The 141,413-nt window shown below is 49.6% G+C and overlaps 3 protein-coding genes, 1 non-coding gene and 1 pseudogene across 27 annotated transcripts; all 5 read right to left on the bottom strand.

Moving 5' to 3' along the window:
- Positions 1-7,912: 7,912 nt before the first annotated feature.
- Positions 7,913-12,763, bottom strand: PDZK1IP1 (PDZK1 interacting protein 1). The gene is made up of 4 exons (XM_051856507.3): positions 12,401-12,763; positions 10,357-10,465; positions 8,838-8,933; positions 7,913-8,316 (listed from the first exon to the last, which is right to left on the bottom strand). Exons 1-4 carry the CDS (start codon positions 12,465-12,467, stop codon positions 8,244-8,246), a joined length of 345 nt encoding a protein of 114 aa, XP_051712467.2. The 5' UTR covers positions 12,468-12,763; the 3' UTR covers positions 7,913-8,243.
- Positions 12,764-29,244: 16,481 nt separating this feature from the next.
- On the bottom strand, positions 29,245-44,390 carry TAL1 (TAL bHLH transcription factor 1, erythroid differentiation factor). 12 transcript variants are annotated; one of them, XR_016237368.1, is made up of 7 exons: positions 43,982-44,307; positions 41,675-41,835; positions 38,200-38,646; positions 37,089-37,183; positions 31,978-32,463; positions 29,532-29,635; positions 29,245-29,397 (listed from the first exon to the last, which is right to left on the bottom strand). XR_016237368.1 is itself a non-coding variant. In XM_089337377.1 (6 exons), exons 3-5 carry the CDS (start codon positions 38,643-38,645, stop codon positions 32,009-32,011), a joined length of 996 nt encoding a protein of 331 aa, XP_089193503.1. In that variant the 5' UTR covers position 38,646; positions 41,675-41,835; positions 43,982-44,307; the 3' UTR covers positions 29,245-29,635; positions 31,978-32,008. The 12 variants fall into 12 exon arrangements, 8 of the variants coding, with proteins under 8 accessions (XP_089193503.1, XP_051712464.2, XP_051712459.2 ...); XR_016237367.1 differs by having other exon boundaries at positions 31,233-32,463; positions 43,982-44,306; XR_016237366.1 differs by having other exon boundaries at positions 29,532-32,463; positions 43,982-44,306.
- Positions 44,391-60,452: 16,062 nt separating this feature from the next.
- Positions 60,453-129,863, bottom strand: STIL (STIL centriolar assembly protein). Of its 12 annotated transcripts, XR_016211042.1 has the most exons (18): positions 129,369-129,862; positions 126,906-126,989; positions 119,906-120,013; positions 117,734-117,846; positions 117,257-117,444; positions 116,111-116,358; positions 111,731-111,814; positions 106,325-106,411; positions 101,314-101,464; positions 98,463-98,587; positions 94,022-94,136; positions 91,298-92,260; positions 87,676-87,841; positions 83,449-83,680; positions 72,608-72,815; positions 71,077-71,327; positions 65,342-65,448; positions 62,603-62,738 (listed from the first exon to the last, which is right to left on the bottom strand). XR_016211042.1 is itself a non-coding variant. In XM_089300724.1 (17 exons), exons 2-17 carry the CDS (start codon positions 126,944-126,946, stop codon positions 61,949-61,951), a joined length of 3,870 nt encoding a protein of 1,289 aa, XP_089156850.1. In that variant the 5' UTR covers positions 126,947-126,989; positions 129,369-129,863; the 3' UTR covers positions 60,453-61,948. The 12 variants fall into 12 exon arrangements, 11 of the variants coding, with proteins under 11 accessions (XP_089156850.1, XP_089156858.1, XP_089156852.1 ...); XM_089300724.1 differs by lacking the exon at positions 65,342-65,448 and having other exon boundaries at positions 60,453-62,738; positions 129,369-129,863; XM_089300732.1 differs by lacking the exons at positions 62,603-62,738; positions 65,342-65,448 and adding an exon at positions 60,453-60,663 and having other exon boundaries at positions 129,369-129,863.
- Positions 106,471-110,040, bottom strand: LOC100340502 (sodium/potassium-transporting ATPase subunit alpha-1-like; annotated as a pseudogene). The gene is made up of 2 exons (XR_011390172.2): positions 109,653-110,040; positions 106,471-109,305 (listed from the first exon to the last, which is right to left on the bottom strand). The product of XR_011390172.2 is annotated as a sodium/potassium-transporting ATPase subunit alpha-1-like (transcript).
- Positions 122,939-123,045, bottom strand: LOC127493783 (U6 spliceosomal RNA). The gene has a single exon (XR_007924327.1). It is a non-coding gene; the product is annotated as a U6 spliceosomal RNA (small nuclear RNA).
- Positions 129,864-141,413: the final 11,550 nt, after the last annotated feature.

Below are 141,413 nucleotides of genomic sequence, written 5' to 3'. Positions count from 1 at the left end.
GCTGTTAGACTGTGTCTGCCTCCAGGATTTCAGATTCTCCTTGCAGGTGCCAGGGGCTGGGCCTTGGCTGCTTCCAGGTTTGGGGAGGTTCTCTCCAGCCTCTCTGGGGTGATGGGCCTGAGGGTGTTGCAAGAGGAGAAAGAGGAGGAGGAGGCTGCCGCCAGTGTGGGGGAGCTGGGAGGGGGAGGGGGAGACTGGAGGGAAGTGAAACTCCATACAGCCCAGGAGGGGGGCACTGGAGGAGACACCCCGTCTCTGGTCTGGGGAAATGGGTGCCACGCACAGGGACAGCGGACATGGGTTGTTGAGAGAGCGAGGGCTTCCTCTTTGGAGCAGAGGTACCTGAGGGTTGTGCAGGTTGGAATGGGGCCGAAGGTGCTGACTTGCAAGCCAGGGCTTTGTAGGGAGCACAGAGGGAGAGTGGAGTGGAGCGCGTCCCCCGTCACTCACGCATCACTTCCTGGGACCTCTGTGTTCAGGCCCACACCAGACGCTTGAACACGGCCACCACTGTCTACCTCGCACAGTTCAGGCGTCACAGTCTTGTCCCAAGAGAGCACCGCTGGGACCAGGCTGAGCCCTTGCCCCCATGAGCTGAGGCAGGTGCTCGAGCATCCCGGGTGACAGCAGTCATAGGGAAGCAAGGCTGGGACCCTGGCCGAGGGTGCGGGTGGGGGCACAGGCACCTCTTGCACACGCAAGGGGTCTCCTCGCCACTGTCCTGCTGCATCTCCCCAAAAGGACTGCAGGCTTCGACGGGGACAATAGCTCGCCATTTCTCACACACACCCTACCCCACGGGCCCCACGGAGAGCCCTATGCTGGGGTAGCATTCGCACGGATTTAAGATCAAAAGACCTGAGTTCAGTGCCACTGGCTGCAAGTGACCTTGAGCAGGCCACCTCCCTGTACCTGGGTCTGTGTTTTCTCCTCATAAGAAGAGTCCCTGTTGCAATCCCCACAGGTCCATGGTGGGAAGGCGTCGCCCACGCCCTGCCCTGGCCTCCGGCACCACCACTGGGTTTGGATCTGAGCGCAGTCACTTCCAGCCTGCCCCCAGCTGCCTCGCTCTAGGGCCTGGTGCCAAAACCCTCCCCTTCCCCAACTTTGCCAGTGGCACCTGTCCTCATGACCCCACCCCTCACCCCAGGCTCACAGCGAGGACTGGCCAAGGGCTCGGTTATTCACTTACAAAGCCCACGTACAGAACTGCACCGGCCTCGGCCACGAGGGATGAACCAGAGTCCCGGCTCCACTCGTGCCTAGAGAGACGCAGGGCGCAGATGGGCCACGCGTGTTGGGTCCTCACCAGTCAGGCACAGCCTCCAGCCTGCTTCTCCCCCTTCCTGGGGCTTAGATCCGGTATCGGGAAATCAGACTGCACGATTCTGAGGACCGGTCCAGCTCCTTCCGTAGTAACAGCGACAGTATTAGCGATAGCTAACATTTCTTCTGTGCTGTGTGCTAGGTGCTGTTCTGTGTTTTACGTGCCTTGTTCTTTATGGACCACAGCATCCCTCATCAAGTAGACACATTACTGCCCCAGTTCACAATAAACTGGAGCTCAGAGGCTTGGGTTGATCTCTCCATGGTTGCTCAGAATTCAGCATCAAAGCTATGTGCACCCAGGCTGCCCGCCCCAGGCCTGGGCTCCTAACCTCTCAGTGAGCATCCAACTCAGAGGCAAAACCTCTGGCTCAACGACTAATGGCCCAGCAGAGCTTCAGACCTCACCTGTGCACCTGGCTACCCCCCCCCCAGAACCTCCCCCGCTGAGGTCCTGGAGGCCCCTGAGCACCACGTGTCCAGAACAGCACCCGCATCCCCCACACGCCTCTGCTGGCCCCTGGCATCTGCCGTGCCCAGCACCAGATGCTTTCCTCTGCGGTGCCTGTGTGGGTGTCAGAAAAGGGCACCCTCCTTCCAGGTGACACAGGCCCGGAACAGGTGCAGGGTCAGGTAGGCGGAGGCACCATCTGCCCCAGTTGGTACCAGGCACCTGGTTCCACTGTCTTCCAGCTTGCTCAGGACACTGGCATTCATCCTTGACCTCTCTCCTCTCTCTCTCTCTCTCTCTCTCTCTCTCTCAGCTCTGCTTCTCCAGGAGGCCCTCTGGAAACATAACCCAGGGCAGAAATCACTGGGCTCCCCAACCATATCTCTTTTTAAATTTTTTGAAAGATTTATTTATTTACTTGAAAAGCAGTTATGAGAGAGAGAGAGAGAGAGAGAGAGAGAGAGAGAATCTTCCACCTGCTGGTTCACTCCCTAAATGGCTGCAGCAGCAGGCGCTGGGCCGATTCGAAGCCAGGAACTCAGAATTCCACCCAGGTCTCCCACATAAGTGGCAGGGGCCAGAGCACTTGGGCCGACCTCCACCGCCTTCCCAGGTGCATTAGCAGGGAACTGGACAGGAAGTGAAGCAGCAGGGACGGGCACCAATGCCCATGTGGAACACCAGCATTGTAGGTGGCAGCTGAACCCAATACACCACAATGCCAGTCCCTCCCCAGTCACTTCTGAGGGAGGGGAGGAGTGATGTCAGAACAGGACAGCTCAGCCTCAAAAACGCAGCCCCTCCCGGTCCCACCCCACCCCAACCCCCATCAGTAGTCCAGAGAGCCGGAGGCATCTGTGAACTTGGCCATTAGGATCACCATGAGGGGGCGCTGGAGGTCCAGAAAAGGCCCAGGGTTTCCAGGGACTGTACCAGGGCAAGGCTTCCACAGGCCCAGCACTCAAGGGGAAGAAGCCCAAGTTCAAAGGCTCTGCCGACTCTGCCCTCTTTGTACAGTGTGCAGCCACCAGGTGGCGGCCAAGGCCACAGCCAGCTTGAGCTGCCCAAACCTGGGCCTGGCAGACCAGCAACTTTCCGGAGAGCCATCCCCAGCACCTTCAGCCAGAGAGAGCAGAAAGAAAACGCATGTACATGCGCATGCGTGCTGTGTTTGCCCTGTGAGGAGCAGGGCCAGGCTAGATAGACGGCTGGAGTTTCGTCCCCTTCCTTCGGGTCTCTTCGCTGCCCCTTGGGCTTCCCGTCCCTCCGTCCAGCCCATCCTGAGCGCTGGTGATGCAGAGGGACATGAGAGTAGACTGGGGCTGCAGCCAGACACACGGGTGCAGGGTAGGGAGACCGTAGGACAGGAAGGGCAGGGGCTGGAATTGCCAAGCGAAGCATCTGGCCCGGAGCAGGGCGGGGCAGGCCCCAGCCACGGTGACACCTGAGCCATCAGACAAGGTCTCAGGTGCACTGATAACACGCTGCATCTGCTCCCAGCAGCCCTATGCGCAAGACACCGTAGAACCAGCTCTGGGGACGGTGTGTGGTGCAGGGGGTGCAAAGCTAGCACCCATGTGGGCACCTATTTAGGTCCCAGATGCTCCGCTTCCAATCTAGCTCCCTGCTAAAGCTCCTGGGAAAGCAGACGATAGTCCACCCATATGGGAGACCCACATGGAGTTCCAAGCTCCTGGCTTCAGCCTGGCCAAGCCCCAGCTATTACCATCATTTGGAGAGTGAACCAGCAGATGGAAGATCTCTCTGCTTCTCTCTCTCTCTCTCTCTCTCTCTCTCTCTCTCTCTCTGCCTTTCAAAAAGTTAATTTTTTTTGACAGGCAGAGTTAGACAGTGAGAGAGAGAGAGAGAGTTATAGGCAGTGAGAGAGAGACAGAAAGGTCTTCCTTCCGTTGGTTTACTCCCCTAATGGCTATGGCCGGTGCTGGGCCAATCCTAAGCCAGGAGCCAGGTGCTTCTCCTGGTCTCCCATGCAGGTAGAGGGCCCAAGCACCTAGGCCACCCTCCACTGCCTTCCCTGGCCACAGCAGAGAGCTGGACTGGAAGAGGAGCAACCAGGACTAGAACTCTGCACCCCAACCAGGACTAGAACCCAGGGTGCCAACACCACAGGCGGAGGATTAGCCAAGTGAGCCATGGTGCCGGCCTCAAAAAGTTAAATATTTTTAAAAATATATATTAGTAGAACCAGTTCTCCTGGCAAGGGAATGGGGCAATTGAAAGGCCAGGGGGTCCCACAGGCAGTAAGCAGCAGAGTCGGAACGCAAGCCAGGGTCGCCATGATTCCCGGGCCCAAGCACTTGGCCGCTGTGCCCACTGCCAGGGACAGAGGCTGGGAGTAGAGCCAAGCTGGGGGAGTCCAGCCACGGGCAGGGCTGGGTGGGAGGCAGGTGCCATTTGACTGGCTGTGACGCTGGTCCCAGAGGACACGGCAGGATTTCTGTGACTTGCTCCCTGCCCCGTGCCCCGTGCACCCTCTGCCCCACGCCGACCCTGGGCCAATCCTAAGCCAGGAGCCAGGTGCTTCTCCTGGTCTCCCATGCGGGTGCAGGGCCCAAGCACCTAGGCCATCCTCCACTGCCTTCCCTGGCCACAGCAGAGAGCTGGACTGGAAGAGGAGCAACCGGGACTAGAACTCTGCACCCCAACCAGGACTAGAACCCTAGTGGGCTAGGGGAGGAGGCTCTCCCCGCTGGAGTCCTGACCTAGGGTTCTTGCATCTCAGTTAGCAAATAGCACCTCTGTGTGCATTTCTCTGAGTGCCAGGGAGGCACTCTCGACACCGGCCCTGCCCAGCTGGCACCCTGTCCCGTAACAGGTGGGACTGGAGACAGAAGTCCACGGCTATTTGCCAGAGCCAGCCCCAGGCTGGAAGTTCCTCTTCAAGTCTGCCTGAAGGCAGCAGTGCTGCAATTGCCTGCACCTGGGCAGTGCCTGGGTACTGGGTGCAGCCCCAGTGGGACCCTGAGCAATGCACACATTTCAGAGAGGGAGGGGCTGGGGCCAGCGCTGTGGCACAATAGGTTAAAGCCCTGGCCTGCAGTGCCGGCATCCCATATGGGCTCCAGTTCGAGTCCTGGCTACTCCACTTCTGATCCAGCTCTCTGCTGTGGCCTGGGAAAGCAGTGGAAGATGGCCCCAGTCCTTGGGCCCCTGCACCTGCATGGGAGACCAGGAAGAAGCTCCTGGCTCCTGGCTTTGGATCAGCTCAGCTCCAGCCATTGCGGCCAACTGGGGAGTGAACGAGTGGATGGAAGATTCTCTCGCTCTCTTTCTCTACTTCTTTCTCTGTAACTGTGTTTCAAATAAATAAAACAAATCTAAAAAGAAGGAGGAGGAGGAGGAGGAGGAGGAGGAGGAGGAGGAAAGAGGGAGGAGGAGGGAGGGGCCACCCTGGTCCAGGAAGGAGGAGCAAGCATGTCCACGGCAGCCGTAGAGCCGGGCCTCGGGTGCCTGAGCATCCTGAGAGCCAGCTGGAGGGACAGGCCAGCAGCTGAGGCTGCACAGAGAAGCGAGGCTCCACTGGGGTCCCGGTGACACCAGCGACGCTGGGCTAGGAGGGGGCCCTTGGGCAGCAGGGAGAACCAGCTGGAAGGGGACAAGAGTGACACGTGGGTGAGACAGTGGGCACTGGCCTCGGGTGGAGAGAAGGGAGACAGGATCGGGAGCCGGGCCGTTAAGATGGTTACCACGTGCCTGGGCGTGAGTCCCTGCCAGGCCCCCAGTTCAGCCTCCTGGGAGGCAGAGTGAGGCTCAGGGCTCAGGCAGCTGGGTCCCTGCCACCCATGGGGGAGGCCTGGATGCAGTGCCTGATTCCCGGCCTGGCTCCAGCCCCACCCTGGCGCTTGCTGGCTTTGGGGAATGAATCAGTCAGTGGATGGCAGCGCTCTCTCCTCCCTCTCTCATAAAATACTTTAAAAAAGAAGAATATGGAGGCTGGGTGAGAGAGAGACAGACCCACAGAGGCTGGGAGAGAAAGGGCAGAGGATGGAGAGGGGGCAGGAAGCAGTGGACCAACACAGGCCTCTTTCAGGTTCCTGCCAGTCAGCCCCGCCCCTGCCTGTCACTCCCCAGCTCGGAACCCCCTCCTGCTGGGCCAGGGGCGGGGCTGAGAGCTCCCCTTCAGCCCCGCCCCAGCCCAGAGGCTCCCCCTCTCAGCCGCTGAGGCCGCCCCCTGGGGACCGACAATGCGGGGCCAGGGCCGGCGGATAGATGGTGGGGCCCCAGCTGGTGTGTTATCAGCCTCCTCCAGGAGCGGGCCCAAGTCTCTCCGCGGCTGCCAGTCCGAGATTAGGCCCCGGGAGGGTCATTAAGCGGCCGCCCTGGCCCGGGCCCAGCCTCCCGAGCTCCCTGATCTGGCCTGGCTGGCAGGTGGGAACCAGCGATAAGGATTGGGGGTCCCCGGGGTTCTGGGGCTTGCAGCTCCATGCCCCCAGCCCCTGGTTGGGCCAGGAATACGGGATGGGGGTGGGGAGGGTAAGGTCAGTGCCAGCTCCGCCCCTGCAGGGGCTCCCAGGGTCACTGTCCTGGGGGGACAGGTGGGGGAGGGGCTGCTGGGGACTCACCCCCACCCCTGGCAGCTGCTGGGAGCAAAGTGTGTTGGGCAGGCCCGGGCCTCTCCTGGTCGCTCCTCACAGGCAAGAGGGCCTGGACGCCACTTGCTACAGACAGGGACAGGGACGGCCTTGCCTTGGGGTCCTGGTGGGCTGGTGGCAGCAGGGCCAGATGAATGCCCAGCCACAGCAGGGAAGCTGGGGACAGAGGTGAGAGACAATGGGGCCTCGGGCAAGGAGGCTCAGACCTGGGCCTGGGAGGCTGCATAGGAAGAAGAGGTGGGGCCCGGCCCTCTGGGAACCTCTGTGTCTGCCTCCGTGAGAAGCTGCCCACAGTCCGGCTTGGCCCTCGGGACAAAGAGGACTTCCTGGAGGAAGTGGGCAGCATGTGAACTGGCAGAAGTGGGGTGAGAAGGCATGAGGCACAAGAGGCCAGGTGAGAAGCTTCCCGGGCTTCCAACTCATGAGAGCACCACCTGCGAATCATGACACAGAAGCCCAGAGAGGGAAGGAGACCTGCCTCAGATCACACAGCCAGGTGGGGGAGACCCGAGCAAAGATGTGCGGGCTCTTCTCTCTGCACAGCCTGCGTCCCAGAGCGCAGGGAAGAGAGGGAATCTGTCTGACCGAAGAGGGGTCTCCCAGGGGCACATGGGTGGAGCCTCGGCATGGCAAGGGACCAGTGAGGGGGCTGTGACAGGTCGAGACAGGCAGCAAAGGGAAATCTTTGGGATGAGGGGCTGCCTCCCACCCTCCAGCCCTTGGGGATGCCCCTGAGGGCGTCTGTCTCAGGTTGTTACCCCAGACAGGGAGAGCCCGGACCTGCTCCTAGTAGACCAACAGTGGCAGAGGTGAGGCCCCAGGGTGGGCCAGCCCTGCAGACTTGGCCGCCTCTGTCTGCCTCCTGCTCCACTCCCACGAGGACCCAGTGCCCTGAGCCCTGGCCTCACCTCCCAGCACCGGCTTCTGCCCAGCCCTGCAGTGAGACTGGCCAGACCTGGCAGAGGGGAAACTGAGCGCATGGACGCCAGCCCAAGGCTGTCTCCCCGCACTCCCCAGGCCAAAGCCCAGCTCACAGGGGTCACGGGGAGCAGATGGAGCTGGATCAAAGGGCGATGAGTGGACCCCACAGTGCTGGGCAGCTTGGGGGCTGCAGGAGGCAGGTCCCAGGTCTCAGGCGTGAAGGGTGCGCTGGGGGATGAGTGTCGGCAGGAAGCACCCATCCTGGGACAGGGCAGGGCGGGGCCTGCGGAGCCTCCGACACCCTCTCCTGGGCTGGCGTCGGGGTCTGTCTGCCCCAGGAAGCCTGCGGTGACTGCTCTGGCCCCAGGGAGGATGTGGCAGTGAGGGGCTCCCCCGGCCCTGGTCGCCTGGCCTCCCCGACTGCCCTGTGCACGGATGCTCAGCAGGGGCTGCACACCCAGGCCCCTTTCATGCACCCTGGGCACAGGCCCCAGCTGCAGGTGCAGCGCCTCCCCGCTAATCTCCAAACCACCATGACGGCAGCCTGGGAAGGCAGTGTCGCGATCGCCAAAGCAGGACTGGCCTCGCCGGAGGCCTAGGGTCTCAGCCCCAGGAGTACAAAAAGTCTTTATTTCACAGAAATAAGGGCCCTTCCACACGAGTCAGGGAGGAGCTGTGAGGCGGGCGGGTGGTGTTGAGTGGGCTGTCCCCTTCGGAAGGCTCTTCTGCCCTGCGGGGAGACTCCTGGAAGACCCCAGGCCTGGACATGGCCTGAGCACCAACCCTGGCTGGCTCTGATTTGGAGGAGATGGGTGGGGGGGTCTCCCACCATTGCAGATCCCCGCACAGAGAAGGAGTGGCTTGGATGGTGGCACTGAGCAGAGACCACAGGCGCCCGCGAGCCTCGGGCTGGGGCGACAGGCGAGCCGGGGTCACATGGGGGTGCTGCGGACCTTGGCCTCCTCCTCCAGGGCGTTCTCGTAGGCACTCTCATGCTCGCTGGACCTGGAGGAGGATGGAGGGCTCTGGTGGTCCTGTGGCCCCCCTGCCACTCCTTTCTCCCGGCCCTGTCTCATTTTCCAGGACAGACACTTGACTCTTGGAAGGGTCCCCTGAGCACATCTGGGCTTGTGCACCTGACATGGGAGACATCTCAACATCACCTCCCTGAACCCCATCTCCCTGCTGTACTGGGCCCTGCCCCCACGGGGTCCCCATGGAGCTCATGCCCTGCTGAGCCCTCTCCCCACACTGAGCACCCCCAACATTCACTCTCCCTCCACTGACACTCCTTCTCCCCAGAGTGCCCACTGCCCTGTGGGTCCCAGTCCACCCTCACTGGGCCCCCGCCAAAACAGGCCTCAGTCCCCCATGGAGCCTGCAGCCCTCCCAAAGCCCCCATCACTGGCCTCGTCATCACCAAGTCCTCCCCACCTGGGTCCCCAGCCCCACCCCAGCCCACAACACCCGTTCCTGGGGTCCTTGGGCCCCAGAGCACAGGACGTGCAGCCCTGAGCAGCCCTCACCTGAAGCTGGCCGCCGTGGAGGAGTACCTGCCATCCATGCCTACCAGGACCCCATCGGACTTGTTTCCCACGGTCATGACCACGTTCGTAGGGTCCCTGGGGGAGGGGCTCATCAGTAGAGTTCATCAGGAGGGTGCCCCCGTCCAGGAAGACCCTATTCCCAGTGCTGGTGCTCACACCCCAGGGGGAGAGGTGGCCCTGTGGGCCTCCCCCACAGGGCCAGACACTTGGAAAGACCTTAAGTTCAAGACCTCCCTCTACCTCTACCGCCTCCCCATGCCCTCAGGCCAGCCCCCGCAGCAGCCCCAGCAAGGGCTCAATGTCCGAGCCTCAGGCAGGAGGAGCAGGCATGGTCCCGGGCAGGCAGCTGCTGCCCCAGGGACCTCAATCTACTCCCCTCTCCCGGGACACAAGACAGCCTAGGACGTCAGGCTCAACTCGTCCCACAGTGAACTGAGCAGCCACCCGCAGATCTGTTCTCAGTGTTCGTGCCTCGTGAACACTCCCCAGCCAGGAACCTGGATGTCGCCCTGCCCTCTTTCCAGCACTGTCCACCAACCCCCAGCACTGTCCCCTTGCTCCGTCCCCTCTGCCCCAGCATTGGCCCAGTCACTCTCCCTCCCTCGGCCTCAGCCTCTTCGCCACCCTCCACACCTACAGAACGCCCGGCTCGCCCTCCATACGCCCTCCACATGGCAAGCCGTGGACTCTGCCAAGGCCCGGTCCCACCGCAACACTGGCGTCCACACCTTTCCCTGGGTTCCTGCTGCACTGAGGACCAAGCCCTAAGTCAGGGTCCTTGGAGAACAAGAGCCCGCTGTGCCTGGGTCCTGCCCCCTCCCCAGCCCTCTCTGCCCACGGAGCTGCTTGGTTGCCCAGCAGGGCAGCTGCTGGAGCCCAAGCCACCAAGTCACCTTTGTGAGAGCTGGGAGAAGACGCTGCAGGGGCAGACACAGCCTTGCCCCGGGGGCCTGGCCTGGCAGGGACAGCACGTCCTGGATTCCTCCCACCCCACTTCACTGTCCACCCCATGTCTTGGTGCCAGGCCCCTACCCCAGGGCCTCGCTCTACTCTGCTCAGGTCACTGTATGATGTGACCAACTCTTGCTCGCTCTTGGAGACAAATAAGCTATCAAGGGCACCCCCTCCAAGCACCGCAGACCGGGTCAGGCTCCACATGCACTCTGCATGCTCCTGCAGCCACACTTGACCTTGTAACTGTCTGTTCTGTTCTGTGTGCCCACAAGGCCCCTCTGCACTGCAGCTGACCCTGGGAAGGATGGGTGCTTCCTTTCCAGGTGCACTCATAGCCCACCCCACCAGGCCGGGCCTCGACAGGAGGAGGACAACTCCCCAGAGCCCACAGCAGCCCCACGTGCGAGCCAGCCTGAGCCCACACTGTGCCCGTGAGCCTCCTCTCCTTCCCACGCAGTGAGTGGAGGGGACCCAGGGTCCTGGGCCTGCCCTGCTGGCTCTGAGGCTGGCCCAGCCCAGCCCGGGCCCCTGTGGCAGCACTCACGACTCTTCCTGGCACCAGAAGTGGTTGACGGCAAAGGCGATGGCCACGAGCACCAGGAACACAGCCACGGCGATGAGGCCCTGCATCCAGGGCTGGAGTCTCCCCACGCCTGAGAAGGGGAGAGGGTGCTGTGAGTGCAGAGCCGGGGAGGCAGGGGCTGCCGGGACCACAGGACATGCGCTGGGGTGGCGGGGGTGGCCAGGAGGGCTCAGGGTGCCCCCTGTGACCCATGAAGCCTGCGTAGCAGAATTGAGTGCCAGCAAAAGAAGTCAGCATGTTCCAGGAGGTAGACCAAGCCTGACGTGCGGGCCTCGGGGCCAGGAGCCCCTGCCCCTGCCCCAGGGGGTCACATGCAACGATGCCCCCCAGGGAGTGCCTGGGCCCCAGGGACCAAAGGGCAGCCCTGTGGGTAGCTGGCCTCGGTCCTGCCAGCTGGGAGTGGCTCCCCTCCTCCTCCCCGGCATCTGGCAGATCCTGTTCTGGAGCGAGAGGCTTCTCTGGTGGGGAAGGGTGTGAGCCTAGGGCCAGGCAGGCTGCTCCGCAGGGTGCGGGGGTGCCCCAGGGAGGGGTGCGCAGACCGGCCGCCTCCAGAGAGGAAAGCCAGACGGGTGCTGTCCCCTGGATCTGCAGGCCCAGGCTTCAGAAATCAAGCCCCTTTTGGCTCCTCCCACTGGGTGCCCAGGGAGCTGGGGACAGGGACCAGCTCTCTGAGCCCTGCTCTGCTCTTTGGGACATCCATGCAAGCCCTCAAGATGTCGCAGAAGTCTCTGCTCTCCGGCCTCTGGCAGCCCCTAGGCCTAGCAGCCCTGCAGAGGAAAGATGCTCGCTTAGCAACCATGAGTCCCAGGAGGCCCTGGGGCCAACAGGGAGGCTTAGGAGGGGTCCTGGCTCTGGACAAGCACCGCCTCCCTGGAGGCACCTGTGCTTGGAGGGGCCCAGAGTGAGTGGCAGAAAACCCCACTGGCCTCACTCCCACCCTGAAGCCCCCCCTCTCCTGCTCTCCTGCTGCAGTGCTGGGGTCCCGGGGGCCGGCAGCCATGGGAAGGAGGCAGCTGGGGTCCATTCCTGCCAAAAAGCCACACTGGGACCCGTTGTTCCGCCCAGGGAAGCACTGGTTCCGAGTCCCTGCTTCCTCGCATTGGTGAGTGCTCAGTCCCTGGGAGGCCCCCTCCCTAGCTCCTCCAGACCCTGCAGCCAACACTCTGCAGACACACCGGGGACCACAGTCGCCTGCGCCCTGGCTCAGGGGTGAGCACATGGAGCAAGAGGCAGGAGGAAGGTTGTTTGGGTCCTCTCTTGCCCCACTGTGTGACCTGTGTACCTTAGCTGGCCTCTCTGGTCTTCTAAGACCTGGGCTACAGAGTCGAAGCCAACAAGTGTGAGAGCTCGGGGTGGTGGGGGGCTGCTCTGGAAGCAGCTTTGTCAGCCTCTCTGGACCCAAGCCTGACAGCACAGGACCCCCACCAGCCCTCGAGCTATGGAGCTTCCCTGGTGAAAGACCCTCCCACCCCCCACCCCTCCAACCCAGAGACAGCCAGGGCGGGGTTGATTGTCCCCACTTTATGAGCAGCTGAGTCTCAGAGGGGCCCAGCTGAGACAGAAGCAGAGCTCAGTACAGTGGGGGGCTGCACTGGTGCTGCTCCCTCCCCAGGAAGTTTTGGACAAACCCCTGGGGCAAGCCGGCCTCCACTCCCACCCTGCCTGTCACCCGGACACCCAGGCCCCAGGACAGGTGCTGCTCTTGGGGCATGGGATTCAACTCCCATTCCCCTCCCCCAAATCCTACGACCCCCCATTTCCTCTACTGGTCTCACTTCTTGCCCATGGGAAACAAGTCATGGAGGTGTGCCGCAGCGTCTCTGCCCTCACAGGCTCCTGGGGCTAAGCCTTCCCTGCTGCTGTCTAAGCCATAGGGCTCAGGGAGACGAGGACATAGGAGACACTGTCCCCTCCACCCTGGTCACCAGCGCCCAGCCCAGCACGCGCCTCCCTGCAGCCACTCCCCCCAGTCCCCTAGCCCCGGGCTGGCCCTAGCCTGTGCTACCTTGTTGGCAGCTGGCAGGAGACGCTGCCATGAGCAGGCCCAGGAGGATCAGGCCGAGGGCGGACATGGCTGCAGGCAGCTGCGGGGTCTTCACTTGCCCTGTGCGTCTGGGTTCCTGGAGCGGCGGCAGGGCCTCAGGTCTCCGCCTGCGATCAGCCTGGGCTCTGTCTGACCCTGCAGGAGAGGAGCCAGCAAGGAAGAAGGCCAGGGAGAGAGGGAGGAAGGGAGGAGGAAGAGGCCGGGCGAGGGGGAGAAACTGCCCTCCCTCCCAGGGTAATGAGCTGCCAGGCCTGGCCTCCCTGGCCGGTGCCCAGCCTGCTGGGCCTGACTTTGCGCGGAGGTGGGCCGAGTCCCAGGCAGTTTCTGCCTGAGCTCAGCAGCTCTGAGACAATGTGTCACTCCTACCTTGGAGGCGCCCAGTGGGCGGGGCTTCTTGGAAGGCTCACAATGGGTTTAAGACACCTGCTGGGAAAACCGCAGAGGCCCAGGGAAGGCGCAACCTGCCCTCTTCCCCCAGCATCTGGCCTATTTCCTGGTCTCACTTCACCTGTCCCTGGCCTGCTGATCTGGGACACAGCCCTGCTTCAGGGCCCTCCACCCCCTGGCCCAGCCCGGTTGCTCCCTAAATCCACCCACTCCCACCCTAAAGGTCCCAGCCCCGCCCCCACCCCTCACCACACCTACCTATGACCAAGTCCTTATTCTTCCTCAGTGTCCCAGATACGGTCCCTGGGAACTGGGAACCAGGCCTTCTCCAGACAGGACAGCCGCCCTCAGACCTATCTCCTCCGCCTGGGACGGGCAGAGAAGTGGGTGAACACAGCCCTGCAGTGGAAGGCAGAGGAAGGACACTCTCTGGGGCTATCATCCTATCTGGAGCCTGGAAGAAGGCTCACCATCCGCCAGGACAGGGAAGCCCTGGAGCCAGACTCCTGGGAAGAAGCACCCCCATCCCCACCCCCAGGTCCCACTGGCATCCTTGCCAATGACTCAGGCACCTGCTGAGGCCCCCAGCCCTGGGCCAGGCTGGGTCTCAGGCCCCGCCTCACCTAAGAGTACAGGAAGCCAAGAGGCTGAGAGCCAGGGCTCCACAGAAGAAGGAGCCAGGGCCCTGCTCCTCACCCCTTGGGAGCTCAGCCTGCAGCCTCCTGGGTGTGCAGCGGCCCTATGCTTGCATATGCAGCCCTAACAGCCACAGAGACAGCCCTTGCCATGGAGGGCTCCTGGCTCCAGCCTCGTGCTGCCCCTGGGCCCGGCTACAGAGGCAAGTGGGGCACCTTTGCAAAGCCCCAGGGCGCGGCCGCCAGGGTTACCACATGCTTCCACTGCAAGCTGCAGAACAAGGAGCCTGTGCCTGAGGCCCCACATGGGGCCCAGCTCAAGTAACCTGGCCGCCAGAAGACCCACATTGCAAACAAGTGGGGCTTTACCGAGTTTAATGTGGGTGCATTTAAAGACAAGGTGGCTGCGCCGCGGCTCACCTGCCCCAGGGACCTGCGGGGTCAGGCACGAGGCTGCTTCAAATGGCTCAGAGCAGACTCAACCTTTAATTCCACTTCTCCATGAACTTTCTGAAGCGCCCTCCTTACGCCCCAGTAGTGGTCACCTGGGCAAGTGGCAGGCCCGGGATCTCCAGGGCTCCCATGGTGCTGCCCCTCCATACCCTCACCCACCAGTAACTCCTACTTCCTGTCCAAAAAGGAAGAAAGAGGAGCCCAGTCACAGAGCTGTCAGGTCCCCAGGAGCCCAAGCCTGAGCAGGAGGCCCCTCCTAAGCTCCCCTGCCCTGAGCCACCGAACTGCTGTGCCCCGGCCCCTCTGGGTAGCCCTGTCAGTTTCGGGGTGGCTCTGCCAGTGAGGAGGCTCAGACATCACCCCTTGTACCTTCTTTCTCTGTGTGTGTGTGCATGTGGTGCACATGTGTCTGCATGTTGGTGCACATGTGTGTGCAGGGGGGCCTTGTCGCCTTCCAGAAATGACTCAAGGCAACTTGGCTTGGATTCAGCGACGCCCCCCACACATGTACATCCTGTTCTCCCTCCCCATCTCCTCCCTCCAACTTGCTGTCCTCAGAATATTCTGGCACAGTCTGGACCAGGCCCTGTGCATGTTAATGAACAGCTAGGGAATCGCTGGTTGGAATGTAAGGAATGGGGCTGGATTAACAAACACACACCGATGCCTACTCCCAGGGTTCAGGCAGGCGAGCCACCCTGGACGCAGGCTGGAGAATGAAAGCGGGATCACAGGCTGGAGAAAGGCAGGCTTGGGGGGCTCCCCCGGGAGCCACACGGCCAGTGGCGGGGCCAGCAGCAGGGAGTGGTGGTGGGATGGAGAGAGGCAGTGGCATGGATCTGAGGCCTGTTCAGGGGGGCTTGGAAAAACCAGAGCGTGGTTGGTGGGACACTGTGACTAGGCGGGAGCAGGTGGGGAGGAGCAGGGGGCTCCCAGGAGAGGCTTCCGGCTGGGGCGGCTGGGTGGTGGCTGATGGTTCCTCGGGGGGATGGAGCCAGTGTGGGCGCGGGAGGACTTAGATATACTGAGTGTGGTGCCTGTGGACCCTTCAGAGAGACGGGTCTAGAAGGCAGCGGGGCCTCTGGGCATGGAGCTCAAGAGCCTGGAGCAGACACAGATCTGCCTGTCACCTGCACACAGCAATGGCAGCCAAGGCGTGGGAGTGCCTGGTCCCATCAGGTCAAGTGTAGGTGCGCCCACATGGCCGCAGTCCCCAGGAGAGGAAGGCACAGAGACAAGAGGACAGAGGCAGAAGGCACAGAGACAGGAGGACACCAGGCACCAGCATGCAGCCCCAGCACAGATGGGACTTCAAAAAAGAGGAGGTGGAATGGAGCAGGAGGAAGACACCCCAGCAAAGTGGGGCATCCCAAGAAAGGAGGTGTGAGAGGGGGTGGGCAGGAAAGTCACTGCTGTGACCCCCCCCCCGCCCAGCCAGTGACCCCTTTCCCCTGGAGCAGCCTCTTCCATCAGCCCCCAAGTCCCGTTCCACCTTCTTCGCCCAAGGATCCCCACTTTCTTAGGTGGGAAAGGCAAGGACTCCCTGGGCCATGCTTTGGGGGCGGGAGGTGGAGGAGGGGGATGAGCAGGCAGGACATCAGGTGACCAACTGGAGGAAAACACAGCTCCCAGGTCAAAGTCCCTAGCTGTACAGCAAAACAAGCTGTCCAGGAAAAGGGGGTGTGGGTGGACACTTGGCCTGAGGCTGGTCCCCGCTCCCTGGAGGTCCTCCCCCAGGCAAGGGGTCAGGCCCCCCGCTGTGTGCACACAGCCCTGGTGCTCACAGTAACCAGGTGGGGCTGCTCTGGCTTGCGCCCAGGGTCCCAAGCAGCTGTTCCATCAACACTCAGCCCCTCTTTCCTGTTCCCAGCCCAGCTCTAACCTCCGGGAATCACCAGGGCCCTTAGAGAAGCCTTCCATCTAGCAGACCCTGCGAGATGACCTCCCTAAAAATGCCAAAGTGGGCCTGGACGCCTTCCAGGGCCTCTTTCCTCCCCACCCCATCCTTGCTGCCATTCCAATTGGTGCCAGCAGGTGGCAATGTCTATCCCGGTTCCCAGGCTGGTCGGGGAGACCAGCTGAATGTAGCTGAACATTCTGCAGCTTCCCTCCCTCCGGCTCCCCAACCCCTGCTCCCTCTCCCCCCTCCAGGGGAGCCTTAGAGGATGGGAAGGTGGACACTGAGGTGCTGTGACTCAGGACAGCGTGGAGGGCCAAGGTGTTAAGCGGGCATCCCAGAGGAGATGACAGGGTGGGAGTGAGCAGAGTGCTAGACTGGGTGGCAAGGCAGCCCAAGCATGGCTCCGTCTGCGAAAAGGCAGGTGTAAGGGCTTCTCGCACGCCTTCCTTTCTCCCCTCCGTAGTGTCTTGGCTTCGAGCCTGAGAGCTCCTGAATTGTGCTGCGCTCACTCACAGGCCTGGGACTGTGTGACCCGGGAACCTAGCTCGGTTGGAATGAGACTCCGGGGAAGCCGCTGCTAGACACTGCGCTGGGCCCCTCTCCTCTCAACTTTGGTTACACCGACCTGGTTCCCCAGGAGCCACAGCGGAACTCAGCAGGTCATCCATGTGGACAGGCAAACGCTCGACCTGCGTTTCATTCACCTCTCACTGTCTCACATTAGGAAGGCAGGCGTCAGCTCCCAGCTCTGTGTGGCTTCCGTGTCACCGTGCAGTTGCTGCAGAGATCTCGGGACCACTCAGCCAGTGCGATCATCACTGGATCTTCCGCACGCCCTGGTTGTTGAGTTCACTACAGAGAGACACATCCACTACTCTGTTACAGTCTTACATCGTTAGCATTTTGATATCTGATTTCAAGGTAATTGGTTTTCCTTTGCAATGTTGTGCCTTTTATTTTATACATTTAAAAACATTTTATACATTTAAAAACTGTGGCACAGTAGGTTAATCCTCTGCCTGCGGAACCAGCATCCCATATAGGTGTCTAGTCCCAGCTGCTCCTCTTCTGATCCAGCTCTCTGCTATGGCCTGGGAAAGCAGTAGAAGATGGCCCAAGTGCTTGGGCCCCTGCACCCAAGTGGGAGACCCAGAAGAAGCTCCTGGCTCCTGGCTTCGGATCAGCCCAGCTCCAGCCATTGCAGCCATTTGGGGAGTGAACCAGCAGATGGAAGACCTTTCTCTCTGTCTCTACCTCTCACTGTCTGTAACTCTACCTGTCAAATAAATAAATAAAATCTTTTTTAAAATTTTTAAAAAATCATTATTCTGGGGCCAACGTTGTGGCACCATGGGTTAAGCCATAGCCTGTAACTCCAACATCACATATTGGAGTGTTGGTTCGAGTCCCGCTGCTCCGCTTCCAGTCCAGCTCCCTGTGAATGTGCCTGGAACAGCAGCGGAAGATGGCCCCTGCACCCACATGGGAGACCCAGATGGAATTTCAGGCTCCTGGCTTTAGCCCAGCCCCAGCTGTTACAGCTATGTGGACATTGAATCATCAGATGGAAGATCTCTTTCTCTCTCACTCTGTGTGTCTCTCTCTCTATCACTCTGCCTATCAAATGAATAAAACAGAATCTTTAAAAAGAAAACAACGCTGGGAAGCGACCCCTCCTCTTTAGCAGGCTGCCCAAGGTTCCGTGGCATAGAGGAGGCTGAGGAGTTCCGACACTCCCAGCAGCACAGGGCAGGTGTGTTCAGAGCAGCGCCGCGGCAGCTCAAGGTCAGACCTGCAGAGAGACTGAGGCTCTCTCGGGCTCAGAGTTGGGGGCCGTGATCAGACTGAACGGGGGTGCCTGGGAGCTGGTGTGGGCAGAAAGCACCAGCCTGGAGCCAGCCAAGCCATGAAGGTACTGGCTGTGACTCCGGGGTCCTAGGCGACCCCACTGGGCCAATGAGATTTATGGCCAGGACCCCACAGCAGGGGAGATCAATCAGTCTTCCTGCTGTCCACTCACTTGGCCAAGAAACTAAAGGGCCATGGCCCTGAGCCAGAGCCCCGCCCGCCAACAGAGCTGCAGAGAACAAATCACTGCCCCGCAGGTCCAGCACAGGCCTCATCCGGGGCTCGGGGCCAGCAGTGGAACCAAGCTGGCGTCCCGGCTTCTGGAAGCACCGTCTCTCCTGGTCCAAAGGCTCAACCTGAAGGCTGTGGTCTTTGCTCCTCATTTTCCAGCTGGGGAAACTGTGACCCAGAAAGGGACAGTCGCCAACTGAGGGTCACGCAGACACTAGTGGGAGAGAGACCTAACCCCAGGCATTCCCAGGTCCAGCCCAGGGCTCAGCAGCCCTCCCAGCTTTCATTGCATTCTTTCACTCCGCTCTCAGCATGTATTTAGTACCTACTGGGAACAAGACAGAGCTCACATTATGCAAGTATGCAATCAGTGTTGCACTACATTTCAGAGTGGGTACTTTGGGAGAATGTAAACGGGGCGGGCGGGGCTGGTAAGGCCTGTGCCTATGACACCAACATGCATATGTGAACTTATGGAGTGCTGGCTGCTGCACTTCAACCCAGCTCCCTGCTAATGGGCTTTGGAAAGCAGTGGAAGATGGCTTGGGCCCCTACCACCCACGTGAGAGACCCAGATAGAGTTTCTGGCTCCTGGCTTTGGCCTGACCCAGCCCTGGCCACTGTAGCCATTTTGGGAGCGAATCAGCAGATGGAAGCACTCTCTCTCTCTCTCTCTCTCTCTGACTCTGCCTTTTAACTAAATAAATAAATCTTTTTAATAAATAAATCTTAAATAAATAAATGGGTTGGCATCCAGTCATGGAAGATAGGAAAGGGTAGTATTAAGTTTCAGATTCATTTGGTCATTCAAAAACTATTATTATTTATTTTGAAAGACAGAGAAAGAAAAAATATGCTACCCACTGGTTCAATCCCCAAATGCCTGCAATGGCCAGGATTGATCCAGGTCTCCCACACGAATGTCAGGAACTCAAGTACGTGAGCCATCACCTGCTGCCTCCGAGGGTGTGCATTAGCAGGAAGTGGGAATCCGGAGTGGAGCCGGGTTGTGAACCCCCGCACTCTGAAACCAGAGCAGGCATCCCAGGTGCCCTCTCAACAACTTTGCCAAACGCCCGATGCCAACAAATACTGGCTGGGAGCTTCCTGTGAAGCAGGTGCTGCTTTTTTGTCTGGGTTTGGGGAGATGCAGCCACGGAGCAGTCCTGGAGGCACCCTGGAACCTAGGGAGAGAAGATCTGGAGTGACTGGGGCTGGGAGTGGGGGAGAGAGCAGTTCCAGGAAGGCCGGTGGGCGCCTGGCTTGAGCTCCTGGGAAAAAGTGTGGCGCGCTCACGTGACCAATAACACAGCGCCATGGGCAGGTTATTGCCGGGATGTGGAGTGGGCAGGCTGGCCGGCCAGCAAGCTCTCTCCAACACAGAGGAAGAACAGGCCGGACACACAGGGAGCAGCGCCCACGCAGACGGGGGAGCTGGGGCTGAGCTCGCGGGCAGAGGGCAGCGGAAGGGGTGCCCCTGGCAGGAGAAGCTGACGGCGTGGAAGCGGAGGTGAGGCCCCTTGAAAGTGGTGACAATTTTTAACCCAGAGAAAACTGGGTGGGGGCAAGGAAAGAGGCTTTCCTGAGCCTCAGCCAGGCCCAGTACTGTTCTCAGCTGCCCAGCCTGGCCCCAAGGCGACGCTCAGGTCGTGGGTGAGACAGGCAGCGAGCACCTCATCCCACGGGCTGCGCAGAGCCTGGGGACACAGCACTGTGTCTGAGCCTGGACTGCGGGCTGTGCTGAAAATAGACTCGGAATTCAACATGGAAGGATGGTGATGGAGGCCTTGGGCAGGGCTGACACAGACCAGGACTCGGGCAGATCAAAGGGTGGGCTAGGACTTGCCGAAAGATGCCCAAGCAAATGGATGGGAGAGGAGGTGTTCTTCTGGGCTCGAGGGAAACACTGAAGCCACGCGTGCCGCCTTGTGTGCACTCCACGGACAGCCGCAAGCATCAGCCGTGCCCGCACTTCAGGACAGGTGGAGTCCAGGAACGGACCCCTTTTATTTTTAAGCTTTTAAAAATGCATTTATTCAAAATATACAGAGAGACAGAAACATCTCGATATAGAGACAGGGAGATCTTCCGTCTGCTGGTTCACTCCTCAAATGCCCACAACAGCTGGGACTGGGTCAGGCTGATGCCAGGAGCCTGAGCTCATTCCGGGTCTCCCACCCGGGTAGCAAAGAGCCAAGAACTTGAGCCACCACTGCTGCCTCCCAGGGTGCACATTAGCAGGAAGCTGGATCAGAAGCGCTGCAGGGGCTCTAACGGAAGGACCCCCCCGACACGCGCTGTGGGCATCCCAAGAGACGTCTTCACCACTGTGCCAAACACTCGCCCCATGGAGCTGATTCTATTTCATCCTTACTGAACTGTTCTCTTCCCTTATTCCTGATCTTGCCAAGGGTCGCTGAAATATTCTGGGGAACCGAGATTTTTAGCCTGTGCAGAAGTAGCCTCGGGAACCTCCAAGTACCTGTAGGGCTTTCCCAGTCCAGAGAGAGAGAGAGAGAGAGAGACCCGGCTGTGTGCCCACTGAGCACAGAGCTGTGGTGGTGAGAAGAGCTACAGGGAGGCTGGGCTTGGTCTCGGAAGGCAGCGAGGACTCTGAACAGTGGTGAGCTCCCCATCGCCGGAAGTATGCAATAGGAGTTTGGAGCTTGCAGAGGAAAGCAGGGCACAGCGAGCATGTGGGGGAAGGGGTGGTGTCTGCACGCAGCGCTGCAGCCCCTGGGGCCCAGCAAGGGGACTGGGGGTCAGTCTCCTCACCTGCACTAGATGCATGGCCTGAGCGACTCTCCTCCCCTCTCTGAGTCTGTTCCCCAGTAATACTCCACCTGACGGGAGGGAGGATACTGCAGCTGGGTACCCGGCAGCAGTGGATGCACCAGAAAAGCTAGAAGCACCCGGATCTGAAGAGGCATCGGGTGTTTGAGGCCCACTGCCCCATCCCAAGCCATCCTTTTCTCAGAGCAGAAATCCAGCGGGGCAGCAAGCAGTGCCACAGGCACACCCTGCCAGCCACAAGTTGCACAGTGGAGGAGCCACACCCGGACTTTGTCTGAAAGGTCAGACTTTGACCTTCAAAATGAAGATGACCTTCACACGCTGGAGCTGGTTGCAAAAAGTAAACAAAAGGCAGCCACGAATTTACACATGGAAAACACAAATAGAGATTAAAAGGAGGGGGACGTGGTGGTGGTGCAGGTTAAGCCACTGGCTGGGTCGCCTGGGACACTGCTTCCCATCCAGCTTCCTGCTCACGCACACCCTGGAAGGCAGCAACAATGGCTCAAGCAGTTGGGTTCCTACCACCCACCTTGGAAATCTGGATGGAATTAGGCCTGGCCCACCCATGCCTTTGTAGGCATCTTGGGGAGTGACTTAATTGGCAGAAGATCTCTCTCTCTCGTTCTCTTTTCCTTTGTGTGTGTTTCTCTCTCTCTCCATTGCTTTCCTTTCAAATAAATAAAGGCATAAAACTTAAATAATGAAGATGTTTCTGTACTCTCTCTGGCTTGTATACTTAAAAAAAAAAAAAAAAGGAAAAGGAAAAAATACACTAAAATGTTCATTGGTGACCAGGGCTGAGTTTACAATTCTTTTTCTTCACTTTCTGTTCTTTCCAGAGTGCCTATGTTTAGTTGGGGGGTGGAGGAGGGTTGTAGTTTAAAAATAAGGATCGGGACCAGTGCTCGAGTTAAGCCTCCACCTGCAGTGCTGGCATCCCATATGGGCACCGGTTTGAGACCCGGCTGCTCCACTTCCAATCCAGCTCTCTACCATGCCCTGGGAAAGCAGTGGAGGATGGCCCAAGTGCCTGGGGCCCTGCACCTGCATGGGAGTCCCGGAAGAAGCTCCTGGTCCTGGCTTCAGATCGGCACAGCTCAGGCCGTTGCGGCCAGCTGGGGAGTGAACCAGCAGATGGAAGACCTCTCTCTCTGCCTCTCTCACTCTCTCTCTGTCTCTCTCTCTCTGCCTCTCCTTCTCTTTCTCTGTAATTCTGACTTTCAAATACATAAATAAATCTTTTTTAAAAAAAAATAAGAACCCTTTTAAAAAGACAAAGATAGAGACCAGTGCTTGGCCTGGCAGTGAAGACACTGGCTGGACACCGGCACCCTATACTGCAGGGCGTGGGTTTGAGTCCCAGCCCCACTCCTGATTCCAGCTTCCTGCTATGCTCACTCTGGGAGATAAAGTGACGGCTCAGGTAGCTGGGTTCCTGTCACCCAGGTGGGAGACCTCCACTGAGTTCCTGGCTCTTTAATTCAGCTCTACAAGGCAGTTTTGGGCATTTGGGAGTGAACCAGCAGATAGGAACTGGCTCACCATGGGGTCTGACAAAAAAGCCCAGGAAATCTTCATTGCACACCACGTTGGAGGAACCTCACAGCCCAGGCAGGACTGGGCTGGGAGCCACTAGTGCCCTGAGCAGCTCACAGATGCATAGGACTCAAATACCACCAGATAGGGTTCAAGGGACTCTGTGGATGCGAGAGAGACCCCCGCCCACTGGGAAGGGGCCAACCGAGCTGCTGAGACCCCATCACCTCAGGTGGGCACAGGTGGGAGAGGTGGGTGTGGGCCACCCAGGGAGCTCAGCACATTCACTCTTGGTTCTTTAGGATACTCCCTGGATGGCCGGCATGGGCCCAGGACCAGCTCACTCCCTTCCCTACGCAAGTCTCTGTCCACGCCCCTCTGGGCACTGGGAGCCGTCAGAGTGAGTGATGGCAGGCTAATCACAGCCACTGGGGGCTGTGGAGGGCCCCTTGTCTCTCTCTAAGGACCCTCCAGCAAGGACAAATGCAGGACAAAGCGGCGCCTCCCCCTTGCCCCTGCCCCCCACCCCACACTACCCTCATTAGCACCCTGCAGAAAGCCTGCCAGCCATAGCCTACCCTTGGCCCAGCCCCAACCCAGCAGATGTGCAACCTGAAGGGGCCTGCAGCCAGTACCTCCCTGCCATTAATTTAAAAAAATCACACAGAAAAAAAGAAATATCAAACTCAAGCCCCTCCTTGCATTGTCGTGGGAGGCTGAGGGGTGACTCCCAGGATCCCGATGGTCTCCTTCGCCGTGACTAAACCCTCAGCGGGCTGACAGGTCAGGGGCAGGACCATCCCTGTCCCCAGGGCTGCTTGGGAGCACGCCACCACCAGACAGTGGCAGCCTTGGGGACCGCCACCACCAGACAGTGGCAGCCTTGGGGACCGGCAGCCCGCAGAGCCGGGAGGTCCCAGGCGGTCCGGCAGAGATTGGCTGGGGGCTTGGGGCTGGGACTGCCTGTGTGTGTCTGTATCCCACCTATTCAGGGGTAACAGAGGGGGGCGTGAGACTGATGGGGAAACCCGATAGCGCATTGAACAGTCACTCCCGGGGGAGGGCAGGGGACAGGGGCGGGGCGCTGAGCCCGTGTGGGAACGGCAGGAGGGCAGGAGGCCCAGCCCCCGCCCCATCTCCCAGAGCCTGGGACCCAAGAGCGCCACAGGTCCCAGGCTGCGGAGGATGAGCTGGGAAGGGCTGCAGACCCCCGCTCCCCCACAGCTCAGCTGGCAGGGCTGTCACCAGGCACGGGTGGGAAAGGGTTTTCCATCCTGGTCTCGTAGCTGCACTGGGTCTCAGAAAGGCAGGGGGGACTGAGTCGGGTTGGTACGGGGGTGGGAGCCAAACAAGGGCAGGAGATGCTATCTTCAGATCACCATCTGCATCACTTCTGAGGCCGACTGGGGCCACTCTGTTGCCCCAAATCGGGGAATTCATGAAATAACACAGCCGAGCCCTCCCTCCCCCCTGTATACCTGGGGCTGCCCTGATCTCTCCTCAGAGGAGACCCATTCTAACGGCCAGGGAGCAGGCAGGGAGTCGGTAGTAGCGATCCCAGCATACTCAGGGGTGTAGCACCGTGGGGTGCAGGGGGCGGGGGCTGGAATCCCGGCTAGGCTTCCCGCTGAGCCACTTCACCTTGAGCCGCTCACTTGACCTCTCTGGCCTTGGCGTTGCTCCCCTGGGACACGGGTGGGCCCCTGTGTGCTGGGTTCGTGGGAGGGGTCGCCGAGTGCAGGGGGTGTGAGCCCATGGTGACACATCTGCTTCCTGAGCATCCCCAGCCTGGAATCGTCCACACTCAGGCTGGACAAGTCCCTTGGCCCCTCTGAGCCTCAGTTTCCCCAACCTGGGCTGCCCATTCCACAAGCCACGCGAGGCCAGGCACAGGGGCCTTTAGACTGACCCACGTGGGCTGGGGAAGCCATTGGGCAGGTAGACATTGGCTGGCCTGAGGCTGTGGGGCTGTGGGGCTGAGGGAGCCACTTGCCCACGGCCAGGCTCGGGCAGCTGCAGAGAATAAGGCAGAGTCCAAAGCCAGTCCCACTAGGGAGCAGGCCCTGCCAAAGAGCTGGCCCGCAAGATCTCCCCAAAGGCTGACTCGGGCCTGAGTGGGCTTGAAGACCCCCAAACTCATCCCTCCCCGGGCCAGAGAGAGTCCAGGCAGGGCCTGGGAGGGGGCAGCTGCAGAGCCAGTGCCCAGAGGAGGGGAGCGGAGCGTCAGAAACACGCTATCAGCACTGCCCGTCCTCCCCACTTCCTCTCTTCGAACGGATCACATCCTGTTATTGTGTGGACAGAGAAGGCCGGGAGCAGGGGAGGGAGGCAGGGCGCAGACCGAGCAACCGGGGAGAGAAAGGAGGAGCCGTGAGCAACGCCACAGTGCGCAGCCCGGGCCTGCCCGACCCCAGGTGGCCTGGGCAGGAGACCAGGACCCTGGGGGAGCACCAGCATCGCCAGAGCTGCTTGTATCTGTCACTGAGAGATGCTGGGGCTCAGGACAGGAAATGGCACCTCCTCCAGGAAGCCTTCCCTGGCCTCCTCCGATTCAGCAAATGCTGACTCAAGGCCTCTATTGCCAAGGCCCACAGCCACTGGGCCGCTCTCTCTTGCATCGTATGGCTGCAGGGCTGTAATGCTGGGTATCCATTACCCCACACCTCACTCCCACCCAGCCTGTGAGCCCCCACAGACAGGGACAAGGTGGTGCCTGGCCAGCCCCCAGCACCGCTGTGCGCAGTGAATGACACTGCAGCCCCTCACCACGCTTGCTCTCTGCCGTTCCCAAGCACAAGGACATCCGCTTTCTATACATTTGCCAGCAGCTTGTATGTGTGATCCTGCCCCATGACAGCTCTGTGAGATGGGTGTTAACATCTCCACGAAGCCGAAGCTCAGAGAGGTGCAGTGACTGACTCAAAGCCACACAGCTCGGGCAGTAAGTAGCAGTACTGGAACTTACAGCCACGTGATCCTGACCCCAAAGGTGGGGCCAGCTGCCTTCCCTGCTTGCTCCTACCCATGCCCTGACCGCTCCTTCCTTTTAAAAAAATTTGTCCATGTAGTCAACAGATCTACTCCAGGTCTCCTCGTGGGTGGCAGGGACCTAAGTATTTGAGCCATCACCTGCTGCCTCCCAAGGCGCACTTTAGCAGGAAGCTGGAATCTGAAGCAGAGCCAGGATTCAGACTCACGCTCTGATACGCACCGTGCCGAACGCCTGCCACGGCCTCTCTTCTGGAATGGAGGCCAGATCAGTCACCGTGTCCTCGCCAGCTACAGAGCCCGTGCTGCTGCAGGCAGGCTCCCCAGCACCCACGGGGGCACCTCACAGTCCTGGGCAGATCGCTGGCACGAGCTGAGCCGCCATCTCCCCCACAGCACAGCCTCAACCTGTCTGTTCCAGGAATACCAGCCACCGACTGGCTGTCTCTTCTGCCTTTGCCGAGGAGTCCTGAGCTCCAGCTCCGCCGTCAGAGCTGAGTACACCTTCGCCTGCCCATCCCCCTCCTCTCCTTACTCTGACTCATGATGACGCAACCCCGTGCCCAGCACTGGGTCCCCACAGTTACCTGGCTTAAATGGGCAGCAGAGGCAGTAGGGGAGTGCTGGCTGCAAACAGCTAAGGGGGTAGTGCGCAGGCAACGAGGAGGCCCGGCTCCCGTGACTGCACCAGCTAGCAGCTACCAATCCTCATCCTCCACACCCACTGCCCAGGCCCACCACAGCCAGCCTGCTGCTGGGCAGCCCAAGTCAGCACAGACCCCTCCCCACCCGCCTCCTGGCAGTCAGCATGGACCCCTCCGCACCCCCCTCCTGGGAGTCAGCATGGACCCCTCCCCACCTCCCCTGGGGCAGAGGCTGTGATGCAGTGGGGGTGCCTGGGATCAAGCCCACCTCTGCTTCTGATCCAGCTTCCTCTAAGAGGAGACAGCAAATGATGATGGTTCAAGTTCTTGAGCCCCTGCCACCCACATGGGAGCCCCTGATGGAGTTCCAGGCTCCTGGCTTTGGCCTAGTCCAACCCTGACTTTGTGGGCATTTGGGGAGTGAACCAGCAGATGGAAGGTCTCTCTCTAATAAATAAATAAAAATCAATGTTTTAAAAAACAGCAGCCCGAGCCCCTGTACAGGCCAGGGGCAGAGCGGTCCACCGGCCCCTGCAGCCCAGGACCAGAACCTGTGTCTCAGCCAGGGCGCCCAGGAGTTGGCACCTTGTGCAAGTCTTGCCTCACACCCATCCCCATTCTTTCATTCCCTGCCGGGCTCAGACTGAGCCAGGAGACCACACAGGGAGCTTCTTCATTCAGCAAATACCACCAGGGAGCTTGTGCCAGTCGTCACCGGAAGGCTGAAAAAGAGGTAAATCAGGCATGGCCTCACCTCTACCAAGCTGGCGCTTCGGTGGAGCAGCGGGTAAGTAGAGAAATATGAGGGGCCTCCAAAAAGTTCATGGAAAATGCACATTATGAAAAAACTACGCATGGATTTCAACATTTTTTGCACCAACATCAATTTATCATTTAATTCCATTTTTTAAGATGCATTTATTCATTTGAAAGTCCGAGTTACAGGGAGGAGAGATCATCCATCTGCTGGTTCACCCTGAAATGGCCACATAGCTAGGCTGGGCCAGGAGCCAGGTGCTTCACCTGGGTCTCCCACATGGGTGCAGAGTTCCAAGCGCTTGGGCCATCTTCTGCTGCTTTCCCAGGCCACTAGCAGGGAGCTGGATTGGAAGAGGAGCAGCAGGGACATGAACCGGTGCCCACCTGGGGCGCCAGCGTTGCAGGCAGTGGCTTTACCTGCTGCGCCACAAGGCTGGCCCCTTAACTCCATTTTTGAAAGTACCCTTGTGGTTAGGAAGCCAGGGGAAATGCTCGTGTCCTGGGCTGGCGTTGCGACGCAGCAGGTAAAGCCACCACTTGCACCACTTGCAACTCTGACAGCCTGCCCTGGAGCCCTGGAGCCCCGGAGCCCCGGAGCACTGCTTCCAACTCCAGCTTCCTGCTAACGCGCACCCTCCGAGGAGCTGGTAAGCTAACAGGTCCTACCACCCATATGGGAGACCTGGATGGAGCTCCTGGCTCCTGGCTTCAGCCTGGCTGTCGCAGGCATTTGTGGAATGAGCCAGAGGATGAGCGTTCTCTCTCAAAGTAGTGAATGAGTTGATTTTTTTTTTTTTTTTTTTTTTTTGACAGGCAGAGAGGACAGTGAGAGAGAGAGACAGAGAGAAAGGTCTTCCCTTTGCCGTTGGTTCACCCCCCTAATGGCCGCTGCGGCCAGCGCACCACGCTGATCCGATGCCAGGAGCCAGGTGCTTCTCCTGGTCTCCCACGGGGTGCAGGGCCCAAGCACTTGGGCCATCCTCCACTGCACTCCCGGGCCACAGCAGAGAGCTTGTAAAGCTGGAAGATCAGGAGAAACAGTAACAAAAGAATGAGTTGGGGATCAGAAAGTGCAACAGAATGAGGGCATGGTGAATAATGAGGTGCTACAAGCAGGCCAGTCAAGTGGCTGTGCTGTCCTGGGGCCCCAGAGAGCCTCCTTTCCTCTCTGGGCCTCAGTCTCCCTGTTCGGAGCCCCGGTCACCAGCCCAGACCACCTCCAGGGGCCAGCTCCCCTGCCTCGCAGTTTCCGTGGTGACGGCCAGAGTTCACAGGCTCTTCCTGCTCTCCTAACAGGAGTGTCTCGTCCCTTCCCAGGAAAAGTCCTTCGGAAACGGGCGCTCTCCTCTTCCCATCCTCTGGCCAGGACAGTCAGGCCGCTGCCCCACCCCTGCCGGGCCGCGGCATCACCGTCATCGGCGCCCTCCAGGTTGCTGGGCCCACTCAGCACCTTCAGGCCTTCTCATGCTGGCTGCACTGGAGCCCGTGACCCACACCCCACCCTGAACACCCTGCGCTTCATTCTCGGATCGCCACTCTCCACTCTGCCCGCTCTCTGGCCGCTGTCTGCGGCTGTCTCTCCTCCAAGCCTGTCATCATGCTGCCCTGGCCCACAAGCACAGATCAGAGCCCGGGTGCAGGGCCCAGCTCCCCCACCTCCCAGATCCATGGCCTGCTCCCACTGCTCCCTACCCCAGGGCCAGACCGCCCGGGAGGCATGCTCAGGCTTCTCTCAAAACTGGGGCACTTCTCTGCACACCAGAGCCTGAGTTTCAGCCACTGGCCTGCCTCTGCCCTCCCAGCTGTGGCCGGGATTCCCTTAAGGAGCGAGGCAGCCAAGATCAGAGCCTGGCAGGATGAGCAGGGCTGACCTGGCAGGCCCAAGTGCATGATGCAACTCTCAAATTCCCCCTTGGCATAGCTCTTCCCTTAACACTCAGCCCTTTGTACTTAATCTACCAATTCATGCTGGCTGAGCAGGTGTGGCGGTCACTGTCTCCCCGCCAGGATGTAAGCTCCCGAAGAACAGCATCCACCCAGCGCTGCATCCGCAGGCTCTACGCTACCTGGCCCTGCAGCAGGTGCTCAACACCATTTGTCCAATGAACGAGTGAAAGACAGAAAGGCTGGTACCCTACAGGACGCGCCTGCCTGCCCTATTGCATCTCTGAGGGTCAGTCCGCATGCAGCGGCCTGCCCCAGAGTCCCTGCCTGCAGCCACAGTCCCACTCCTGGACCCCCAGGGCAGCCCTCCCAGGCCACAGGGTCTCCTGCACAGCCTCTGCGGGCAACTTCCAAAGCCTTCAGCCTCCATCCCGGAGCTCCAGGCCTCAAGACGCAGGCATGGGCTGCAGCCTCCACTGAGTCTCCAGAGGATCGCGGTCCTAAGGCAAGACCTTCAGCTACCCCGAACCTATGAGGAGGCAAGTGCCCAGCCTTTGGAAGCCGACCCATCGGCAGGAGGCGGAGCGGCGTGGCAGAGGGAGAAGGGGAACCCTCAGGGGGAGCCCCCCAGCTGCACGCCAGCCCCGCCCTGGGGCAGAGGCAGGGCACCCACTTCTTGTTTCAGAGGGGAAGCAGGTTCTCCTCTTGGGCCCAGGGATGCGAAGAGCCAGCACAGGCCAAGGGCCCCTTGTAAAACTTTTATTTAGAAATCTTCCCAATATAGCCTTATATATACACACATCATCACCACGTGTTTTTTCGCGAAGAGTCACACGCCCACAGGGCTGGCCTGCGGGCAGCACACAGGTCCAGGTACCTAGAGCGGTCACTCCTCTTCTGCAGAAAAAATGCAGAGACCAACGCAATTCATCACATACAGTACGACATCGACAGAAAGTGCTGGGCCCGCCCGCAGAAACCACACGCTATGTACACGGGCAGGGGCAAGCCTCGGGCAGCGAGCCACGTACCACTGAAATCACAAGTACGGACGGCTGTCGGCTGACTACAGATGCAGTGCCCTTGGTTGGATTTTTGGGAAAGGATAAAGGTTGTACCATCTTGTCATTTGCCACTACCAAGAAAACAATATGAATTTTCCTTAAAAGATGTAGTTCCCCCCAGTTGTTCCATTCGCCTCTGTCCTCCTCAGAATGGTTTTCTACCTTGACATTTTCCCCCTTGTGTGCAGGTATTGTTCTTGAAATGCTGCATTTCATCACAGGTTCAGGAGGTGGCGGAGGGAGAACACAGGGAACGCAGCGAGAAAATCAGCTACAGCTCTCCCCCAGTTCGTACAAAACCTAAAGCCTTGTGCTTCCCCTTGCAGGCCCGCATTTTGGGTAGTTGGGTTCACCCATTCTGTCCATGTTCCTGTCTCTGGTCCCTTCTCACTCCTGTCCCCTGCCTTGCACCGAGACAGAAATGAAGATGACCTGGAGCAATGAGGACCATCCTAGTAAACCCGGGGCGCAAGCGGTTTACAACGTAAGTCACCCCATGCTGAGCAGGCTGCAGGCTGGGGATCCTGCTGCAGGCTGGCACGGAGGACAGCAGAGCGCTCACAGGTCTCCTGTCCTGAGCCCAGTCCCAGGAGACAGGCCAGGCTGGGGTGGCTGAGAGCAGGGGACAGCGAGGAAGACTCCTCATCCCAGCCACGCGGCCAGCCTGCTTGAGTTTCGTACGGAACGTGTGACATGTCCCCAAAGCCATCCTCAGTGTGGCTGAGTCAAGTTCATCTACTGGGAAGGGAACGCAGCCTCAGGGTCCAGGACAGCTGTTCTGCCCTAAGACAGACTCCTCCCACCATCTCCTGGGAGGAGGGACTGGAAAGGAGCCAGCCCTCCTCCCCATCAAAGTGAGGACTGGGACGCTGCAGCGGGATGGGGAGTCACCGTGCTACAAGGGGCGGCCACACTGACCCCACGCCCTCGAAAGGGACCTCACAGCTTACCAGGAAGAGCAGGGGAGCAGGGGCCACTCCTGTGCCTGCAGCTGTACTCAGGACACAGACGGAGCCACAGGGTGCAGCGACAGATAACAGGACTTCTGAGCAGGCAGTCCCATGGGTGCGGGATGTGGGTCACAGGAGGGCCTAGCCTTAAGAAAAACACGACCCACTGCCTGGATTGACACAGGAGGTAAACGAGGGGGCGGTGGTCCACTCTACAAAAGGATTCTTCACTTTACAAAAGGACTTGGAGTTTTTCTTTAAAAGATGAAAGTCAGGGATTTGATTTACAAAAGTTTCTCATACAGCTTTGGGAGGGACACCCTCCTATGGCATCAAGCCAACCTCCCACACACACCCTCGGGGAATGAACACTGCACCATCGATCAGGGGACTTGTGTGCATGCGTGCGTGCGTGCCTCAGCCAGGGCATGGTCTCCAACCAGATTTCCCATGTCCTACGAGTGGGGCTCATCCCAAGTCACATCAAGACCTAAACACCCCAGCAACAACTAAAGTCAGGCAAAAAGCCCAACTGCCCAGAATTCACAGGACGGTGTGTGCTCAGTTCAGAACGCAGACCAGACCATCGGCAAAACAGCGTCTTGCGGCAGGGGAATTCCTGTCCGCACCTGGGAGGGAAGGCAGGACCGGGCTGCCGTCCCCTGCCTGCACAGCACCCGCTGAGGTGCAGGAGTTGAAGCCCCTGTGCCCAAAATACCTCTTGCTCCATTTCACTCTAGTGTCGTTTTCCCTCTCTGCCTTCACACCAAGTCCAGCCGGGGCTGCTGCACGGCTGCACACTGGGTCCCCGCAGCCACAGGACAGGAAGGCGTCTCGGTGAGGAGCAAGCAGCGCTCTGCTCTCCAGGGCGAGTAGTCAGGGCCGTGGGTTTCCCAACCCTCTGGCCCAGGGATGGACAGCAGGCTGCCCCCTGGCCGTCTGCTTCAACCGGGCCCTGAGAAGGTACCTGGAGGCTTGTGACTCCTGTAGCAGCCCGCTCACTGGGTGGACTGGCACTGGCCTGGTTGAAGACGGGGCTCAGGAAATGGGCAGCTGCTGGGTACCTTTATGTGCGGACAGATGCGGCCACAACGGCCAGCTCAGCCAGCTCAGGAGGGGTTCCCAGCAAGGCAGAGGCTGTGACTGGCCTCAGGTGAGTGCCGATCCCACCAGGTCTTGGCAGAGCCAGGACTCCTGTGCCCGGGCCAAACGCAGTGCCCTTCGAGCCTCCTAGGTGGGAAGTCTTAGGATCGGGGGCGGGGAGAGGGCAGACCGTGCCGTCTTCAGAAAAAGTACCTACCACTATGCCCCCTTTTTCTGTTCTACTGAGGCAGAAAACAGAAAGCCAGCCCAAGGCTCAGGGAAGGCTTCCCACAGTTCAGACAGCGAGGGATGCCCCCAGGTCCATCCCAGTTCTCATCACACCTGCCCCCAAGGCTGCAGTCCCAGTGGCCCAAGGGCACCTCTTGGCTGGTCCCAGGTGGCCACAGTCTATCACCGGGGGCCAGCCCCATCGGCGGCAGGCAGCAGGGCGGGATGGAGGCTGCGGCTCGTGTGCTTGGGGGCCGGCTCCTCTGTATAGCTGTCCGGGCTGGCTGCCCCGTCCAGGGAGCTGCCACAGCTGGAGTTGGGGGAGAGCACATCCTGCAGCAGGTCATCGGGGGGCGCACCAGCCCCTGCCCCGCCGCCCCCGCCCGCGGCCCCCCCCACAGCGTCCTTGCCAGGCTTGGCCCGCTGGGAGCCCTCCTCCTCTTGGTCGTTGAGCAGCTTGGCCAGGAAGTTGATGTACTTCATGGCCAGGCGCAGGATCTCATTCTTGCTGAGCTTCTTGTCCGGGGGGTGCGTGGGGATCAGCTTGCGGAGCTCGGCAAAGGCCCCATTTACGTTCTGCTGCCGCCAGCGCTCCCGGCTGTTGGTGAAGATGCGCCGCACGACTTTGGTGTGGGGGCCTGGGGGCGGGAGGACAGGGTTAGGGTGACGTGCAGGGACTGCCTGAAGGGGTGCCAAATGCAGGCAGCCAGGGGCGCCTGGACCTAGAAAACGCTAACTCACCCTTCCAAACCCCACATCCAGCATTTCCTCCCCAGCAACAAGCCCCTCAACCCCTCAGGACCACCACACCAAGCAGCAGGGTCCATTGTCCCCGTCTCGTGGCTCGTAACAGTTCTGGGTGTGCCTGTCTCCCTCTCTGGGCTGGGGGGCATCTGAGGATGGGGACCGTGTCTCACTCATTCATCCGCTCACTCTGTAGGAAGACAGACTTTGGAGCCACACTTCCCGGGTTCAAATCCCAGCCATTAGCCACGAGACAGGTGACTCTGGGCAAGTCCCTTAAACTCTGCCTTGGCTTCACCACCTGCAGAACAGCGATAATGCTGATAAGTCGAATCACAAGATTGCTAGGGGTCTAAAGCCTAACACGGGTAGAGCCCCTAAGGCAGCACCCGGCTCAGCTCAAGCACTCAGCAAACAATGGCCACTACTCTGCATTCATGGGATCTTTACTAACAACCAGGCACTAGGGAGCAGCGGTGAACAAGACAGCGAGGGCCTCTGTCTTCACAGAGCTGACACTTTAATGGGGACGAGAGGATGAGCAAGTACCCCCCACACACTCACACATGGGGCTGCACGGTGAGGCAGAGTAGGTGAGCAGGGGCCATGGCACAGGAACAGCCAGGCTGGCCAGGCTGGAGAGGCGCACACAACGTCAGAGCCGGCAGGGCCAGAGCCCTGGGGACTGCTCTGAGGCATGGGTGAGTGAGAGCAGAACAGGGGCTTCAGAAGCACCTGCTGATGGCAGGTGGGTGGCAGGAGAGGAGCACAGAGGCCAGTGGGGACAGGAATCACTCGTGGGCTCTCACCCCCAGGAGAGGAGTGCAGTGAGCCACGCACAGCCGTGGCCTGAGGCACCACGCAAGCTTCCAAAGGCGGCCTCAGTCTGCCCATGTCTGCATTGCACCTGCTTCGGCTTGGCCCAGCACTCACTGGCACTCCCTGCACTCTGCTGTCAGAGCTGGGCAGACTCCAGTGTGCAGGGACTGAGCACCTGCGCTACAAAGCCCTGCACTCCGTTCCCGCCTGCCCACACTAGGGCGGCTGAGTCCCGGGAACCCACCTGCTGAAGGAACGGCCAGCCCTTGGGTCCCGACTTGCCCTCTTCCAGGAGCCCCTGGAACAGCCCTCAATACGCGGAAACACGAGTGGGGGAGGAGGGAGCAGAAGGGCTAAGACCTCCACAACGCCCCACTGAAGCAGAGATGCAGGCAGCTCTCCAGGCCAACACTTCCTGGTCCTCCCTCTCTCTCTCTCTCTCTCTCCCCTTCCCATCCCCCCGCCCCACCCCTACCTCTCCAGCTTTCCCTGTCCCCTGCCTACCCTGCCTACAGCTGCTTTCCCAAACTCCAGACCCCAGCCCAGCTGACACTTGGCCAAAGGCAAGACCCTAGCTGAGAAAAACACAGCACACCTGCGGGGGCAGCCCCACCCTGGGCTGCCTCCAAGGAAGCAAGTCTCTGTCGTCAGGCCTCCAGGGCTGTGACATGGAAGGACCAGTCCCTGCAACCAGCCAAGGCCAAGGCAGTGAGCTGGAGACAGCTCCTCGCTGCGGGGGAGGGGGTGATGCCACTGCTCTCACAGCCGGGGAGGGCGGTAGATGCAGAGGGGAAGGAGGGAAGTATCCCAGAGTGTTAGGAGGATGGCCCAGGGCCCTGCTGTGTGACTCTCAGCAGGCTGCTTCACCTCTCTGAGCCACAGTTTCCCCATCGGTGAAACGGAAACAGTTAACACTCATCTCCCGGGTTTACGTGAGGGTTAAATAAAAATCAACAGAGGTCGCCACAGGCTGAGAAGGGAAGGAAGCAATGGGGTGGCCAACAGGTGCAGAATCCCGTTAGAGGAGAGGTGACGTTCCAGTCACGGCACAGCAGGACGGCTGCAGCCATCAGTGAGTGACCGTGGATTCTGACTGTCCTCACCACAAAGCAGCAATAAGCACCTGAGGTGCTGAACATGCCACTCCCCCTGATTTGTTCATTACACATTGTACACATGCATGGAACTATATCAAACCACTCCAACAATATGTACAAAGGTACTTCAAACTCCAGAAGTTCACAGAAAATGGAATGAAAAGATAACTTTGGGGCAGGCACTTGGCAAAGCTGCTTGGAACGCCCGCATCCTCCACTGGAGTCCCTGCAACAAGTCCCAGTTGCCTTTCCAATTCAGCTGCCTGCTAATGCACACCCTGAGACGTGGCAGGTGGCAGCTCAAGTACCTGCGTCGGATCCAGTTCTGGGCTCCCAGCTTCAGCCTGGCCCAGCCCTAGTTGTCGTGGGCAGCTAAGGAATGAGCAGCAGATGGGAAATTTCCGTTTCTTTGTGTATGTGTTTGTGTGTCTGCCATCATTTCAAACAAACAAAATAATTTTTAAAGTAAAAAAATACAATAAAAATGGAGCACATAAGGAAGGTACAGGGCACACAGGTATCCAGTAAATGGTAGAAAGTGTCCACACTGGCGCAGTGGGTTAAGCTGCCAGCATCCCATATCAGCGCCAGTTCATATCCCGGCTGCTCCACTTCTGATCCAGCTCCCTGCCGATGTGGTTGGGAAAGCAGTGGAAGATGGCACCAGTCCCTGGGCCCCTGCCATCCACATGGGAGACCCAGGAGAAGCTCCTGGCTTCTGGCTTCAGCCTGGCCCAGCCCTGGCCTTTGTGGCCATTTGGGGAGTGACTCAGAGAATGGTGTCTTTCCTTCTCTAACTCTGCCTTTCAAATAAATAAACAAATCTTTTAAAAAGAAATACTTATTTATTTATTTAAAAGGAAGAGAGAAAGGCAGAGACAGAAAGAGAGAAATCTTCTATCTGCTGGTTCACTCCCCAAATGGTCACAACAGCCAGGGCTGGGCCAGGCTTAAGCCAGGAATTCCAACCGGGTCTCCCATGTGGGTGCAGGGGCTCAAGGACTTGGGTCATCTTCCACTGCTTTCCCAGGCACATTAGTAGGGAGCTGGCTCGGAAGTGGGCAGCCAGGACTCAAATCGGCACCCAGATGGGATGCTGGTGTCGCAGGCACTGCTGCAGTGTAGGACCCAATAAGTAACTTTTTTTTTTTTTTGGACAGGCAGAGTGGATAGTGAGAGAGAGAGAGACAGAGAGAAAGGTCTTCCTTTTGCTGTCGGTTCACCCTCCAATGGCCACCATGGCTGGCGTGCTGCGGCCGGCGCACCGCGCTAATCCGAAGGCAGGAGCCAGGTGCTTCTCCTGGTCTCCCATGGGGTGCAGGGCCCAAGCACCTGGGCCATCCTCCACTGCCTTCCCAGGCCACAGCAGAGAGCTGGCCTGGAAGAGGGGCAACCGGGAAAGAATCCGGCGCCCCGACCAGGACTAGAACCCGGTGTGCCGGCGCCGCTAGGTGGAGGATTAGCCTATAGAGCCGCGACGCCGGCACCAACAAGTAACTCTTAAAAAAAAAAAAAGAAAGAAAGTCCATGCACATCTCCTGCATCCCCACAGCCTGCTCTTCCCCTACATGTCTGCCTACTGCTGTCTGCATCCTCCCCAGAGAAGCCCCCTCCCATCATCCCTTCCTCCTCCTGCATCTGCCCCTCCTCCAGCAACCTCTCCGTGTCCCAGCACTGAGGCGCTCGTAAATCCTGGTGACACAGGGGTTATGGCCTCCCTGGACTCCTGGCCGCCCCAGACCCCATCCTGTGTCCTCGCCTGGGGACCTGCAGGACTGGCCCCGCCCACTTCTTGTTTGCAGCACCCCTTCCCCTAGGCAACAGACCCCTCTGGCCCAGCATCACTGGCGCCTACAGCACCTGCCCTCCTGGGTCTTTCAGGGTCTGTTTTCTGCTCCAAACCCCAGACCCCTCCTCTCCGGAACACTGCAGAGGGCTCCGTTCCAGAAGCTCCACCCACACACACACTGGGATCCCTCCAACAAAACTGCAGGCGTGGCTGTGAGGCCTCAGGTGCCCTTCCTGCCGGAGCTCTGTGCCACTGGCTTGCTGAAGCCCCTCAGTTCCGAGAAGAGGGCGGGGCTCCTCCAAGTCTCCCACTTATCCAATCCCTCCCAGCAAGTTCAGGGCGGAGTTCACAGTGCAGCCCAGAGGCCCTCCTGGGGGTGGGGGTGGGGGCAGGGCAGCATCAATGGTGTCAGGAAGGGAACACCAGGCTTCATCCCAGAGTGCAGGGACCTGGGAAGGGACCCTTGAAGGTGCAATCCCAGGCAGGGCAGGGCGCAGGCTGTACACTCCACAGAGCAACTGGGAGGAAGGGTGGGGGATCCCCGGGCTCAGCACTGACGGCCAGAGGCACAGGGATGGGGACCAGACCAGAGATCTAGGCTAAGCGCCACCGTGTCCCTCTCTGGGACCCCTCTCAATAGGACTGGGAGCTCAGGTCCAGGGTGAAGGGGCCTCAGCACTTTTGGGGTTCCCACGTGGCTTCCCCACTGATGTGAGACTCCTTCCTACACAGCACCCAGTGTCCCCTCCCACAGGGGCTGTAACCCACCCCAAGTGTACAAAGACAGCGGCGGGGCTGGGGGGGCCAGACTCACCATCGGTGATCTCCATCTCGTAGGGGGAGGGTCTCCTCTTCACCCGGCTGTTGGTGGTGAACATGGGGAAGGCATCAGGCTCCCCAAAGAACCCGCTGTGGGAGGGAGCAGCCAGGTCACATCGTCACCCGTGGAAGAGGAAAAGCCGCCCCCAGGGATTCTCCCCACACCTCTGGAGCCCCCAGGCCCTGGCGACCCTGCTTCACACTAGATGGGGGACAGGAGGAGCATTACCCACCCTCACTCAACCACACACGCACCCCCCTCATGAGACAGACGAGGGGGGCCCAAATCTACACATCCCTTCACACACACACACACACACACACACACACTCAGGCAGAAGGAAACAAATAGGTGGAGCAGGCACAAATGCACATGCACACACACACACACACACACACCCCTCCTACAGGCAATAAGCGCCCATACATTCCCAAACAGGTGCCCACACAGGCAGCTCGGACCTTGACCCCAGCCTCAGCTCACAGGACCCGGGGCTCCCCACACTCACTCCAGGATCCCACTCCCCACCTTCACAGGAGCCCCCACAGCGCAGCGGGTGCTCACACTGGGAGCCCAGGCTACCGAGAGCAGCGGGCCTTCCTGCCACACCCCCAGGTGCTTTCCCGCACTTGCTCGCTCGCTCTCTCCTTCCTTCCCTCTCCCTCTCCTTCACTCTCCCCCAGCGTCTCTCTCTCTCCCCTCAGCCCCCCTCACCCCGAGCGCACATGGCCACTCCTGCCTGGGACCCACACACGGGGAGTGGGGTGGGGGTCCCTCCTGCCACGCGCGCACTCAGCACCCGCAGCCACACACCCGCACACCCAAGGCGACACCCATCTCTTCAGCTGCAGCCGGGCGCACCGCGCAGCCACATCCAACCACACTAGCACTCTCCGAGGGCTCCCTTCCCACTCCGCACGGGGGCTCCAGCCTCTACCTCCCCCGGGTTCCAGCGCCCTCCTCTCGCGGCTTTCAGCCGCACAGCCACGGCCGGCCGGAGCCCAGTCCATTGCCGAAGCGCTGAGGGCCCGGGGCTGCTGGCCGCGTTGCCCACCCGCCCGACCCGTCCCGTCCCGGCCGTCCCGCCGGTCCCTCCGGCCCTCACCTGCCGAGCGAGGCCAGCGGTTGGCTGAGGCTGTAGAGCAGCGCGCGGCCCGGGGCGGCGGGGGCCGCCGGCGCGGACGGGCTCAGCTGCACCATGCGGCCGTCTCCGGGCAGCTCCGCGGCAGCCGGGGCGGGCGCGGGGGCCGGCGGGGGCCCCGGAGGTCTGCACAGCTCAGTGGTGGGCACCCGATGGCGCGCTTCGGCCGCCGCTGCGTCGCGGCCCTTTAAGTCTCGCGCGGCGCCGCCCCCACCGGCGGGGCCGCCCCCAGGGCCGGGGCGGGCGCCCAGCTCAATGACCCGGGGCTCCGCCGGCGGCGCGCGGCTCGTCTCCTTGGCGACGCCGTTCAGCAGGACCAGGTGCGGGGGGGCCATGCGGGCCTCGGCCTCGTCCCGTCCCTCTAGCGGGGGGTCACTGCGTGCCGCCTCGTTCGGCGGCTGCTCGGTCATCCTGCGGGCAAACAGATAGCGGGCGCCCGCTGAGACCACCGGCGCGGGCCGGGATGGGGGCTCGGCGCGGCGCTGCGAAACCCGAGAGGCCACGAAACTTGGCGCCACGTGCTGCGGCGAGATGAGGGGGGGTGGGTGTCTCCGGAGGGGGCCGAGGGGAGACACCGAGGCAGGGCCGAGAGACTCGAGGTCGGAGAAGACTACAGGGACAGGAGAAGAAAGAGAGGGAATCCAGCCGCTGCAATAATCAGAGAAGGAGGCAGGAAAAGTACAAAGAGGCGAGAAAGATCTCCGACACCCTCCTCCTCGGGCCTGGGGGAAGGGGCGGGAATAAACCCCGACCGCGCTCTCCCACCCCTACCCCCACCCCACCCCCACCCCACCCCCGCTTTGGTTTTGGCGGCGGGGGTGGGGGGCTATGGGGCAAAGGTAGAGTACTTTTGGAACCTCCCAGTGATACCCCCCCACTGCCCATTGCCACAACACACACACACACCCTGAAACCTGGTGAGGAGCACATGTGGGGAGAGGGGATGGAGGCCACAAGGACTGGGGTGCACCGAGCCTGAGCTGGCAGGGAATAACCCAGAAGAACCAGCTCCACCCCTACACATATTCACCCTGCAGAGGGAGTGCATCCCACCAAGCAACCCCAGCAGCCCCCCACCACCGCCCAGACCAAAGGAAGACGGACGGACAAGGGCAGCAGATCCTGGCATGACAGCCCACATGCCCTTCCCCATTCTGTTCAGTGGACTCGGGAGTAAGACCGGGTCTTCGAGGGAGCCTGGACATTCAGAGCATGCCCCACCCCAACCCCCACCCCCAGGCCAGGGGAGTCCCAGCTCCTGTACAAAAGCAGGTTTGAGTTTCAAGAAGGCCCTTGAACTCCTCCAGACACCCTGCCCCATCTGGGACTCAGTGATCTTCTCTGGGAAATGGGAGGAACCCCTCCTTGATGCATTTGAAAGTACTGTGGCAAATGCTCAAGTCAGCACCACGCACCTGCAACAGCCAGACCAGAATCCCAGTCTGTTTTACACTCCCAGGGACCCCCCCCCACCTTCCTCCAGGAGGATCACAGCCACCCCACTTCCCACAAAGCACTGGGGCTCTTCCATCACTCGGCTCCCTCCAGCTGGAGCCAGCCTCCCCACTCCGACAAAACCTGGAGACTCAGGGTTCAGAGTCAGGGACGCTTGTGAGTTATTTTAATTGTACACATAAAATCAACCAGACAGGCTTCGCGATTGTTCAAAATAAGGCTTCTGCTCTCAGAATTATATAATTGGGAGTCTTTTACAACAGAAACTAAATGCACAAAAATCCAATTTGGCCCCAAAGTCCAAGAAGCCATTCACAGCAGCCACTGAGCTCCCGTTCCGCTACTGCAACACCCTGCCCCGGGGTCGGGCTGGGAACCACGCTTCCCCTCCCGGACGGGAGTCTGGACCTTCTGCAGCCTCCTGGGGGAGCGCAGCCCAATCGCAGCAGATACTGAGCACACGAAGACTCTTGTGCGCCTACTCGGGGGCTGCCACCCTCCCAGCCCAGCCCAGAAGTGCTAGAATTGTCCCAGATCTGGTGTACAGAAGCTGCAGGGGCAGGAGGTGCACTGGGCTTCATTAGGAGTGAGTTTTCAATTATGGCGGAGACAATAGGGCCAATATCCACAGTGCCACTGAGACCCCCTGGCCATTGGAAATGCACCAGCAACATCCAGCCACTCCTCCACTCCCCCTGGCTGGGAAGAACACCAGAAATACAGCAGTCCCTGGCCAGCCATCCAAGCCCCAAGGTGCTAGCTCCCTGACCCAGGTGTTTCAGCCTCAGCTGTAAACAAGTGACAAAAGGTGTGCCCTGCAAACAACAACTGTGCCCAGGCTGTTAGGATTCATTTGTCCCCTCTGATTCCTTCTGCAGCTCCCTCCACAGGAACCGGTTCCCAAGGGGGCAAGGGGAGCGCATGTTCCCGATGAGATGACCCTAGCCAATGCCCTCTCCCAGATGCCGGTAAACACCCGCATCCCTAAGGCTCCCTGGAGAACTGCACAGTCCCCGCTGCTTCCAAGACCTCCAGAAACCCGGCTGACTCTTCTGCAACCAGGATCACCCATCGAGGGCTCCACACCCTGGAGGACGCCACCAGAGGACCCCTAATGGGTGTCTGAGACGAGAAAGGAAAGCCTGCATGCTTTGTGTGTGTTTTTAACCTGGGTAGGAGCAGGCCTGAGGCTGAACGGCTCCTGAGTAAGGTACCAAGCACTGCAGCTCCCGTCTTTGTGCAGTCGCCAACACCCATCCGCACCTCCAGACGGCCCGACCTACTCTGTCCGAGTGTGCCTGAACAAGGAGGTCTGGCCGGCTCCTTCCTGGGGGCAGGCAACCCTCCCTGGCAGGTGCTGCGGGGCAGCTCCCAACGCCCCCCCTCCCCCAGGAAGAATTTCTCAGATGAAAACCGCCTCGGTGCCTCTGCCTAAGACCCGTTCTCCAGCCCTTCTAACCGCACCCATACCGCCCCTACACCGCAGCAGAGCTGGGAGACTGCACCAGAAGCCAAGCCGGCAGCCAGCGGTGCGACTCTGCCCTCGCCGCAGGAGCCGAGCGGTGTTCCAGCGGTCCCGCCCTAGGCCTCAGGGCCCAGTCAGGGCCCACCCTCGTAGGGACCGCGCCGGCCAGGATGGCTGCCGCCTTCTTCCTGCCCTTCTTCCTGCCGGAGATCCAGGCACGGCCTGCAGCACTCGGACAGAGCCGCCCCAAAGTTTCCCCGCCTCACGAAGGCAGCCACAGAACCCGGACCCAGGGGACAGTCCTAGAGGACTAGGTCCACCCAGGCTGGCTCTCCCCAGGGCGAAAAAGGCAAGGGCTTGCTGGAGGCCACCGCGGCGGCTCCGGGCGGCCGGATCCCCCATTTCCAACCCTCCCTCGCTTCTCCCTTCCCCCACCCAATCCCAGACTGGGCCCGCTCGCTGCGGGAGTCTTGCCCACCCCAGGCGGAGACCCAAGCCTTGCCCCCCCCCCAAACTTACCTGGGGCATATTTAGAGAGACTGGCCCCTCTAAATAGGGTCCCTACTCCTCCACCAGAGAGGGGCGGTGGCTGAGGTCGCGACTGTGGATGGAGGCGTCCTCGCTTTCCTGGTCGCTCCCTAAGAGGCCAACAGTTAGGCTGCCGTGTGGTCCTGGGCGGACTGCCGCGCCCAAAGCGAGTTTCCAGGAAAGATGGGGGTGGAGAGAAAGAGGGAGGGCGAGAGGGAGGGAGAGAGAGAAATGGGGGTCAGTGGCTGGGAATTACCTCATGTCCCCCACCCCCCAACCCGTCCAGGGATTCGCAAAGAGCCTTCCACCCCCAACCTGCAGGTGTCTGGAGCCTTCCCCTTGAAAAGAGACCCCTCCGCCTGACCAATCAGCTACAACGATTTAGTGCGACCACTCCCGGCAGCGCGCCCGGAACCGGGCCGCCTCGGAGCCCTCCACCAGGGACGGGCCTGCCTCAGCGCGGCCCAGCTTGTTTTCTAAGCGCGGACGCGTCTATGCGGTTTGCTCGGCCACCCAGGCCAGGCCCGAGCTGCCGCCACAGTCGCAAGGGACAGCACCGGGGCTGAGGCGGATGGAGGGTGGGGGTGTTGGGAAAGGTTAATGCCGTCTTCAGACCCTGGTCCAGAGGGCAGAACCGCGGAGTACCTGTTCTCCAGGACCCCCAGCTCTCCACGTCCACCCCAAAACGAAACCAGAACCCAATTCCAAGGGCTGCAGTTTGCCGCAGGAATGGAGTCACAACGGGGGGGGGGGATGAATACGCGATCTATTAGGGGCCTTTTTTTTCCTACTAAGGCGAAGAAAAAGAGGCAGAGGGGAGGAAGGAGAAGAGGAGAGGAGGAAGGAAGAAGGAGGGAAAGGGAAGAGAAGAAACATCAAGAAAAGGGGAGAGAGTCCCCACCCTCTCCACCGCCCCTACAGAACAGGTTTCGATTTTTCGGGATCTCGACGGGCAGAACCCCAAAGATCCGCCGCAGCACCGTGCGCGGCAGAAGGGCGGGCGGATAAAAACAAACCGACTCGGTCGACGAGGCTGTAGCCCAATTCCGGTCGCTTTTATTCCCCCCGCCCCCGGTGGGTTCTGTTTAATACGGTTTGCCCGCACCGTCCGGCGCCCACCGCGAGGGCCTCTTCGGTGCCGAGGCTTTGTGGAACAATTCTTCCTCGGGTTCCCATCCACCGCGGAGGCTTCCTTTCTCTTCGTCTAATCCCGTTGGGGGAGGGGAGGGGGGCCACCCATCCCCGTTGTCAGCCTGGAGGGGACGTCTGCTTTATGGTCGACTCTAGGCGCCCGTCCTCTTCTCCATTTTCCTCTCCCTACCCCGAACCCAGCAACTTAGAAAACGAAGCCGGGAAAAAAGCCCGCGTCGCTTTGTTCTCCCCGCAGAGACGCTAACGGGACCCAGCGACCGCGCTCTCGGACGATTATTTTAATTAAAACAGGCCGTTAACGAGGAAGAGGACAGCAGCGGTTACAGTAAAAGGCCAAACAAAATCGCTTCTTCCCGGGCTGGAGCAGAGCTGAGCCCGCCCTTGTACGAAGCCGACGCGACGGTCCCGCCGCGGGGAAAAATGTCCCCTCGCGAGCCGCGAAGCTTGGAGCGGGACCCCTCCCCCAGACCCCGGTGGCCGCACCCGCAACACTAACCCGAAATGGACGAAGCCCGCGTGCGGCGCGAACGCGGCCTGAAGGTGCCGGCCTGAGCGAGCGCCGCTCGGCTTCCAGCCGGGAAGAGCCGCCGCTCACCGGCGCACCCCTCTGCGCCGAGGCACCGACTGGCCCGGGCTCCGTCCGCCCATCCCCGTCTACGCGGGCTCCAGAATACATCATAATTTGGAATAAAATGTGAGAGCCCGCTCCCCGCCCCCCATGCCGCCGCGATCCCTCGCTCGCCCTCCCCCACTCCCGCCCCCAACGATTTTGCGCGGGCAGCGCCAAAGGACGCTAGCGTACGGGCGCACCCCTCGGCACGGCCGGGGCCCCACGCGACGGCCGCCAACACACATCACGAGCCGGCAGGGTCAGGCCCGCGCACGGTCCAGTGCGACACAACGAAATCACACCCGCGCTGTCGCCCACGGACGCGCAACCCGACCCAGCCGGGAGCACGCGCGCCCGGCCAAACAACGACACCTCCAGGACACGTCCGCCGCCGCCGCCGCCGCCACGCAGAGCCGCAGCCCAGCTCACACGGCCCGCGAGCGTCGGCGAGAGCTACAGTCACGACGAGGCGGAAGGGCCTCGCGGGGTCCGGGGCCACGCACCCACGGCGCACACCACGATACTCGGACACGCACCCTGCGGCGGGACGGCCTCGCTCGGGAGCAGTCGACATGGCCCACAGCGCCCACGCGCGCACTCTCCACCCCACCGCATGCACACAACACCGGGGAGAAATGAACACCAACCGCCGCCGCGCGCGTTGCTGTGCGCTGCGTAAGGAGAAGGGGAAGGAAGGAAGAGTCGGCGGCGGCGGGAGGGGCGGGGGCGTCCGTGGAAAATGCCCCCCACGGAAGGGCCGCGAGGAGCGGGAACCCCCCTCTGCGGGCGTGGACGGGGAGAAGGCGGACTGAGGAGGAACTCGGCGGGAGGCCGCAGGTCGCTCGTCCCCGGCCAAAGGCCCCAATGCTCACGTTTGTCCGCTGCGGGGGTGCGCGCGTGGCCATTTTGAGGCCGGGCCCGGGCGCGAGGCCGGCCCCGCCCGCGCCGCCCGCCGCCCCGCCCGCGCCCGCGCCCGCGCCCGCGCCCCGCGCCCCGCGCCCCGCGCCGCCCGCGCCGGGCCCCGCCGCGCCGCGCCGCGCTCTAATCCCGCTCACGTTCGGGGGGCCTCGTTAGCATGGGCCGAGGCGCGCGGGGCCGTGTGCGCCGCGGAGATAAGGCACTGCCGCGGGTCCGCCCGCCCCCGATAAGCGCCTCGGCCATTATGGGCCAAATGATTCATTTTAATTTGGCAAATTCACCGGGGGTGGGGGTAGGGGGGAGGAGAGGGGACCGGCTCCGGAAGGCGCCGCGTGCGGAGCTGCGCGCTGGCCGCCGCCCGGGCAGGCCCAGCCTCCATTTCGGATCCCGAGGCCTCGCGGGAAGCCCCGCGCCCCCAGCCACAGGCCCTCGGCCTTCTACAGGCTTCCATTGAGCGACTTCCATTGAGCCCTTGGCTCTGTCCCTGACTCTGAAGACTGCGGCAACACCGAAGCTGCCACCTCCCAGTCCTCCCTCTCCAGGGTCCCGGACCCCTGCAGATCTGATCCCAGAAAGCCCCCAGCTCCTCCCTCCCCGACCCTCCAACCCCTTTAGCCCTGGTCCTTTTCTGCTTTGAAAATGGAGCTGGCAGCTCAAACCCAAAGGACTCCTGGGACGGAGTGGTGAGGCCTGAGCCCACAAACACCACTCCTGCATAGTAATTTTTTTAAGTTAGTTTATTTATTTGAAATACAGAGTTACAGAGGCAGAGAGAGACAGAAGTCTTCCATCTGCTGGTTCTTTCCCCATATGGCCGCAACGGCCAGAGCTGGGCCAATCTGAAGCCAGGAGATTCTTCCAGGTCTCCCACGTGGATACAGGGGCCCAAGGACTTGGGCCATCTTCTGCTGCCTTCCCAGGCCATAGCAGAGAGCTGGATCGGAAGTGGAGCAGCCAGGACAGGAACCGGCACCCATATGGGATGCTGGCACTGCAGGCTGTGGCTTTCCCATTAAGCTGTAGTGCCAGCCCTACAGAGCGTTTTTAACAAGCATTTTAATCTTGCTACTGGACCCCATTGTAAGAACTGCACAGATACTAACTTATTTAATCTTCATAAACAACCCTGAGAAGGGGTTATTATTTTCAATTGCGTTCTGTCCTCTTTGTATCATCCTTAATTCTAGATAAGGAGCCTGAGGCACAGAGAGAAAAAGCACCTTTCCCAGTGTCGGAGACCTAGTGAGCCCTGGAACCTGGTTTCCAGGAAATTCGGCAGGAGGTCTATTCTGTGTTCAGCTGATGAAGCGGGGCAGCCAGAACCTAGGCTGGGCTGGGGGATTGCACCGCCCTTACGGTGGGAACCGCAGCAACACTGGGGCAGGACCCTGGGTTCAGTGCCAGCCCAATGACCGGGGTCTCGGGTGCAGGGGAGAGGGCACAGGCTCACTAGTCACTTAGTCCCTCAGTCTCTCTGTCTGTAAAATGGGGATTAATACCTATCTCACAGAAATGTGAGGATGAAATAAAATGGCTTTTTCAAAGTAGGAGAGTTTGGCTTCTTTCTTAAATGCTTATTTATTGGAAAAGTAAAGAGGCCAGCATTGTGGCACAGCAGGCTAAGCTGCTGCCTGGGATGCACATTCCATATTGGAGTGCTACTTTGAGTCCCAGATGCTCTGTTTCCAATCCAGCTTCCTAGGAATGTGGCTGGGAGGGCAAGTGATGGTGGCCCAAGTACCTGCCACACTTGTGAGAGAACTGGGTGGAGCTTCTGGCTTCTGACTTCATTCTGGCCCAGCCCTGGCTATTGTGGCCATCTGGGGAGTGAATCAACAGATAGAAGATCTCTCTCTCTCTCTCTCTCTCTCTCTCTCTCTCTACCTTTCAAATAAGTAAAAATAAATAAGTCTAAAAAAGCAGCAAAAGAGATCTTCCATATCTTTCATCTGATCGTCTACTCCCCAAATGTTTGCAACAGCTGAGGCTGGGCTAGCAGAAGCCAGGTCTTCCATATGATGGGTAGAGCTCCAAGTATGTGGTTTAATTTTTTTAAAGATTTATTTATTTGAGAGGCAGAGAGATAGCAGAGTGAATCATCTGCTGGTTCACTCCCCAAATGGCCACAAGGGACAGAGCTGAGCTAATCTGAAACCAGGAGCCAGGAGTTTCTTCCAGGTCTCCTGAGTGGGTGCAGGAGCCCAAGCACTTGGGCCATCTTCTGCTTTCCCAGGCTATTAGCAGAGAGCTGGATAGGAAGTAGAGCAGCCGGGACACAAACCTGGTGCACATATGGAATGTGGGCACCACAGGCAGAGACTTACCTACTATGCCACAGCACCAGCCTCAAAGACCCCAGTAGTTCAACCATCATCTGCTGCCTCCCAAGATGCATTAGTAGGAAGCTTAAGAGTAGCTGGGACTTGAACCTGCACTCTGATATGGGATTGCAGGCATCCCAAGTGACAACTTAACCTGCCATGCGTGCCACAAATTCTGGCCCCTTGTAAAATGACCTTCAAAGGTGGTGGTGAGGGTGCTAACATATGGAAGTGCACCCGGCCCTGTGTTGGGGTCAGCCTCACATGTGTGTCCTGGCTGGAGAGGAAATTAAAGCACAGGAGGTGGCCTGGCCAAAACTTACAGTGGCCCAGAGGGAAAGCCAGGACCTAAACTCCCGTGTCCAGACAGCGGTCCCCACCTCAGCCGCTGGGCCAGGCTGATTTCCTTCTAGTGTCTCTGGTATTGAGCTCCCTTTGGAGCCTGAGAGCTGGAGAAAGCTCCCACGGTGACCCCAGCAGGAGTCCCTGTCAAGGACTGAGCCCAGAGTGTGGCGCTCATCAGGACTACCCCCTCCCCCAACACACACACATGGAGAACACACGGTTCACTCACTCAGTCCAGCCTGTCTCCTCTGGCCCGGGTGCTCTCTGGCAGGAGCTGGGCTGCAGGGGACTGTCACAGACTCCCATGGTAGCAGGGCTGCCTGTTGTCTGAGAACAAGAGTCCAATCCGCCCTTGCCACTGGGCCCTAGACTTTGCTGCCTCATTTAACAGAAAGAGTGGGAGTCATGCCATTCTGAGTGTGAAACCCAGCTCTGCCGCTCGCGGGCTGTGGGACACTAGGGCAAGTCATTTCCTGGCTCCAGGCCCTCCAACCACTCCCACATTGGAGACCCCCTCCAAAAATGAGGCCTGGAATGAAAGTCAAGAGTGAGATTTGGGCGTGCGGAGGAGGGAGCTTCCAGAACATTCCACATGGGCCCAGCAACCAGCTGGGCTGAAGGCTGAAAGCAGAAGGGCCATGTTCATGAGAGAAGCAGAGGAGAGCCCAGTATGGCTGGAATAAGCCATTGGACAATTTAATGGTTGGGGGAACCCATTTAATTTGGTTTGAAGGTGGGCATGGTGCACCATACAGGACCAGATTTGCATTTCTAGAAAGCTCTTAGGCTGCAGTGTGGCGAGGGGGTGTGGGTGGGTGGAAGGGGTGAGGGAGATCAGTTCTGGGACCAAGGCTGCTGGGCCAGGGGAGGGGATCAGAGCTTGTTCTGCTGCACCAGCAGAGAGGTGTGAAGGGGACCGAGAAGGCAGGGCATCTGCTGCGGAGCTGACGCCACCGGAGAGGCCCACGCGCCACATCCAAGGGCCTGCGTGCAGCTGCCCGCTAATGGGCCTGGGAGGCAGCAGGTGATGGCTCAACTACCTGGATCCTTTTCATCCAGGTGGGAGCCCAGGCTGCTGTCTTCAGGTGAGCATTTGGAGAGTGAACCAGCAGATGAAAGATGAGAGAGAGAAGAGAGAATGAAAATGACCTGTATTTAGGATATAAAACTTCACAACTGGCTGTGTGGGGTTGGGGTGAGGGAGTGGCAGCACCCCAGGAACTCCCTTCCCCGGGGGTGGGGGGGGCTCTGCTATCTGACCCTGGAGACTGGGGCATGGGAAGGACTTTGCCTTGGGCTTTGTCTTCTGACGCCTTTGAGGCACCTGCGGACTGTCAGATTGCTTTACAGCGCCTTAAAAACCTCCCAGAGTAGGGTGCTGGAGGACCACGGACTGCTGGGAATGTTTCTTGGAAGCCACGGCAGGGGGCACAGTCCTGGGATCTGTCTGCCACTCCTGCACACACGGGCGCCCCGCACCTGTGACGTTTACACCCTCCCCCTTCCCCGCGTCCGGCGGCCTCCGGAAAAACGGAAACTGCGTGCTAAGCAGGGCGCCGTCCGAAATAGCATCTGGTGCCTGTCGGTCAGCGCAACATTCGAGCGTCCCTGGACGGTGACGCGGCGCGGCCAGGAAATGCCACCCCTCCTCCTCCCGCCTCGAGCCGGGCCTCCTTAGGCAGGAAACCCCAAGCCCCGCAAGGGAGGGGCGCCTGAGACCCGGAGCTGGAATCTGCAGCCGGGACCTGCGGCGGTCGTCCACCCCCACCCCCAGCAAAGTCTGGGTTCTCCCGAGACCCCAAAACCGACGCTTTAAAAAAAAAAAGTTTACACATTTGTGTCTCTGGGAACCGGCGGCTGTGTGCCGGCTCTGCGCTCTGGGCATTGGGCCACCGTCATTACGTGCCAGCTGCTGTCCTGGGAGCGCAAGTCAATTCCGGGAGCCCTGACAGCAGCCGTCAAGGCTCGCACTCCCCTGTCTGTACTGCGGAGGTAGCAGAGAGGTTGGGCACCCTGCAGGGGACACACAACACACAGCGGTGAGCCCTGCCTGGGGCAGGCTGGCTTCAGGCCCTGGTGCTCCCAAGGCAACAGAGCAAGCGCACTAGCAGGTAGGCCTGCACTCCCAGGCAAGTGAGTCCATCTTGGAGGTGGCAACTGTCCAGTAAGTCCCCCTTCCACTTCCCTGTGACAGTTCCCTCCATTTCTGTGCGTCCTGGGCCCCGAAGAACCCCGACCCCCACCCCCATCAGGGAGCAGGCCTGAGCCGGGAATCCCAAGCTAGAGTCTCATCTCTGCTTCCAGACCCCAGCCCAGTTGTCGGGTTTCCAGGGCTGGGACTTGAGGCTTTTGGTGATTCTCAGAGAGGCCGCTTGGCTTTTAGAAAAAGCTCGGTTCTTGGGCTCCACTCAGGCCTGCCAAATCAAACTCCAAGCGAGCGGCCCAGCAGTGTGCACTTCCAGGCCTTAACGGTGACTTCTGATGCACCCTGAAATCTGGGAACTGCTGTTCTAGTTTACTTACTCCATGTGTAGAAGGGCAAAGTAAGGTAACTGCGTGTATTAAGAAAGCACTGGGGAGCCACTCTGTGGGGTAGTGGGCTAAGCCTCCGTCTCTGGTGCCAGCATCCCATATGGGTGTCGGTTCTAGTCCCAGCTGCTCCACTTCCAGTCCAGCTCTCTGCTGTGGCCTGGGAAAGCAGTAGAAGATGCCCAAGTCCTTGGGCCCCTGCACCCATGTGGGAGACTCGGAAGAAGCTCCTGGCTCTTGGTTTCAGATCAGTGTAGCGCTGGCTGTTGCGGCCAATTGGGGGAGTGAACCAGTGGATGGAAGACTTTCTCTCTCTCTCTCTCTCTCTCTCTCTCTCTCTCTAACTCTGTCTTTCAAATAGATAAATAAATCTTTTTTTTAATCTAAATAACACAACTTTAAACAAAAAAAAAAGAAGCACTGCTTTCCAGTGTTCCACAGCTGTTTCCCTTTCCTAACTCATGCGGCTTCCAGAAGCATACCGAAACCCAGAGCTGCTTTCCAAACTACAGAAGGGACAGTGCCCACACGTGTCCGTCCTCCTGAGCCTGGAACCCCAGCGGCCCTGCTCTCAGTGGCTTTCCTCCCAGAGCTGGGGGATAAGCATGCATCAGGTGTGCAGCACCTGCTGCCAGGCCAGCTGTCTGTGGTAATAGACGGGGCCCCTGGCCCATGTGTACGCATGAAGACCGTGCAAGTCTGAGCACCTGCTGCGTGTGCTGCACCTCCCAAGCTTCTGCCTCTCTCCAACCTTGGATCCTCCACCGTGCCCCTGCCCCGCTGCTGCTCTAGTGCCACCTGAGAAAGGAGGAAGCGCACTCTTCTCACCCAGAGTCACTCAGCTGGTGCACACCCACGCCAACTTGGCCCTGCAGCCTCGCCAAGCCTGCTGCCTGTCATGCGTGATTTGCTACACTGAGACAGCTGCTTCAAAAATCTCCAATGCTTTTTATTTTCAAAATCTCATGTAAACTTGGATTAGAGAAATCTCATCTCAAACTTGGATTAGAGAAATGTAAATTAAAACTGCAATAAGATATGATAACACACCCGTTAAAATGGGTAAAATGTAAAAGACTGACAGGGGTAGGTGTTGGGCATAGCGGGTTAAGACCCTGCAGGGGACACCCACATCCCGTATCAGAGTGCCTGAGTTGGAGTCTCGGCTCCACTTCCAATCCCAGCTTCCTGCTACGCGCACACACTGGGAGGCAGCAGATGCTGATGGCTCAAGTACTTGGGTTCCTGCCACCTACACGGGGGACTGGACTCCTGTCTTCAGCCTGGCTCAGCTCTGACTGTTGTGAGCATGGGTGATCTTCTCTCTGTCTTTCTGCCCTTCAAATGCTGAAAGGAGACGTCTGCACTATGGCGCAGGGGTTAAGCTGCTGCTCGTGTTGCCCGCATCCCATATCAGAGTGCAGATTTGAGTCCCAGATAATTTGCTTCTAATCCAGCTTCCAGATGATGTGCCTGGGGAGGCCATGGATGGCCTGAGTGCTTGGGTCCCTGCTACCCATGTGGGAAACCTGGGTGGAGCTCCTGGCACCTGGCTTCAGCCTCCTCCAGACTGGGGCACTGAACCAGCATGTGGAAGATCTCTCTGTGTTTCTCCCTCTCTCTGACACTCTACCTTTCAAATCAAGAAATATTTTTAAAAAGAAATTAAACAAATAAAACATTTTAAAAAGACTGATGATACCAAGTGTTGGTGTGGATGTGGGGTAATTGGAATTCTCATACATTGTTGAAGGGAGTACAGAAGTTACTCAACCACTTCTGGGGACACCAGCAGTCTCTTATAAGCGTGCTGTTACAGATAGACTCTTACTGTGCGAATGTAAAAATATACATCTACAAGTACACTTGTATCTAAGCATTCACAGCAGCTTTATTGTAGTAGCAAAAATGGACACAACCCAAGCAGCTGTGAACCAGTGAACGGGTAAACACCTGGCAGCACAGTTACAAAACAAAATACTTCTCAGCAATAAAAAAGAAGCCGGCCACTGCTGCCTGCAGGAATGCAGCTCGGAAACAGAGTGCGGTGTGTGGTTCCACTTCCGTGAGCCTCTGGGAAAGGCAAGGCCAAGGTCTAAGGGCAGGGTGCAGGTCAGGGGCACCGCGAGCCGGGCCAGCCTGCAGAGGCCCAGGGCAGCTTTCCGGGGGAAGAGAATTCTCTATCTTTTTTTTTAAACCTTTTTTTTTTTTTTTTGACAGGTAGAGTTACAGACAGTGAGAGAGAGAGAGAGAAAGGTCCTCCTTCCATTGGTTCACCCCCCAAATGGCCGCTATGGCTGGAGCTATGCCAATCCGAAGCCAGGAGCCAGGTGCTTCTTCCTGGTCTCCCATGCAGGTGCAGGGCCCAAGCACTTGGGCTATCCTTCACTGCCCCCTGGGCCACAGCAGAAAGCTGGACTGGAAGAGGAGCAACCGGGACTAGAACCTGGTGCCCATATGGGATGCCGGCGCCGCAGGTGGAGGATTAACCAAGTGAGCCATGGCGCCGGCCCCGGGAATCTTCTGTCTTACCGTATCTTGTTTGCACGTGTATGCCCTTGTCAAAGCTCAATAAACTAGACACTACAACGAGTCTGTTTCACTGTATATAAACCATGCTTCAGTCAATCAAGCTCTGCCCTGATCGTACATCGTCCAGGAAAACGTCCCTGACCAGGGACACTGCCCTCCCCGCACCACGTGTGGCCCTCCACCTTCTTAACCACTCAGGGCCCAGCACGCGGCCGCAAGGAACGATCTGGGGAGAGGAGGCAACCGAGCTGACGGCCTTGAGATGAGTGACAGAGACATCTGCCAGGAAGTGGAGCCACTGCTTCCTCTGACCCCCAGTTTCCCGGGGTGGGGGGACCACAGGATCCCTCTGTGCCCTTTATCTCTGGCCCTCCCCTCCCCCCTCTCTCTCTGAATCTGCTCCTCTTTCCTGCCTCCTGCCCTGTCGCTGCTTTAATCAGTCTCTCACCCACCACTGTGGCCTCTCCACTCAGGATCTCACTGACGCTCCAGCTCTGCCCCAGTCCCCCGTGGACACGGGGCACCCCGAATCGCTCGCCACATTGCTCACGGTGGCTCAGACAGTCCAGAGCTGGTTCTGCGAGGCAGGGGCTGGGTGTGTGTGTGTGTGTGTGTGTGTGTGTAAGAGAGTAGAAAGGGAAGGGACTGTTAAGGAGGTGCACAGGCTTCATAAAACGGAGCAGGGACTCGGGCCCCCGGAGCACTGCTAGGCAGCTCTGAGTTACAAGGCGAAGCTGCGGCAGGAGGCCCCCGGGTGCTGGGTGCTCAGCCCAGCCCCCACCTCGCGGGACAGAGCCTCACAGTAAGGCCTAGGACATACAACTGACTGACTGCCAGGCCACTCCTCGGCAGTAGCTGAGACCCTAAGCGAGTTACATGCACTTTCTGTGCCGCCCTTTCCCTGTCGCTAAAACCACGGTGAAGACAACACAGGGCTCCCAGCTGCTCGGGGAAGGCTCTGAGCAGACGAAGGGCCTTCAACAAGTTCATGGAAATGTGAAGGATGTAAAACTACGCATGGATCCCCAAATCTTCCTGCCCCAGAACAAAATGACCTTTTAGTCCCATTAGTCCCCTTGGATAATAAAGCGTTAGGCATGGTGCCCTGCAGCACTCAATACACAGAGCTACCAGTTTTTTATTAGGAGCCTCTACTCCACAGCAGGCCCTATACACAAACCCAGGGACACTGAGATGGAGGAGATGGGCACAGTGGAGAATTATGGCACAGCTTAATCGACACTGCTAGAGGGGCCAGCAATGTGGAATAGCGGGTAAAGCCACCGGCTTGTGTCCTGGCTGCTCCTCTTCCAATCCAGCTCCCTGCTAATGGCCTGGGAAAGCACTGGAAGATGGCCCAAGTGTTTGGGGCTCTGCCACCCATATGGGAGACCTGGATGAAACTCCTGGCTCCCAGTGATGGCCTGGCCCAGCCCCGGTCTTTGCAACCATCTGGAAAGTGAACCGGAGGATGGAAGATTCTCCCTCTCTCTCTCTATCTCTCTCTCTCTCCCCGTCTCTGTCTGTGACTCTTTCAAATAAGTAAATAAAACTTAAAAAAAAAAAAAAACACTGCTAGAAGGAGGTATGCAAAGTGTTTTGGAAACCCAGAAGCTGAGTCTGTATGTGTGTATGTGTGTTTGTGTGTATGTGCTTGTATGTGTGTATATGCATGTGTGTGTGTGTGTGTGTATGTGTTGGCTTTTGTGGCAGGCAAGGCTCACACAAGACTTGTGACACTGGCATCATCTGCTTGAGTGACAGGGCTTGAGTAGGAAGGAACAACAGCAAGTGCAAAAGCCCGGAGGCGGAGGCGGAGGGTGCGTGGGGCCGGTGCGTGGGCAGGAGCACCGCAAACGGGACAGAGGCAGCTGGAGGAAAACTGAGGTAACGCAAAACCGCCTGGCAGGAACCTGGGCCGTGAACTTGGAGGAAGCGGCTCCGACCCGCCCTCCTGCTCCTTGAGAAGTGTGAAAGTGCACCCTGCAAGGCCCTTGTGAGGGGCGAGGAAATGCAGGCCCTGACGCGGGGGGGTGCGGAGGGACGGCCGCTCCTCATCTGCAAGGACAGTCTCTTGCAGGGTAGGCAGCCCCTCGGGGGTGGTGTTGGGGGTCCGGAGCGCTCCCCCATCGGGGGGACTCAGCGGTGCCCTCCCAACAGGTGGCTGAGACCTGGCACTGCCTCACCATGTGGGAACGGGGCTTTGAGGGCTGTAGCACACGCTTTCCCTCTGCCCCCAAGGGAGAAAGAGGAGAAAACAGAGAGGGAGAGGACACGGCCCTCAAACCGCAGCGTCAGCACTGACCTCCCCGTGTGACGCTGGGCTTTACACCTGCATGTCTGCTGCCCCACGGGGTGGGTATGCCTGCTCTGGCGCTCAGGTTAACAGCATGGGCTCCGGAGCCAGAGTGCTGGCTCCCGGTATTGGCTGCCTGGCCTTGGGGCACATTACTCAATTTCTCCTTTTCCTACTTCTGCTCTATGAAAAGGGGATAATAAAAGTATCTACTTCGTGGAGTTGCTGTGAGGAGCAAGTAGGCTAACCAGCCTAACAGACTTGGGTCACAGCAGGGGTGTTCAGCAAAGGTTAAGAATTGGTCTTGGGGCTGGCACTGTGGCAGTGGGTTAAGCCTCCATCTGCTGCACCAGCATCCATATGAGCACTGGTTCAAGTCCCGGCTGTACCTCTTCTCATCCAGCTCTCTGCTATGGCCTGGGAAAGTAGTGGAAGATGGCCCAAGTCCTTGGGTCCCTGCACCCATGTGGGAGACCCAGAAGAAGATCCTGGTTCCTGGCTTTGTATCAGGCCAGCTCCAGCCATTGCAGCCATTTGGGGAGTGAACTAGCGGATGGAAGACCTCTCTGTTTCTCCCTCTCTCTGTCTGCAACTCTCTCAAATAAATAAATAATCTAAAAAAAAATGTGTGAGTGTGGGTGTTTGCGTTGCTTTCTTTTGTGGCCTATCCAGGGGAACAGGGACGGCCTGAGTTTGACTGCTTACAATCTAACCTCCGGACTCAAATACCTCGGCACAGGATGGCGTGATTGGAGGCTAGCGTCCCGGGTTCCAGTCCCAGCTCTCTGCTTACCCCATCATAGGAGCTGGAGCAAACCCCTTCTTCTCTTTGGGAGCCAGTTGCCTCACGTGTACAATGGGCACCCAGTGACTTCTGAGGCCCTGCAGCCCTGACACCCGTGGATACCTGATGTCATCCCTTCCATTGTGTTTTTCATTCGACCCCCTGCCCTCGTGGCCCAAAACCTCCTGCCAAGAGGCAGGACACAGAGCTCTCCCCAAATCCATCCTTTTCCTGGAGTGAGCCTCCAGCAGGAAGCCGGAGAGCAGGATTTCCTCTGAGGATGTTCCCGGTGCCCCAGACGCTTCCGGGCAGGGCAGTGCAGAGGAAGAGATAGGGAGCATCACCCCGGCTTTCAAGCCCTCACGCGCCGTTTGCTGTGTTTTATGTTTTTCCTCCGCAGAAACTTGAGCTCCTTTAAAGCAGGGACTTTGAACGCTCTAATCACAGGAATTCAGAGGTGCAGAAAGAGTCCTTCAGACAAACCAGCCAGCGTTTCGGTGGGGAGCACCGAATTCCCGTTTTCCTTTTTCACCCTGAAGTGAATTAAACACTACAGAACAGTAACATTAACATCAGACATTCCTCACCCCGCCTGCGGGATTCCCCACAGCGGTTCCGGGCCAACCCCGGGCTCTGGGCTGCAGGAAGCCCGGCCCTCCGCTGCGCATGCCCCGTTTGTGCAGCCGGGGGCCCACCCCTGCCGGCGGAGACTGTCACAGTGTGGGGCAGAGACAGTGGGCACCCAATCGCTGCTCACTCCTAATGTGGTGTTCTTTCTACTCTCTCTCTTTCCTATCTGTAGTTCCCTGGCCCCGGCCTCCTCCGCCGATGCCATCCTGATTCATGGCTCCCTGCTTTTGCACAAATCGCTCCCTCTGTCAGAAACCTCCCTTCCTCCCCACCTTTTCTCCCTATTGCTTCTGAAATGTCCTAGAATGTCCTCAAAATAACCTTCCTCCCAGCTTTTCCTAAAAACATTTTTAGATTCATTTATTTGAAAGGTAGAGTAACACAGACAGAGGGGGAGATCTTCCCTCGGCTCATTTGCTCTCCAAATGGCCACAACAGCCAGGGCTGGGCTAGGCTAAAGCCAGGAACCAGGAACACCATCTTGGTCTCCCACATGGGTGGCAGGGACCCAAGCGCATTAGCAAGAAGCTGGAGTGGAAGCTGAGCATCCAGGACTTGTCACTAGCATTCTGATACGGCACACCAGCGCCTGCAAGCAGCGGCTTCACCTGCTTCTCTGATGTTCTCACGTTCCCTACTTCTATGACGAGCACTTTATCTGACTGTAATGCTGCCGTTTGCATTAGATTGAGTTCCTACCAGGCCTGTTTTTCTTCCTGTATCATTTCATGCTCAGCATGTAGCTCAGACGCCAGCAGGATCATCATGATTCACCTGTTGAATGGTTGGGTGTGAAAAACGGTGCTGGTATGGAGAGGAAGGGCTGGAGGGAGCAGCTGCTACTGGACCGGATGCTGGGCGGGAAGACTAGGCTGGAGTCCTGAGAGTATGGCTCCAAGAGTCTTGACTTCGGACAGCTATATGTTCCTTGTGTCTGTTCCATCACCCGTAGAAAGGGGCTCGTGGCGCTGCCATCCTGTTGCAGTCAGGCTTCAGCTGCGAGGATTCTGAGAAACTATGTGGGAAAACGCTTTGGGAAACGTGATGCAGTTGGCAAACTCTTTCCTGACATTGGCACTGCAAGTGAGGGCCTCTCCATTCACCTAGGAAGCTTGGTTCTGTCCTCATGAGCAATGCCTAAAGAAGTGCACAGAGGGACATCTGTTCCTCTCATCTCCCGGAGCCCTGAGAATCTAGGCTCAGTAACTGCTCAGCACATCATACAAACCACCGCAATGAGGCCAGCACCGTGGCTCAATAGGCTAATCCTCCGCCTGCGGTGCCGGCACCCCGGGTTCTAGTCCCGGTTGGGGCGCCGGATTCTGTCCCAGTTGCCCTTCTTCCGGTCCAGCTCTCTGCTGTGGCCCGGGAGTGCAGTGGAGGATGGCCCAGGTCCTTGGGTCCTGCACCCACATGGGGGACCAGGAGAAGCATCTGGATCCTGGCTTCAGATTAGTGCGGTGTGCCGGCCGTGGCAGCCATTGGAGGGTGAACCAACGGTAAAGGAAGACCTTTCTCTGTCTCTCTCTCTCACTGTCCACTCTGCCTGTCAAAAAACAAAAACAAAAACCAAACCACCGCAATGAATCCTTTCACAGGAACAAAGCCAGATCTGGCTACTGCAGGACTTGGGGGAACAAACAGGAGCTTCTGCCCCTGGCTAATGGGCACGGCACCCTTCCTGAAGGAAAGGAGAGTAGGAGAGCTTGGAGGACAGCACGGTATTTCAAGTCATTCAGCTCAGAGCCACTTCTTGCAGGCGCTCTTCCTGGAGTCCTCAGGTCTGCACTCAGCCCTGGAGTTACACAGCCAGCTTCAAACGCTGGTAGTCTCTTCCTTGGGAATGTTACCCCCTAAGGCCCTCCTCTCGCAGGAGCCAATGACTTAAGTGAACTAAGGCAGGTTAAGTCCAAACAAGAGGGGACCAGCATGGGGACACTGCTGTGGCTCCTGGATCTGGAGCACTCATTGGCTTTTTCCTTTTTTTTTTTTTTTTCAAGATTTGGTTATGTATTTGAAAGGCAGAGTGACAGAGAGATATCTCATCTGCTGGTTCACTCCCCAAATGCCCCTGACAGCCAGGGCTGGGCCAGGCTAAAGCCAGGAAGTCCATCTGGGTCTCACGTGGGTAGCAGGGATTCAAGTGCTTGAGCCATCATCAGCTGACTTTGCAGGCACATCAGCAGGAAGCTTAATGGGAAGCTCAGTAGCTGGAGCTCAAACTGGTGCTCGGATATGGGGTGCAGGCATCCTCCATGGCGGCTTACCCTGCCGTGCCACGCCGCCCCACACTGGCCTTTCATCATACTCAGAAGGTTGTGATGTTTCCTGGGTGGACCTGTTTTCCTAGTCTTTACAGACTTTACAAGGCTGCATCTGTCTACACCCACTTTTGTGAGGCTTAGCACAGGGTGTGGGTAAGGCAGAGGACAAGCGAGATAGAGTGATTGTTGATTTAAATTAACCAGCCAGGGGCTTAGAGGTTGAGTGAAGGGATGCCTGGTGAAGGCGTGGGGGGTGGGGGTGAGCTGCTAACTGGCTGGGACCCTAGGCTAATGGGTTTGTCTCCTACAAGTTAGGTAATAGGAGCTCTATCACCGATGTATTTCACTAGAAGGACTCATGTGTCTTTATTTTTTATAAAATATTTATTTGAAAGTTAGTTACAGAGAGGGAGGGAAGGAGACAGATCTTCCATCTGCTGTTCACTCCCCAAACAGCTGCCAATGGTCAGAGCTAGGTGAATTCGAAGCCAGGAGCCATAATCTTCCTCCAGGTCTCCTATGTGGGTGCAAGGGCCCAAGCACTTGGGCCATCTTCCACTGCTTTCTCTGGCACATTAGCATGCAGCTGGATCAGAAGTAGAGCAGCCAGGACTCAAATTGGTGCCCATCTGGGATGCCAGTACCTCAAGCAGTGGCTCCACCAGCTACACCACAGCACCTGCCCATCACACGTGTCTTTTTTTTTTTTTTTGACACAGTGGACAGTGAGAGAGAGAGACAGATAGAAAGGTCTTCCTTTTGCCGCGACTAGCATGCTGCGGCCGGTGCATTGCGCTGATCCGAAGGCAGGAGCCAGGTGCTTCTCCTGGTCTCCCATGGGGTGCAGGGCCCAAGCACTTGGGCCATCCTCCACTGCCTTCCCGGGCCACAGCAGAGAGCTGGACCAGCAGAGGAGCAACCGGGACAGAATCCGGTGCCCCGACAGGGACTAGAACCCAGGGTGCCGGCACCACAGGCAGAGGATTAGCCTATTGAGCCACGGCGCTGGCTCACACGTATCTTATAAACAGTGCTCTGTGGGACTGGATGACAAAAATTCAGATAAATGTCACTTGAGGGGCAAACGTCTCGAAAATTTTTAAATCCAATTTTCTCAGTACTAATGTATTTTCCAATGATATCTAAAAGCTATCATAGCAACTAATTTGCCAAATAACTTGCCATAGTGAACCATTCTTTTTGGAGAACTTTCTAGAGTAGCTTTCATTGGTAGTCTCTCTTGTCCTGGCAAGTGTTTAGTAGAAAGACATGTTTTATTCAATTAATCTGCAGTCTAAATTCAGTCCCCCAAAATACTTAATCATCTTATCAGAGGCCTTAACTTAGGTGTGACAACCAAGTAACCGAATCAGATTTTGTCTAAAAAGCCTCAGGTTCAGTATTCATTGCTCACTTGGATTCTTATTTGGTACACAGGTTACAGAGTTCCTAGTGATAAGGAAGACAACTGATGAGGCTCAGTTGATCCCATCACATTGACTGGTTTTACGATAGTGTGCAATATAAACTGTACTATGCTCACTTCTTGAGTGAAATACTGAGGGCTAACCTTAAGCAGAACACACCTGAAGTGGTATAGACAATTCCCTTACTTAAATCTACTTCAGTGAAATATGGATATATATTTCATGCTTTTAAAATAACTAAAGCCTCCAACAGTGTGCAAAGAAACAAAGGGAAAGACATCACCATTGCCATGGCCATATCTTAATTTTAACTTGAAAAGAGCAACAATGTAGCAAAGATGTATGGCCTAGTCCCAGGGGGCACAGAAGAGCACATGACACTAGGTTACTATACATCTGCTTACTAACTATAGATTGTTTTATCCTTATTGTCTCAAAAAGTGACAACTGGAATGGAAAAGTGTTTAGAAATCCCAAATCCACAGCTTTCAGATTACATAGAAAACTTTTTAAAGATTTACTTATTTATCTGAGAGGGACAGTTAGAGAGAGAGAGTGTGAACCCTCTGAAGGTTTACTCCCCAAATGATCACAATGGCTGGAGCTGGGCTGATCCGAAGCCAGGGGCTTCTTCCGGGTATCCCACGCAGGTGCAGGAGCCCAAGTACTTGGGCCATCTTCTACTGCCTTCCCAGGCCATAAGCAGAGAGCTGGATCAGAAAAGAGGAGCAGCCAGGACACAAACCAGCGCCTATTTGAGATGCTGGCACAGCAGCCAGGCTTAGCCTACTAAACCACAGTGCTGGTTGTGGTTTATTTATATAAATAAATGTTTTTTTATATACATATAAAACTTTTATGTATGGTAATCACATCTTAGTTTTGGCAGAAAAGTTTTCCTCTCAAATGAAAGGGGACTTTTTCAATTACATCCAGAAATAAATCACTTAAAACTTAAACCTTTTTTTTTAAAGATTTATTCTTATTTATTTGAAAGACAGAGTTACAGAGAGAGGAGGTCTTCCATCCGCTGGTTTACTCCCCAGATGGCTGCAACAGCCAGAGCTGAGCCGATCTGAAGTCGAGCCAAGAGCCTCCTCCGGGTCTCCCACATGGGCGCAGGGGCCCAAGGACTTGGGCCATCTTCTGCTATCCCAGGCCAAAGATGAGAGCTGGAACAGAAGAGGATCGGAAGAGGAGCAGCTAGGACCAGAACTGGTGCCCATATAGGCTGCTGGCGCTTCGGGCCAGGGCTTTAACCAGCTGCGCCACAACACCAGCCTCAAAACTTAAATCTTAAACAAGGTGGGAGGGGGAGAAAAGAACTGTTTCATATATTCAACACCTTGGATGGATCTCCAAATGTTTTGCTGAGTGAATATAGCCAATTTCAGAAAGCCATACACGATATGATTCCATTTATATGACATTCTCAAAATGACACGAGTCAGTGATGAAGAATGGATCACGTGTTGTTGGGGGTGAAGGAGCCGGGAGGAAGGGTGTGTTTTACGAGTGCATGAGGTGTTTGTGGTGATGCTGATGGTGGTGGTAGGAGAATCTGTCAGTTTCACAGAGCAATACATCAAACAGTAAATAAATATTTGTAAAACTTGTGAACCTTCGAAGTCTGTGCTTTAGTTATTATTATCATTCCCAATGTCAATTTTGTGGTTTTGATAATGTACTATGATTACATCAAATATTATCAATGAGGGGTACCAGGTGAGGGGTAAACCTGAACATTCTATATTATTTTGGGGAGCTTAAAACAAAAGGCAGAGAAGGATCAATTACAGCAGAGAACAAAGGAAGACTTTTTATTAAGTTCTATTAAAAATATTAAGGTATTTGAAAAACTCACTTTATAAAACACACTCATACCCAATAATTTTCTCATCCTGTGGTAGCCAGTGCTCTGTTTAAAATGCTACATTAACATCAACCCATCTGACTGCAGAAGTTTTATTTCCGCAGAGTTTAACAAATACATCTTAATTAAGAGGAAATACATTCCCTGTATAAAACATTTTAAGTTATTTTCAAAAATAACTCTTTCCCTTACACTCCAGAAGGGTGGATTTTGCTCATTTAGCCCAGGTCATGATAATTTCATGCTCTTTCAGTGCCACTGAGCAGATGCAGAGATGCAACCTGCTGGGAAAACGGACTCGCTTCTTAAAACCTCCCGATGAGAGAGTGCATATTCAGAGCTGCGTGGTGTCTGTTCACCTAAGTTTGTCGAAGTAACTGATCTCAGGGTTGGTTGGTTTAAAGGTGCAAGATGGAGAACAGCTCCGACGGACCAACTTAGCCTTCCCACAGACAATCAGGTCACCTGTTCAGCCCTTTGCAATCGGCAGCTACCAAGAGACAGACTGACTCCTACAATGACTAGGAATCTCAAAACTACCAAAAGGCTCTGGGCTTCCTATCACAGGGCAGGGAATTAAAGGTTTAAAATAGCTTGGGCAGCTGTCTGAGCCGCTTCACATCTAAGAAGGTGCCTACTGAATTCATGCTATTCATCTGCTTTAAAGTCTCAGAGGGCTGCGAACTTGCAGGGAACAGTGGAGCTTCCCTCTTGTTTTCCTTCTCAGGATGGTGAGTGAACTCTGCTTTTCCAGTTCGGAGGTTCACTGCAGGACTTGGTTTAAGTTTCTTTAATAAGAAATCTGGGTTTTCACTCGATGGCTGGTTTGCGTTCTGCTCTACAACTGTGTTTGTAATATTTCTCAGCACTGGCATATCTGTGTGGGTGCTCACAGCTTCACAGTTGTGACAATTCCCTACTTCCCAGGCATTCCTGGAAGGCTCTTTCTGACGACCGAGTTGTTCGGGTGTGGATGTGAGATTCTGCATCAGCGTGGGTTCACTCTTGCCGTCCGCACCATTGGGAGGGTCCTCCTCATCTTCACTGTTGTCACTGCTTTGTATGAGTCCGTATCTCTTCATGTATTTTTTGGTTGCAAATGACATGTTGTTTGGTGAGATTAAACTCAGCCCCACTGTGCTTCTGTCTGTATTAATATGTAGAAGGCTGAATGATGAGTCACAATTATTTTGGTTTGATCGAGTAAGAGATAGTTGTGACAGCTGATTTTCATTTAAGTATTTCAGAGCTATAGCATTTGCCTCCATGCTTAAATCCACACCATTGGGGCTTAAACCACTCATGCCAACATTAGCAAGTGACATGTAGTTTAATCCGGAGATCACTGCTTCTGGGCTGATGCATGCCAACACACTGAAAAACACAAAGCAATCATTCATTATTTACCTTATTTTCCCCTCCATTTATTTGAAAGGCAGACACAGGGATCTTCATCTGCTGGTTCACTCCCCAGATGCCTGAAAACGCTGGGGCTGAGCCATGCCCAAACTGGGGAGTCCAAACTCAATCTGAGTCCCTCATGTGGATGGAAAGGAACCAAGCACTTGAGCCATCAACTGCTGCCTCCCAGGTTGTACATTTGCAAAAAGCTGGAACGCCAACCGAGGCACTCGGATAGGGGACGCTGATGTCCCGAGAGTCATCTTAACCGCTGTGCCAAATGCCTGTCTACTTTATTTTATAATAAATAATACCATTCTAAATGTGCTCTATTCTACAGAAGTAGAAAGGTCTTCAGCTTAGAGCTCACAGTGTTTTTTATCTGAGCACTCTAAGTCTTGATCCAGATACATATTTGAGTAATACATATGATAAACTGAAGGTATTCCATGATTTGTAAAAACTAAAAGTGGACACAAATTCATTTCCTAAATTTGTACATCAGTCATGATTTTAAGAACAAATATAAGGCCACAAATGTGATTCAATAATGCCATGAGTCATTTGATTTGCAACTATTAACCCCAAATACAATGAAAGATGAGCTAATACTAAGTGTAAGGTAAAACACAAAAATAAAATCAAACATTTGATGATACAACAGTACAAATGTTGGTAAATGGGGCTGGTGTTGCAGTGCAGTAAATTAAGCCACCCTGTAATGCTGGCATCCCATATGGGAGCCAGTTCCAGCCCTGGATGTTCCACTTCCAATTCAGCTCTCTGCTAACATACCTAGAAAAGCAACGGAGAATAGTCCAAGTCCTTGGGCCCCTGCATCCACGTGGGAGACCCGGTTGAAGCTCCTGACTCCTAACTTCAACTAGCTCAGCCCTGGCTGTTGTAGGTATTTGGGGAGTGAACTAGCAAATGGAAGATCTCTTTCTTTCTCTAATTCTGCTGGTCAAATAAATCAATCTTTGTTTTGTTTTAAAAGATTTATTTATTTGAAAGGCAGAGTTACAAAGAGAAAGGAGAGAGAGAGATCTTCAATCTGCTGGTTCACTCCCCAAATGGCTGCAGTGACCAGGGCTGGGCTAGGCCAGAGCCAGGAGCCAGGAACTCTGAGTTTCTCACATTTGAGCAGGGGTCCAAGTACTTGGGCCATCCTCCACTGCTTTCCCAAGCACATAAGCAGGGAGCTGGATGGGAAGTGGAGCAGCTGCTTGAACTGGTTCTCTTCTCCCATATGGGATCTAGCACTGCAGGCAGCAAGTACTGGGTCATCTGCTGTGGCTTTCCCAGGCACATCATTAGGGAGCTGGATCAGCAGCGGAGCAGCTGGGGCTTGAACCAGCACTCCAACATGTGATGTCTGCATCACAAAGCTGCCCACTAAACAGGATCCTTTTATGATAATATTCAGAGTCACAATACTTTTTGAATAGGCTTTTTCTACTTTTTTTTTGCCCATGTCCTCAAAATGATAAGCAATTTGCATATCAAATGAGAAAACTTGTACATTTAAAAAAAGATGTAAGTATAGTACCTACAGATAATATTAATGAAAATGATTTAATAAAAGCAAATGAAGACTTCTAGTTAAAAATGCTATTTAGAAGAAGACTAGTTTTAATTAGGTCAATGATAAAATATAAAGATCCATGAAGCAGTCAGTACCAGTTAGGAAGCTTCTTCACGCTTTCTTGTCTACTTTAGCTCACTAGTTTCAACTGGGAGGTGGGGATAGAACACTACTACTTTGAAAGTAAAGCCCACCAGTATTACTCAGAACCAAAGCTTATGAACTTGAGTGTAATTAAGATGAAAAGCAAAAAGAGGTCACTCCACTAATCAAATCCTAAAAGCCTTGAGCATAAATATTCTGTTGGAATCTCATTAGATGTGTAGTCACAAAATGATGATCAAAGTCCATGAATAAGTCTGTGTAAAACAGTCACATGCCAACAACTAAGGAAAGCTCAAAATTGTTCCAATTTACTTAAAGATGAAAATCACCCTTAATTTATTGTCCTGATTCCAGATTAGTTATCTCCTACTTTTTTTTTTTTTTTTTCCAGGCAGAGTGGACAGTGAGAGAGAGAGAGAGACAGATAGAAAGGTCTTCCTTTGCCGTTGGTTCACCCCTTAATGGCTGCTGCGGCCAGCACACCACTGATCCAAAGCCAGGAGCCAGGTGCTTCTCCTGGTCTCCCATGTGGGTGCAGGGCCCAAGCACTTGGGCCATCCTCCACTGCACTCCCTGGCCACAGCAGAGAGCTGGACTGGAAGAGGAGCGACCGGGACAGAATCCGGCGCTCTGACCGGGACTAGAATCTGGGGTGCCGGCGTTGCAGGCAGAGGATTAGCCTAGTGAGCCGTGGTGCCAGCCATATCTCCTATTTTTTCAACCAATAAGAGAGAGTCAGGAATCACTCAGAGAGACTGTTGAAGATATATTTTGAATTCCAATGGTCACTCCAAGTTGGAAACCTACAGGTAGAGGTTGCTGCCAGATCTCCATCTCCTGTACAATTTCGTGTTATGTCTGGGGCCTTCTTCCCCTGCCTTCCTACCTCTGGATCCTCTTACTCTCTGCAATGTTCTGGAAGAGGAGAACAGAAAAAATTCTTCTTTCCCCTGCCTCAGCTACTCTTCTGGTAGGAGTATGTGCTCCTGGAGTCTAGAATGGGAACACAAAAGGAATTTTAACACAGACAAAATGGTAAAAGATTGCTGGTTTATAGGATCAGAGGAAAAAAGATTACTTTTCCTGGAATGCCTAGCCTATCACTTGTAATACTGTTTCTATAGGAAAATGTGTCTAAAATTCTAACAATACAAATTCATAAATACCGACAACAATATTACAGAGATAACAAAAATGAATGTTCATTACAAACTTTAGTGATGACTTAAGTGGTTGGGATTTCATTCATTTAGCAAATAACTCATTGAAGGCCCATTAAATGTGGGATACACAGAACTCACAGCTACAGCCAGCCTTCTGCATCCATGGTGCTGCATCCTTGGATTCAACCAACCACAGACCAAAAAATATTCAGGAAAAAAATGCTCCTGTACTAATATATACAGACTTGTGTTCCTGTCATTCCTCCCTATATATAATATAGTGTAACAACTATTCATATAGCATTTATATTAAGTATTACAAATAATCTAGAGATAACTTAGAGTATTCAAGAGGATGTGTGTTAGTTATATGAATATTATGACATTTTATAAGGGATATGAGCATTCATGGGTTGGGGTATCCTGGGCAGGGAGTTCCTGCAACCTATCCTCCATGGATAGTAAGGGGACTGGTATATAATTCTTACAATCTTACCAGACTGTCACAAGCACATGCTAGCATCTATTAGGACAGGTGTTCTGAGAGAACAAAATATCAAGTCTCTGAGAGGTCCAGAAAACCTCAAAAAAGTGCATGACATCTGAGTTCAGCTTTGAAGGATAAGAACTCTGGCAAGCAGAAAGGTAAAAAAATCCATCCCAGATAAAAGTAAAGGCAAAGACCTTCACATATGTCAAAAGCAGGCGGCCAGCGGTGCGGCTCACTTGGCTAATCCTCCGCCTGCAGTGCTGGCACCCCGGGTTCTAGTCCCGGTCGGGGCACCGGATTCTGTCCCGGTTGCCCCTCTTCCAGTCCAGCTCTCTGCTGTGGCCAGGGAGTGCAGTGGAGGATGGCCCAAGTGCTTGGGCCCTGCACCCGCATAGGAGACCAGGAGGAAGCACCTGGCTCCTGGCTTCAGATCAGCGCCAGCTGCAGCAGCCATTAGGGGGTGAACCAACGGAAAAAGGAAGACCTTTCTCTCTGTCTCTCTCTCTCACTGTCCACTCTTCCTGTCGAAAAACAAAAACAAAAACAAAAAAAACAAAAACAAAAAAAAGCAGGCAAGTTGCACTAAAATCACTAACATGTGAAAAATAATTTCTTGTATGTTAGAGAAATAGTGTCTGTGCAGTTTCCTTTTTAATCAATTTTGATTTAATAATTTAATATTTAATAACATTAAATATTAATGTATTGAACATATGATAAGATAAATTTTCAAAAATTTAAGGGTTTTTTATATTTTACATTGGGTTATACAGTATGAAAATACTGCCAATGTTAGTGACCTTTCCTGTGTACCTCTCTAGCACACTACAGCCTTCCTTTTCATAACAGCTAACAGAACACTTTATAATCGACTGTATCTGTGTGTCTTTCCCACTGACTGCAAGCTCTATGAGAGCAAGGGAGTTTTTACTAAGTTATTATGCAATTTCTCATAGCTGGCTCATAGCAGAAGCTCAATACACATTTGCTGAAGTGAAAGTACTGGTGAAATGCTAATATATAGAGCTAACAGGAATGCAAAACCTTACTCTGTGAGAAAGTAATTTAGGGGCCAGGGCTTGGTACAGCACTTGAGATGCTACTCGGATGCCTGCATCCCATTTAGCAGTGCCTGGGTTCATGTTCTGGTCACACATCTGATCCAGTTTCCTCCTAATTTGTACTCCCAGGAGACAGCAGGTAACGACTCAAGTACTTGGTTACCTGTCACTCATGTGGAAGACCTGGATCAAGTTTCTGGCTCCTGGCTTTGGCCTGGCCTAGACCTGGCTGTTGTGGGCATTTAGGGATTGAATCAGCAGATGATGATCTGGCTGTTTCTCTCTCTCTCTCTCTCTCTGCCTTTCAAATAAGTAAAAATTAACAAAAGTAAAAAAGGAAGCCACTTAGCAACAGTTTTAAACTGTTCATTCCATTTTGACTTAGTCTTGCCATGTCCAAGACTATTCTTCAGCAACTAATACTAAAACTGAAAATCACAACACTTGCAAAAGGTGTTTATCATAGCAACATTTAAGACAGAAACTGCAAGCAATCTGACAAGTCACTTCTCTCAGTTCTGACCAGAGAGAAGGGCTAGGTAAACAAATGTTATGTCCATTCAATGCAATATTATATCTCCACTAAACAGGATGCTTACAAAGGGTCACAATAACTTGGGGAACACACTTATTTAAATAGATACCCAAAAAGTTTCTTTGTGTGTGCACATGCATGGACAGCACAGCTGAAACACAAAGCAGTAAAATATACACCCCATCAACTGTCATCACGAAGCTGCACATAAGCAGGAAGGCAGCAGAGCAAGTATATTTTTTATTTTAAAACTGGGCTTTGGAACTAGAGAAGAGTGGTTTTAAAAATCACACTGTGGCGTAGAGGGTGAAGCTGCCACCTGCAGTGCCAGCATCCCATAAGGGCGCTGGTTCTAGTCCTGGCTGCTCCACTTCCTATGTGGCTCTCTGCTGTGGCCTGGGAGGGCAGTGAAGGTTGGCCCAAGTCATTGGGCCCCTGCACCCATGTGGGGGGCCCGGAGGAAGCTCCTGGCTCCTGATCAGTGCAGCTCCTGCCATTGCAGCCAACTGGGGAGCGAACCAGCGGATGGAAGACCTCTCTCTCTGCCTCTCTTTCTCTGTGTAACTCTTTCAAATAAATAGATTAAAAAAAAAAATCTTTTAAAAAAAAAATCACAGCTGTGACGTCTTGGGTAAAATAGCACTTAATTTCCCTGAGGTGCAGCTTCCCCAGTTATAAAACAGGAATAATAGTATCTACCACATAGTTTAGTTGAAGGATGAAATGAAATAGTGCTGCATAAAATTTTAGCAGTTCTGAAACACTACAAGCACTCAATAAACAGTTGCTGGTAGAATTATTTAAGAAAAAGACTGAAAAGAAATATATAAGCAAAATTTTAATAATAGTTGAGTTCAATAGATAAGAATGATTTTTTTCTGTTCTAAAATTTCCAGAATAAGCTTAATTTCTTTGATAATGGAAATAAAACAAGTAACTTCTATTTCCTAAGCAACAGTTTATACTATATTATATGTTTTGTCTTTTTAAAGATTTACTTATAAGTCAGAGTTACGCAGAGAGAGAGAGAGAGAGAGAGAGAGAGAGAGAGAGAGAGAGAGGTCTTCCATACGCTGGTTCACTTCCCAGATGGCCACAATGGCCAGGGATGCACTGATCTAAAGCCAAGAGCCAGGAGATTTTTTCTGGTCTCCCATGCAGGTGCAGGGGCCCAAAGACTTGGGCCATCTTCTACTGCTTTCCCAGGACACAGCAATGAACTGGATAGGAAGTGGAGCAGCCAGGACTCTAACTGGTGTCCATATGGGATGCCGGCATTGCAGGCAGCAGCTTTACCTGCTACGCCAAGGTGCTGGCCCCTATATCATATGTTTTTTAAATTTCCAAATGAAGATATAACTAATATTACTTAAAATGTTTGCCAACTTACACCTCTACAGAAATATTTAATATATTGATTTTTGAACTGAGAATTCTTTTAGATCTGAGAATTGAATTCCTTTTGCATCTGCTTTCATTTCCTTGAGAAAATTATCTTATATGGAACCAAAATCCTATCTGAGTGTATATGAATTTTAATTCATACATAATCAAAATTATCTTATTTTTTATTTTAATTTTTTTGAAAGGCAGTGAGACAGAGATCTCCCATCTGCTGGTTTACTATCCAAATGCTTGCAACAGTTAGGGTTGGGCCAGGATGAAGCCAGGAGTCTGGAACTCTATCTTGGTGGTCTTCCATGTGGGTGATAGGGACCCAAGTACTTAAGCCATCATCTGCTTCCTCTCAGAGTGTGTATTAGCTAGAAGCTGGATCAGAAGTGCAAGAACAAGGACTCGAAGCAAGCAGTCCAATATGGGATATGGGCATTCCAAGTGGCAACAACTGCTGAGCCAAATACCCACCCCAATAATGGAAATTTGAAAAAATGAGTATACCTTACAAAAACCTGTTTTATCATGTTATATTAAGAAAAAATAAAATTACACGTATGGCAAAAGTGATGTTTTTTGCATGTTACTAGTTGAGATGACTCTTTTTTTCATTTTCTAGGTTAAATCATGAGTATATATAATTTAGATAGTACAAATTTATAATATAAATCATTTCAATGATGAGAACAAAATCTTGATTAAAACAATCTGACTACCCCACACTGACACATCAAAAGGACTTTATTTTTATATCATTTTAGATACTTAGAAAACAAATGAAGTTAATTATATACTAAAATTTATTAATTTCAATGTCTCACACTGAAGACATTAACATAGGATGACCATGGTGAAGAAATACAGTATCTAAAAACTACTCTCCCAGGGGAGCCAGACCAGAACTGAAGGGTTCCAGAGTTACCAGGGCAACTGGTGCCTTCCAGCAAAGGTCACCCAGCCTCTGTCTTGCAGCAGCAAAAAGCTGGTCTCATTCTCTACAGCACAGTGGGAACATACATTGGTATAACTATTTGGTGAATGATGTAATATCTAAAGCTTTAAATGCACATACCCTTTGATCCTGCCTACCCAGGAATTTACCTTACAAAGATACTTCCCAAGTACCTGTACAATAATGTTCACTTAGCACTGTTTGAAATTAACAAATAAGACATTCATCCATTAACAGAGTACCAGGGTTCAATGTAGTATAGTACATGGGTACAACAAATATTATGCAGACATTTAAATTTAAGAGAAAAACAATATATGCCTACAAGTATTCAACATAAAATAAGTTAAAAAGATCACATAACTTAACACACACATAGGATATCTGAAGTTTCACAGAACATTTCTAGAAGAATACAAAAGTAACAGGTAAGAAAAGTAACTGTAGAGAAGTCAGACTGAGGAGTTTGGGGAGTGGGGACTTTTGCATTGTATCTTATATACTTCTGTATTGTTCAACTGTTTTCTAAACTATGAATCTGTATTACTTTTCTAATTGGAAAACAACAATAAAAAAAAAAAACATGCTAGCCTTAAATAATATAATTTCCAGACTTTATCCTCTTTTTAACAAGTATGTGCTGAGGTCGCCTTCAGTGAAGAGAAATATGAACAGAAGGGCATGACCTTGCACGTATTCCTAGAAAAAGGAATATTTTTGCTTTTATGATAGCAAAAACACCTAACTAAATACCCAGCTGCTGGTGTAGACACTATCACCACCAGAAAGTCTTTTCAGACACTGCCAATAAAACTCATTTCTCTTTTCCAAAGTATGCTGTTGCCATCTCTACTCAGTCGACATCCTACAGTACCTCTCAAATCACTCATATATGCAACTTTTTTCTCCATCCTGAATAAAACAATCAGTCACATGAACTAAAGCACAAGCTGACACAATTTCTCACCATACTGCTGCAACACATTTAAAATGTGTTAGTCTTTTGAAATGAATTTTTAAGTTACCTGGCATGATCCACTTTATGTGCATTTTTCTTCACTTTAGTGGGAGAATCAATTTTTACTCCAAGGCTTCTTAGCTGCTTAAGAGTTGCATTAAGGACACAATCTTTGTCTACCAGTCCTGAATCACGCTTTTTCTTCTTTGTATGGTAAACATTTTGGGTTCTGGTACATTCGTGGTTAATGATTACTGCTTTGGCAGATGGCTGCTCAGTTTCTTTGGAGGAGCTACTTAATAGATGGTTTACTTGGCCCTGAAGAAAAGAAAAATACACACTTTAAAACCACTATTCAGGCCGGTGCCGCGGCTCACTAGGTTAATCCTCCGCCTTGCGGCGCTGGCACCCCAGGTTTAGTCCCGGTCAGGGCACCGGATTCTGTCCACGATTTCAACTTTTTTTTAAAGGTGTATTTGGTTATTTGAATGGCAGGGTGACAGACAGAATATGAGAGACAGAGAGAGATCTTTGATTCACTGTTGCACTGCCCAAAAGGTTTCAATAGCCAGGTCCAGGCCAGGTCAAAATTAAGAGCCAGAAACTCCATCCTGGTCTCCCATGTGGATGACAGGGCTCAAGTTCTTGGGTCATATTCTATTGCCTTCCCAGGTGTGTTAGCAGGAAGCTAGATGGGACCAATGTAGCTAGGACTTGTAAGCAGACACTTAACCACAATGCCAGCCCCCCAAAATAATATCATGTCAAATTACACAAGCTGTCAGGTATATTTGCAAGTATTGTGGAGTTTTAATGAAAGAAGCCCATCCCAATGATTTCATCCATTTTTTAAAAAAGGTTTATTTTATTTATTTGAAAGAGTTAAACAGAGAGAGGGAGAGACATAGAAAGAGAGAGGGAGAGATCTCCCATTTGCTGATTCTCTCCCCAAATGGTCACAATGGGCAGGGCTGGGCCAGACTGAAACCAGGAGCCAAGAGCTTCTTCTGGGTCTCCTGCATGGGTACAGGGGCCCAAGCATCTGGGCCATCCTCCATTGCTTTCCCAGGAGCATTAGCAGGGAGCTAGATCAGAAATGGAACAGGCAAGACTTGAACTTATGCCATATGATATCTTTTCTGAGTTTTCAAGAGCATAAATTGTCATACTCATCTTCATATTATCCATTTTACATAGCTCACTTCCTTACACTAAGCTAAATATTTAATAAATATCTGCTTATTTGAACTGAAATCATTAAATATTATGATAAATATCTCACTATTTTCCACTTTTCACACTTCCTACAAACTCTTGTTTCTTCTCTAGTACTAACTTTAATTTGAACTTGGCATAACAGGAACACATTTTAAAACTAAGATTTTTCTTCTGGCTAAGTACCCGATGACTGGCATGTTTATAGTGAAATACTGAATACCATAATTTGTGAACAGCTAAAAGAGACAAACGATAATACTGTTAATTAGGAAAAATATTTTTATTTCATGCTCTCAATCAGCTTAAATCTAGGAAAAGTTTAGTATGCACTATACTAAATAAACATCTCACAAAAGATGAAAAGCTCTACATTTTCTTACCAGTAAATCCTGATAAATTCTCTGGTTTTCTGATGGTCCATGTGGCAGGGGTTGCATTACTTGCTCTATTTTTGGTTCCCCTGACGTTTCCGGGTCATTGGCGCCCTCTGTTGGTTGAGTCTGTAAGCACATGCTGACACTCTCCACCAGCCCGCCACTTGGAAAGAACACAGACACCTCAGATTCTTTCCTTTTATCTGGAGAAGAACTGTTTGAAAAGATGTATAAGGCAAGTGTTAGTTAGCAAGCACCTTTAACACAGATGTGAAATGCAGTAACTTGGGAAGGAAAGGGTAAGATTCAACAAACATGTGGTTTTTATTTTCAGCTCTTTGTGATACCATACAAACATTCCATCCTGAAAGACTGCATATAAACTGAATAACACCTTTTAAAAGTTATGTTATTAAGACAACTATCTCTGAATCAGGCTGGAAAACATCAGATGATTTCTTCTGACCTTGATGCAATGAAAACTTTAATAAATTTGTTCACTTAGAATTTAAAAATTATAGTTAAAATCCTTGTCCAAGTAAGGTTCATAATTTGCCATTTATAATCACATTATATATTCGGTGGCATTTATTTTCTATATGCTTTTATGTATTTTTTCAATTTTATACAATAAGCATTAGTTTCAAAATAAAAAACATTTTTATAATACCTTAGGAACAGTGTTAAAAATAAATTTTGTGTTAAACAGTAATCTGTGGCTATTCCAAGAAAATAGGGAAAAGTGTTAATAATAAATATTAGCTAGTATAAAGCTTATTATGGGCCAAGTACAATTTCAAACATATCATATCATTTAATCCTTACCAAAAAAAATCCCAAAGTATATTGTATAGTATCTCCATTAGACAGATGAAGAAAATGGAGCACAGAGAGGTTAAGTAATTAACCTACACAAAGTATGAAAAAAATAAAAGTCACAGGTAATTTAGGACATTTGAGAACCACTGCTAACATTTTAGAGTATTTCCATCTGTTATTTTTTAAGATGATTTGAAATGTGGAGTGACCAAATAAGTGAAGAAGAAAAAGCTTTTTTACAGAATAATTCCGATTTTTAAATGTAGAAGGAATGAGTAAATACAAACTCACTATTAGGGAAAAATACCATCATTGCAGGCAAGATACATAGACGGATGCTAAAATCAAGGGGAGACTGCTTGTGGAGAGGATATTTGCAGAGTTTCCAAACATCTAAAAGGCATGTACTAATTTATTTCTCCTCAGAGAATATCAAAACAGTGAACGTAACTGGCAGACATCACCTTCACTGAGTGATCAGGTTAATAATATATACGACACATACCCATAGGTATGAAGCATAAACGGATATCACAATATCTCTGTGCTATTCTCACCAAAAACACGAAAACTCAAATTAATCATGAGGAAGTATAAGACACATCTAAATTAACAGACATTCTATAAAACAGCTGACCAGCACTCACCCAAAGTGAAAGATAAGAAAAGACTAAGGGGGCTCTAACAGACTGGGTTAAGAAGACACATTAACCACTAAATCAATGTGGTTTCCTATATTGGTCTAGAACAAGATTATTTTTTAAATGATATAAGTAACACTTGCAGTTTATTATCACAGTGCCAATGTTAATTTCCTGATTTTGATGATTCTATCATGGCTAGGTAAGATGTTAACAATAGAGGAAAGTAAACTCTACTGTATTTCCAATTTTTCTAAATCTACATTCAGTTCCTTTTTATCTAAAGAAATTTAATAAGGCTGAGATACTGAAGAACGACTAATATGACAAAAATACAATTCATATCTAATTTAGTAAAATTTACAGAGATCGTTATCATCACCATTTTTAGTACCTTAGACACACTTGTTCTTCAAATAGCTGCCATAGCTATGTCTGGGCCAGGCTGAAACCAGGAGCCAAGAACTTCATCTGGGTCTCCTACATAGGTGCCAGAGGCCCAAGTACCTTGGCCATCTTCCCCCTGCCTTTCCAGGCACATTAAAAGCATTAAAAGGAAGACAGATTGAAAGCAGAGCAGCTGCAACCCAAACTGGCACTCTGATATGCGATGCTGGCATCCCAACTGGCAGGCAGCTTACCCACTGTGCCAAAACACTGGCCCAAAGACACACTGGTCTTAAAATCAGGAGGAAGCTTTGCTAGTAACCCAGCCTATCGCCATCCTTATGAGACTGTATTTAACAACGCCACACTTCTGGATGACTTTCATTTCGGCCTGCTGTGGAAGTGTAAATCCTTATACAGACAGCTGCTTAAAGAGGCGTCTGGTGAGGATGCCACTGTAAAACCATTCTCCAGTTCTCTGCAGTGCAGGCATCAGGACAGCAGTTTTCCAGATTCCTCTCCAAAATGTCCTTCAAGTCACTGATTGGCAATACATTTAAATACTATCCTCCAAATTGGAAATAATTTCAAATATATAAAACTAAATAGTTGGGCTAGTATGTACAAACACAAGTTGACAAGCTAATTCTAGAGGAATATATATGCCTAGAAAGGGAAGGAATCACTTGGTGATTTTAGCTAGAAGCTTCACCAGCTACAAAAACTCCCACAACAGAGACTGATAATACCCTGTGCTTCATCTTGTCATTCAAATACTTATATTCTATTGCATAATCTTTGGACTGGAGAAAGAAAAATGAAGAATATTTGTAATCTTGTAATGGAGTATCCACTTGCCTTTGAAAGATTCACCAGTAAGGGTCCTGCATGTGCAACATTTGTAAGGATATACATTGAACCAACACTACTTCTCCTTCCTTTTAGAATTATAAAACACCTCTAACTCTTCAAATTATATTTATTGGTAGTTCAATTCTGAACATATTTAGCTTATGTATTTTAAGTACTTGGGAAAAACTGGATAGTGGTATTGAAATAGAAATGTAAGTTAGTCATTTAATGATGGATGTGTACAAACTGTTCTTTGGACCATAGGAGAGGCAGAGAATGAAAATATGTAGCTTTTGGATTGATTCATGTTATATTTTTATTGGCTTGATCTTTAGAAACTGACTGAATCAGATATAAATATTTAGTTTTTTTAAAAAGTTTTTAAAAGTTTTAAATGATTGATGTCACAACATGTCTGGCTGCTTATGGACCCTGCTAAAAATGGTAAATCTTTCTTTTGAAACACAGGGAGGCATTCTGAGTCAATTCTATGTACAATTCTCCATTTGTTTTTTGAGTGATAAAGGGTAGTATGAAACAAGGGGACATGGAAATGGTTTATGATATAAGAAAAATAAGGCATTGTTTATGTGCATTTGACAACATTGTATGAAGTACAAAATATTATTTATGGCATTTGCTGATGTAGATTGCTAATGAGAAGTTTGCTAAAAGGTATAAATATTTTAATGCAGGGTTATAGAAATGCAATTGTTCGAATAGCTTAATAATATATGTAAAACTTTTTTTTTTTGATTATTGTTGTGGATTTTCCCCCCAGGAGAAATTTAAGTGTAAAACTGTTATAAGGAATTTTATTTATTTTTTAAAAGATTTATTTATTTATTTGAAAGTCAGAGTTATACAGTGAGAGGAGAGGAGAGGCAGAGAGAGAGAGAGAGGGAGAGAGAGGGAGGGAGGGAGGGAGGTCTTCCATCAGATGGTTCACTCCCCAATTGGCCACCCGCAAGGGTCAGAGCTGCGCTGATCCGAAGCCAGGAGCTAGGAGCCTCCTCTGGGTCTCCCACATGGGTGCTGGGGCCCAAGAACCCAGGCCATCCTCCACTGCATTCCCAGGCCATGGCAGAGAGCTGGATCGGAAGTGGAGCAGCCAGGTCTTGAACCGGCACCCATATAGGATGCCGGCGCTTCAGGCCAGGGCATCAACCCACTGCACCACAGCACCTGCCCCATAAAGAATTTTATTAAGGCTGCTGTATATGGAATTTGTGAATGTTGATGTGAGTCTTCCTTATTTTAAAAATATGGTATACAATTTTGGTTTAATTATGGAATTTCAAATCAACTTCTATCAAAAAAAAGACAAAGCCAAAAGTAAAATATAATTTCAAAAGAACTTCAGTTATATTATACTGCTTAGTTCTCTTGAGCATACAAATATGATACACTGAAAGAGACAGCAAGAATTAAATCATATATAGAGGAAAAGTGCCTTAAAAAGATCTTAAACTGAAGAAAATATTGGCAAATCATATATCTGATAAGGGAAAAAGGGTGACTATCCAAAATATATAAAGAACTCTTACAATGCAACAACAACAAAAAATCAAAATACCTACTTTAAAATGGGCAAAAAACATGAATAGATATTTCTCAAAAAAAAATATTAACAAGAGAAGGATGGCTAACAAGCATATGAAAAGACAAAAAGTATCACTAATCAGAGCAGTCAAATCATACCACCTCTCAACCATTAGGATGACTACTGTCAAGAAACTAGAAACTAGGGGTAGGCATTTGGGATGTTCCTTAGGATGCTGGCATCCCTATCAAAGGGCCTGGGTTAGAGTCCTTGCTCTGCTTCTGATCTAGTTTCCTACTAACGCATATCTGATTCAACAATCTCACCTTTGGGTGTATATCCCAAAAAACTGAAAATAGGTTTTGAAAAGCTATTTCACACCTACATTTACAGGGGGATTATTCATAAGTACCACATGGAGGAAGTAACTCAAATGATCAACGGTGAATGAATGGGTAAACAAAATGTGGAATATACATAAATGGAATATTATTCAACCTTAAAAAGAAAGAAAATTATGTCACATGTCAAAGCATAGATCAACTTTGAGGGCATTATGTTAAATGAAATTAGCAAGCTACAAAAAGACAAACACTCTGATTCCGCTTCTATGATGTATCTACAGTAGTCAAATTCATAGAAACAGGCTTCGATACTGTGGCTTAGTAGGTTAAGCATCTCTGCCTGCAGCGCTGTCATCCCATATGGGCGCTGGTTCAGGTCCTGGCTGCTCCGCTTCCAACCCAGCTCCCTGCTGATGGCCTGGGAAAGCAGTAGAGGATAGCTCAAGTGCTTGGGCCCCTGCATCCACATGGGAGACACAGAAGCAGCTCCTGGCTCCCAGCTTCTAATCAAGCCAGCTCTGAGTGAACCAGGGGATGGAAGATATCCTTCTCTCTGTCTCTCCCTCTTTCTCTCCCTAACTCTGCCTTTCAAATAAATACATAAATCTTAAAAAAAAAAATTGATATAGGGCTGGTGCCATGGCTCACTTGGTTAATCCTCTGCCTGTGGTGCTGGCATCCCATATGGGCGCCGGGTTCTAGTCCCGGTTGCTCCTCTTCCAGTCCAGCTCTCTGCTGTGGCCCAGGAGGGCAGTGGAGGATGGCCCAAGTGCTTGAGCCCCTGCACCCACATGAGAGACCAGGAAGAAGCACCTGGCTCCTGGCTTCGGGATCAGTGCAGCGCCAACCATAGCAGCCATTTGGGAGGTGAACCAGTGGAAGGAAGACCTTTCTCTCTGTCTCTCTCTCACTGTCTATAACTCTACGGTCAAATTAAAAAAAATTGATATAGCATTAATGGAGTTATAAAGCATCTAGCATAGTACCAGATACACTCTACTTTGTTTCTATGAATCTGACTTCCTTAAATATCTTCTGTAAGTGGGAGCAGAGTGTTTGTCTTTTCGTAGCTTGCTTTTATGCTTTCTTCATCTCCTAAGCCTTCCTCATGCTCCAGGTATCGGCTTAGGTCACTATCTTCCCCCATGTTAACTAGTCTCACTTTAATGAATATCATCACAAATCTCAAATGAAGAAGCCAAAATCCAGACTTAAGGGATTTTATGGCTTTTTGAAATATTGCTTCCAAGGAGTAGGGGCTTTATTATCCAAACATTTGCAAAACAATTTGTTAAAGAGGTCCATCTACGTTACTGGGTTGCCTGACTGTCCTTTACTTAAATAACAGTAATTAGGTACTAAGGCATGTTCCAAGTGCTTTACACACATTAATTCACTTAATTCTCACAACAGTCTTCTGAAATGGGTTTTTATTATTCCCATTTTATAGATAAGAAGACAGTCACCAGGAAACTTGGAGGTCAAACCCTAGCACTCTTGACACCAGATCACATGCTCTTAATCACTCTGCTCTACTGTCTTATGGGTTTAAAATTTTCTGTTCTGGTTTCTAATCTAGCAAGCAAAAACAAAAGCTGAAAAACATGGAATAGAACCAAAACATCGCAGACTTCAAACCTCAAAAGATTTAAGATTAAATCAAAAATATGAAAGATAGTTCTAACATGCAAAATGTTATTAGATATGTCTAAAGTATGGCTTCTAAAGAAAAATAAGGGTCATTTTAAAACAGTCTCTTATAAATATCACATATCACTTGCTACTTTCCATTGGGAAAAAGCAATCAATAAGCAATTAAGCTGCAAGGCAAATAAATTTATCTTTCACACACTGCTTCAACCTCAGAAAGATTGATCCAGCAAGACATCTTAAGGGGGACAAGGAGCCCAGTCGGTAGATGCCATCTCTAAATACTCAGCAATGGGAACCACTGCACAATGAATCAGAGCAGATGCTTGAGAAGGATCCTTGAAAGGTACCCAAACCACCATGGACCACATTGGAAGCAGTATTTAATTCAAATCAATACATTATGTTGAACAAAGACTAGATTTACATCTAGTTATGTGTTAAGATCAATGAAGCTGATTAATGGCTCTGAAAAAGCAATTAACTTCATTCTACTAATTAACTCAGATGTTTCTGAAGTTAAAAACCACAAAGTTTAAAGACTTTTAAGTTCTAATTTGAAAATGCCCATAATTCTAGAAGGTAGCATGCTGTTTATAGAATGAAGTCAAAGAGGATAAATACGGATAACTATAGGAAGCTGGCACTTTGACGCAGTAGGTTAGACCTCTGCCTGTGGTACCGGCATCCCATATAGGCACCAGTTCACATCCCAGCTGTTCCTCTTCTGATCCAGCTCTCTGCCATGGCCTGGGAAAGCAGTGGAAGTTGGTCCAAGTGCTTGGGCCCCTGCACCCAAGTGAGAGACCTGGAAGAAGTCCTGGCTTCAGATTGGTCCAGTTCTGGCAGTTGTGGCCATTTGCAGAGTGAACCAGCAGATGGAAGACCTTTCTATCTGTAATTCTGCCTCTCAAATGAATAAATAAAATCTTTAAAAAAAATTTAGGGACTAGTGCTGTGGAGTAGCAGTTAAAGCCGCTGCCTGCAGTGCCAGTATCCCACATGAGCGCCAGTTCGTATCCCAGCTGCTCCACTTCCAATCCAGCTCTCTGCTATGGCCTGGGAAAGCAGTAGAAGATAGCCCAAGACCTTGGGCTCCTACACCCATATGGGAGACCCGGAAGAAGCTCCTGACTCCTGGCTTCAGATTAGCACAGCTCCAGTCATTGTGGCCAATTAGGGACTGAACCAGCGGATGGAAGACCTCTTTCTCTGCCTTTCCTCTCTCTGTGTAACTCTGATTTTCAAATAAATTTTTTTAAAAATTGTATTTAAGAGGCCGGCACTGTGGCTCACTTGGTTAATCCTCCGCCTGTGGCGCTGGCGTCCCATATGGGCACCGGTTCTAGTCCCGGTTGCTCCTCTTCCGGTCCAGCTCTCTGCTATGGCCCAGGAAGGCAGTGGAGGATGGCCCAAGTGCTTGGGCCCCTGCACCCGCGTGGGAGACCAGAAGAAGCACCTGGCTCCTGGCTTCGAATTGGCGTAGTTCCAGCCAGAGCAGCCATTTGGGGGGTGAACCAGCAGAAGAAAGACCTTTCTCTCTGTCTCTCTCTCTCACTATCTAACTCTGTCAAATAAAAAAAAAAAATTGAATTTAAAAAAAGAAAGATAACTATGGTTCATTCCTCAGTTTTTATTATTGTTCCAAATAAAATGTGAACCTAGCTTGGAGCTCACCACAAATTGCTCTTCCTATCAGTGAACATTCATGAAGAAATTAATACAGAGGACTAGACACCTGACCAAGTTCCAAAATACAGAAACGAATATGATTCCCACCCTGTAGGAACTCATTCTAGCCAAAGAAATGTACACAAAAGATCTTTTCAATATACTGTGGTAATACAGTGATTACTTAATTGTATTATGTTTGAAATATATACTACATTGAAATGAGATAAATGCTTTCTGTAGTATTCTGGAGAGGCAGTTTGTAGTCAGGGTAATTTAAAATGTTAAATATCATCATAAGGCTTATTTAAAAAAATGTAATTCACTGCCTGCCCCATGCCACCTCACTGCCAAGTTCACCTCTTTTAACTGTTTCAGAGGATATTACTCTAAGGTATTTTATACCTTTTTTTTTTTTTAAGATTTTATTTATTTATTTGAGAGGTAGAGTTACAGAGAGAGAGACAGAAAGGTCTTCCGTCTGCTGGCCTGCTCCCCAATTGTCGCAACTGCTAGAGCTGGGCCAATCCAAAGCCAGAGCCAGAAGCTTCTTCCAGGTCTCCCACAAGGGTTGAGGGACCCAATCATTTGGGACATCCTCTATCGCTTTCCCAGGCCATAGCAAAGAGCTGGACTGGAAGAGGAGGGGAGTAGCCAAGACTAGAACTGGCACCCATATGGGATGCTGGAGCTGCAGGTGGAGCCTTAGCCTAAATGCCACAGCACTGGTCCTGCTTATGTTATTTTTTATCTTCAAAATTTATCCCATACCTGGTCCCTTCCAACATTTCCACCATAAGTCCAAATCACCTTCATCTTGTTTGGTCTTAAGTCTACTAACCACTCTCCCAACTTTCAATATGAACCTCCTTTAATTCTCTAAAAAACAACCAGACTGGTCTTCAAAAAAATGAAAATCAGATCCTAACACTCCATTATTTAAAATCCTCCACTGGTTTTAATGAACATAGAATAAATCCAAAGTATCTTTCTACATCCTACAGAGTTCTATGTAATTTAACTGCTGCTGCCATTTCTGGCCTCATTTCCTATACCCTTCCTGTCTCAATGGACTATGGCCAGCACCACTGGCTTTCTTGTTTGTTTCTGGAACTGTCAAGCTCATGCACACCTCAGGGTCTCTACACCTGCCACTTATCTTACTTCCAGGGCCGGTCCTGTGGCAAGGTGGGCAAAGCTGCAGCCTATAGCTCCAGCATCCCTTATGGATGATGGTTTGAGTTCCAGCTGTTCACTTCCGATTCAGCTCCTGGCTTATGTGCCTGGGAAAGCAGCAGAGGATAGCCCAAATCCTTGGGACCCTGCGCCCACTTAGAGACCCAGAAGAAGCTCCTGGTTCTTGGCTTCGGATTGGCTCAGCTCTGGCTGTTGCAGCCATTTGGGGAGTGAACCAGTGGATAGATCTTTCTCTCTCTAATTCTGCATTTCAAATAAATAAATAAATCTTAAACAAAAAACCCAACACTCTTCCCCAGATGTTCTCAACACTGGCTTCTTCTCATTCATGTCACTGCTCAGTAGTCACTCCCACCAGCTCACTCCCATGTTACCACTCCAATTACACTGAATTGGATCAACTTGGCTCACTTTACTCAGAGCTGTTGTCACCATACAAAATGGTTTCGTCTTTGCTGAAGTGTTTAAATTCCATAAAATTAAGAGATTTGTCTAACCTTCCGTCTACCTTTTCTCGAGTGCCTACTTCTGTGGTAGCATAAACAAGAAGCTCAAAGAGTATTTGTTGACTTTGTTTCCACATTTGCAGAGGATCTGAATTACTTTGGAAACCTCATTTTTTAACAGGAGATTTCATAATGAAAAATTTCCAACAGAAGATAAAATTAACAAAAAAATATAATGTTTCAAGAATTAGTAACTCTTAGTCAATTTTATTTCATTTATACCCCAAGCCATCTTATTTCCTACCAGATTATTTTGAAGCATAACACAGATAACATACCATATATAAATATTCAGCTTGTATCTCTAAAAATAAAGACTTTTTATATATAATTGCAATATGAGGAATCTTTAAAAATGCACAAAATTCTGGGCACCTACAACCTAGAATTATCAGAATGTCTAGGGTGAGACTTGAGAATATGTATTTTTTCAAGTTTTCTTCAAATATTTGGATTCAGCCAGATTGTTAACATATCTAATGACTGACATAAGGGAATGGTTCTAAGAGGCTCAGAATTATCAGTTACGTAAGACATATCAACTAAAGACACCAGTGAAATATCATTTAGAAAACAAACAGCTTGAGTTACAAGATCAAAGGAATATCGGAACCTAGAAAGAAAAAACTGTACAGAATGATGACTATAATAATGTACTGTATATTTCAAAATCTCTGCGTTGCCGGCGCCGTGGCTCAATAGGCTAATCCTCCACCTTGCGGCGCCGGCACACCGGGTTCTAGTCCCGGTCGGGGCGCCGGATTCTGTCCCGGTTGCCCCTCTTCCAGGCCAGCTCTCTGCTATGGCCAGGGAGTGCAGTGGAGGATGGCCCAGGTGCTTGGGCCCTGCACCCCATGGGAGACCAGGAAAAGCACCTGGATCCTGGCTCCTGCCATCGGATCAGCACGGTGCGCCGGCTGCAGCGGCGGCCATTGGAGGGTGAACCAACGGCAAAAAAAGGAAGACCTTTCTCTCTCTCTCTCTCTCACTGTCCACTCTGCCTGTCAAAAAAAAAAAAAAAAAAAAAAAAAAAAAAAAAAACAAATCTCTGCGTAGATTTTAAATGTTATCACCACAAAAAATAGCAAGTAAGGTGATGGGTTTACTGATTAGCCATATTGTAAACATATGTGCAACTATCATATTGTACCCCATAAATACAAGCAATTATTTGTCAATTAAAAATAAAATCAAAAGAAAAAAGAAGTAGAATGAAACAGAATCAAAAAGACCTTACTTGGATATAGAAAGTGGTTGATTAAAATCTTCTTCCACAACAATGTTGCTCTCTTCAAAACTTGGAATATCAACTGCTTTTAAGGAAGATGCACTACCTGGAGGACTTGTGATTTCATTATTAATATCAACAGAAAAATTCATGTCCTCACTGGAAATCTTGGTATCATCCTGCTTCAGCTGAGGGTCTGGCTCTTCATCATCACCTGCTGCATTCCAAAACAAGCTAGCACCTGGAGGTTCAATGAGTTAACAGACACTGGAACAATCAGCTATACAAACAACACTCTGACAAACTTTTGTTAAGACTAGCTGTAGGGGCCGGTGCTGTGGCGTAGCAGGTAAAGCCGTCGCCTTCACTGCCAGCATCCCATATGGAATATGGTTCGAGTCCTGGCTGCTCCACTTTCGATCCAGCTCTCTGCTATGGTCTGGGAAAGCAGTAGAAGATGGCCCAAGTCCTTGGGCCCCTGCACCCAGAAGCGGTGCAGCTCCGGCCGTTTCGGCCATTTGGAGAATGAACCAGCAGATGGAAGACCTTTCTCTCACTCTATCTTTCAAATAAATAAATAAATCTTAAAAAAAAAAAGACAAGCTGTATTATTATTTTTTAAGTTATACAAGTTTCATGTATTTTAGCTGTATTATTTTAAGACAGTTACTTAGAACTGTTTTTTTTTTTAATAATTTTTTTATTTTTATTTTTTTTTGACAGGCAGAGTGGACAGTGAGAGAGAGAGAGAGAAAGGTCTTCCTTTGCCGTTGGTTCACCCTCCAATGGCCGCCGCGGCCGGAGTGCTGAGGCCGGAGCGCTGAGGCCGGCACACCACGCTGATCCGATGGCAGGAGCCAGGTACTTATCCTGGTCTCCCATGGGGTGCAGGGCCCAAGGACTTGGGCCATCCTCCACTGCACTCCCTGGCCACAGCAGAGAGCTGGCCTGGAAGAGGGGCAACCGGGACAGAATCCGGTGCCCTGACCGGGACTAGAACCCGGTGTGCCGGCTCCACAAGGCGGAGGATTAGCCTAGTGAGCTGCGGTGCCGGCCAGAACTGTTTTCAAATTTTATTTCCTCAGAAATGCCATGAAGAGTTAGGCCAAAAAATAAATAAATAAATAAAATAAAATAAAATACAATCAAAATCAAAATCAAAAACAGGGGCTGGTACTGTGGTGTATCAGGTGAAGCTGCCTGAAGCACCAGCACCCTACATGCACGCCAATTGTGCCCCAGCTTCTCCACTTCCTATCAACTCATTGTTAACGTTGCCTGGGAAAGTGGAGGAGCATGGTCCAAGAGCTTAGGCCCCTGAACTCATGGGGGAGACCGGGAAGAAGCTCCTGGCTCCTGGTGGCCCTGACCCAGCCCTGGCCACTGGGGCTATTTGGGGAGTGAACAAGTAGATGGAAGATTTGTCTCCCCTCTCCGCTGACTCTCTAACTCTGCCTTTCAAATAAATAATAGATCTTTAAAAAAAAAAACAACTGAGGGCAAAGCCACTCTTCAAGAGAAGGGGCTCTGAAATGATCTGCTTTACATATTAAGCTTCTGAATACAATTTGCAGATGTATGTTTGAAAATTACTGTGCTGGGGTCAGCATTGTGATACAGCAGGTTAGGCTGCTACCTGCAATGTCATCATCCGATATTCACTGCTTCACTTCTTTTTTTTTCCCTAAGAATTATTTTATTTATTTGAAAGTGTTACAGAGAGAGGTAGAGACAGAGAGAGAGGTCTTCCATCTGCTGGTTCACTCCCCAGATGGCTGCAATGGCCAGAGCTGCGCCGATCCAAAACCAGGATCCAGGAGCTTCTTGCGGGTCTCCCACGTTGGTGCAGGGGCCCAAGGACTTGGGCCATCTTCAACTGCTTTCCCAGGTCATAGCAGAGAGCGGATTGGAAGAGGAGCAGCCAGGAGTAGAACCGGCGCCCATATGGGATACCGGCGCTTCAGGCCAAGCCTTTAACCTGCTGTGCCACAGCACTGGCCCCACAATGCTTCACTTCTGATCCAGCTCCCTGCTAATACACCTGGGAAAACAGTGGAAGCTGGGCCAAGTGCTTGGGCCCTTGCCACCCGTGGAGACCTGGATGGAGTTCCAGGCTCCTGACTTTGGCCTGGGCCCAGCCCTGGCTGTTTGTAGCCATTCTGGGAGTGAATCAGTTGCTGGAAGATTCTCTCTCTCTCTTCCTGTAACTCTGCCTTTCAAATAAATAAATAAATCTTTAAAAAAGAATTGCTGCTCTGAGTAACAGGAGAAAATATATGAAACACAATTCCCTAGGTTCTCTGGCTTTAAACTTTAAATATCTGACTACATTAGAGATGTAACAGATGTAAGTAGTATCAGGCAAGTATTTGTTTCTCAAACTTTATAGGCTAGGTACACATATTTTAGGATCTACTTGCATGCATTAACTGTTGATGTTTTTCTCTGAATTAATTCATTTTTACCAAGCTTTATCATTTCTCTGAAATCACAGATTTGATGTGCTAGTTATTTCTAATACTCATAAGAATAAATACATCTACAAAACATAAAATATTCATCTATATACCACCCTAAAACATCTTTTGCACCATAAGCCATCTACAATCTGCAACTTGAGAAATACTGCTACATGTAGTGGTTTAAGAAGTGGTTAGGCAGGGTTACACTGTGGCATAGGTTAAACCTCCACCTGCGACACTGGTATCCTATGTGGGCGCCAGTTCAAGTCCTGGCTGCTCCACTTCTGATCCAGCTCCCTACTGATGGCCTGGGAAAGCAGTGGAAGATGGCCAAAGTGCTTGGGCCCCCACACCTATGCTGGAGACCCAGAGGAGGCTCCTGGCTCCTGCCTTCAGATCAGCCCAGCTCTAGCAGTTGTGGCCATTTGAGGAGTAAACAGGTAGATGGAGGATCAATCTCTGTCTGTCCCTCTTTCTGTGACTCTGTGTTTCAAACAAATAAATCTTAAAAAAGAAGGGAGGGAGGAAGGAAGGAAGGAAGGGAGGGAGGAAGGGAGGAAGGGAGGGAGGGAGGGAGGGAGGGAGGTTGGTTTAAGCATGGGTATTGGGGTATTGGGTATTTGGTGCGGTGGTTAGAATGTGACTTGGAACACCTGCATCCCACATTGGAGTGCTTGGGTTCCAGTTTGAGTTCTGCTTCCAATCCAGCTTCTTGCTAATGCACATCCCATTAGGCAGCAGATAATGGCTCAAGCAGTTGAGTCCCTGCATTTGGGGAGTGAGCCAGTGGATGAAGACCTCTGTCTCTCTCTGTTGCTCTGCTTTACTAATAATTAAAACTTCAAAAACTTGTTTCTTAAAAAAAAAAAAATATGGTTAAAAAAAAAACCAATGTTATGGCTCAGCAGGTTAAGCCACTGCTTGTGACATCAACATCCTATATTAGAGTGTAGATTCAAGTCCTGCTCTGCTTCTGATCTACCTTCCTGCTAATGCATCTGAGAAAGCAGTGGAAGACAAACCAAGTAGTTGGGTCCCTGCCACCCATGTGGGAGATAGAATAGAGTTCTGGCTCAGCCTGAGCCATTCCTGGCCATTGAAGCAATTTGGGGAGTGAACCAGTGGGTGGAAGATCTCTCCATCTCTGTCACCATGCCTTTCAAATTAATAAATAAATCTTAAAACAAAAAGCAGGGGCCAGCATTGTGGTATAGCAGGTAACATCACTGCCTGCAGCACCAATATCGCATATGGGCACCAGTACATGTCCTGGTTGCTCCACTTCTGATTCAGCTTCCTGCTAATGGCCTGGGAAAAGTAGCAGAAGATGGCCCAAGTGTTTGGGCCCCTTCCACCCACATGCGAGCGAGGCCTAGAGGAAGCTCTTGGCCCCTGGCTTTGGCTCAGTGTTGGCCATTGTAGCCTTTTGGAGAGTGAACCAGCAGATGGAAGACTTCTCTCTCCCTCTTTCTGTAATTCTGCCTCTCAAATAAGTAAATAAAAATCTTTAAAACTATTTAAAAAAATAAAAAAGAAAAGTAGCAAAGCCAAACAAAGTATCATGTTTTGTAGGTTTGTATCTGTGTCCAGGTATAGTTTTATTTCATAAAGACTAAAAATTACACAGGCTTAAACAAGTCACCTTAGTTTAGGTTCTATTGTACTGTGCACCAATTTCAATGTGAATATTCAAAAATCAGGTAAGAAAAGTATTTTAAAAGATGCTTTTAAGATGCATAAGTTTTAAGTTCATAAAAGATAAAGAAGAAATTACCTGTGCTCACAGCAATGCTCACACTTTTTTTCATCTGCAACCCAAGGGAAGGCTGTGCTTCCATGGAAGCCGGCTCCATTTGTCTCGCAGCTTGCACTGTGTTTTCAACACTGGTTGTCTTAGAGGAAGCGGACTGCAGAGACTGTGCTGCTAATAAACGCTCGATCTGTATCAATTAAAGGCACACTTTAAATTGATGGTGAAGTAATCAACAAAAAGTGGCAGCAGCAGAGTCTAATAATGAATTCTAAAGTGACCCAATAACTGACTTTAAATTATTTTCTCATATTTCAATTATATCACATCATGAAACATTTAATGTAGAAAATTATCAATTATTAAAAAGAACTTTAAACTAAGTATAAATTTAAAAGTGAAACAAAGCTGTTTAGTATTCATAAACTGACATGTAAGAAAAGTCTCAAATGGCTAATAATTCAAATCAACATTTTATTACTATTTCACTTATAAATCAAAAGATTGGGGGTGTACGCTGGAGGTGAACATTTCACATAAGATTTTTTTTTTTTTTTTTTTTTGACAGGCAGAGTAGACAGTGAGAGAGAGAGAGACAGAGAGAAAGGTCTTCCTTTGCCGTTGGTCCACCCTCCAATGGCCGCCGCGCTGCAGCTGGCGCACCGCGCTGATCCGATGGCAGGAGCCAGGTACTTATCCTGGTCTCCCATGGGGTGCAGGGCCCAAGCACTTGGGCCATCCTCCACTGCACTTCCTGGCCACAGCAGAGAGCTGGCCTGGAAGAGGGGCAACCGGGACAGAATCCAGTGCCCCGACCAGGACTAGAACCCAGTGTGCCGGCGCCGCAAGACAGAGGATTAGCCTAGTGAGCCGCGGCGCCGGCCCTATAAGATTCTTCTTATAAAGGTTAATCAGAAATGCCTATAACTAGAAATATTAATAATATTTGATATGGCGTGGGTGTAGCAGGTTAAATGGCCACTTGGGATGCCTGCATCTCCTATCAGAGTGCCTGGTTCAAGTCCTGGAACCTCTGCTTCCAAACCAGCTTCCTGCTAGTGCATCCTGGGAGGCAGCAGATGATGGCCTAAGTACTTGGGCCCCAACCACCTCACGGGAGACCAGGATGGAATTGCAGCTTCTTGGTTTTGGCCTGGACCAGCTCCAGCTGTTGGTAGCATTTGGAGATGAAGCAGTGGATGGAAGACTTCTTTCTTGGTCACTCTGCCTTTCAAGTAGATAAATACAACTAAAAATCTTAAAAATAGCTAATACTGGGAACCGGTGCTGTGGTGGAGGGTTAATCCTCTGCCTGCGGTGCTGGCATCCCATATGGGCACTGATTCTAGTCCCGGCTGCTCCTCTTCCGATTCAGCTCTCTGCTGTGGCCTGGGAAAGCAGTAGAAGATGGTCCAAGTGCTTGGGACTCTGCACCCACGCAGGAGACTTGGAAGAAGCTCCTGGCTTCGGATCAGCTCAGCTCTAGCCACTGTGGCCATCTGAGGAGTGAACCAGTGGCTGGAAGATCTCTCTGTTTCTTCCTCTCACTGAATGTAACGCTATCTCCCAAATAAATAAATAGAATCTTAAAAAAAAAAAAATAGCTAATACTAGGGCTGGCGCTACAACCCACAGTGCAGGCATCCCCTATGGGAGCCGGTTTGAGTCCTGACTGCTCCAGTTCCAATCCAGCTTCCTGCTAAGAAGAAGGCCGATTTGGGGCCCCCGCACCACTTGTGAGATCAGGAAGAAGCTCCTGGCTCCTGGCTTTGGATTGGCACAGCTCTAGCCATTGTGGCCATCTAGAGAGTGAACCAGTGGATGGAAGATCTCTTTCTCTCACTCTGCCTCTCTGTAACTCTGCTTTTCAAATAAATAAATCTTAAAAAAAAAAAAAAAGTATGGTATTGTAAAAATTATAAGAAAAACAAGAAAAGGACGGAGAGTGAGACTGAGGAAGGGTTAGGTAGGTTAGGAAGTATCATTATGCTTTTAAAATTGTATTTATGATGGCCGGCGCCGTGGCTCACTAGGCTAATCCTCCACCTACAGCGCCAGCACCCCAGGTTCTAGTCCCGGTTGGGGCGCCAGATTCTGTCCCGGTTGCCCCTCTTCCAGTCCAGCTCTCTGCTGTGGCCCAGGAGTGCAGTGGAGGATGGCCCAGGTCCTTGGGCCCTGCACCCCATGGGAGACCAGGAAGAGACACCTGGCTCCTGGCTTCAGACCAGCACAATGCGCCAGCCATGGTGACCACTTTGAGGGTGAACCAATGGAAAAAGGAAGACCTTTCTCTCTGTCTCTCTCTCTCTCACTGTCTAACTCTGCCTGTCAAATAAATAAATAATAAATAAAAAAAATTGAATATATGAAATACACAAAATTTATTCCCTCTGTATAAATAAAAATATTTTTAAAAATCATATATGGTTTTTATGACAATCCTGTGAAGACTACTATTAAATACATTTTACAACTAAGAAAATTTATAGCACTGAAAAGTTAAGTTACTTGTCCATGTCAAATAACTAATAAGTAGCAAAGCTGAGATCCAAATACTAAAATCCTTCCTACTCTTATTTATTTAAGATTTATTTTATTTATTTGAAAGGCAGAGTGACAAAGAGAGAGGGAAAAACAGAGAGAAAGAGATCTTCCATCTGCTATTTTACTCCCCAAACGGCTGCAATGGCTGGGACTAGGACAGGCTGAAGCTAGGAGCTTGGATTCTGTCTGGGTCTCCCATGTGGCTGGCAGGGGCTCATGTACTTGATCCATCTTCCACTGATTTCTTAGGTACATTAGCAGAGAACCGGATGGAAGTGGAGCAGCTGAGATCTGAATGGGGTTCCCCAATATGGGATGTTAGCATCATAGGTGGCAGCTTATCCCACTGGGTAACAACATCCTTCTTCCTTAAATTAATATATAATTCACATGTCATAAAATCCACTGCTTTAAAGTGTACAATTCAGCGGTTTTAGTGTCTTAAGTTTACAACCATCCCCAGTATTTAATTCCAGAGTACTACCCCTAAAAAAACTCGGGGCCCATTAGTAATCACCCCGCCTTCCCCATTTCCCAGTCTCCGTCAACCACTAATATATTTTCTTTCTTTAGGAATTCGCCTATTCTGGACATTTTATATATAAACAGATCCATATAATATACAGCTTTGTATCTAGTTTCACTCAGCATATTTTCAAGGTTGTAGCATTTATCAATACTTTATTGATTCTGATTGCTGAATAATATTCCATTTACAAATATGCCACATTGTGTTTATCCATCAGTAGGAAGACATTTGGGTTGTTTATAGTTTAGACTATAATGAATAATGTTGCTACAGATATTTATACACAGGGCTTTTTGCAGAAATTTTTTTTCATTTCTCTTGAGTATATATGCAAAAGTGAAAGAATCTCCCTTTTAAACCACTGATTTTTTATTTCCTTATAAATGGCACTATTGTACTCAACTAATCACATTAATTTTAGAGGATTAACCTTATTAATATAGAAAAATAAATATTATCAGTAAACTATTAAGGTTGGTTGAAATATAAACACATAAAAAATAATTACTGAAAAGAGTTGGTAGTTTTCAGGAAACCAAAAATTTAACAGAACAAAGAAAGTTCCAAACAAACCTGGGCTTGAAGTAGTCTCAGCTGTCTGTCTTGTTCTGTGAGGAACCGATACGCATCTGGAGTCAGGCCCATCATGCCATTATCAGACTCAGTCTTCGGTGTGTGAATGCACACTGCACAGGGCTGTGGGTTAGATGAATCCACACGTGAAGGCAATTTTGTCACAGGCGATGGTTCTATATTGCTGCAGGGAGAACAACTGCTCATACCTCCCTGAGGTCTCAAGGCTATTGGACTACTTGAAGAATACAAGGCATTATGGCACATAGCAGGACATCCATTTGGGTGAAATAAAGAAGGTTTTTGAAGAGCTTCAGACTGCAGGTCTTGAACTGATCCTACTTTATTTGTTCCTTGCCAAGAATTTACTGGACTACATTGAATATGGCCATGATGCTGACAACAACTGCAAACATTTGTGGGATAGTAAGATGGTGGGGGTGCAGCGGGCATATGAAGTTCCATTGGTCTTCTCAAGTTATGGGGTGAAAAAATAAAATTGTGTGGGTGAGGCTGTGGAGCAAGAGAAGACTGTCTAGAATTGAAGGTAGAAGGTCTCATGGGATACTCTTCTTTTGGTACATTTCCAGCAGACACTGCTTGAAGCTTTTCAGCTGTATCAGGAGATGGCCCATTAGGAGAAGATGGTTTGACAACATTCCCAATGTAAGGGCTCCCTTTCGCACAGGTAGATGGCTGTCTTACTTTGCAATGTCTCAAAGGAGCAGTGACTTGCTTTAACTGATTTGATAGCTGTCTCAGGGAAGGTTCTACAGGTTCAAAGCTGTGTTTCTCATCACAGAGCTGGGGTTGCAATGGTCTCAAGTGTTCAGAGTGGTTCATTGACAAGGGAGGATTTTCATCATTCACCATTTCCAGTGGATTAGGCAGAGGCTTTGATTCTATAACATTGCCATCCAACACAAGTGAAAGTTCAGGAACTGATGGTTGAATCTTAGAAACCTATAAATGAGAAAGAAGAACAAAAAAATGTATTTTTAAGGGGAAAATGTGCATATAACTTTCCTTAGACTGGGATTTCACATATTATATCTGATTATGTATTAAAAAGTATTCATTATTTAGATCATAAATAAATATCTACTGGGCATCTTCAACGTGCTAGGCACTAGGAATACAACTGTGAACAAAATAAATAAGGCTCTTACCCTCTGAATGTAACTAAACATTTCAAATGCTTATTTAATAACTGAATGTCTTTTAATGAAATACTGATTAACACTGCCTAGATTACAGAACATGGGAAACTATGCAACAGACATTTTTACTCAGCAAAAAAATTAATCACACGTAGAATGCTTCAACAAATCTAGCAGCAAATAATGTTTATACATCCTTAACAAAGAATCTTCAAATAAATATTTCAAAATATTTCTCCATTAAGCGAAGTCACTCACTCCTATTCCTCCTACTGATATCAAAAGAGCTGAAAGACAGCAAACTGACTGTGATGAATTTGGTCATAAATTGTAGTTTTTAAAAACCTATCCCATTCCTTTTTCTTCTCAAGTAAGCAACAGTCCAGTAAAGGTAAATAACAAATCTAAAATAGCCTTCTGGTAGACTACAGTCAAAAAGCTATGGGCCGGTGCCACGGCTCACTTGGCTAATCCTCTGCCTGCGGCGCTGGCACCACGGGTTCTAGTTCCAGTTGGGACACCGGTTCTGTCCCGGTTGCTCCTCTTCCAGTCCAGCTCTCTGCTGTGGCCCAGGAAGGCAGTGGAGGATGGCCCAACTGCTTGGGCCCTGTACCCGCGTGGGAGACCGGGAGGAAACCATGGCAGCCATTTGGGGGGTGAACCAACGGAAAAGGAAGACCTTTCTCTCTGTTTCTCTCTCTTACTGTCTAACTCTGCCTGTCCAAAAAAAAAAAAAGCTATGATAGGGGTTATTAGTAATTAACCTCTGAGAACAAGCAGGATATTTTCTAATATGATAATAAAAACCAACATCAAACTGTGGTTATAGAGAAAAATGTTCAATCTATATGGCTGTTAAAAGCACCAGATTCTGGGGCTGATGCTGTGGTGTAGCAGGTAAAGTCACCCCCTGCGGTATCAGCATCCCAGGTGGGCACCAGTTCGGGTCCTGGCTGCCCCACTTCAGATCCAGCTCTCTGCTGTGGCCTGGGAAAGCAGTAGAAGATGGCCCAGTTCCTTGGGCCCCTGCACCCACGTGGGAGACCCAGAAGGAGTTCCTGGCTCCTAGCTTTGGATCGGCACAGCTCCAGCTGTTGCACCCAGTTGGGGAGTAAACCAGTGGATGGAAGAACTCTCTCTCTCTCTCTCTGCCTCTCCTTCTCTCTCTGTGTAGCTCTTTCAAATGAATAAATAAATCTAAAAAAAAAAAAGCACCAGATTCTGAAATTAAACATCCTAAATTAGAATCCTACCTTTACTACATTTCACAGGTTTATTTAATAACTGAATGCCTTTGTGTGATTTTCAGCAGGAAACTTAACCAATCTATGCCCCAGTTTTCTCTAGGAATACTAATTATGTACTTATTATATTTATATATCACTACATGTATATATATACCGGTGAGATATCTATCTATCCATATATACATAGAGAGAGAGAGAGAATCACATATACGTTAGAGTGACATTTAAATAAGCTTGTGTCATATTCAGAGCTTTAACATGAAAAGACTTTTAGGTCTCTAACCACAAAGGTGAACTCATTATAAGATCAGTGATACCTTCTGACTCACTGGATGAGGACTAGGAATTGGTCTTGGAGAAAAATCTTCATCTTCAACACCAGAGTCCTGATCATTTACTGGCATTTTCCCAGGAGATAACTTTTGGGAAGATCTAGAGAGTAGAGGGAGAGACAAAAAAAAAAACAAAAAAACCCTGAAGTAATCTAGCGTTCTTCCCGTTTTTTTTTTAAATTGAATAAAGTCAATTTAATAAATTACAGTGGTATTTGCATCACTTAATTTAGTATCTGAAACCATAGATTATTATCTCTTTCAGCTCAATCTCCATGTTAGATGACCAGCGAAGCTGGTCTAGTCAGATTCATGATTAATAAACTTCCCCTTATGCTAGATCATGTTAGGTTTAACCCCATATTGTTAATGTCACAAGAATCAACAGTTAGTGAGCATCTTTTGGTTGACTACTTCAGAAATAAATAAGACACATGCTGTGAAAAAGTTCATAATCTGGTGATAGAAATATACACCCACCGTACTAAATATTAAATAGCATGAAGTTAAGGAAAACCAGGGGCAAGCGTTTTCCCTTGTGCTTAAGATGCAGGTTAAGGCTCTTAGTTCTTCATTGAGATGCTGCTTGGCCCATCAGGTATACCCTCTGCATTATTACTTTCCACTGACTTTTAGTAACACTTCACCAAAAAAAAAAAAAAAAAAAAAATGCAGGTTGAGACATTCACATGTACCTGAGTTCAAGTGCCAGCTCCATACCTGATGCTGGCTTCCTGCTTATGAGGAAGGAACCTGCAAGGCAGCAGGTGATGGCTCAAGTAGTTGGGTCCAAACATGGAACTACATTTTCCTATATATTTGTATCTTTGGTGGGAAAATACTTTGAGAAATTGAGGCATCACCTCCCATTTAGTAAGTTGTAGTCATTGTATCACAGGTAGCATGCCTTAGCAGAACACAACAAAATTTTGAGTACTGGCACGGAGTTTCAAAAGCAGAATTAGGGTTTTATTTTTAATGATTTATTTTATTTATTTGAAAGAGTTACAGAGAGAGGTAGAGACAGAGAGAGAGGTCTTCCATCCACTAGTTCACTCCCCAATTGGCTGTAATGGCTACAGCTGCACCGATCCAAAGCCAGGAGCCAGGAGCTTCTTCCGGGTCTCCCACGTGGGTGCAGGGCCCAAGCACTTGGGCCATCCTCTACTGCTTTCCCAGGCTGTAGCAGAGAGCTGGATCGGAAGAGAAACAGTTGGGACTAGAACTGGCACCCATATGGGATGTCAGTGCGTCAGGCCAGGGTTTTAACTTGCTGCGCCACAGTGCTGGCCCCTGAATTAGGGTTTAAAACTAAGATTTAGGGCTGGTGCTTTGGCTCAGCCTTATCTCTGTGTAATTGTCTTTCAAACAAATAAATACATTTTTAAAAAATTTTAAAAGAAAACTTTAATATTTAGAACAGTACATGTCGGGGCCGGTGCCATGGCTTACTTGGTTAGTCCTCAGCCTGTGGCGCTGGCATCCCATATGGGCACTGGTTCTAGTCCCAGCTGCTCCTCTTCCAGTCCAGCTCTCTGCAACGGCCTGGGAAGGCAGCGGAGGATGGCCAAAGTGCTTGGGCCCCTACATCCGCATGGGAGACCAGGAGGAAGCACCTGGCTCCTGGCTTCAGATCGGTGCAGTTCCAGCCATAGCAGCCATTGGGGGGGTCAACCAACAGAAGAAAGACCTTTCTCTCTGTCTCTCTCTCTCTCTCTCACTGTCTATAACTCTGTCAAATAAAAAAAAATTAAAAATAGAATAGTACATGCATCAAGTTTTTCATATCATAAACTAGTAATAGGATGCATTAGGAAAAAGGGAAGATTAAACCAAAAGGAAGCTCCTGCATCCTGTATACTCCTCAGGATACTCCTTGGTAGCAAGGAGAACAGAAAACTCCAGGCAGATTTGAAGATATCGAGGAGACTTGCCCTAAAACCTAGTAACCTGGAAAAGCAGACACTCACAGAAATCTTTCTGTGCAAGTATTGCAGCAAAGCAACCAGAAAGTCTGTATGGTATGCTTAGGCACCTGCACCAGTTCCCCAAAGAACTCACCCAACATTCAAGAATGACATGGAAAATACAGAATGATATCCCATGTGCTCAGTGTGGCATGAACATGACAGAGAACTAGCGACCTGAAAAGTGTCAAAGGAGATGCAGCAGGAACCTACATAAACTTGTGAATACCAGCTGTAAATGAAAACACCTCAGGCTGGCACAATGGCACAGTGGATAACGCTGCAGCCTGCAGTGCTGGCATCCCATATGGGCGTTGGTTTGAGACCTAGCTCATCTTCCAATCCAGCTCTCTGCTATGGTGTGGGAAAGTAGAAGATGGCCCAAGCCCTTAAGCCCCTGCACCCACGTGGGAGAACCAGAGCTCCTGGCTCCTGGCTCCAGACTGGTACAGCTCTAGCCACTGTGGCCATGTGGGGAGTGAACTATTAGATGGAAGACCTCTCTCTCTCTCTCTCTGCCTCTGCCTTTTAAATAAATAAATAAATCTAAAAAAAACAAAAAAAAAAAAAAAAAAAAAACAAACTCAACAGGGACGGGTATTTGGCTTAGAGTTAAAACTCAAGTTAAGATATCCATGTCCCATATCGGAGTACATAGGTTGGATACTTAACCCTGTTCTTGACATCAATGCAGACCCTGGGAGGCAGCAACTAATGACTCAAGTAGTTGGTTTCCTGCCCTCTATTTGGGAGACCTGGATTGAGTTCCTTGGCTCTCAGCTTTAGTCCCCAGCTCAGGGCCACTGCAGGAATCTAGAGAGTCAACACGCAGATGAGAGTGTTCTTGCTCTCAATCTCTCAGTCTCCCAATTAAGTAAATCTTCTCAGAGACACAGCAGCATAGATGTATGACCACCACATGACCCCTTATCATCAGTATTGGTATACCACTACACATAACCCCAGAGGAAAGGAGATGAAGAGACCTTGAATTGACTGAAATTGGTTTCTATAACCCACTAGAATGAATTGGGGCCCAAAACAGACATTAAGTTCAATAACTTAAAAAACACTGCATTTTTGTACACCTGAGTTGTGGCATGGAATTAATGTTTCACACTTACTTATGATACATACAAAATTGATATGGAGCAATAAAATCATTTTAGCCTTTTAAGTACTCAAAGCAAAAAGAAAAAACTTACATAGTTACAATACCAATTTGTCACATAAGACAAAATTTTACTAAAATATGAGATGAATGATCTTTATTAAAGCCTTGGTCAGAGTTGAAAATAAACGAGGCTTTTAACAACACTGCTAAAGAAATTCCAACCATCTCCTCAGTTTGGCTTTTTCTTCCATAGAGTCAAAAAAAATGAAGCCCTAGAATTTAGGATGTGGAGGTGTTCCTGCAAAGCCATAGAATTTGGTGGTTCTCTTGGGATCTAACCTGTTTCAAGGATCTTGAGGGGGTGGTTATTGTGAATTGTCCAAGTGATCTCAATGTAGTCACAAAGGACTGAAAAGAGGGAGGCAAGAGGATCTGAGTCAGAGGAGGATGAGAGTGGAAGCACAGGCTGGAGACTAAGTAGAGATGTAAAGTGGAGTAAAGAGGGAGGAAGGGAGAGAGATGAAGATGCTATGCTGCTGCCTTTGAATCTGGAGTGAGGTGCCAACAGACAAGGAATGTGGGTGGTCTCCAGAAGCTGTAAAATACAACAAAACCTATCATTCCCACAGGAATGGGGTACCTTTTTCAGTCAGGAGCCTTTTGGATATTTATAACACCATTTGTGGGCTACACAAAATTAGCAACTTGAAAAGTAGTCTGCTGTAGTTATACTGAAGTTCAAGTCCTGCAGGAGGTTGCCTTTGCATGACCAGAGCAAATGATTTCAGAAGCCTCATATACCCTGTGGCCTGGGTGTTCTCCATCCCTGCCCTAGAGCCCCTAAAAGATATGCAGTCTTGCCAACACTTTGACTTTAGTTCCTGGATTTCAGATTAGTCAAAAAGTGGAGAAAATAACAAAAACTGCTAGGATGAATTAGGAAACTCACCTGGGTCTCTCACATGAGCAGCAAGAACCCTGGCCCCTTGGGAAAGCAGTAGAAGATGGCCTAAGTGTTTGGACTCCTGCACCCATGTGGAAGACCCCAAAGAAGCTCCTGGCTCCTGGCTCCTGGCTTCAGACTGGTCCAATTCTGGCCACTGTGGCCACTGGGCAAGTGATCCAGTGGATGGAAGACCTTTCTCTCTGTCTCTCCCTCTCAGTACATAACTCTACCTCTCAAATAAATAAAATCTTAAAAAAACGAAAAAGAAAAATACCTATGGGACATATGATTTACAAATAATCTTATCGTAAATAATTGAAAAGTTATGTTGATTACTCACCAAAAACTAACAAATGATTTTTTAAAAGGTTTATGTCAGGAAAAAAATTTATCCTTTACCTCTTAAATGAAAAATTCTTTGACACCTTGTTGAAGAACTCTGTTTCTGCATTATGGCTTTCAGCACTCAGTTCAAAATGGATTGGATTTTTGTCAGAAGGTTCAACATTCTGAAATAAAACAGACTTAAATAAAAACACCAGAGAACTCTACTTGGATGAGCAGTCGCTCAGAAACACTAAGGGGGTGGAGGGACACTTCTAATTTCTATTACTGTAATCTTCTTTTACAACTGTCTGTTTCCATGGCTACATAAACAAAAACACTTAATCATCTACATCACATAACTTAACCAGGAACCCACTGAATATAACTATGAACTGAGGATACCATCTAAAGAATAAAATGATATATGTCTCTACCACAGACATCTGGTCTAGTGGTTAGGACACCACTGGGGACTACTACATCCTTCATTGGGAATGCCTAGGTTCAAGTTCCAGCTCCATTCCCTATTCCAGCTTCCTGCTCGTCACACCCTGGGAGGCAGCTAGGTCCCTCTCACTCATATGGGAGGCCAGCATTGATCTGGCTCCCAGCTTTAGACTGACCCAACTCCAGCTGTGGTACATATTCGGAGAGTGAACCGGCAAACGGGAGCTCTTTCTGTCTGTCTATAATGAAAATGAATAAAAATGCATATAAAAATAAATCATAAATTTAAAAAAATAAGCAATAGGTCTCTAAACTAGAAATTATCAGATCTCATTTAGAAATATTACATTTATAATTAAAGCTTAAAAACTTGACTCATGACTTATAAATGAACTTACAGAAGGCACAACAACAGGGTCTGAATATAGATACATATGGTTATTTAGAAGCATTAAATATTTCATACTAGGGGCCGGTGCTATGATGTAGCAGGTAAAGCTACCACCTGCAGTGCCGGCATCCCATGAGTGCCAGTTCGAGTCCCAGCTGCTCCACTTCCCATCCAGCTCTTTGCTATGGCCTGAGAAAGCAGTAAAAGATAGTCCAAGTCCTTGGGCCCCTGCATCCACAAGGGAGACCCAGAAGAGGCCCCTAGCTCCTGGCTTTGGATCAGCCCAACTCCAGCCATTGCAGCCATTTAGAGAGTGAACGAGCAGATGGAAGACTTCTTTCTCTCTGCCTCTGCCTCTCTGTAACTCTGCCTTTCAAATAAATAATTTTTTTAAAAAAATTTCTTTTTTTTAAAGATTTGTTTATTTGAAAGTCAGAGTTACACAGAGAGAGGAGAGGCAGAGAGAGAGAGAGAGAGAGAGGTCTTCCATCTGATGGTTCACTCCCCAATTGGCCACAACAGCCAGAGCTGTGCCAATCTGAAGCCAGGAGCTAGGAGCTTCTTCTGGGTCTCCCACGTGGGTGCAGGGGCCTAAGGACTTGGGCCATCTTCTACTGCTTTCCTAGGCCATATCAGAGAGCTGGATTGGAAGAGGAGCAACCGGGACTACAACCGGCATCCATATGGGATGCTGGCGCTTCAGGCCAGGGCTTTAACCCACTACACCACAGCACTGGCCCCTAAAAAAATTTCATAATAAACTAAAGAATGCATTTTGATTGTTGGTCTTAGACCTAGGATAAGCAACACTCTTACTGAAAAGTGGTCATTGAACGTTTTTATATACTGTTATCTATAATTTAAAGGATCTGCTTTTTCTGTGATCATCACTTAGATGATTTGTATTGACCTAATACAGAAATAATATATTCTGGTGTCACAAATTATATATATATTGTCTTCTAAGTGTGAAAAACATTTTTGTCTTATGAACATATTTTAAAAATAACACTGTTAAGAAAAAGAAAACTCAGTACAAAATTAATGCTCAAGAATATAAAATGGCACAACATATAAACTATTAATACATTCTTCAACAATTTAAAAAAAAATTGTGGGTAAGTTAACCTGTGGGTAACCTTAAATTCTGTATATAATTTGGTTCTGGAGATATGGGTTAAGATTTACTAATGGGGGCCAGTGCTGTGGCACAATGGGTTAAAGCCCTGGCCTGGAGCACTGGAATCCCATATGGGTGCCAGTTCTAGTCCCAGCTGCTCCTCTTCTGATCTAGTTCTCTGATATGGCCTGGGAAAGCAGTAGAAGATGGCCCAAGTCCTTGGGCCCCTGCACCTACATGGGAGACCCAGAAGAAGCTCCTGGCTCCTGGCTTCAGATCAGTGCAGCTTTGGCCATTGCGGCCATCTGGGTAGTGTACTAGCAGTTGGAAGACCTCTCTCTCTGTCTCTACCTCTCTCTGTAACTCTGTCTTTCAAATAAATAAAATAAATCTAAAAAAAAAAAAGAAAAAAGATTTCCTAATAAAATATAACAATAAATGTGAATAAACTTAATATTTAATAAGATTATTTATAAACAAAGCCAGGGTCAGCATTGTGGCATAGTGGGTAGAGCCACCGCCTGCAGTGCTGGCATCCCATACAGGTGCTGGTTCAGTACCGGCTGCTCCACTTCCAATCCAGCTCTCTGCTGTGGCCTGGGAAAGCAGTAGAGGATGGCCCAAGTCCTTGGGCCCCTGCTTGGGAAGACCCGGAGAAAGCTCCTTGTTCCTACTTCAGATCACCGAAGCTCTAGTGGTTGTGGCCATTTAGGGAGTGAACCTGCAAATGGAAGACCTCTCTCTCTCGCTCTCTCTCTCTGCCTCTCCTTTTCTCTCTGTGTAAATCTGACTCTCAAATAAATAAATGTCTTTTTTAAAAAAAGAAAAAATAAGCAAACCCCACTAACTTGAATTACTATTTTAAAGGGTAGAAGCCACTGGTTTTAGCCTCCAAACAGTTGTTAATATACCAGGTGTGTTAGCTCCAAACAGTTATTAATATACCAGGTAATCAAATGACTTACTTTGAAAAGATGTAATGTTTCTTGGCTGGTTAGTAACTGAAACTGAAGGTCACAGATCCCAACGTCACAAGGAAGGCATTCATAAAACTCAGGTTCCTTATGTGTCACAGAGTAGAGAACTATGATGAAATTTCCAGATTCTGAAAAAACCCTGGACATAAAATGCATTTAATTAAAATATACTGAGGTAAACTTCATGGGAGGTACTTAATCTAGTTAACAGATTGACTAAAGAGTCCAATTTTTGGAAGAAAACTGGGAGGCAAATTTATGCATACTTCTTAATGTTAATTTTTAATTTTTAAAATATATTTTATAAAAGAAAAAACAAAAAACATAAAAAGAAGAAAAATAGAAAATATATTGTTATGAAATACAAGGGATCCTCGGGGCCGGCGCCATGGCACAGTAGGTTAATCCTCTGCCTACGGTGCCAGCATCCCATGGGGGCACCAGTTCTAGTCCCGCTGCTCCTCTTCCAATCTGACTCTCTGCTGAGGCCTGAGAAAGCAGCAGATGATGGCTCAATTGCTTGGGCCCCTGCACCCACATGGGAGACGTTTAGAAACACCTGGCTCCTAGCTTCAGATTGGCACAGTTGCAGCCATGTGAGGAGTGAACCAAAGGAAGGAAGACCTTTCTCTCTGTCTCTCCCTCTCACTCTCTGTAACTCTACCTCTCAGATAAATGGATTAAAAAAATCTTTAAAAATAAAAAAGATAGAAATACAAGGGGTCCTCAAAAAGTTCATGGAAACTGTTTATCAGAAAACTACATATGGAGTGCAAAATTTTTTAGACCAAAATACACTTGTCTTTTTATTTTTTTAAAAATTTAAAAATATTTATGTTATATGAAAGGCCGAGTTATGGGGTGGAGGACAGAGACAGAGATTTTTCTATCCACTGGTTCATCCCACAAACAGCCACAACAGATGGAGCTGGGCCAGGAGCTTCTTCTGGGTCTTTCACATGTGTGCCTGCAAGCACTTGGGCCATTCTGCTGCTTTCCCAGGAGCATTACCAGGGAGCTGGATTGGAACTGGAGCAGCCAGGAATAGAACTGGCCCCATATGGGACGCCAGTGTTTAAGGTAGAGGTTTAATCTGCTACATCACAGCACTGGGCCCCTGAATTTGTCTTTTGAGATGATTCTGCCATGAACTTTTGGAAGTTCACTCATACATACTCCTTATAAAAACCTCAAACCAAACTGAAATGTATAAAATGGAGAATGAAAATCACCCCACTCTACTCTATAGTTTAGGGAATACTTACAGAATTTTTCAAGCACCCACCAATGTTCTATATAATTCAACAAAAATGGAGATACAATTTGCAACAGCTTTTATAAAATTATAAAAAATTTTTATAAGAAAAAATTATTTCCCCAATGCAGAAAGAAAGACAGAAAGGGGGAGTGGATAGAGACAGATCTTCCATATGATGGTTCACTACCCAAATTGCTGGAAGACCTGGACCTAAGGCAAGCTGAAGCCAGGAGCCTGGAACTCTTTCCTGGTCTCCTATGTGGGTGGCAGAGCCCAAGCACGTGGGCCATGTTTCACTGCTTTCTCAGGTACTCAAAAACTGGTACTCCAACATGGGATGTCAGCGTCCCAAGTATCAGTTTACCTTGCCTCACCATAACACCAGCTCCACAACTGTTACTTTTGAATATGACAATCTACCTTATATCTCTTCCTATATCACTATTCTGTATTATCACTCAGGGTCTTCCATCCACTGGCTTGCTCCCCAAATGGCCACAATAGCCAGAGTTGGGCCGGTTCAAAGCCAAGAGCCAGGAACTTCCTCTGGGAAGTTCCTGCACCACACAGGTGCAGGAGTCCAAGCACTTGGACATTTTCTGCTTTCTCAGGCCATAGAAGAGAGCTGGATAGGAAGTGGAACAGCTGGGACTCGAACTGGGACCCATATGTGATGCCAGAACCACAGGCTTAGGCTTAGCCTACTATGCCACAGCGCCAGCACCCTTACGCTTTTTTTTTTTTTTAACAGGCAGAGTGGATAGTGAGAGAGAGAGACAGAGAAAAAGAGAGAAAAAGGTCTTTCTTTTGCCGTTGGTTTATCCTCCAATGGCCACCATGGCTGGCGCGCTGCGGCCGGCGCACCGCACTGATCCAAAGGGGTGATCCCATGCGGTGCAGGGCCCAAGCACTTGGGCCATCCTCCACTGCACTCCTGGGCCACAGCAGAGAGCTGGACTGGAAGAGGGGCAACCGGGACAGAATCCGGTGCCCTGACCAGGACTAGAACCTGTGTGCCGGCGCCGCAGGCGGAGGATTAGCCTAGTGAGCTGCGGCACTGGCCAAGATTTTCTATTTCAATAAGTACATCTGGAGTAGGCAAACCCTTTCCAAGTAAGATAGAAAAAAGACTGATAAGTTTGACTTTTAAAGAAAAGTCTGCTGGGGCTGGCGCTGTGGCGCAGACGGTTAAAGCCCTGGCCCACAGCGCCGGCATCCCATATGGGCGCCGGTTTGAATCCCGGCTGCTCCACTTCCGATCCAGCTCTCTGCTATGGCCTGGGAAAGCAATAGAAGATGACCTAGGTCCTTGGGCCCCTGTACCCATGTGAGAGACCCAGAGAAGCTCCTGGCTTCTGGTTTCAGATTGGCTCAGCTCTAGCCATTGTGGTCATTTGGGGAGTGAACTAGTAGATGGAAGACCGCTCTCTCTCTCAGGCTTTACTTCTCTCTCTAACTCTGTCTTTCAAATAAATAAAATACATCTTTAAAAAAGAAAAAAAGTCTGCAAAAAATACTATTAACTAAAGTTAAATGTAAAGACAATTGGGGGGTATCTTTGCTTTCATATACTCATACACATACTTCTCTGTATTATATTACACACACACACATATAAGTAGGCTGGGAAGCAAGAGGTCAATGTGCTCTTACAAAGCAAATGACGGTGCCGGCGCCGTGGCTCAATAGGCTAATCCTCCGCCTGCGGCGCCAGCACACCAGGTTCTAGTCCTGGTCAGGGCGCCGGATTCTGTCCTGGTTGCCCCTCTTCCAGGCCAGTGGCCCGGGAGTGCAGTGGAGGATGGCCCAAGTGCTTGGGCCCTGCACCCCATGGGAGACCAGGAGAAGCACCTGGCTCCTGCCTTTGGATCAGTGCGGTGCGCCGGCCGCAGCATGCTGGCTGCGGCGGCCATTGGAGGGTGAACCAACGGCAAAGGAAGACCTTTCTCTCTGTCTCTCTCTCTCTCACTGTCCACTCTGCCTGGAAATAAAAAAAAATAAAATTAAAAAAAAAAAAAAAAAAAAAAAAAAAAAACAAAGCAAATGACGGGCCTGTCTCATGACACAGTGGGTTGAGCCACTGCCTGCAATGCTGGTACCCTACATGAGCACCAGTTTGAGTCCTGGCTGCTCTACTTCTGAACTACCTCCCTGCTTATGGACCTGGGAAAGTAGTGGAGGATGGCCCAAGTACTTGGGCCCCTACTATCCATGTGGGAGACCTAGATGGAGTTTCAGGCTAAATAAATTTTAAAAAAGACGCCCAATCCAAGAGAAAAAGGCCAGAAGACACAAATTATGGTTTTCAAGAGATGAGGTCATAAAACACTGGAAAGGGGTCAGCATTGTGGTATAGCAGGGTAAAGCTATCAACACAGTTCCCTGCTAATGGCCTGGGTAAAGCAGCAGAAGATGGCCCAAGTACTTAGGCTCCTGCCACCCATGTGGGAGACCTGAATGAAGCTCCTAGTACTGGCTTCAGCATGACCCAGCCCCAGTGGTTGCAGCCATCCAGGGAGTGAATCAGCGGATAGAAGGTTGATCGATCTCAGTCTCTTTCTCTCTCTGTAACTTTCAAATAAAGAAATGAACAACTCTTTAAAAAATTGGAAAGGATAATTTTTTGTCTATCACATTAGCAAAGAACAAAAGTTTAACAATGGGGGCCAGTGCAGTGGTATAGCAAGCTAAGCCTCTGCCGGAGGTCCCGACTTTTCCTCTTCCAATCCAACTCTCTGCTAAGCAGAGGAAGATGTCCCACATGCTTGGGCCCCTACACCCATGTAGGAGACCCAGAAGAAACTCCTGGCTCCTGGCTTTGGACTGGCCCAGCTCAGGCCATTGCGACCATTTGGGGAGTGAACCAGCAGAAAGAAGACCTTTCTCTCTGTCTCTCCCTTTCTCTGTAACTCTACTTCTCAATTAAATAAATAAAATCTTTATAAAAAACATTTAACAATGGCCCTCTACTTAGCTCTCTGAACTCATCTCCTGCTACTCTCCCTTTCCCTCACTCTTCACTAGCCACAGCAGCCCCCTTGCCGGGCCTTGAAGAGACAAGGTAAGTTTTCACCCAGGATCTTTGCATTTGATGTGTCCTTTATCACAACAGCCACAGGACTTACTCCTTCACCTCAAGTATCTGCCTCCCTGACCACCTATTTAAAACTGCAACTCTGTACCTGCCACTATCCTGCCACAACATCCTCCTCCTGGCTTTATTTTTCTCCACAGAACTCATCATTGTTTTTTGTTGTTGTTGTAGTTGTTGTTTTGTTTTGTTTAATTTATGGTTATAGAAAGACATCTTCCATCTGCTGGTTCATTCCCCAAATGGCTGCAATGGCCAGGGTTAAGCCAGGCCAAAGCCAGGAGCTTCATCTGGGTCTTCCATGTGCATGCAGGGACCCAAGTATTGGGCCATCTTCTGCTGCTTTCCCAGGCACATTAGCAGGGAGCTGGATAGCAACTGGAGCTGCATAGAGTTGAACTACAGCCCAAGTGGGATACTGCCATCACAGTCAGCAGTCTTCCCACTACTCCACAATGCTGACCCCTATAAGAAACCCCTATAAAGTTAAAATGCCGACCCCTATATAAAACCCCTATAAGGTTTTTCTTAATGTACTTGTTTATTAGTGCTGTGGAAGTTTAAGGTAATATTATATGAATTTTAAATGAGACCAATAAAATACAAATGGAGGAAAAGAGAAAAATAAGTACTGCAGGACTATCACTTGCCTTTCTTGAATAGCAGAACTGAACATGTATCGCAAGCAGCAAGCCCATACTTGAGGACTATAGATATGTATAATTCCAGAGAGCCAACTAAAAGAAAAAAATAGAAATTAAAAACCAGTCATTTACTAATGAACATACTTTATGTTCTCAAGGTAATATTAACCAGCAACATGTTAAAAGGCACAAATAACAAATCAACAAGCACCAGAGTATGCTGATACTTAAGAAAGAACAATGAAGTTACTTCAGAGTCTACGTGGCATTGTGGCCAGCACGTTAAGCTACTGCCTGCAACACTGGTGGGGGATGGGGCACTAGTAGTAGGTTTCCTTCTCCACCCAGCCTCCAGGGCGCCGCCTGATGATGAGCTTCCTGATTTCGTCATACACGAAGATGAGGAGAGAGTAGGGGAAGGCACAGAACCACCAGGTAGGCTTGAGGGGATACATCCTAAGGGCAACGCCCATTCCAGGGCAGGAGAGGAAGGCAGCCAGGGCTGTCTCTTCAAAGAGGCCAAATATCAAGATCTTGTACTTCATGCCCTGCTGGAAGACGGAATTCCTCCTGGTCTTGCAGATGACCAGATCAGCCCACTGTACCACCACGATACTGACGAAGAAGGCCATGTGGCAGGTGAACTCCACGATCTTCCTCTGCTCGTAGGTCCACTGCTGCCCGCAGCTGTCTTCCACGTCGTTGATCTAGCGGTCATCCCAGTCCACTCGGATGCCCAGCAGGTGGAAGGGGAGGAAACCATTCTCAGCCAGAATCACGAAGTACGTGAAGAAGCCCCCGAGGGCCTGGATCATACCAATCTGTCCGTAGGCCATGCTGATCAGCCGCTCGTTCACCAGTTTGTCCATTTTGGGATTTCTGGGCTGCCTCTTCATGATGTCACGGTCAGCTTGCTCATAAGCCAGGGAGATGGCAGGAACCATGTCAGTGCCCAGGTCAATGCACAAGATGGTCACGGTCCCCAGTGGCAGTGGAATGTTTGCAATGATAAATATCAGGAAGGGGGTGATCTCTGGAATGTTACTGGTCAGGGTGTAGGCAATGGATATCTTCAAGTTATCAAAGATCAGATGACCTTCCTCCACGCCAGTCACAATGTAGGCGAAGTTGTCATCCAGGAGGATCATGTCCGTGCTTGCTTGGACACGTCGGAGCCCGCAATGCCCATGGCCTCGCCGATGTCTGCCTTCTTCAGAGCAGGAGAGTCACTGACACCGTCGCCGCTGGCAGCCTTCCACAATGATGAGCTTCTGCTGCGGGGAGGTCCTGGCGAACACGATCTCCGTGTGGTACTTCAGGATGTCATCCAGCTGCTCGGAAGTCATGTCCTTCAGGTCACTGCCATGCATGACGCAGGCCTTGGTGTCTCTGGGGTTCACCTGGCTCACTGGGATGTTGAGGCGGGCAGCAATGTCTTCTACGGTCTCATTGCCTTCAGAGATGATGCCCACACCTTTGGCGATGGCTTTGGCTGTGATGGGATGGTCTCCCGTGACCATGATGACTTTAATTCCAGCACTACACTTGCCCACGGCATTGGGGACAGCTGCCCGTGGAGGGTCAATCATGGAGATGAGCCTGATAAAGCAGAGGTTTCCACAGGGAAGTTCACTTCATCGGTGTCAAACTGGAATCCTTCAGGGAACTGTTCGTCTGGCAGAAGGTGGCAGAACCCTAGCACTCGCTCGCTGAGGCCCCCCAGCTCCAGGTAGGCGTTCTGAAAGGCAACCTTCAACTCCTCGTCCAGGGGCTGCTCCTTGCCGTGCAGGAGGATAGAGCTGCACCGGTCCAGGATCCTTTCTGGAGCGCCCTTCATCACCAGCAGGTGCCGCGGCTCATTGGCGTTGAGGTTCTTATGAATGGTACTTATTGGTGGAGTTGAAGGGTGTCTCGACGATTTTGGTGTATCTCTCCCTCATCTCCTTCATGGAACCGCAGCACAGCTCGATGCACTTCAGGAGTGCCGACTCGGAGGCATCCCCTGCAACAGCCCGCTTAAGAATAGGTAGGTTTTCCTGGTTGGCCTGAAACACCGCCCTGTTACAGAGACCTGCGATTCTGGACAAGGCGAGCCAGGTGGCTGACGTTTTGTCGAATGAGACATCACTCTGGTTCTCTGTCGTGTCAGCTTCGTGGATCTGACTGTCAAACCACATGTGGGCCACTGTCATCCGGTTCTGAGTCAGAGTTCCAGTTTTATCTGAGCAGATGGTGGATGTGGACCCCAAGGTCTCCACAGCTTCCAAGTTCTTCACCAAGCAATTTTTCCTTGCCATGCGTTTTGCAGTAAGCATCAGACACACCGTGACGGTGGCCAGCAGACCTTCTGGCACGTTGGCTACAATGATGCCGATGAGGAAGATGACAGCTTCAAGCCAGGTGTATTCGAGGATCAGAGAAAGGATGAAGAAAGACACACCCAGGAACACAGCCACACCCGTGATGAGGTGGATAAAATGTTCAATTTCTGCAGCAATGGGTGTCTGGCCCCCTTCTAGCCCAGAAGCAAGTGTGGTGATTCTTCCCATCACCGTGCGATCCCCAGTGTATATAACGACGCCACATGCAGTGCCTTCAACACAGTTGATGAAAAAGGCGGCGATGTTCCTCGTCTCCAGTGGGTTTTCATTTGTAAAATCCGGAGACCTGGTCTGGGGTTCTGATTCACCAGTGAGTGAGGAGTTATCCACCTTGCAGCCGCCGCCGATATGATTCTGAGGTCAGCAGGGATGCGGTCTCCCCCCTTCACTTCCACCAGGTCCCCGACCACCACATCCTCTGCATTTATGCTCATCTTCTCACCATTTCGAATCACCAGGGCTTGCTGAGGGACCATGTTTTTTAAGGACTCCATGATCTTTGAGCTTTTCACTTCTTGATGGTAGGAGAAGCAGCCAGTGATGATCACGACCGCAGCCAACACCACGCCAAGGTACAGATTATCGTTGTCAAAATCCTCTTCCGGCCGGCGCCGCGGCTCACTAGGCTAATCCTCCGCCTTGCGGCACCGGCACACCGGGTTCTAGTCCCTGTCGGGACGCCAGATTCTGTCCCAGTTGCCCCTCTTCCAGGCCAGCTCTCTGCTGTGGCCAGGGAGTGCAGTGGAGGATGGCCCAAGTGCGTGGGCCCTGCACCCCATGGGAGACCAGGAGAAGTACCTGGCTCCTGCCATCGGATCAGCGCGGTGCGCCAGCCGCAGCACGCCAGCCGTGGTGGCCATTGGAAGGTGAACCAATGGCAAAAGGAAGACCTTTCTCTCTGTCTCTCTCTCTCACTATCCACTCTGCCTGTCAAAAAAAAAGAAAAAAAAAAATCCTCTTCCGTAGCAGCTAGGATGCCGTAAGCCAGGAAACAGAGAATCGCTCCGATCCACAGCAGCATGGAGAAGCCCCCGAACAGCTGCCGACAGAACTTCACCCATTCAGGAGTGGTGGGAGGGCGAGTGAGGGTGTTGGGCCATCTTGGGCCAGGATCTCAGCAGCTCGAGCAGTTGTCAAGCCTCGGCTCAGGTCTGTCCCGTATTTCCGATGCAGCTCATCAAGGCTGTTTGTGGTCATCCATAGAAACTTCTTTCTTTAGTTCATCCATGTCCCTCTCCTTCTTGGCCTTTTTGCCCTTTTTGTCGCCATGTTCGGAGATGGCTGCAGGTTCATATTTATCGCATCCAACCCCCTTCCCCATGATCGCAGTACTCTGAGCCCGGCGCCAGGTCCTATGGCGGTGAGGCGGAGAGGAGAGGAAAAGAGCAGCTCCCGGCCAAGAGCGAGTGGGGCCGGGGGAGCCAAGCGCGGGGAGCTAGGGCTGCACTGGGCGGGAGGGAGGGAGGGTGGCAGGCGGCTCAGGCTGACGCCGCCGCCGCTGCTGTTGGGGCTGCTACCACTGCTGCTGCCACGTGTCCTCCTCCTCCCGCTGCTGCTCCGCGCCCCAGACCCCGCCGCAGCTCAAGCCCGCGCCACCTGCTCACTTCCTAAAATATGCAACCTGCGTCTGTGAATATTTTTATATACAGATTTTCTATAAACTTTTTGAAGACCTCTTCATATATCCATATAACTATATCTAGAGAGAGACAAAAAGAGTGAGAAGAAGCATGTCTGTATTCTCTTCTACCTGAGATATGGAAGAGAAAATGGTAAACAGTAGTAAAAGAAAGCTGCTAGAATGAATTACCTTAGACAGAATGGGCTAAATTAGAGGAGACTGAAGTTTGTAATCAAAAACTACTCTATAGAGTTGTTGAGAGGATTAAATGCCATAATATATTTTGGTACTCTGTGACACAGAAGCCTTTTAACAAATATTCACTTAGACATCAATAACCTATAGCCAATACCAAGACCACAGCAAATAGACTCTAAGTAGATTTCATGGTCCAGAGACCAGCTGTACGTTCTCATTAACTTGCACATGCCATTCCCTCACATGAGTTTCCTTTCCCAATAATCCTCCCTTCTACTAGTGAAACAATTAAAGGTCCAGCCTACATGTACCTTTCCTAAGATAGTACCCCATCATGCCTCTTTCACAAACAGTAATAGTCCTCACTCTATCCTGCTCATTTTATAATAAATCATATTCTTTATTAGTTCTTTGTGTGAATATTTGATTGCCTCATTTTGAACATAAATTCTTTGAGGAGTTTTAAGCCCCCCAAAAGCACAAAGCATAATACTACATATATGGTAAGCACTCAGTAAATACTGAATGAACTTAAGTTTCTCAATGATTTGTCCTTTAACCACTAACTGAACAGAAGTGGGCTCTGGGTTCTTCAAAGTACCAAAGGACGAGGGTAATGAGAGAAAGCTGAAAAAGGGGGAACTCTAAGACTACAACCTCAACCAGAAAAATTCAACTTTTATCTGATTTATACATAGGAATTCTTCCTAAGACTAGGCAAAATCCTATTTCAGCTGATTTTATTATTAAAAAAGAATGCTTATGAACTGGCCTTTGATGATCTGAACATAGTACTACTGATTCACACGCTTGTATATATCTGAATACATAATTAGCTTAAAAATGCTTTAAAAGGAGCCAGTGCTGTAGTGTAGCAGGTTAAGCCGCCATCTGCATTCCCAGCATTCCATATTTCCCGGTTGTTTTACTTCCAAATTCCCTGCTAATGTGCCTGGGAAAGCCACAGAAAATGGCCCAAGTACTTGGGCCCCTGTACCCATTTGGGAGATATAGACAGAGCTCTTGGCTCCTGGCTTTGACTGGCCCAGCCCTGGCCACTGCAGCCATCTGGGGAGTGAACCAACAGATGGAAGACCGTCCTCTCTCTTTCTCTCTCTGCCTCTCCTTCTGTCTCTGTAATTCCTCCTTTCAAATAAGTAAATAAATAAAGCTGTTAAAAAAAAAAGTTTTAAGAAATAATCCAACACTTACATTCCTACTAATGGTAGAGAATAAACCTTGGGATCAGATTCCAGCAAAAGTAACAATTTGCGTGTTTCATCCATGGTAAGATACCTAAACAGAAGACATTCATGTGAAAGCAAATTAAAGTATGTACTTCCTGCCTAAAACAGACAATCTGAGTGCTAAAGCATATTTTAAGTCAGGCACATGGTTGATACAAACATTATCACACATGGAAAACAGTTCAAAATGTTTGACTCAGTAAAAACAAAATTCCAGTAAGAGGAAGAGATTAAGGAGATTTAATGTCTTCAAACTTCTACTATATATGACTTTTAAAACTTTACTGATAACTCACTTAATCAAATATTTAACACAAAGGCAGACAAATTCAGGACTAAATAAATTTCCCTGGAAGAATCTCCTGTTACTGGAAGTGTTCAAACATCCAGCTTGAGTTAACAGGACTGCAAGAGATGTAACTTCTCACTAAAGGAGGTAACTTAAGGGAGGTATAATCGACCACCTTGTACTAAAAAACTTTGGAACCATCACGATAAAACCGTAAAGCTAGGGCCGTACTGTGGCACAGTAGATTAATCCTCCACCTGCAGCGCCAGCATCCTATATGGGAGCTGGTTCTAGTTTTGGTTGTTCCTGTCCTGATCCAGCCCTCTGCTATGGCCTGGGAAAGCAGTAGAAGACGGCCCAAGCACTTGGGCTCCTGCACCTAAGTGGGAGACCCGGAAGAAGCTCCTGACTCCTGGCTTCGGATCAGCCCAGCTCCAGCCACTGTGGCCATTTGGGGAGTAAACCAACGGATGGAAGACCTTTCTGTCGTACCCTCTCACTGTCAGTAACTCTACCTCTCAAATCAATAAAATCTTAAAACAAAACAAAACCTAAAGCTTTCTGTTCCCCAAAAGGACATTATACAACATTTATATATCATTATATTTATTACTGGCAGTAGGCTTTGGGAATATAAAAAAACTGAGGTAGAATTGTTGAGAGTTAATTTCATTGTTTTGGTTTTAAATCACCTACAAGGGAGACCTGTATCACATTCCTGGCTCCCAGCTTCAGCTGTTCATTGTATTTGGGAAGCAAATCAGCAGAAATGAGAGCTCCATCTACCTCTTTGTCTCTCAAATAAATTAATTTTTTAAGATTGAGTTAATTAAAGCCATGTTAAAAAGTCTTGGTAGCACCACTGATGATGATCTATGTTATTGTTAAAATAACCCTAATACACAGATAATGAACTTATCAGGCTATGTGACAAGAAGATTAAGCCTGAATTGGCATAAAATTTATGTATCAACAATGATACTTAAACTTGCTTTGCATGGCTTCCCTCTGCCTTATCTTTAAAAGATAAATTCTTATCTTTAAAAGAATTAGTTCAGGCTTTCCATGATCTTCCCAGGCAATTTTGACACACCTTCCTACTTCCCCAACTCTATATTTAAACCCCCATTATAATACATCAAGTTTAGATGCTAAGATACATAATGGACAGTAAGTACGATTTTTAAAAATGTATTTCCAGAGTCTAACACAATACCTACTACACAGTGAATTCTAGTATTATGGTGAATAAATGAATGTAAGCAGTTGCAGAAAAGAACAAATGTATCAGATTAAATTCTAGACAGGTAAGGACAAGGGAAATAGACATTTGGATAGAATATTGAGCATGTAGGGTCTGGCGCCGTGTTTAGAAGGTTAAGCCTCCACCTGTGGCACCAGCATCTCAAATGGGCACCGGTTTGTAACCTGGCTACTCCTCTTCCAATCCAGCACTTTGTTAATAGCCTGGGAAGGCACTGAAAGATGGCTCAAGTGCTTGGGCCCCTGCACCCATGTGGGAGACCCAGGAAGAAGCTTCTGGCTCCTGGATTCAGATCCGCCCAGCTCTGGCCATTGCGGCCATTTGGGGAATAAACCAGCGATGGAAGACCTTTCTCTCCGTCTCTCCTTCTGTAACTCTGCCTCTCAGATAAATAAATAAAATCTTTAAAAAAAAGAATATTGACCATGCTAGTTACTATTAGCATGCAAGGGGTCACAGATGGATAATTCAAAGGTAAATTCATGTTGTAAAGGTAAATGGGAGGCCGGCGCCGCGGCTCACTAGGCTAATCCTCCGCCTAGCAGCGTCGGCACACTGGGTTCTAGTCCCGGTCGGGGCGCCGGATTCTGTCCCGGTTGCCCCTCTTCCAGGCCAGCTCTCTGCTGTGGCCAGGAAGTGCAGTGGAGCATGGCCCAAGTGCTTGGGCCCTGCACCCCATGGGAGACCAGGAAAAGCACCTGGCTCCTGGCTCCTGCCGTCGGATCAGCGCGGTGTGCCAGCCGCAGCGCGCCGGCCATTGGAGGGTGAACCAACGGCAAAGGAAGACCTTTCTCTCTGTCTCTCTCTCTCACTGTCCACTCTGCCTGTCAAAAAAAAAAAAAAAAAGGTAAATGGGCATGGATATTAAAAAAAAATAGGGGCCAGCGCTGTGGCCTAGCAGGTAAAGCTGCTGCCTGCTGTGCCAGCATCCCATATGGGCACCACTTCGAGTCCCAGCTGCTCTACTTCAGATCCAGCTCTGTGCTGTGGCCTGGGAAAGCAGTAGAAGATGGCCCAAGTCCTTGGGCCCCTGCACCCGCGTGGGATACCCTGAAGAAGCTCCTGGCTCCTGGCTTTGTATCAGTGCAGCTGCAGCCATTGTGGCCATTTGGGGAGTGAACCAGCGGATGGAAGACCTCTCTCTCTGCTTCTCCTTCTCTGTGTAACTGACTTTCAATAAATAAATAAATCTTTAAAAAAAAGAAAAAAATAATATTCTAATAAATTTCAATAAAAATTCCACATTTCAGTTAAGAAACACTAATAAAATTAATAAATGTTCCATTTATTTAATTCAAATTATCGTCTGATTACTATGACGTTGGCCACTCCAGGTCTTCGGCATTCACCAACACTTTTTCCTCTGTGTACTTCAACCTGAAAGCATCACTGGGCAGAACCTGAGGCTCTAAAAGGGCTTTTGTTGCTACTCCATGGACTTTCTAAAAGCAAAATTCTCTTTTCTTCACCTTCTTTTGAAAAGTTATTTTTAGATACAACTTGGGAGTTGAGCCCACCCTGGCAAATATTTACAGTTCTAGAGAATTTACAGGAAGTAGGATGGAGTCAGTGGGAAAGGAAGCCAGAAGTATAAGGCTCAGAGCTACCTCTGGTCAACACTTTAAAGCAGAAGGTGCTAAGATAATTGAAAATTAATCATGATGGCCGGCGCCGCGGCTCAACAGGCTAATCCTCCGCCTAGCGGCACCGGCACACCGGGTTCTAGTCCCAGTCAGGGCGCCGGATTCTGTCCCGGTTGCCCCACTTCCAGTCCAGCTCTCTGCTGTGGCCAGGTTGGGCCCTGCACCCCATGGGAGACCAGGAAAAGCACCTGGCTCCTGGCTCCTGCCATCGGATCAGCGCGGTGCGCCGGCCGCAGCGCGCCGGCCGCGGCGGCCATTGGAGGGTGAACCAACGGCAAAGGAAGACCTTTCTCTCTGTCTCTCTCTCTCACTGTCCACTCTGCCTGTCAAAAAATAAAAATAAAAAAAAATTAATCATGATGTGAAGGGGAAGGGGAGAGGGAGTGGGAGAGGGGAGCGTTGTGGGTGGGAGGGAAGATACGGGGGGGGAGGAGGCTATTGTGGTCCATAAGCTGTACTTTGGAAATTTATGCTCATTAAATAAAAAAAAAAAGCAGAAGGTGCTTACAGTGTCTAACCCAGTTCAGCAGACAACAGATAAAAAAAGCAGATGAGGATTCAGAGAAGCAGTGGCTGAGGATTAGAAAGCATACTCTTGCCTTACATTTCCTTAAGAAACTAAGAGTGGTGATAAGAAACTAGAGAAGGCTCTGCTCCAGCTATGTGAGAAAGCTCTACCCTCAAGTAGTTGACAGTTTGTTAAACAAGAGTAAATGTTAAGTTTTTATTTCATTATCCCTTTTCTCTACCTGCAGTGTTCATCATTCACAGTTAAAACCACATATTACAAATTCTCCAGCCTCTCTTAGGTTCAAAACTATTCATTATAGCTTACAATCCTAAAACTGAGGCAAAATACAAAGGAAAATTAGTACTAGAAGGTACTTTTTCCAATATTTTCAAATCATAAAATATCAACCAATTTTCATATAATTTTTACTACCAAATTTTATGGGATGGTGGACAACAACTCTTTGAAGGAAAATTCTGTATTCAAAAAAATTAACCATGTTTTTCTTTCCTGGTTATTGATCAAGTCACCAGTTCTCTGGCATGTAAACAAACTGCAAAATTATATTATGTGGATACCTTAGAAAATATACTAATGTATCCAATATTTAACATTTTGGATTAATATCTTTTACTTACCCATATTTATAGGTTCCTTGAACTTGAGAAATATTCAAATTACTGCTTAAGTTTCTTGCCAGAGCTGTTGGAATAATAGGAATGGGTCTCACAGGTGTGCATCTGAAGTTATTTGCTAGGGTTACTGCTGCCCAATGCAATTCAAAATCCACGTCGTCCAAATTCTCCTGGGAAGTGATATGAGCTCTTAGGGAAAGCAGCTTACCACAGTCCAAGGACTCTTTGCTACATACATGGTGCTGCAAAGCCTGAGGAATCAATATGACACAATTACTTTAAAACTTTGAAATGTGCCCTTACCTCTGAAGCTCACTTTATATTGGTGTATATATATGTATAGTATCTTACAATGACAAAATTAAATTAGTTCTGATTTATCACATTCTCTCATTTCATCCATGTGACCAAAAGTTTACAATAATTACTTCAGAAAAATAAGATTTATTGTCCCATGGTCCACCACAAGTTTCCAACTTAGATATCCCAGCAGCACCTTGAATTTTTATTGGGAATGTCTACCTCTAATAAATATTTACTCTACGGGAAAAAAAAAAGTCACCAATTCTGACTCAGCCTCAGAGAATATAATATCCCTTCCTCTTTGGTTCTTCTTGTTACTCTGAATTATGAAATTATTTCTTCCTCAGTATTTGCTCTACCCACTGTGTCCTTTCTTATCTCACTGCCATCACTCTATTAGCAACATACCTGCCTCTAATGGACACCCAACTACTTCAATGGTCTAACTACTCAGAGGCTACTCTCTCTGAGTTAATCTACCCTACCAGATTAACTGCTTCTGACAGTATTTCCTCTTTGCAGAAACTTTCAATGGATACATGGCCCATATGACAAAATTTAAATTCTTTAGCCAGAAAATAAGTCTGTCTCTTACCTGACCAATCTAATATTCCAGTATGGTTGTCCATAAATCCAGCAGAAATCTACACCCCTAAGAACTCTAAGCACATCTAACTTTCCTATCTTGATCACACTGCTTCCTTTTCTGAAATGCTACCAATATCACCCATCCAGGATTGTGCCCTCAAAAACTACATCTAACTGAATTTGTTAAAATATAACATAGAATGCCTAGTTTGATACCTGGTTTAAATGAAGAATAAGTGATTTACCAATGAATCTCACCTTAAAAGTTGAACTCAAGTCATCTGCATTGTGAACCATCACTTCTCTTGAACAAAGTCCTTGAGTATGAATTTTGCATGGAATCAAAAAATCTCCAGGAAGAGAAGCACTAGGAGTTCTTTCTAAACATTCAGGTACTTCTCTACCAGGATCAAAGCGATCTACTATCAATGTCACACCTTCTTCATCTAAAGAATGAAAATAACAGCTATTATATAATATGCTCATTTATAAAGTTCAAATCAAACAAGGCTACCTTTCAGCAAAGCACTTAGTCCATAACAACAGTAAACTTTTAAAAGTGACTTGCTGATACATTCTACCTGACTAGATTGTAAAGTCTGTGTGAGTCACTCATCCTCATAATCTTGTATATGGCAAAGGAAATCAACAAAAAGCACATACAATAGCTGGCTGAGTCAATAAATACAAATGCTATTATAGCCACACAAGTAATTTTTTTTTATAGTACATTACCTTCATCCACTGTGAGAGAACCAACTAAAAAGCATGACAAATTTTTTTGATTCTGCTTAGCATGACGATAAGCAAGTCGAAGGGTCTTTTCAGTCACCAAAAGCTTTGGATTTCTGAAAAACAAAAAAAAATCCTTTATGGATGTGGTAGATTTTATGTCCTTAAAAAAGCCTCTCCTCTGTGAAATGCTAGCTAAAATATAAAACACACATCTTTTAAAATATTCAGAAACATTATTTTCAGGAAATCCCAGAGTCAAAGGCAGGGGTTAAAGAGGGTCACCAGGAAATAAGAATGGCAGTAACCAGACACTGAAGCTAGAGTTCTTCTCTAGGTATTTACTTAACTTTATGAACCAGAGCAGGTATCAACAAACAACGAAGCTGGTATCTTATTTTTGTAAATAAAGTTTGATTGAAACAGTCACATCTACTTGTTAACATATTATCTATGGACTTCAGGTATTAGCATTGTTGAATGTAGACTATAGCTATGATTAAAATATATAATGACATTTAAGAAAAAACTATGAACAAGAAACAAGATACTATGAAAAAAAATATTAGGTAAATTTGAAAAAGAACCATATAGAATTTATAAGGACTAAAAAAATATAAAAAATGGATTATGCAATTAATCATGGATAATACATAAATGTTATTATTCTATATACAATATTCGTATTTCCAACTGAAAAAGCTTAAATGAACAAGTTAGATGGAAGCTTAGCACAGCTACAGAGAAAATTAGGGGGTGTGGATATAGCTTAGTAGTTAGGCCATCAGTTGGGAGGCCTATATCCCATATGGGAATGCCTGAATTCATGTCCCAGCTGCATCTCCTGATGCCAGATTCCTACCAATGCACACTCTGGGAGGCAGCAGGTGGTATCAAGTAGTCAGGTTCCTACCACCCTAAAATAAAATAAATATGTACAGAAAGTTTTTAAAGGTTTATTTATCTACTATTTAGTTCAAAGGCAGAGTAACACAGGAGAAGAGGGAAGGAGAGAGAGAGGGAGACTGGTGGGGGTGGGGCGAAGAGAGTAATAAAGGGATAGATATTCCACCTGCTGGTTCACTCCCCAAAAGACCACAATATCCAGGTCTCTGGGTCAGGTATTCCATCCAGGTTTCCCAAAAGGATGGCAGGAACCCAAGTACCTAGGCCATCATCTGCTGCCTCCCAGGACATTAACAGGAAGCTGGATCAGAAAGGGAGCAACTGCAATTCAAACCTGGATGCCAGCATCACAAGCAATGTCTCCTTTGTTTTTTAAAGATTTCCTTATGGGGCTGGCGCTGTGGCTTAACCCAGTGGGGTTAAGCCGCTGCCTGCAGTGCTGGATCCCACATGGGCACCAGATCGAGCCTCAGCTGCTCAACTTCCAATCCAGCTCCCTGCTATGGCCTGGGAAAGCAGTGGAAGATGGCCCAAGTCCTTGGGCCCCTGCACCCACATGGAACACCTAGAGGAAGCTCCTGGCTCCTGATCGGTGCAGCTCCAGCTGTTGCAGCTGTTGAATCTTCTGGGGAGAGACCACTCTCTCTCTCAGCTCTTTCAAAATGAATAAATCTTTTTAAAAAAGAAAAAAAAAAGATTTACTTATTTCTTTGAAAGACAGCGTCAGAGAGAGAGAGACAGAGATCCCTTTTTAAAAAGATTTTTTTTTTTTTTTGAAAGGCAGAGTTAGAGAGAATCTTAAATCTGCTGGATCACTCCCCAAATGGCCCCAATGGCCAGGGCTGGATCAGATGGAAGTCAGGAGCCTGGAGCTTTATCTGGGTCTCCCAAGTAGGTGCAGGGACTCAAGCACTTGGGCCATCTTCACTGCTTTCCCAGGCACATTAGCAGGGAGCAGGATCAGAAGTACAGCAGATGGGACTTGCACCAGCACCCATATTGGATGCCAGCATCGTAGGTGGCAGCTTAACCAACAATGCCACAAGGCCAGCCCTGTAGGCAGCATCTTAACTAACTGCTGTGCCACAGTGCTGGCCCCCACAAGGAACAGATTTAAAAAGAAGCACGACTATTTTCTCAAAAGGGAGCTTTTAAATTTTTTAAAAGTAAAGGGGAAAAGAGTATTTGGTCACAATAAACTTTGTCATACACATTCTTTTATAACTCCTGTTTGCACTAGTTTGATTGGAAAAGGGTGACAATGTATACCTGTAGTAACAGAGATGTAAGTAGATGAAATCTCCAATTGGCATTGGGTTCCAGAGTGCACATTTTGATGGAGGAAAATAAAAAGGCACCATCCTACTCGAAGGAAACCTTAAAAAATTAAATTAAAGCATAAGAAGAAGCCTACTTAATAAAAATTTGGTAAGAAACAGTTAATCATCTTTAAATGACAGGGCTTTTCAGATTACCTTTGCAATTCAAAAAATATTTTTAAACTGTTAAAAAAGAAAAAACACTTATTGCTCTATATCAGAATAAGCACTCAAATATGGGTATGGTTCTTTTTTCCTATTCATATGTAAACTTATATACATACAAGCTTTGAAAAAAGAAATGGCTGATCAATCCTATAAAATCCTCTTTAAGTAACAGAAAAATGAATATAAACCATTCCTTTACCCTTAAATTTAAAATTAAAATCTGTCTTTCTGAACTAATTCCTAGATAATTCGTAAATAATACCTAATAAGAAAATGAAAAGAACAAAAACTAGACAGTCTAATTTCTTTCTCAGGGCTTCCAAATTTGGTATTTTGAGCCCTATCATGCAAGTTCAGTTACTGAAGTATCAACAGGACATCACGGCCAACAATTCCTTAACAAAGACCTTGGGAAAGTATAAAACAAGGTTTCAATGTTAAAAATATAGGATTGGCCGGCGCCACGGCTCACTAGGCTAATTCTCCACCTGCGGCGCCAGCACACCGGGTTCTACTCCTGGTTGGGGTGCCGGTTCTGTCCCAGTTACTCCTCTTCCAGTCCAGCTCTTTGCTGTGGCCCAGGAGTGCAGTGGAGGATGGCCCAAGTCCTTGGGCCCTGCACCCGCATGGGAGACCAGGAGAAGCACCTGGCTCCTGGCTTCAGATCAGCACAGCGCGCCGGCCGTGGCGGCCATTTGGGGGGTGAACCAGCGGAAGGAAGACCTTTCTCTCTCTCTCTCTCTCTCTCTAACTCTGCCTGTCCAAAAAAAAAAAAAATATATATATATATATGTATATATAAGGTAACATCACAAAGTTTTCATTCTACCTGAATAACATGAAAAAAATACAGTCAGGAAGACAATGGAAAAGGAATACTGATGAGAAAATTACAGTCAAAGTCATACAAACTAAAGAAACTCTCAGTTAGCTTCCTTCCTCCAACTACATCTGCACGGAGGTAGCCTAGTAAGTAGTTGAATTGACAGAATGTTTTTCATATCCTCAGAATACCTTGTTCTACATCTTGTATCTAGAACATGTATCATCTGATGAAGCTTCTCCACTAAGACTAGCCTCAGATCTTTCTTTCTTTCAAGGTCCTGGACATAACTAGAGTATTTTGCATTCCTTCTAACCTTATACACTCAATTTCAGTTCAGTCTTCTCAATGTCCACAAATAAAACATACTAAAGCATGATGAAAAATATTATTTATTTATAATACATACAAATATAGTTAAAATATAAATTTATATTTATATTCATATTCTTTATTTCAGTTACTCAGTTATATTTCACCTCTTTTGAATTCCTACACACTCAGAACTTGAGATTTATAAAGCTGACTACAAAATTATTTCTTAAAATCACAAGAAATAGATTTAAGAAGAAGGATTATTTTATCTGAAGGGAGCTTCTGAATCATAAAGAAAAAATCATAGTGGGCATTTTATATGCAATATTTCTCACTAAAAGATGCCTGAATCACCTCATTATCTACTTTCTTGGTAACTGTAACTTCCCTAATTTCATACAGCAATTAAGTAGCAGAGTTGAAATTCAAATTTATGTGTGTCTCATTTCAAAGCTTATACTTCTATAAGCTGAATGATGTAGTAAAGTTTGGGTTCAAATTCTGACTCCAACATATTCCTGCTGTGTGCTTTCAAATCCTTGTTGGAGTTCAAAATATCTATATAAAGAATTTTCAATCTCCCAAATTATGAGGACAGTATGAGTTTGAGAAATTTGTTTTTTAATAGAAAGTTTTATTTGATAAATATAAATTTCATAAGTACAACTTTTGGATTACAGCAGTTCTTCTCCCCATACCTGCCCTCCCACCCCCAAACCATCCCACCTCCTACTCCCACTCCCATCCCATTCTTCATTAAGATTCATTTTAATTATCTTTATATATAAAAGATAAACTCTATACTAAGTAAAGATTTCAACAGTTTGCACCCACACAGACACACAAAGTATAAAGTACTGTTTGAAGACTAGTTTTACCATTAATTCTCATAGTACAACATATAGGACAGAGATCCTACATGGGGAGTAAGTACAGTGTCTCCTGTTGTTGATTTAATAATTGAGGCTCTTTTCACGAGCTGCCAAGGCTATGGAAGCCTCTTGAGTCCACAAACTCCAACATTATTTAGACAGGGCCATTTGCAAAGTGGAAGTTCTCTCCTCCCTTCAGAGAAAGGTACCTTCTTTGATGGCCCCTTCTTTCCACTAGACTTACTCACAGATCTTTCATGTAGGTCATTTTTTTACCACAGTGTCTTGGCTTTCCATGCCTGAAATGCTCTCATGAGCTTTTTAGCCAGATCCAAATACCTTAACGGCTGATTCTGAGGCTAGAGTGCTGTTTAGGGCGTTTGTCATTCTATGAGCCTGCTTCCCATGTTGGATCATTCTCTCCTTTTTAATTCTATCTATTATTATTAGCAGACACTTGATGTTATTTATGTGATCCCTTTGACACTTAATCCTATCTTTATGATCAGTTACGAACTTAAACTGATCACTTTAATTAGTAAGATGGCATTGGTACCTGCCAACTTAATGAGATTTGGAGTCCTATGGCAAATTTTTAGCTTTACCCTTAGGGATAAATCCGAGGGAACGTGTGCCAAACTGTACAACTCCTCCTCTCTTATTCCCATTATTATTTTTAACAGGGATCAATTTTCAATTAGATTTAAATACCTAAGAATAATTCTGTGTTAAGTAAAGAGTTCAACCAATGGTATCAAGCAGAAAAGGTTAGTACTAAAAAGAATAAAATAGTAAGCTGTTCCTCAAATTTATGGACTACTTCATGAATTTGCGTGTCATCCTTGCGCAGGGGCCATGCTAATCTTCTCTGTATCTTTCCAATTTTAGTATATGTGCTGCTGAAGTGAGCACGAGTTAAAGAAATTTGTTCAGGGGGTCGGCACTGTGGAATAGTGGGCAAAGCCACTACTTGAAGCACCAGCATCCTATATGGGCGCTGGTTTGAGACCTGGCTGCTCTACTACCAGCCCAGCTCTCTGCTATGGTCTGGGAAGGCAGTGGCCCCTGCGCCCCTGTGAGAGACCCAGAAAATGCTCTTGGCTCCTGGCTTCGAATGGAAGCAGTTCTAGCCATTGTGGCCATCTGGGGAGTGAATCAGCAGATAAAAGACTTCTCACTCTCCCTCTCTCTCTCTACCTTTGCTTCTCTGTAACTGCCTTTCAAAGAAATAAACAAATCTTTAAAAAAAAATGTGTTCAGGGTCAGTGTTGTGGTGTAGTGGGTTAAGCCACTGCCTGTGATGCCAGCATCCCACATGGGCACCAGTTCAAGTCTCAGCTGTTCCACTTCCCATTCAGCTCCCTCCTAATGCACCTGGGAAAGAAGCAAAATATGGCTCAAGTATTCAGGCCCCTGTACCCACATGGGAGACCTGGGTGAAGCTCCTGGCTTCAGCCTGGCCCAACCCTGTCCGTTGCTGCCACTTGAGGGATGACCTAGTAATTGGATGATCTCTTTCTCTGTATCTCTCTTCTTTCTGTAACTCTGCCTTCCAAATAGATAAATCTTTTAAAAAACTTTTGTCCAAAGTCACAAAGCTAGTGACAAAATTATAAGTTTGTCTAATATATTTATAATTTACCTATCAGTGAAAGACAGTGTAACATAGGGACTGAAAGCAAGGAATCTGGAATTAACTGCTTGGGTCTGAAACCTGGCTTCAAACAAAAATTTTTTTTTTTTTTTTTTTTTTTTTTTAATTTTTTACAGGCAGAGTGGACAGTGAGAGAGAGAGACAGAGAGAAAGGTCTTCCTTTGCCGTTGGTTCACCCTCCAATGGCCGCCGCTGCAGCCGGCGCACCACGCTGATCCGATGGCAGGAGCCAGGATCCAGGTGCTTTTCCTGGTCTCCCATGGGGTGCAGGGCCCAAGCACCTGGGCCATCCTCCACTGCACTCCCTGGCCATAGCAGAGAGCTGGCCTGGAAGAGGGGCAACCGGGACAGAATCCGGCGCCCCGACCGGGACTAGAACCCGGTGTGCCGGCGCCGCAAGGTGGAGGATTAGCCTATTGAGCCACGGCGCCGGCTTCAAACAAAAATTTTTAAATATTTATTTATTTATTTATTTGAAAGGCAAAGACACAGAGAAGGGAAGAGAAAGGGAGAGAGAAAGAGAAAGAGAGGAAGAGAAAGAAAGAGAAAAAGAGGAAGAGAAAGAGAGAGAGAACGCGCCATCTTCCATCTACTGGTTCACTCCCCAAATGGCCACAATAGCTGGGGCTGGGCCAGGCTGAAGCCAGGAGCCAGGAGCTTCTTCCAGGTCTCACATATGGGTGCAGAGGCCCCAAAGACTTGGGCCATTCTCTGGTGTTCTCCCAGATGCATTAGCAGGGAGCTGGATCGGAAGTGGAGCAATCAAATAGGCACCCATAAGGGATGCTGGCACTGCAGACAGAGGCTGAACCTTTCACGCCACAGCGTTGGCCCCTGACTTCCAAATTTACTAGTTTAGGTGACCTTGATCAAGTTAATTCTATTCTCATTACCTCAGCTTCTTCATTCATTAAATGGGCTATCAGTACTTCCTTGCAGAATTATACTGAATATTAAGTGAGTCAATATAGGTCAAATATAGAAAGCAATTCCTATTTCACTGTAAGTGCTCAAAGTTGGCTGTTTCTTTTTTACCCTCAGCAGTCAACAGTACCTTTTTAGCCCAATCTGCACTACTTCAGGTTACTTCCTCAGCAGTACAGAGTAGAAGTCAGGTTAGGTTTAAATCCTAGCTGTGCAACTTACTAACTCACCTTGGGTTGGCTAATATCTCTGTGTTAATATCTCTGTGCTATAGTTTCTTGAATTAAAAAAATAAAATTAGTAATAATAGAGCCTATCTCATGGGTTTTTTGTGCATATTAAATATAAATGTGTGTCAAGTGCTAAGCACAGCACCTTGTACACAGCAAGACTTCAATAAATGTATGCAAGGGCCGGTGCTGTAGCACAGTAGGTTAATCCTCAGGCTGCAGCACCAGCATCCCATATGGGCACCGGTTCTAGTTCCGGCTGCTCCTCTTCCAATCCAGCTCTCTGCTGTGGCCTGGGAAAGCAGTAGAAGATGGTCCAAGTGTTGGGCCCCTGCACCAGCATGGGAGACCGGGAAGAAACTCCTGGCTCCTGGCTTTGGATCTGCACAGCTCCAACCATTGTGGCCATTTGGGGAGTGAACCAACAGAAGGAAGACCTTTCTATCTCTCCCTCTCACTGTCTGTAACTCTACCTCTCAAATAAATTAAAAAAAAAAAAAAAGGAAAGAAAATAAATGCAAAGAACTTATTATTAAAAATAAATAAATAAATAGGGGCCAGCTCCATGGCACAGAAGGTTAATTCTCTTCCTGTTAGACCAGGAAGAAGCTCCTGGCTTCGGATCGGCGCAGCGCCGGCAGTTGTAGTCATCTGATGGGGGGGGGGGACCAACAGAAGAAAGACTCTGTCTCTCCATTTCACTGTCTGTAACTCTGCCTCTCAAATAAATAAATAAAAAATCTTTAAGAAAAAAAAAAATAAATGTATGCAAGTAGATTTTGCAAGCCAGGAAGAAGCACACTGCAACTTGCGCCCTGAAACTGGGTGCAAAATTCTGCATGTATGCATGTAAATGTTTTATTTTAGGGAATGAAATACAGGGCTCTTATCAAATATCCTAAGTGGTTAACATCCACCTTCACCCCTCCTCCCACTGCCACACCCACATTACTCAGAACTGCTGTCTTAAATCCCAGAGATTACTGAAAACCAGAGTCCACTAAATGAATAGAAGAAACTAGAGTTCAATATATCAGGAATAACCAGTTTAAATCATACGTGTATGTGTTACTTAAATGTAAGGAATTAATTTGACCCTACAGTCAATCTGACAACAAAACAAATAATATATTTAACTTGTTGTTCAGCTGTACCTTTCAAAAACAGAGGTGGCAGTGGGGTAGAATAGAAAGGCTAAAATTAAAGCAAAATATGATAGCCTCCTTGGCTCACATGGTCTTCATCAAGAACATCTGGCACAAGGAAAAACAATACAGAGAATAAAGGTACCCCATGGAACCAACTGTAGTTTGGAAGAAAAAAATTTCACATGTCAGCATTGTTTCTCCCTAGGGGAAAAAGAGCCTAATCCAAGGGCCCAATAACATAAGCCAATTTGCTTGGTCCCCATAGTAATGACAGACTGAGAAAATCAGGAGACAGGTGGCAAGCTCCTCCTTTCTATCCCACATTGAGTGGGAGATTTGGGGACATTTAAGGAACTCGGTATACACAATGTGAAATTCTCATCAAGAAACTAGTGTCTAGAAGGAAGAAAGCCAACTACTTCTGTACTTTTCTAGGATATAAATAAATACCTATGTAATTATTATCATTAGAAGTTCAGGTATTATTTCTCATCAATAAAAAGATTTTCTGTGTAATTAAAATTAAGCAAAGGTGGTAATAAAATAATATTTACTAAGCATCTGCTATGTTCCACTTTAGTTTATTAATCTCATTTAATCCTTCACGGATATTACCATCCCCATTTTTCAGATGAGAAACAGACTTAGTTAACTAACTTGATCAAGGTCACCCACCTAGAAAGTGGTAGAGTTGGGATATGGACCCAGATTTTCCTGATTCTAGATAACGCTCTTTCTTCTCTTTGAACCTATTGTCTCAATTTATGCAAGCAGCTGTGGAGAAAAAAAAAAGCATTTTACAAAAAATTTCTATACCTTGTATTCATCTGAGGCCTTACAGGACATATAGGCTCCATAATACTTGATCAATGATTTATTCAATTTCAAATCCTCAGTACCCTAAAAAAGTAAAAAGAATGTATTACTAATGGCTAGTAAAAAAAAAAGGTAAGAATAAACATGATTTAACCACATATTAACAAAATTACAGGCAAAATCAGGTCACTTACATGAAATATGTGTTAATATAGATTAATTAAGATTTAATACCCAAGGGGCCGGCACTGTGGCTCAGCGGGTTAAAGCCCTGGCCTGAAGCGCCAGCATCCCATATGGGCACTGGTTCTAGTCCCGGCTGCTCTTCTTCCGATCCAGCTCCCTGCTGATGGCCTGGGAAAGCAGTAGAAGATGGCCCAAGTCCTTGGGCCCCTGCACCCACATGGGAGACCCGGAAGAAGCTCCTGGCTCCTGGCTTTTCAGATCGATGCAGCTCCAGCCACTGTGGCCATCTGGGAGTGAACCATCAGAAGAAGACCTCTCTCTCTCTCTCCACCTCTCCTCTCTCTGTGTAACTCTGACTTTCGAATAAATAAATCTTTAAAAAAAAAAGATTTAATACTCAAATTGAAGCGAACATTTGGACTAACAGTTAAGACCTCCATTAAGACACTCATAAAAGATATCCCATATCAGAACGCCCTTGGCTCCCAACTCCCCCTTCCCACTAATGGAGACCCTGGGAGGCAGCAGTGATGGTTCCAGCAGTTGGGATCCTGTTACCCATGGGAGAAAACCAAACTGATTTCTGGCTCCCTGCATGGCACTAACCCAGCCCATCACACACGCTTTTGGGAAGTAAACAAGTGGATGAGGGGTGTCTGTCTCTCTCTCTTAAATAAATTGTTATTAATTTAAATAAATGAATGTATTTTCTGATCATTTTCATACTTTGAAATCATTCTTTCTAGAAATAAATGTTAATATTTATTCTAGGCAGCAAAAACCTATCAGTATACCTATTCATTAAGAAAAGCACAGATTCTGTCATCAAATCTTTATACCCACTTGTTAGATAGATAAGACACATAGTATTGAATATATGGAATTTTGATTGAAAGCCTCACAATCCCCAGAAAATCACAAAGCAGCAGATGAGTACAAATTGGGCTAGATATTTATTGAGCCTATAACAAAGTCATCAAGGAAGGGCAAGTCATACCGGAAGGGCAAGACTGCATCCCTACAAAATGACTTCTATCAGTCAAAAAAAAAAAAATCAGTGCTTGCTTTTCTTTTTAACTATTTATTTGAAGGCAGAATGAGAGAGAGGGAGCTCTTCCATCTATTGGCTCACTTCCCAAATCACAACAGCCAGGAAGGCCAGGCTGAAGGTAAGGGCCAGAAATTCCACCCAGGTCACCCCACATGGATATCAGGGACTCAACTACCTGGGCCATTATCTGCTGCCTCCCACGAATATTAACAGGAAGCTGGGTCAGAAGAGGAGGTAGGACTCATTCCAGGTACTCCGATAAGGGATGTGGGGGTCCCAAGTGCTGGTTTAACCTTCCTGCCCGGTGTTTTTTTCTGATTCACAGGCCCTCTCTGGGTAGTCTCCTTCACCCCCACCACTTTCACAGCCATCTATATACAAGGGTGCCTCAGAACATTCACAGAAAGAGGCAGGTGTCGTGGCGCAGCAGGTTAAGCCAACCCTGGGATGCCTGCATTCCATATCAGAGTGCTGGTTCGAGTCTCGACCACTCTGCTTTCTTTCTACCCAGCTCCCTGCTTACACCCCTGGGAAGTAGCAGATGATGGCCCAAGTCCTTGGGTCCCTCTCACCCACATCGATTATCCAGATGGAGTCCCTGTTGCCTTGTTTTCAGCCTGGCCCAGCCCCACCCGTTGCAGCCAGCTGGGGATTGACCCAGTCGATGATAAATCTGTCATTCAGCCTTTCAAATGAATCAATCTTTTCAAAACAAAATTGATGGGAAAATGGAATTAAAATGGAAACATTTGTGAGAACAAAATGCTACCATGAGTGCCCTTGTGAGGCTGACTTAGACACAGCTGACTTCAAGTGTCTAAAAATCCCGTATTTGTCTCTTCTTTTATGCGTTAGGATGAAAAGGGCCAGTTCTCATTTCAAACCAGTACATAAGGTGGTTCGCTCTGACAGTACTACGCAGTCAAAGCCAACGAAAGTAAACCCACACGACACCTGTTCCTAGCAAAATCCGTACTCCCGGCTTACCGCACCACCCGGCGCCGAGTGGGAGCCCCCAGGTCGCCCTCGCCCCTCCCCACCACCTCGGTGGCCAGATTCCCCGAGCAGCCCCCGCAGTGCTACCAGAGGCGTATTTCTGTATACGCGAACTGCAAACATTAACTGATCCCAAGCTGAGTCCCAGCCTGGGCCTGGGTCCTCCAGACGTTCCCACGGTGGAAACAACTCTAAATGGCTGTTACCGACTGTAAAGCTCTCTCACGTACCGCAGAACCGACGACTCCCAAGGAACTGGCGGCCCGGTCGCTGCCCCTCTCGTCATCGGCCCCACGGTCCTGGAGGCCTGAACCGACCCACGGCCTGGTTGCCCACCCGCCTCCCCCGGGATCGTTTCCGCGAGGACAAAGCCCCACTCAACGCTAACACCGCACCGCTGGGGTCTGTCCGTTACGCCGCAACAGAGGCAGGCTCCTAGGAGCGCCTCTGAGGCTTCGGACCCCGCCTCTGGGACGTTGGGGTCGCGGGAAGCGAGGCGGCAAACACAGGCTCGCGAAACCGAAGGGCGCGCCGCGCCTGCTGACTGGTCAGAAACTCAGCCAGTCAGGAAGCTGGGGCGGTGCGAGAAGCGCCGCGTGCGGTCACCGCGACGGGCTGCTATGACAGCCAATCAACACCCCGCACCGGTTCCGCTCTCGGCCAATCCCAAGCCTCCTTGGAGAACGGAGGGCGCCACTCGTGCGGCAGGGCCTGGATTCTGAGTATTTAAACCCGTCATTCTGGCAACGGTTAAGTTCCGGGGGTGGGGAGGGGTTTGCGCACGCGCAGTGGAAAGCCCAGCTGGCTAGACAGAACGGAGGAAGTCGGAAGTGCTATTTTCCCAGTGGTCGCTCTGCAAATAGAAGCGGTCGCTTTAGGAACAGTTCTGAACACTTTACTGCGATAGCCAAAAACAAAGTGGAAGTTAGTTTTTTCTTTTTTTTTTTAAGATTTATTTATCTGAGAGGCAGAGAGCTCTTCCATCTGTTAGTTCACTCCCCAGATAGCCGCAATGGCTGCGCCGATCGGAAGCCAGGAGCTTTCTCCTGGTCTCCCACGCGGGTGCAAGGACCCAAGGACTTGGGCCATCTACCACTGCTTTTCCAGGCCGTGGCAGAGAGCTGCATTGGAAGTGGAGCAGCTGGGACTCGAACCTGTGGCCATATGGGATAACCGCACTGCAGGCCGTGGCTTTACCCAGTGAGCCACAGCGTGGGCCCTGGTAGTTAGGTTTCTTTTATTTCTTGAGAAGCAATTGCTCCTCTCAAAATTCTTTTTCCAAATTATTTCCTTTTGAGCAGAAAGAACATGACAAGTGTATAAACCATTTATACTCTACAGCTAATACATGTAGTATAATATACAGTATTGATATTTTATATATTTACATATGGGATTAGTATTCGTGTGGTAATCTATAGTTATTTCTACAGTTAGTGCTGTAATTGTGCCTTCTCCAACAGTGTCTTACTGGATTCTTCTAACAGCCAAATTAGAGAAGTGTTATTATCCCTGTTTATCAGGGGACTAGCAGTAAATGGTGCTGCAGCTAACTGTGCAGTCAGGATTCGAGATGTCACTTTGCTCAAGACTTCACTTTTATTAGTTTTCCGAGCAACATGGGGCATATCTTAAAGTCTGAACTATATTTCAAGGCTGTCTGTTCAGAATAAGCATCTACCGTTTTATTTATTGTCTTTTTAGCATCCTTTTGAGAGAGTGAAAACATTATCTTGAAAACTTCCAAGAAATATATGGTGTGTAGCATTCTCTGCTTTCTTGGAAAAATTCTTGGAATCATTTAAGGGAAATGACAGATCCCCAGCGCTGGTGTGAGAATAATCTCTGTGAGTGAGATCCCAGTGGAAAGAACAGGTCTTCAAAGAAGGAGGTACCTTTCTCTGAAGGGAGGGGAGAACTTCCACTTTGACTATGACCTTGTCTAAACAAGATAAGAGTCGGTGAACTCAAAAGGCTTCCATAGCCGGCCGGCGCCGCGGCTCACTGGGCTAATCCTCCGCCTAGCGGTGCCGGGACACCGGGTTCTAGTCCCGATCAGGGCACCGGATTCTGTCCCGGTTGCCCCTCTTCCAGGCCAGCTCTCTGCTGTGGCCCGGGAGTGCAGTGGAGGATGGCCCATGGGAGACCAGGAAAAGCACCTGGCTCCTGCCATCAGATCAGCGCAGTGGCCATTGGAGGGTGAACTAACGGCAAAGGAAGACCTTTCTCTCTGTCTCTCTCTCTCACTGTCCACTCTGCCTGTCAAAAAAAAAAAAAAATTATTTATTTACTTGAAAGCCAGAGTTACACACAGAGAGAGTGGAGGAAGAGAGAGAGAGGTCTTCTATTTGATGGTTCACTCCTCAATTGGCCGCAACAGCCAATTGAGAGCTGCGCAGATCTGAAGCCAGGAGCCAGGTGCTTCCTCTGGGTCTCCCACGCAGGTGCAGGGGCCCAAGGACTTGGGCCACCTTCTACTGCTTTCCCAGGCCATAGCAGAGAAGGAAGGAGAGCAGCTGCGCCTTGAACCCACGCCCCTATGGGGTGCCGGCCCTTCAGGCCAGGGCATTAACCTGTGCCACAGTGCCAGCCCCAAAAATAATTTTTGGAAAGAATTCTCCTTCCCCTTGGAGAGCTCCCTTGCCCTTTTTGCCATGCAAAGTCACAAGAGGAGGAAGGTTATGAACCAGGAAACTGGCCCTCACAAGGTATTAAATCTGCCAGCCTCTGACACACTGAGAAACTCATTTCTTTCTTTTTTTTTTTTAAGATTTATTTCATTTATTTGTAAGAGTTACAGAGAGAGGTAGAGACACAGAGAGAGAGGTCTCCATCTGCTGGTTCACTCCCCAATTGGCTGCAGCAGCCAGAGCTGCACCAATCCGAAGCCAGGAGCCAGGAGCTTCTTCCGGGTCTCCCATGTGGGTGCAGTGTCCCAAGCACTTGGGCCATCTTCTACTGCTTTTCCCAGGCCCTAGCAGAGAGCTGGATCAGAACAGGGGCAGCCAGGACTAGAACTGGTGCCCATATAGGATGCCAGCGCTTCAGGCCAGGGCTTTAACACACTGCGCCACAGCGCCGGCAACACATTTCTGTTGCTTATAAGCTCCCCTGTCTATGGTATCCTGTTACAATGACCCAAGTGGCCAAGTACACTCACAACTATTTTTCCTTATTCCCTTTCAATCCTGTCTGCGTAACATGGCCTTTATGATCAGACCAAATAAATGTTCAGTGTTACAAACCCTTATGGTGCCTGTTAACAGGCTGGCTATGGCCATCAAAGAGCCATTGTTACCACCAGGAACAGGGAAGTTGGAACCAGTTATTTCTCCTTTTCCTGCTTCTGTTACTTACTGTACTAAGTTTCTCCAAACATCCAACTTGTCATTTCTCATTTTACACTTCTGGCCCAAGTTGTACTACTGCATTATTTTTTCTATTTTAATGCGGATTTGATTCCATAGGTGTGAGGAAGGACTCAAGATCTGCATTTTAAAAAATGTTGTATTTCGGCCGGTGCCGCGGCTCACTAGGCTAATCCTCCGCCTTGCGGCGCTGGCACACCGGGTTCTAGTCCCGGTCAGGGCGCCGGATTCTTTCCCAGTTGCCCCACTTCCAGGCCAGCTCTCTGCTGTGGCCAGGGAGTGCAGTGGAGGATGGCCCAAGTCCTTGGGCCCTGCACCCCATGGGAGACCAGGATAAGTACCTGGCTCCTGCCATCAGATCAGCGTGGTGCGCCAGCCGCAGCGCGCCGGCCGCAGCGGCCATTGGAGGGTGAACCAACGGCAAAAGGAAGACCTTTCTCTCTCTCTCTCACTATCCACTCTGCCTGTCAAAAAAATAAATAAATAAAATGTTGTATTTCTTTTATTAGATAGATAGATACCTTTCATGCTCTGGTACACTCCCCAAATGCCCATAACAGCCAGGGCTACAGGCTAGGCCAAAAGCAGGATCCAGGAATTCCCATATTGGTGGCAGGAGCCCAAGTACTTGGACCATCATCTACCGTTTCCCAGGTGCCTAAGCGGGAAGCTGGATCAGTAGTAAAGGAGCCAGCACTTGAACACAAGTACTCCAATATGGGACATGCGTGTCCCAAGAACCCACTGTACCACAGCAACCACCCCACTGCTGCTTTTTGTTTGTTTGTTTTTAAAGGTTGATTTTATTTATTTTAAGATAGAGTGACAGAAAGAGAGGAAGAGACAGATAAAGAGTGAAGTCTTCCATCCACTAGTTCATTCCTCAAATGCTCACAATTGCCAGGCTGGACCAGAGCAAAGTAAGGAGCCAGGAAATCTATCTAAGTCTTCCATGTGGGTGGTAGGGACCTAAGCACTTGGATCATCATCCACTGCCTCCCAGGATGCATTAGCAGGAAGCTGAATGGGAAGCAGAGCAGCCAGGATGGAATCAGCATTCCAGTATGAGGTGTGAGTATCCCAAGCAGTAGCAACCCACTGTGCCACAACAGCTTCCATTTTTAAAATTTTTTTTTATTTTTATTTTTTTGGCAGGCAGAGTGGATAGTGAGAGACAGAGAGAAAGGTCTTCCTTTTCCGTTGGTTCACCCTCCAATGGCCGCTGCAGCCGGTACACCACACTGATCCAAAGCCAGGAGCCAGGTGCTTCTCCAGGTCTCCCATGGGGTGCAGGGCCCAAGCACTTGGGCCATCCTCCACTGCACTCCCGGGCCACAGCAGAGAGCTGGACAGGAAGAGGAGCAACCAGGACTAGAACCTGGGGTGCCGGCGCCGCAGGTGCAGGATTAGCCTAGTGAGCCACAGTGCCGGCCACAACAACTTCCATTTTAAAAAACATATTTTGCCAGTGCTGTGGCGTAGTAGGTTAAACCTCCGCCTGCAGTGCTGGCATCCCATATGGGCTCCAGTTCATGTCCTGGATCCTCCTCTTCCAATCCAGCTCTCTGTTTATGGCCTGGGAAAACAGTGGAAGATGGCCCAAGTGCTTGAGCCCCTGTACCTACATGGGAAACCTGGAAGAAGCTCCTGGCTCCTGGCTTTGGATTGACCCAGTTCCAGTCATTGCAGCCATTTGGGGAGTGAACCGGTGGATGGAAGATCTGTCTCTCTAATAAATAAAAAAACTTAAAGAAAATCATATTTTAAAGGGAATTACAGGGGCCAGCACTGTGACATAGCTGCCTACAGTGCCAGTATCCCATAATGGGCGCTGGTTTGAGTCCCAGCTGCTCCACTTCTGATCCAGCTCTCTGATATGTCCTGGGAAAGCAGTGAAAGATGGCCCAAGTCCTTGGGCCCCTGCACCCATGTGGGAGAACTGGAAGAAGCTCCAGACTCCTGGCTTCAGATTTGCCCAGCTCCATCCATTGCAGCCATTTGGGGAGTGAATCAATGGATGGAAGACCTCTCTCTCCCCCTGCCTCTGCCTCTGGAATTTTGCCTTTCAAATAAATAAATAGTTTAAAAAAGGGGGGGATTACAATCTGTCAACTCATGCAAAATTATTTTTAGACATTTAAAACTCTTGGGACACATAACAATAGCAGCTCAAGTCAGGTTGACTTTAAAAAAAAAAGATTTTATTTATTTATTTGAGAGGTAGATTTACAGAGAGAGAGGAGGAGAGACAGAAAGAAAGGTCCTCCATCTGGTAGTTCACTCCCCAAGTGGCCACTTATTCTGGGTCTTCCACGGTGCAGGCACCCAAGCACTTGGGACATCATCCACTGCCTTCCCAAGCCACAGCAGAGAGCTGGATCAGAAGAGGAACAACCAGGACCAGAACCGGTGCCCATATAGGATGAAGGAAAAACAAACAAAAACACTTTTCCTCAATAGTAGAGACAAGGGCTGTAAACAATAATCAAGTCTCAAAATGTCAATTTAATTCCTATACATTATATTTTGTTGTACTCTGTTACCACAGATCAAGAAAACATGTGATATTTGTCTTTTTGGGACTAGTTATTTCACTAAGTATAATGGTTTACAGTTCCTTCCATCTTGTTGCAAAAGACAAGATTTCATTCTTTTTTACAGCTCAGTAGTATTCCATAGTGTATATATACCACATTTTCTTTATCCAGTCATCAGTTGATGGACATCTGGGTTGATTGCATAGTTTAGCTATTGTGAATTGAGCTGCAATAAACATGAGGATGCAGACAACTCTTCCATAGGCTGATTTCATTTCATTTGGGTAAATTCCCTGGAGTGGAATGGCTGGGTCATATGGTAGAGTTATTTTCAGATATTTGAGGAATCTCCACATTGTCTTCTACAATGGCTGTACTAATTTACATTCCCACCATCAGTGTGTTAGGGTACCCTTCCCCTCACTTCCTCACTAGCATTTATTATTTTTTTTATTTCTATGTGATAGCTATTTTAAATGGGCTGAGGGGAAACTTCATTGTGGTTTTTATTTACATTTCCCTGATGGCTAGTGATCTTGAGCATTTTTTCACATGTCTGTTGGTCATTTGAATTCCTCCTTTGAAAAATGCCTGTGCAAGTCCTTTGCCCATTTCTTAACTGGATTGTTTGTTTTGTTGATGTTGGATTTCTTGAGCTCTTTATAGATTCTGATTATTAATCCCTTATCAGTTGCAAAGTTTGTGAATATTTCCTCCCATTCTGTTGGTTGTCTCTTCATCTTGTTGAGTGTTTCCTTTGCAGTTCAGAGGCTTCTTGGCTTGGTGTAATCCCATTTGTCTATTTTTGTTTTTATTGCCTTGCTTCTGGAGTCTTTCCAAGAAGTCTTTGCCTACGTCAATGTCTTGCAGAGTTTCCTCAATGTTCTCCTCTCATAATCTGGTAATGGTATCTAGCTGTAAATTTAGATCCTTGATCCATTTTGAGTTGACTTTTGCATAAGATGTAAGGTTGGGATTTTGTTTCATACTTCTGCATGCAGAGATTCAACTTCCCCAGCACCATTTGTTGAAGATTCTGTCTTTTCTCCAGGGATTGATTTTAACTCCTTTGTCAAAGATTAGTTGGTTGTAGATGTGTGGACTGGTTTCTTGGGTTTCTATTCTGTTCCATGGGTCTACATGTCTATGTTTGTGTCAGTACTAGGCTGTTTTGATTATAACTGCCCTGTAGTATGTCCCAGATTTATTTTATTTTTTTAAAACTTAGATTATTTAGAATGAAGATTGTAATTTCACACAGTGGTAAATTTTCTAAAACTATTTGCTATATTGAGCTGATGTACCATCATCTTGATTTTGAAGACAGGAAATTGTAGTTACAACCAACCTACCTAAACTTGAAAAGTTAATGAGCAAAGATAATGTAAGATCAGCTGAACACAGATTCCTTTCATGGGTCTGCCCACAGTTCTGCTATATGCCACTAAGCTCAGCCCACAGAGTCACTCTCAGGGCTAAGCATATTGGTGGCACTTTTAATACACAGATTTAATTTTTTTAATTTGAGAGGTAGAAAGACAGAGGGAGCGAGAATACCCATGTACTTCCATCTGCTGGTTCATTCCCCTAAGCCAGGAACTCTATCAGGAGTCTTCCACATGGGTGACAGGGACTCAAGTACTTGAGCCATCATCTGCTACCTTCCAGGATACACACTATCAGGAAGCTGTAATGGAAAGCAGAGCTGGAACCTGGAACCAGGCACTCCAATATGGGATGCAAGAGTCCCAAGCAGCAGCTTAACCAAATGCCTGTTCCAGCAAACTTCAAAATTACAAAGTCCATTAAGAATCAGGTTATACAATGGGCTAAGTACTCCTCCAGGAAACAGATCATAGAATTTACTTATTTTTATTTATGTGAAAGGCAGAGTGAGAGTGACTTTCCATCTGCTGGTTCACTCCCCAAATGTCTGTAACAGCCAGGGCTGGGCCAGGCCAAAGGCAGGAGCCAGCCATTCCATCTAGTAGACTGGATTGGAGGCAGGACTTGATCCCAGACACACTGAGCATCCCAAGTGGCAGCTTAACCTGCTGCACCACAACACCAGCCCTTAGATCCCAGTATAATAGTTGGCAGTGAAGGCCCAAACACAAACCATGCAGCATGCTTATTAAGAGAATGAATCATGTGTAACAATAACATGTCCTTGTGCCTTTAGTTCAATTCTGTAAGAGTAAACAAACATAGCCCCTTCCGTCAAGGAGCTCTAACGCTGGTGTGGAGATAACCAGTATAACACAGAGGGAACAGTGCCATCACAGAGGGAACAAGGGACTTGGTGGGGGAGGAAGGAAGCACAAAACAGGTGCATCTGGCTCAGTTTTGGGATTTAAAAAAAGCTTCCTGGAGGAGGTAAAATTTGAGCTGAATCCTGAAAAATGAATAGAACATAGCCAGCAAAGAGGAGTGATCAAGAATGGGAAATGAAGATATGAGTTAAGTCACTACTTGGGATGCCTTGCCTGCATGTGTATAGGTTTTTCATACTACATTTTCCATGAGTTTTATGAAGTATGCTTGTATGAGAATAGATGATCCATCTCTAAAGGACAATTATGATAAATAAGATGGACCAATGGTGATAGGGTCCTGTGGGGAGCAACTCGGACTAGACTAAGTTACTGGAATTAAGACTTATTCTATGTATCTGCTCTCCCACAATATGGCGCTGGGAGAGGAGGAAACAGCTTCTACTCAGCTGCCTCCAGTTCAACCAATAAACAGCAGGACCTGCTCCTGATTGGAGGAGAGCAGTGTACTCGGCGTGTGGGTAGCAGAGTTGGGATTGGTGGAAGAGGACTATAAAGGAGGAGGGAGACAACATGCACCAGGAACATCTAAGGGGAACACCTGAGGAACATCTGAGCAGCCCCCGAGAGAGCCGGCCGGCGGTGTGCCGCTCCCCCGCGGAAGTGGGGAAGGTGGCAGGGGGAACCGCCCTTCCACGGAGGTGGAAGGGACGGTAGCCAACCCGGGAAGAACCAGCAGCAAACCCGGGGAGGGCCGAGCAGACAAAAGAACAACGCAGGGTCCTGTGTCGTTCCTCCACCAAGAGGGCGAGCGACATAATGGTGCCGTGACTTGGATATGAAGCCTAGGCAGGGTTTAGTGTCGTTCCTCCACAAAGAGGGGGAGCGACAGGGTCCTATTTCTTAAACCCCTAGAAAAGTTCCTAAGCACTAAGAACACAGATATACCTGGGAATAGTCTGCATGCACTAAATATATGCTGAAAGACCTAAAGTACTCAGTGATAAAGAAACACAGAAAGTTGAGGCCAGAACTGTGGTACAGTGAGAAAAGCTACTGCCTGCCATGCCAGCATCCCATATGGATGCCAGTTCATGTCCTGGCTGTTCTATTTCCAATCCAGCTCCCTGGTAATGTGCCTAGGAAAGCAGTTGAAGATGGTCTTGGGCTCCTGCATCCACATGGAGAGACTCAGACAAAGCTCCAGGCTCCTGGCTTCAGATCGGCCCAGCTCCAGCCATTGCAGTCATTTGGGGAGTTAACCAGTGGGTGGAAGACCTCTCTGCCTCTGCCTCTCTCTAACTCTGCCTTTCAAATAAATAAGTAAATAAATAAATCTTGTTTAAAAGAAAGAAAGAGAAAGAAAAAAGGAAGGAAGGAAAGGAAGGAAAGGAAGGAGGGAAGAAGGGAAGGAGGGAAGGAGAGAAGGAAGGAAGGATGGAAGGAAGGAAGGCAGGAAGGAAGGAAGGAAGGAAGGAAGAGAGGAAGGGAGAGAGGAAGGGAGAGAGGAAGGGAGGAAGGGAGGAAGGGAAAGCAAGCAGGCTAGGAGTGAAATTTTAAGGAGCCATATCACTACACATCTTTTTGAGATCAGCCTTCTCACCTATAACGTAATACTTTAAAGGGATTTTGTTAGTGTGGGACCTTTTATGGAGTCAGAACTATATAAGAAGAATACAGATTTTAGGCTGGCACCGCGGCTCAACAGGCTAATCCTCCGCCTAGCGGTGCCGGCACACCAGGTTCTAGTCCCGGTCGGGGCACCGGATTCTGTCCCGGTTGCCCCTCTTCCAGGCCAGCTCTCTGCTGTGGCCCGGGAGTGCAGTGGAGGATGGCCCAAGTGCTTGGGCCCTGCACCCCATGAGAGACCAGGAGAAGCACCTGGCTCCTGCCTTCAGATCAGCGCGATGCACCGGCTGCAGCATGCTGGCCGCAGCGGCCATTGGAGGCTGAACCAACAGCAAAGGAAGACCTTTCTCTCTGTCTCTCTCTCTCTCACTGTCCACTCTGCCTGTCAAAAAAAAAAAAAAAAAAGAATACAGATTTAAAAGCCACACATGGCTGAGTTTGAACTTAACTTTGCCATCTACTTGTGAGCTTGAGCAAAGTACATCTTCCCAGATCTGTTTTTCAGTCTGTAGAATGATATGACTAACTTTCTAGCATTCTGATGGTTTTACAAGGCAAAGCTAGTGTGAAGCCACCATACAATTGGTTAGATTGCATTGGTGGTTACAATTTTGAAATATTTACAAGTGTGCTGGGATATATCTATTCCCTTAAGCACTACTGGTGCCCCCCCCCACCTCTCTGCTGGAACACTCTGGACCTCCCCATGAAGTAGCAGTTAGAGGATGTTTGGCACAGCAAATCCTGGCACAAAAATATCTAGATATCTGGTTGTTTTGATATTTTAAGTTGAGATATCATCCAAAACTTAAGAAGTGTAAGGGAAGTGCCTGGCATATAGCGGGCATTAAATGATATTCATCAAATTTATTCAACCTGAAGAGTCAACCTATGGGTTTAGGTAGGGAATGGCCCTTCCTTGAGTGAAATCCATTTAATTGGGGCATGTATTATTGCAAATCTATATGCTTGCATTTAGGTGAGACTCATAACTTTTCTGCCACCTCCAAGGAGTAGGAATACTGCTATGTATCTATGACAGAATGTACTGGACGAATTAGGATCAAGGTTCTGAGTGGTAGAGCTTTCACTGTGGACAAGCAGAAGGGTTAAGTGGTCAAGCGTCACTGTGGCATGGTGTCCTTTACAAATTCAGACCTCCATGGTAAGGCTCTCTGTGACTATTTGGTATAGTAAGAAAGGTAAAAAACTATTTGGAGGCGCTGGCATTGTGGTGCAGCAGGTTAAGCCACTGCCTGGGACACTGGCATCCCAAGTGGGTGCTGCTTCAAGTCCTGGCTGCTCCACTTCTGATCCAGCTCCCTGCTTCTGTGACTAGGAAAAGCAGCAGAAGATGGCCAAATGTGTGGGCCCTCCTACTCATGTTGGGAGACCTGTGTGGGGCTCCAGGCTCCTGGCTTCAGCCTGGCCCAGCCTTGGCCATCGCGGCCATTTGAGGAGTGAACCTGTGGACTGAAGATCTCTTTCTCCCTCTTTCTGTAACTCTCCCTTTCAAATAAATCAGTAAATCTTTTTTAAATGGATTCTTAAAAAAACTATTAGAGATCTTTAACTCCTTGGCTTGTTTCTCTTTTTGAGTGTTCCAAGGTGTCTGGCCTAGGAGTGCTAGAGATGGGCTCAGGGGATGGAAGGTTCTCCTGGCATCCCTTGACCACACATGGGTGGTAGGAACCCAAAATACTTGAGCCAGCATCTGCTGCCTTCCAGGATGCATTAGCAGGATGCTGCATCAGAAGTGGAGGTGCTGGGGCTTGAACTGACACTCCAGTGTGTGACATAGGCATCACAAGTGGCAGCTTAATGCGCTGTACTGAAATGCCTGTCCTTTTAGTTATTTATTTATTATTTATTTACTTGAAAGACAGAGTTACAGAGAGAAGTATAAACAGAGAGAGAGAGGTCTTCCATCTAATGGTTCACTCCCCGGATAGCTGCAACAGCAGGAGCTATGCCAATCCAAAGCCAGGAGCCAGGAGCTTCTTCCGGTTCTCCCACACAGGTGCAGAGGCCCAAGGACTTGGGCCATCCTCTACTGCTATCCTAGGCCATCGCAGAGAGCTGGATCTGAAGAGGAGCAGCCGCGATTAGAATTGGCGCCCATATGGGATGCCGGCACTTCAGGCCAGGGTGTTAACCCACTGCACCACAGCACTGGCCCCCAGCCCTTTCAATTATTTTAAACTCAAGACCTCAAACAACATTGCCCAGAAGTCTTACTGATTAGTTTTCTTTAGAAAAAAGTTTTACACTCTCAGAAATATATTTTCATACCTTCTCTCCTCAAACATCCTACTCCTCTTCTCCTTACCCTTAGCTGATATTGCCTTTTCTTTACTGAGAAAATAAGTTATCAAACAGGATCTTTTTATCTTCTTCATACTACCATTAAGCTTCAAATTTTCCTCCAACTTTGTCCATCTTGCAAATCCTATTCTTTATGAACATTT

Source organism: Oryctolagus cuniculus, chromosome 7 (genome assembly GCF_051225735.1).
Source record: "Oryctolagus cuniculus isolate XC-2025 breed Fujian yellow rabbit chromosome 7, ASM5122573v1, whole genome shotgun sequence".
NCBI classification, from domain to species: domain Eukaryota; kingdom Metazoa; phylum Chordata; class Mammalia; order Lagomorpha; family Leporidae; genus Oryctolagus; species Oryctolagus cuniculus.
Note: the sequence above shows the minus strand (reverse complement) of the source record. Positions and strands in the feature narration are given on the sequence as shown.

Coding starts and splice junctions, on each gene's coding strand:
- PDZK1IP1 (XM_051856507.3), bottom strand. CDS start 12,467: ATGTCCGCCCTCGGCCTGATCCTCCTGGGCCTGCTCATGGCAGCGTCT. Junction 8,934..10,356: donor TTCTGGTGCCAGGAAGAGTC/GTGAGTGCTGCC, acceptor CCCCTCCCCCAG/GGACCCTACGAACGTGGTCA. Junction 8,317..8,837: donor TCCACGGCGGCCAGCTTCAG/GTGAGGGCTGCT, acceptor ATCCTCCTCCAG/GTCCAGCGAGCATGAGAGTG.
- TAL1 (XM_051856504.3), bottom strand. CDS start 38,645: ATGACCGAGCAGCCGCCGAACGAGGCGGCACGCAGTGACCCCCCGCTA. Junction 37,184..38,199: donor CCGCTGGCCTCGCTCGGCAG/GTGAGGGCCGGA, acceptor TCCCTCCCACAG/CGGGTTCTTTGGGGAGCCTG. Junction 32,464..37,088: donor CGAGATGGAGATCACCGATG/GTGAGTCTGGCC, acceptor TCCCGCCCCCAG/GCCCCCACACCAAAGTCGTG.
- STIL (XM_089300724.1), bottom strand. CDS start 126,946: ATGGAGCCTATATGTCCTGTAAGGCCTCAGATGAATACAAG. Junction 117,847..119,905: donor TTACATCTCTGTTACTACAG/GTATACATTGTC, acceptor TTTGTTTTTCAG/AAATCCAAAGCTTTTGGTGA. Junction 98,588..101,313: donor AAACATTACATCTTTTCAAA/GTAAGTCATTTG, acceptor TTTTTATTTAAG/TCTGTTTTATTTCAGAATGT.